Genomic DNA, 121338 nt, shown 5'->3' with positions numbered 1-121338 from the left:
TGTGTACATACACATGCTGGGGAAGGCAACCATGGGAGGATAACAATTATGAGAGGGTGCACACCTTGAAAGAAAGATCCAAGAAAAGACAAGACAATCCCTAAATTATTTTATTCTGTATTACATCAATTGGCTTCTTGATACAATACAGAAACTCTAAAGTTTAGTTAAACAATGTGCTTAGATTTTAGAGGAGTAAAGCCAAATCCTTCTCTAAATCCAGCATTGGTTTAATTGAATAGGGACTAGAAAAGAGAAATAGAGTTCACTGAGAGACATCTGTAAAGTTTATCATACGGCAAGTTCCTTTTATTTGATGGTTATAGCTACCATCTCTTCTTAAGTATCTAGCCATGCAGTGTCCTTTGCCTTCTGGAGATGAGTTTTTCTGTGAAGATAAGAGCAAAACACTTACCTTTCCTTTGGGAGGTTTCTATTTCGTTTATAAGATATACCTTAGTAGAATACCTGTCACTCATCCTCGTCAAGAGGTTTGTCTTTTTCAACACGAATCTTGATCAACTTTGATGGTATCCAAAGTTTTTCTTTTCCTGTGGAAACCAATGCAAAACCCCTACCCCAACGTAACACATGTCCTGGTTTCCATACAGAGGTTAGTACATCTTTGAAGTATACCGGCTGATTGAGTTCAGCAGTTTTTTCCATAGTCCAGTCTCTTTCTGCAGCTGTTTGTTCTTTCTCATTGGCATTAAGAAAGTTTAATGTTAATAAAGCATTATACAACCTATGTTTGGGGGGTTTAGTCTTCCAATCCTGTTTGTTAAGCATCTCCTTAAGTGTTCTATTAGATCGCTCAACCATTGTTTGTCCCATAGGATTGTGTGGTATACCGGTGACATGCTTTATGCTATAATATTTGAAAATCTGTTCCAATTTTGTAGAGACATATGCTGGAGCATTGTCAGTTTTTATTTCTGCAGGTATACCCATAATTGCCATCACTTCTACCAGGTGTGTCATAACAGAATCAGCTTTTTCAGAGTTAAAAGCAGTAGCCCATTGGAACCGTGAGAATGTGTCTATAGTTTGATGCACATATTTCAAATTTCCAAATTCTGCAAAGTGAAAGACATCCATCTGTCAAACCTCATTTCTCCGAATGTCCTTAGGATTACAATCTGCTGGCAATGGATTTTGGTTATAAAAGGAACAAGTAGGACAGTTTCTCACCATCTCCCTGGCTTGTTGCCAAGTGATGGAGAAGCCCTTTTTCAAAACTTTGCTATTTACATGATGTTTCTTATGAAATTCTGAGGCTTCTAGCACGCTTACAATTAATAAACGATCAATCTCATCATTGCCTTTGTGCTAGTGGGCCCGGCAGACACATATGGGATCTGATATGTGTAATGTATATAGGATTACGTTTGTTTCTGATTGTTTCCTGTAATTGTAAAAACAGAGAAGTTAATTCTGTATTATCAGGAATGAATTCTGCAGTCTCAATGTGTAACACGACTCTCTCTGCAAATTGAGAATCAGTATTAAGAGGCTCTGTAAAATCCATAAGCACCATGAGAATGACATATAATTCTGCCTTCTGCACAGATGTATATGGACTTTGAACTACTTTACTTACCTCACCTGCTTTATAACCTGCCTTACCTGATTTGTTGGCATCAGTGGAGAAGGTAAGAACTCCAGAAATGGGAGTTTGTCTTACAATACATGGAAGAATCCAGACTGTCTTTTTTATGAATTTAATTCTGTCAGTTTTGGGATTGTTGTTACTAATTGTTCCCAAAAATTCAGTAAGAACTATTTGCCAATATTCATTATCCTTTCACAAGGAGGAAATTTCTTCTTTAGTTAAAGGTACTATAATTTCTGCTGCATCTTTTCGAGGCAGTTGACAAAGTCTTAATTTTCCCTTTAAAATCAAATCAGAAATCTTTTCTATATATATATCTTTAACTTTTTATGTGGCAGAAATATCCACTCCAATATGGTGTCTTCCCTTTGCATCAGAATTTCAGATGGGTATTCTCTGGATGGCAAAAAAAAACCAGAATACAGTATAAATTAAGGTTTATCTGATCTACGTGTGCATCTAATATTCTGTTTTCTACCCATTGAAAGTCTTTTTCTGCCTCAGCAGATAATATTCTTGGACTGTTTAGGTCCTTATCACCTTTAAGGGCCATTTTTAAATGTTTTAAGTCATGTCCTTCTACACCAATAATCGTCTGTAGTTACAAAATTTCCCATAATAATTTCTGAAGAAAATTAAGTGTTTGATAAAAAATCTCTCCTAATTTGTACCTTTTGAGGTCTGATTCTTTGTAAGTCTATCTTGTAACCCAAATAGTTAATAGAATCTCCTCTTTGTATCTTTTCTGGGGCAATCTGTAACCCCCAACGAGGCAGAACTTCCTTCACCATTTCAAACATATGTTCCAAAGTTTCCTTATTAGAATCTGGTAAAAGAAGGTCATCCATGTAATGATAAACAAGAGATTGCTAAACTTTCTTATGAATTATTTCCAAAGGTTGCTGTACAACATGCTGACACAAATAAGAGCTATTTAACAATCCTTGTGGCAAAACTCTCCACTGATATCTCCTAACTGGCTGTGAATTATTAAGAGTTGGTACAGTAAATTTTTCTCTATCATTTTCCTGTAATGGTATTGTGAAAAAACAGTCTTTTAGATCAATGACTATAATTGGCCATCCTTTAGGTATCAAGGATTGTAATGACATGCCAGGTTGCATTGAGCCCAATGGTTAAATTACCTTATTTATGGTTCTCAGGTCTGTAAGCATTCTCCACTTACATGACTTCTTTTTTTATAACAAATATAGGAGAATTCCAATGATTGGTAGATTCCTCTATATGTCCAGCATCTAGCTGTTCCTGAACTAACTTTTCTAAAGTCTCTAATTTCTCAGAGGTCATAGGCCATTGTCCTACCCAAACTGGTTCATCTGTAAGCCACTTCAATGGCAGGGCCTTTGGTTCCTCTGCAGGTCCATCATTTGTACCTAGTTTCTGTACAGCATGGATTGTTGGAAAACGTTTTCCATAGAATCTTACCAGATTTTTTCTACTATCTAAAGATTGTACATAATTTGTATCTGACATTGGAGGAATATTAATCTGAGTATTCCATTGCTGTAAGAGATCACGATCCCAGAGATTTATAGCTATATCTGCCACATATGGTTTCAGTATCCCTTTCTGTCCTTCTGGTCCAAAGCAGACTACCGAGTTAACACTCTGTCGAACTCTAGATAGAGTTCCAAATACTAAAAATTGTACATTTGCCTCTCTAAGAGGCCATTTCTGAGGCCAAGACTTTTGGGTAATAATAACATCCGCCCCAGTGTCTACTAAGCCAGAAATAACTTTATTATTAATTTTCACTTTCAACAGTGGCCTTTTATCATTAGTAGAAGCTTGCCAAAATATGCGTTTCTCATTTTGTTCATTCACATTTGATTCTTCATCACTATTCAAACTACCATCTAGAGAAGTATCATTTTTCACAATAGGCAAAGAAGTATCTATTCATCCTGTGAGAGACCGTCTCCCACTGATACTGGGAAGGACCAGACCTTTCTCAAAGTGGGGGTCTTCTTGAGCCCCCCTCGGGGTTTCCCATCCTTAACAGGTTTCCTTGCATGTCACTGGTCAATCTACATTCATTGGTCCAGTGTCTTCCCTTGCCATATCTTCTACACAATCCAGAAAGCAGTGGCCTTCTGTATGAGGCATTGTAAGAAGCTTGCCAAAATATGCATTTCTCATTTTGTCCATTCATACTTGATTCTTCATCACTATTCAAACTACCATCTAGAGCAGTATCTTTTTTCACAATAGGCAAAGAACTATCTATTGTTCCTGTGAGAGATTGTCTTCCACTGCTATTGGGAATGACCTGACCTTTCTCCATGTGGGGGGACTTCCTGAGGCCCCCCCTCGGGGTTTCCCGACCTTAAGGGGTTTCCTTGTATGTCCCTGGTTGATCTACATTCATTGGTCCAGTGTCTACCCTTACCACATCTTCTACACAATCCAGAAGGCAGTGGCCTTCCATATGAGGCATTGTTAGAATTCATTTGTCTACAGTTTCTCTTAGTATGTCCCATTTTACCACAGTTGAAACATCTAGGTTCCTGGAGCCTTCGTGGTCTCCAGGAGAAGGCTCTTCCTCCCCAAGTTCTGGTTCATAGTAGTAGTAACCTCTAGCCTCTTGGTACCTATGTTGACCTCTGTAAGGTGCTTCTCCTTGCCAAGCCCTTACATCCTCACCTCTAGAACTTTTAATTTCCTGTTGCCGTTTTAAACCTTTGGAGATGGCTTCTCCTACCCAAGCTCCAGTATCTTGCACATTATAGTCAATGTTGGCTGCATACAAAACCCATTCTTCTAGCAGTGCTGATCTGATCTTTAAAGGCAAAAGTATTCTTTTGCATATTGGGTTTGCATTTTCATATGCTATTGTATATATAATTGATTGTCTTGTTTCTGGATCTGTTACCTGTAATTCTACTGCCCTAGTTAACCTTTGTAAGAAGTCCTGGAACTGTTCTGTAGGTCCCTGTTGTATTCTGGTATAAGCTTCTAGGTGTTCTCCTGGCTCACGAACCTTATCCCAGGCATTTAATGCTTCTTTCCTACATAGGGACAGTATATCGTCATCATATTCAGCCTGAGCCTGTAGGTTAGCGTAAATACCTTGACCAAGAATCTTATCTAGAGGGGCTTCAAAACCTTCCTTTATGCCCTGACACTCAAGGAGCTTCATCCTTTCCCTCACCAATGCCTTCCGCTGGATTTGGCATGAATTCTCAAGTACAGCTACTACCAATCATTCCCAATCTGTGGGTGTCACCCTGTTAAAGGTTGCCCATGAATGTAATAGCTGTTTTATGTATGGGCTAAGGAGAACATATGAGACAACTGATTCTTTAATATTCTTAAGATCCTTCAGCTGTATATGTTGCCACTCATAAGCCATTCGTCCATGAGGGTGTTTCTTAGAAGCTGGCTTTTCTACTATGGTAGCTGGGTACACTAATGGTGTACAGGTAACAACCTTAGAGGAATAGACATGATACCTGGGTGGAGTAGGTGCCTGGGATTGGAGTGATTCTGCTTCTGAGGCATTCCAATGATCTTTAAGCTTAGTAATGATATCCTTATGAAAAGTTTCAATCTCTTTAATCATAAAAGATTCTAAGAATGTTAGTGAATCTGTAAATTGCTCTAACTGCTCCTCTATACGTTTTTCTAGGTCTTTAATATAGTCGTCTTTAGGCAGCATCTGGATGGTATGGAATCTGCCTTCTAGGTTTTGGAATCTAGATTCGAGGTCATGATTTCTGATTTTGAGTCCTCAGCAATCGACCATATGGACCTATGTTATCTGTCATCCCTGTACTGTAAATTATCTTCCAAACATTCAAATCTAGACTCAAATTTGTGATCTGCTACCTTAGATTCTTCAATAATTGATTGAATGGCATTGCCCAATTCTTCAACCCTATCCTGAGTTGCATCTAGTTTCTGGGTAAAATTGCCTATCTGAGTTTCTAGCTGGCTACAGATACTCTTTAGCTCATTGTGGTCTTCTGTCAGCCTAGCCTCTAAGGCCTCAGACATGGAGGATCTCTCTGTGTTTATCTTATCATAAATATGCTTCATTTCATCTTGGGTAACAGACAGCTCTGTCTATAGCGTATTGGACACAGAGCAAAGCTTATCATCCAATTTCTGTTCCACTTGTTGCACAATTGTGGTCTGACTTAATCTGTTCTCCAAAACCTCATTGCGTAAAGCTGTTATTTCCTGTAAGTAGGTGGTTAGGTTATTCTTATCCCTGTTCCTGAGCCCTCTGGCTATTAATATTATTTGTATCATCAAGCTAACTGCCATTATGGCATATAGGCCAGTAATTCGCAAATTAGCATCCTCCTCAAACATTGAATTCACATAATAAGCAAAAATATTGCAAATTTTAGCAAATGATAAATATTCTGCCATAATTTTACCTGATTTCTACTCCAGATGCAGTAACTATCTTTGACCAGCAGGTGGCAAAGGCATTCAGTTACTTGGCATGGCATTTAGCAGCAGTTGGTAGCGGCAGTGGAGAGAGGTCACAAAGCGGCTGCGCTTATCTTACAGAGTATACGACCTTGCAGCTGCAACCATTGAATGAGTCACAGCTTTAAGGTCTCTGCATGGACCCTGCTGAAAGCCGAGACCTACTCCAGAGGCCTACTCAGTTCAAGGGCTGGAGGCCTCCGGGCGCCGGTAGGCCACAGTCCAAGCTGGTCCTGAGCACACAGTGGTAAAACCTTAGGAGGTCTGTGTGAGTCTCCTAGCTGGGCAGATGGTTCTGAGCAGCTCAGCAGCAGCCAGTCGGCTGGGAGCCGGGAGCACCTGTGGAGAAAGGGAGCTTTCCTGGCCTAGGCTGCAGGCCCGGTGGAACCCACAGGCTGTCCCAAATGGGGTGTAGGTTTCCAATATCCCACTTCTGACACCAGATAAAGTGAGAAATTACCAATACAGAGCCAAGTAGTAGAAATATAAGGGTATTTAAGAGGGAAAAGCCTTACTTACAGAGCAACCTAGCCAGCTGGCACGACAGCAGTCTGTACAGCAAGCTGAAAAGGAAACTGAAAGTGGCCAGCCACTGAAACTCTCATACTACATCACCCTGAACATGCCCTTGCAGGTGTGGTCAGACACACCTGTAGCCAGCCCCTAACTAGGGGTGTCTACAGCTTCCCCTACACTGTGCTTCTGAATTCCCTGTGTCTCACTAGGAAGTTCCCTGTATCTCAGGTTCCTTTGAGAGTTCCTGTCTTCCTCCAGAAGTCCTGTTTATCCTTTCCAGTATAGCTATTAGCCATTCAGCTCTTTATTAAACCAATCAGAATAAAAGGGTGACTCACCTTCACTCAGTATATAAAAAAGATTATCCCATGATATTTCCACCTTTTGTCTAAATAAAAAGGGAGGGTTTTAAATCTAACACCTTAAAACTATATACAATAAAAACAATCATCATAATCAGTCTACCACAAGATCCAGCAATTCCACTCTTCAGCATATACCCAAAAGATGCACATTCATACAGCAAAGACATCTGTTAAACCATATTCATGGCAGCATTGTTTGTAATAACCAGAACCTGGAAGCAACCTAGATGCCCCTCAAGTGAAGAATGGATGGAGAAAATGTGGTACATTTACAAAATGAGTATACTACTCAGTGGAAAAAAACAATGGAATCTTGAAATTCGCAGGCAAATGGATGGAAGTAGAAGAAACCATCCTGAGTGATGTAACCCAGTCACAAAAAGACAAACATGGTATGTACTCACTCTTATATAGATTTTAGACCTAGAACAAAGAATTACTAGCTTACAATCCACACTGCCAGAGAAGCTAGGAAACAAGGAGGATCCTAAGAGAGACATACATGGTCCCCCAGAGTAGGGGAAAGTGACAACATCTCCTGAGCTAATTGGGAGCATAGGGGGAGGGGAGAGGTTGTTAGGAGAAAGAGAAGGAGAGAAGAGGAGGGGAGAGGAGAACATGAGAGAGCAAGAAGATTGAGTCAGGGAAAGAATAGAGGAGAGCAAGCGAAGAGATACCATAATAGAGGGAGCCAGTATAGGTGTAAAGAGAAATCAGGTATGAGGGAAAGGTCCAGAGATCTACAAGGATGACACCAACTAACAATCTAAGCAATAGTCAAGAGGCTATTTTAAATGCCCTTCCCTGATAATGAGATTGAATATCTGATTACCTTATATGCCATCCTAGAACCTTCATCCAGTAGCTGATGGAAGCAGAAGCAGACATCCATAGCTACACACTGAAATGAACTCTGGAATCCAGTTGCAGAGAGGGAAGAGTGATAAGCAAAGGAGTCAAGACCAGGCTGGAGAAACCCACAGGAACAGCTGACCTGAACAAGGGGGAGCTCATGGATCCCAGAGTGATTGCTGGGAAACCAGCATAGGACTGTTTCAGACCCCTGAAAAAGGGTGTCAATTTGGAGTTCTGGTTAATCTATGGAGCCTCTGGAAGTGGATCTGTATTAATCCCTATTACACAAATGGACTTTGGGAGCCCATTCTACATAGAGGGATACTCTCTCAGCCTAGTCATATGGGGGAAGGTCTAGGCCTTGCTAGAAATGATATGACAGACTTGGAAGATCCTCCATGGAAGGCCTCACTCTCCCTGGAGAGAAGAAAGGGGATAGGATAGGGGTTGGTGGGGGGCAGGGGAGGATGGGAAGGACAGTTAAGTTATATTTGGCAAATTTGGAGAAAATCTCTACTATCTATCCTATCCTATCTTGGTGAGTACTAAACCACTTTTTATCATTACTTGTATTACCAGCCTAAAAATATCCTTTTAGACCTTAAAACATTTTCTTAGATTAACAATTTAAGCTTTTATGTCTCTCAACCTTATAAACATTACATATTTTTATAATTTTTTTCTGAATTTGATAAGGAAAAGGTATAAACTATCTAGTCTTCAACCCCCATCAGAGATCCAAGAATACTATAATATATTATATACTCAAGTATAATAAAAAAATACTTGAGTAAACAGGAAGTACAGAAGAAACAAATCTATAGAAATGACAGAGACAGCTGTCTGCCTGGACAGTCATCCAAGGTTCCTCTGCAACTCTGGGGCATCCATCTTCAGCCTACAGGCCTAGAATATTTGACACACTTTCTGTGAAGCAGGAATTTTGAAGAACTGGACTACCTTGTCCTGGCAAAATTTGGCAGTTGGTTTCCTTTGTGTCTTGCTTGCCCAGTTTGAACGGTGTGCTGTCAGGTGTCGAGGCAAGGGTAGTTTCTTGCCCAGTGGCTAGCTTTGCCACAATGAAAGAGAATTCCATATGATAACCATCCTCCTTTTTAGAAGTAGATTTGTGCTGCCAAGAGAAGACATGTCTCATTGACATGAAAAGCTTTATGTTATTAAATGCCATATTCTGTAGATCTCTGAAGTATTTGAATACCATCTAACTAAAATATACCTATTTAACCTTGAAAACATATCTAACATGACTACAAGTTTGATTGTTATAGATGACTAACTATTAACCTGCATTTCTTTTTTTATTTATTCTTTAATTACTACTCATATTTACATATCCATCCCCCAATCCCTGGCTCTCCCATCCTCCCATGTTCCCCTCCCAACCCAACCCCAATTCCTCCCCAGGGATAGTGAAGCCCTCCATGGGGGAACTTTAAAGTCCATCATATCATTTGGGGGAGGGCCTACAGCCTAGGCCCTAACCTGCATTTCTTAATTATCCTAAAGAGTTGTAATAATAGCTTTTAAGGACTAGAATTTTGCATTATAATTTGAAATCAGTTGCATAGGTGCAATACTTTATAATATGTTTTTAAAAATACCCTTTAATTTATATAAATACACCAATGTAAAATATTTGAAATTAGTAGTTGCTTTTTAGTTTGAAAGTAGATTCAAAAATCTATCCTTTTATCCTATCATTCCTACATCCCCCCCTTTCCCTTCCAGAAAGAGATCTCTGAGTCTACTCTCCTTCGATTAGTTTTCTCCCTGACCATAACCAATACCAACTTACAACAATGAAAGATATCCATAACCAGTAGAATGACCAAAAACCACCCACCCTACCTCTTGAGAATATGGGATTCATTGCTGGGAACCAAGAAAGTTCCATTATGGAATGTCTTAAGGTCCAGCCTCCAGTTTCAGTAAACAGGAGCACCCAGGAGATCTGGCCTGCAATTATATTGCTAATACGAGCAAGTCTGTTATTGTATAGCATAGCCTCAGTATAGAATGCCTCCTAGTTTGCATCTCTACAGCACTAAGCATTTGAATAGGCCTGCTGCTCCTGGGCAGGAGGTAAGGTGTTTAAGTAACAAGTGAGGGAAGAGTTAGGAGCCATTGAGCAGAGAGGGGTCAGGAGGAGAGAAATGGCCTCCTCATGGCCATGGAAGCATCATTAAGAAACAGCCAAGAAGATGCTGAATAAACAAGAGACTCCAATTTTACAGCATGGAACTGAGAACTCTCTAAAGATGACAAGATGCCTGTGTTTGGTCTTTATCGCCGTTGGGTTGGTAGGAGCTTTCAAGTCCATGCTGCCCAACTCAGGGCAAACTTCATGGCTGCCATGGCTTGGGGATGAGACATGCCAGGCCACGATAAAATGGAGCCCAAATGCAGGGCCTGAGAAAGGGGGAAGAAGCCATGGACACCATGAAGAAACGGACACCAAAGAAGCAATGGACAAGGCAGAGGAGTGGACACTTCGGAGAGATAGTTGTCGAGGGCAAACCAGTTAGAGAAGAAGCACATGAAGGAAAAAGAAGAAAGAAGTGCCCGAATGTGGTGAATGAACAGTGTTAAGTCAGGAACAAAATTGTATATAATTGTAGAAATAGGAAACAGATATTTGTAATATAAAATAGGAAGATGTCAGCCAGCAGCTGACGAAAAAAGATAAATCGGGATATTTAACCCTTAAAGCAGAAATTTGCACAAAAGTATACATAAGACGAAAATGTCAGCCAGCAGTTAACAAGAAAAGTAAAACGGGCTATTTAACCCTTAAAGTAATAGAAGGTACACAAAGTATATGTGAGACTGAAATGTCAGACAGGTGATAAAGTAGTAAAATTTAATTCGTTAAACTCCGGAGTTAAATGCAGGTAATTGTAAATATGAAACAGGACTATTAGACAGATAGTAAAGATTAAGTTAGCCTTGAAAGTAAAAATGTATATAGTTAGAGAAATCTGGCAGATAATTGTTAAGTCAGATGATTGTATATTTATTTACTTTAGCATAGTTTAATAGTCAGGAGAGCTGAAACAAAGTGAACGCAAGTACAGGAGATTTTAGAGTTTCAAGAGTTTTAAAAGGATCCTTCCCACTTGCAAAAGCCACCGCCATGACGCAGCGTTTCAAGTTGCGCAGGGACTTGGGAAGACATAGGATTGGCCTTGCATACATGCAGGACCTCAGGAGATATCTAGGAATGTAATGGAGAACAGAAAACTCCATGCCTACTAAGGGGCTGCTGGATGGTAAAGAATATACAGGGCAAATGATTGGGATGAGCAGGAAGAGAGAGTTAATGAGTACTAAGATGGAGAAGTCTTCACCTCCTTCCTTCATTTTAAACTGGGAATACAGAGAGGCAAATACTCACTGGTAAAATTCAGCAGGAGCTACGAGAATTGAAAATTTTAGCGAAATCTCTTACAGAAGATAAGAAATTACAGGTTTCCTCGGATTAGAGAGAGAGAGAGAGGCTCAGGGGAACATAGGCAGGATGCATGAGCCAATACCATTCAAACAGATGGAGGAACTAAAGATGGCTTGAGTCCAGTATGCACCAAAGTAATTTTTGCCCAGAGGCTGATAGGGAATATTGCTGTAGAAGCCTCATCCCTAGGGAAATTGAAAGTAGGTAGCCAAGGCCTGCCGGTCAGAAGGAGAGTGTTTGTTATAGAGAGCAGGCAGGGACCTAGGGAGTTAGTTCAAAATTTGTTTCTAGGCCTGTGTGGACATGATCCAAAAAGGTTAGAGACACAGGTGTTGGAACTTTGATTGTGAAACAGCTAGCTTATGAGAATGCTGGTACTGCATGCCAGACTGTGCTAAGGCCTCACAGGAAGAGAACTGACGTAGGCGAGTTCATTAAGAATTTTTCAGATAGTGGATCTAGCTTACACTCAGGGATTAGCAATGGTGGCTGCCTTACAAGAACTTCAGTTAAAAATATGTTATTCCTACAGAGAAAGCAAGGCATAGGGAGGAAGAAATGCACAGAGCCTTCTAGAGGTTGCTTTGGACATTTTCAGGAAGGGCACTGGGTCAGTCAGAGTCCCAACAAAAGAGGAAATAGGGGATCAGACTTGTGCCCAAAAAACAGTCACAGATTTTCCAGTGCATGCAGGGCAAAAGTTGAGCTAAGGCCAAGGTCAGTCATGGCAGCGGTAGGGCCGGTGGACTGGCATCTCCAGCAGGCTGGACAAAATGGCTGATGGGGAGGCCAACAGCCTAGAGCTCCTCAGGGTAACTTGCAGCCTTGGGAGATGCCACTATGGCTGATACTAGTAAATGTATATAAATGCTATTGATACAGCCAGTCAGAAACTGTATTAAGACCTTATGGAGAAGAAAGGGCAACATATTTAAGCTTAGATCTGTTCAAATTTTGGATGATCATATTTCAAGGATTGATTCTATATAGCTACTGTGTTAGGAGAAATTTCAATTAGGGATTTTGCTTTTCAACAAACTGATTATAACCTAGGCAAAAGGAGAAATGTGAGATATATGAAGTTATGAATGAACGGTGTGGACACACCTGGATGCATGATGTGACTATGAATTTATGAATGAGGATGAATGGAAATGCCTAAATTGCCTTGGATATGATTAGAGAGATGTTGAATTGCCTCCGATATAGTTAAAACTAACAAAATCACTTTAAATATAGAGCATCCATAGTCATAAAGAGCATCCAGTCAGTCAGTCAGTCAGTCAATGTCTTAACAGGAGAAATTAATGATTTGAGCCCTAGGAGATAGTCAATGAAAAAGATAGCAGAAGCCTATAGCATTAGCTTAGGGGCATGAGGAATCTATGGATGATTCTGTAAAATTTGGCAGAGGAGAGGATACAGATCTTCCTAAACGTTTATGGTTGAAAGAGGAAAATATAGAAAGTAAAAGTTGATACATGATTTTAAAAAGGGTTTATGAGAAAAAGCCTCAAGAGGGAGCTACCCTGTTAGATTCACAGCTTGAATGTGTCTTTGTAAATGCAAATTAGGCCAGGTCAGCTAAGATGCAAATGAGGTCTTATCAGCTTGCCAGCTTCAAAGGCTACTCAGAAACTTTAAGTAAATCTCAAAAATTGTTTGGGTCATATGTTATATTCTAAAAAATTAAGGCTTAATAGATAACAATTAGAAAGGATAGTTTATAATTTTTTGTTAGAAGTTGTTAAATATTCAATGGCTGAGTCCCTTTGGGGGGGCATCTAATGATGATTTAAATCCTTTAAATAAGATTTTATAAGGAGTTAGTGATCCAAATTTACCCAGACAGTTAAGAAGGTAGACAAGTCTTTCTATAATTAGAGGAGGCGATTCAGCATCAACATGTATATTATATTGACTATGCAAAACCATGGAAAGCTTATGTGCTCCCCACAAAGCATAGTTCAACTTCTGTTCTACAGCAGAAGGAACCATTACGGTGATTACGCCTACTTGTCTCTTTAGCCTAAGTATTAAACCCTTATTTTAAAATAATAGCCTGCATGGTGTAGAAATACCATGGGGATTCCAGGAAGTATGTTAAAGAGAACCAAATATGATACATGTTCCTTATTCCAAGCAACAGGTTGACTCTTTCAGAACAGTGATTCATGGGCAATTGCCGATGTTCAATATTCAGGAAAAACTAATAATCAGTTTGCAGCATATATGTTGTTACAATTTACTCTGATACATCCTTATATTCCCCAAAATTGTAAAAAAAAAAAAATAGTCCTATAAAAAAATACTATGTTAGTTTTTACTGATGGCTCTAATTGTTAGACCCTCAGAAAGCTGAGGCTTCCAGAATCTTAGCCCAGGACGGCGGCCACCCCAAACACAGAATGGAGGCGAAAGCTTGATGCAAACTGCATGAGGCTTTATTGTAGTTTTACGAGCTAACCCCATGTTAGCTCGGGTCTTTCACTCACCCGCCATGGCAGACGGCTAGAAAAAGACGGCTCCTTGGGTCTCCCAAAAGATCTTATAGGGCAGCGTAAGGGGAGTGTCTAGGGGTACGCACAGGCTTACGCACAGGCTCATGATTGGTGTGCTTCCAGGCTTGGAGGGCTTGCCCTGTGTTGATTGGTCAACTGGTTGTTATGGCCCATAGGCCCTCCCAGGGTGGTTGCTATGCTCTCTGTCATTCTCGTGCCTTGTCCGTAAAGCACACCCAGGGTCGTAAAGCATAGCGCCACCAGCTAACTTCTTATTGGTTCCTTGTCACAAGACAGGCATCTGACCTCTAAGTGACTAAGGTTCCTTGTCACAAGACAGGCATCTGACCTCTACGTGACCAAGGCAGGTTTATGGCAAGAACGTGTTTGGCTGTTATGGCTGCCAAAAGGAAGCTGGTTCCTTCATAATGACAGAATTGCTTGCATATGTTATTGATGGAAAGGAATAGGTGGAGCAAACAGCTATGGCTTCAGCTCCAAAAGTCAAATTTTGAGCTGTTGCAATGGTTTTTCAGATCCTAGTAAATAATTCATTTAATTTGTGTACTGACAGTCACTGTGTCTTTAAGGCTCTTCAGGTAATAAAGACAGTTCCATGCAAGAAATAGAAAGTTTCAAAGAGCATTGAACTCCAGGCAGGGAATAAAGGAAAAGTGTTTAGAATTGTGAAATTGTTCACACCCCACAGAGCGTGAGAATATCTTACTGTCTTTTGATTGTATTGTAACTCACCCTAATGTATGTTCATGAAATTGTTAATGTCTGTAACCTTGTTATATGTGTTATGCAAATGTTACTAGAAACTGGAAGTCAGAGTTCATTCTAACAGGAGTGTAACATGTAATTTTCAAGCCTTAGGATAGAAGTATGTTTAAGAGAACAAACTTAAGTAGTATATGTACCAGAGGCACTAGAGGCATTCCCACGCAGATTTTAAAAGGCCATTTTAACCTTTATATGTCTCAATCCCACAGGAGAACATTTGAAGCCATGAGAGCTCAGGTGCTACCTCCCTGAGGATTTTTTCTGATTAAGGAACGTTTGGAGTTGGACCATGGCCCATCCCCCACTAATCTTATTTGTTTTACAGAGACTGTTTCCAGCCAGAGACAGCTACGGTTTTCCTTGCCTTCAGGAAATCCTAAGACAGAACATGTATGACAGAATGCGTGATTCCATGATAGGCACCCCTGGTAGGTTGAAGGGAGATTCCTAAGACAAGCACAGTCATCTGTCCTGATGCAGAAGCACAGGTTTCTTTTTATTAATTTAAAAGAGGGGTGTTGTTGGGGACCAAGAAAGCTCCATTATGGAATGTCTTAAGGTCCAGTCTCCGTTTTCAGTAAACAGGAGCACCCAGGAGCTCCGGCCTACAATTGTATTGCTAATACGAGCAAGTCTGCTATTGTATAGCATAGCCCCTGTATAGAATGCCTCCTAGTTTGCATCTCTACAGCACTAAGCATTTGAATAGGCCTGCTGCACCTGGGCAGGAGGTGAGGTGTGTAAGTAACAAGTGAGTGGAGAGTTAGGAGCCATTGAGCAGAGAGGGGTCAGGAGAGAAATGGCCTCCTCATGGCCATGGAAGCATCATTAAGAAACAGCCAAGAAGATGCTGAATAAACAAGAGACTCCAATTTTACAACATGGAACTGAGAACTCTCTAAAGATGACAAGATGCCTGTGTTTGGTCTTTATCACTGTTGGATTGGTAGGAGCTTTCAAGTCCATGCTCCCCCACTCAGGCCAAACCTCATGGCTGCCGTGGCTTGTGGCGGAGACATGCCAGGCCACGACAAAATGGAACCTGAATGCAGGGCCTGAGAAAGGGGAAAAAGCCATGGACACCATGAAGAAACGGATACCAAAGAAGAAATTGGTGTTCTTAAGACAACTGACTGTTGTCTGAGGATGATGTCTTTGTTATGGGAACCAGAGAAAATTGGCATAATGGCCAAGTCCTGGGAGATCTAGCTATATCATTTGTTGTCCGGTCTGTTTGCAATGGCAACGTACAGGGCTTATCTGATGTTCTGGCTGGAATAGTCTGTGAGGCTAGAACATTTCAGCTAGCTGTTTTGAAGTTTTCCTGGATGCAGATTTTTTTAATTGCAATATGTTTTGTTGGCTGAATAAATAATATTTTCAGCATTTTTTCATATTTTTATTTTTATTGTCTTAACTTTTTATTTAAATTAGAAATGATTTTATTTTGTTGGGGGGTAAGGGAGGGTGAGGGAGAAGGGATTGACATCTGAAGCAAGCTTGTTCCTAATTTGAACTAATAAAATAAAATAAAATAAATGATTTTATTTTACATATCAATCCCAGTTCCCTCTCCCTCCCATCCTTCCATGATGCAGAATTCTGATTTCAGGAAAATGTTACAAAAAGTATTGCAAAGCCCTTCTGTGCATCTGCAGGCTCCTTCTTTTTTAAAAAATTTGAGTTAGAAACAAGATTGTTTTACATGACAATCCCAGTTCCCTCTCCCTCCTGTCCTCCCTTACCACCTTCCCTCCCCAACTAAAACCCTACCTATCACATATCCTTTCTGATCCCCCTGGATGGTGAGTGAAAGGTTCAGGCATTATGCTGGCCTGCCCCTGTTACCTGGTGGAATCCACTCAGGCAATACCCTGGTCAGCCCAAGGTTCCATGGGAAAGAAGTCTGCACGCAGGTGCAGAGGACCCCTTTAAAAGATAGGCTCTCTGCCCCTTTGCTCTCTCTCTCTCTCTCTCTCTCTCTCTCTCTCTCTCTCTCTCTCTCTCTCTCTCTCTCTGTGTGTGTGTGTGCTCCCCCGTCTCTCTGTTCCCCGCTCTGTCTCTCTATGGCGACCGGCCATGGCGGTCAGCCATTTACCCCTGTTCCTCTTCTTAGTCTCCCCATTCTACCGGGCCTTATAATAAACTTATAGTCTTAAGTCTTATGTCTGTCTCATAATTTCTCTTTTCTTCTTTTTAAACAAAACAATAACAGTGAGGCCTTCCATAGGGTGTCATCAGAGTCTATCATATCCTTTGGGATAGGGCAGAGGCCCACCCCTGTGTGTCTTGGCTCAGGGAGTTTTCCTCTATGTGGAATGGGCTCCCAGAGTCCACACCTATGCTAGGGATAAGTACTGAACCACTACAGGAGGTCCTGTAGATTTCTGAGGTTTCCTCACTGAAACCCATGTTCCTAGGGTCTGGATCAGTCCCATGCTGGTATCCCAGCTATCAGTCTAGGGAGCAAGAGTTCCCCAATGTTCAGACCAGTTGTTTCTGTGGGTTTCACCAGCCTGGTCTGGACCCCTTTGTTCTTCACTTGGCCTTCTCTGCATCTGGATTCCAGTTCAGTTCGATGATTAATTGCGGGTGTCTGCTTCTACTTCCACCAGCAGCTGGATGAGGGCAATTGGGTGGCATATAAGTCAGTCATCAATCTCATTATCAGGGGAGGGCATTTAAGGTAGCCTCTCCTCTGTTGCTTAGATTGTTAGCTGGTGTCATCTTTGTAGATCTCCAGACATTTCCCTAGTGCCCTGCAGGCTCCTTCTATGGCTCTGCTTAGCACATGGCACTGGCAGCCAGCTTGCCCCCCCTAGGGTCCATGAGAACCAAGCCTTACACCCTTAGGCAGTGGACAGTAGCTGCATTTATCTGCCCCAACTCTGGGAAGTTAGTGGGCCTGTGTGCAGTGTACCATTTACATCTTGTCTACAAACCACCTCTAAATAATGGGTCATCATCTGTCTGTGAATTTTCAGTGGAGGATTAATAAAATACTGGCATAAGCTGAATCAAAAACTTGTGGCATATTACTTCCAGATCTTAATGTAGTTCTACTTGCATTTAATTTTGCCTGTAGTTTCCAACAATGCATGTGTTTGTGCAACATAGGAAATATCTACTGGACCAAATTTCATTGAATTACATTGATGTCTTCATGGACAAGTTCTAACTGAGTAAATTTGTTACCTTTGTAGTCAGATGTTCATAATTACTCTAGGATTCTTCAATTTCCCCAGTCTGCTAGTCTGCTCTGTAATGAGTATGGTCTGCCAGCTTCAGTTTCCTGCAGTTTAGGCTATCAATTTAAGACAAACCTCCTTGTTCACCAGTCTTAGCATATGTGTGTGCATACGCACACACACACACACACACACACACACACACACACACACACACACCATCACCATCATCATCATCATCATCATCATCATCATCATCATCATCGATCACCAGCATCATCATCCCAGTGGATGGTTTGAAGCTTGTTAACTAATCAAATGAGTTTATTTTGTACCAGCTTCTATCCAGGCTTTAGAAAACACCATGAACTTCATTATTGAATACACAACAACTATGCCTTTCCCAATTAGTGGAATCCTGTTGTTCCTGGAGGAACCTAGTCTAAAAAGTATATAACTTTCTTAGAAATTTTTCATATGATATCAGGGTGTCTTTACTCCTCTATCACAAACATCCTAATAAAATTATTAATTATGGGAAAACTTTATCTGTTCATGTCAAAGATACTTTGTAGTCTGTCTCCTGGTTGGATTTCAACTGATAAAATATAAAAGCAATGGCAGTCTTATAGTTACAAAATTAACATTATATCTTTTTGTTATATAACCAATGTTTAATAGACAAAAATTAACAAAACAAAGAATCTAAAGTAAAGGGAGACTATTAAAGATGGTAGTTTCATTATCATTAATAATCATCAATTTCAATATTACATAAAGTTATCACTATCAAACCAACATTCCAGGATCATTCTTTTTAGATTCTAGAGATGTTTCAGATTTGCAATCACTTTACAGATATTTGCTGATTCAGAAGCAATGAGTTGTGATGACAGACATATGAGACAGGAGAACATAAATATGAGTGAGAGCCCAAGCTTAAATTTCTACTGAAATAGTTAAATGTAAATAATATCCAACTCTGCATTAGAGTTGATATTCTTATCTCTAGAGCAAAATATGGTGGCCAAGAATCTATGCATTGCCACTGTATGTAAAGTTCAATGACACATTAAATTATTATCTAAACTCACTTTTTTATCCAGAGCTTCTTTATTGCATTTTTTACCTCAGCGTTCCTGAGGGTATAGATTAGAGGATTCAGCATAGGAGCCACCATAGTATAAAAGACAGCAACAGCCTTATCAAGTGGCAGGGTGGTCACTGGGCGTAGATACACAAATATGCAAGGAATAAAGAATAAAACCACTACTGTGATGTGAGACACACAGGTGGAGAGGGCTTTGCGCCTGCCCTCCAAGCTATAGGTCCTTAGAGAGCGCAAGATGATCACATAGGATCCCATCAAGAGGAGAAAGTTAAACAGGCAGATGAAACCACTGTTGGCAGCAACAAAGAGACCAAGGGTATGCGTGTCCATGCAGACAAGTTCCAACAATGGGTATAAGTCACACATAAAATGGTCGATGATGTTGGGGCCACAGAAAGGCAGCCAAACTGTAAACAGGATCTGAATAGTTGCATGGAGAAATCCTCCTGTCCAGGCCACTCCCACCAGGAGAATGCATAGCTTGTGGCTCATGATGGTCATGTAGTGCAGAGGCTTGCAGATGGCCACATAGCGGTCATAGGCCATCACTGTCAAGAGGATGATCTCAGTAGCACCAAAAATGTGCTCTGCATAGACTTGTGCCATGCATCCATTAAAGGAGATGACTTTGTTCTCTCGAAGGGAGTCCGCGATCAGCTTTGGAGCTGAAGAAGAAGTGTAAATCGTGTCTATCAAAGAAAGATGGCTCAGGAAAAAGTACATGGGGGAACTAAGAGCCCGGCTGTTGATGATGGTGATCACAATGAGCAGGTTGCCTGAAACTGTTACCATGTACAGAACCAAAAACGTCACAAACACTACTTTCTGCATTTGGGGGTTCTGGGTAAGACCTATCAAGATGAATTCAGTCACATTCCTTTTAGTCTCCATCTGTGTGGTATGGTTAAGTTTTTTCAAAATCCAAAAAAGAATGTTTTATCTTTAGGAAAAAAAATGGAGAAAATTTTAAATTAATTAAATATTCTCAAACTCTTATCTTAAGAAAACTACCATGTCACAGATTAGACTAGTCTTCCCAAAACTACATAAAAAATAGGTCAAGCATTTTCCTAGTTGAGTTTCTTTTTTAAATTTTTTTTATTTTAATTAAAAAGATTATTTTACATGTCAGTCCCAGGTCCCTCCTCCTTCCCTCCTCCCATGCCTCCAACTATCACCCTACATATCCCATACCCTTTCTGCCCCTAGGGAGGGTGTGGCCTTCCATAGGGGGGGTTCTCCAGAGTCTTTCATATCCTTTGGGATATGGCGTAGGCCCACTCCCTTGTGTCTAGGCTCAGGGAGTCTCCCTCCATGTAGGATGGACTCCCAAAGTCCATTCCTATGCTAGGGATAAGTACTAATCCACTACAAGGGGCCTTAGTTGAGTTTCTTAGTCTTTATTTTTTAATTCAAAAGAATTCTTAAAATACATAGAAAATACTGAAGGAAGATCTCCATTTCCTACAGTCAGAGGAGCAGTTGCAAACTTCACTTTTACATCAGAATGATGGAACAGAGTAGTCATTAGCCCCCAAAATTTTGGAGATTAGCAAGACATAAACACACACACACACACACACACACACACACACACACACACACACACACACGATAAGGTAATTAGTAACCATTAGATAGTCCTTAAACACTAGTTCTAGGTATGTAAATTTAATAGAAGTAAAAAGTGGCAATAATTACATAATTAGTATTTGAAAATCATGTTCAAAACTCATATGTGAATTTCAGGAATAATATTAAATTTTGAAGATCTCACATAAAATGTTATATAGACTATAATTTACTGATACTAAAACACAAGCATATTTGTCCCATTTTCTTCACATCTTTGTAGAAATGGAAGATATTTTAAGTGAAATAATATTAATATCATATATTCTCTCTCATAAGTGGATTATAAAGCTAGCATTAATCTAAGGTACAAGTAGAAATGGAAAACAGAGGGCTCAAGAACAGTCATCAAACAATTAAATACTCAAAGATAGTGCTGGAATATGCTCCACAGCACAGTTGGATAACTATAGTTCCCAATAATCTATTGTATGTTTTATGAAGATCTGAGAGGAGCTCAAAGTCTCTAAATACAGATGTGATTAAGAAGAGGGAAATATTAATGACCCTGATTTGATCAGTACATATGGTGTATATATCTTGAAGGAACACATTGTACCCCAGTAATATGTGCAATTACTACATGTTAATCAAAAACAAGGTAGAAGCTGAAGGCACTGCTCAGTAGTTAAGAGTGCACGCAGCTCCTTCAGAGGACCCCTGTTCCATTCTTAGCACCCACATCAGGTGGTTCACAATAAAATACAATTCTAGCTCCAGGTAATGCTGAATTCCTGTTATGACAGAAACCCTAACTTGCATGTCCACAAATAGACACAGACACAATTTTCCAAAAAAATAAAAGCATAGTAATGTTTCATAGCCATTCAAGCATATATTGAAAAAATTAATTACTTAAAATATTGAGGGTGTTTTTCTTCAAAATATAAGATTAAGGGTGACTTGTTATTTCTTTAGTTTTTTCATCGTTTTCCAAACTACCATAGACTGCATTACTAACTTTATAAACAGAAAATAAATTTGATTTCTGTATTTAGTACTATAATTAAAAGCATGGATATTTAAAGCTCAGTAAAATATGATACAATACATATAAGGGATTGTAAAATGGCACATTGTGGAAATCCAACTAATAGTATCTGAATGTAACTGAAAGGTAGTGGAGTGTTCTCATAAATCTGTGCTTGTCAACTTACTAAGTGAGCATAATACAGGCATAAATGAGCACTAGTGAATGACACTCAGGACAGAGGATGAAATGGCTCTGGTCACTCCACACAAAAATTATAATCATCCTTAATGTCATCTTTATTCTACAGTCAAATACAGGCTTTCATTTGAATCAACCCCATTAATCAACTATTTACTTGAGCAGTAGATACATCAACCTGAACAATCAACCAGAATTCACTTAATAAGAAAATCTGTTTCATTTGCTGGATGAAGCATGCAGATGTCACTCACACTTCACAATATTACTTAAAACTGCTTTGTCCTTCATTATCAGTTTTTATTTTTTCCTGGGCTTCAGATTTCTTTGTTTTTTAAATATCTTTATGTGTTCTGGCACACCAGAACTGTGAGGGGTAAGATGAAATGTCCCCATCATAAGTGGTCACGGTACATACTGAAGTCTGTGGGAAAGAGATGTCTTTCCAACTGACCTCACTTTGTTGAGACACAGACCTTACATCTCTAAGCCTGGGATCACAGCCTCCCTTCTAAAGAATACTAGAGAATCCTCCCAGGAACAAGAGCCCCTGGGATTAAAAAGAAGTACATTTCTAATTGTCAGGTCTTCTCTAGAGGAGTTGATCCTCAGGATAGCAAAGACTGGACTAATACGTTTTTATGAATTCTATAATATAAATGTCAAAATCATATTTCATGATCAAAACCACACATAAAACCCAAAATATGACTCATTCAATTCCATTTGCTGCAAATTTTCAAGTAATCTAAATATATTTTAATTCTTTTAAGGTATTCAGATTCCTCCTTTTCCCTCATATCAAGCAGACACAAAGAAAACCTGAACAATTCAGCCATATGTCAAAGCTGATGTCTTTGGTGCTCAGTTATTCAAGAAATAAATGAGTTTCATTCCCTTCCCTGGCTCAAAGGCCAATAGCATAACCTGTGGCATTTGCAGAGGAACAAGAAGAGACTGATCTTCCATAAAAGGAAAGATTGCAATGGAGAAGCAAGAATATGGATGTAAAACAACCTCATCTCACAGTGAGAAAACCTGGGCACTTACTACAATTCCTGTGCTCAGATATTTAGGCACAAAGCTTTTGCTGTGTTCTGCTTTTCCACATTTGTGGCAGCATACTGAGGCTTGCATTTCCTCCACAAGTTTCCTGTGGGACATCCTTACTCCGAGCACTGGCCTTGAACTTGGCCCTGTACTTACTGATTTCTTTGTAGTATTTCACCTATTCCTCACAATAATGTCAAAAGGTTTAGACACTTTTTAAGTGTGAATTTTAAAGAAAAGAAGACTGGACTATTGTTGGAAGATAAAGAAGTTACCAAAAGTACAAGTCATAAAAGGTAAAGGAGACTATATCCAAATCCAGGATGTCTGTCTCTAGCTTTTTAGCATTTATTTATTCAGTGCCTGTGTCTCTGATGTAGATCAGTTTCCTTTGAGGGCCGGCATTGCCAAAGACCTGAGCTAGTACCTTAAAGCCACCAGCAGTGGAACCTTTGCAGTCTTCTGCTAAGCTGCAAAAGAAAGACAGATGGTGATGAGTTCAGATTTCCAGTCCACAAGCCTCTAGAACTGCTCTACATTAGAAATCCCTGGATACCTTGTATTTGTCAACGTATACATGCATTAAAGTTGAGAGGCCAAGGGCCAAGGGGGTGAGTTTTAAGGAAGTAGAGCTTATCATGAACTGCCTAGGTCTGCTAAACTCTAACACTGACATTTTCTGCCTCATCATTTCACTTTTCTTAGGATGATACAATATAAATATATACAAAGAAACAATAGAGCTAAAAGATAGAAAATTAACTTCTACTTCATATTTATCAATACCTTTCTCAATTCTGGGCTTACAGTTAAAGATATTTAGTCATGTAACTGGGACCTGATTTACTATTGCAAGGGCAAATTCTCACTGCTTAGTACGATTACCAAAAACATTTGATGAAGTCAAAATTAAGTGCCCCTGAGACTGAACTTTTAATTCAGATTACTATTCTGGCTTATGAATTTGTAATGCATTCACCTTTGGACCTCAGCTTCAGGATTGAAAGAATTCAGAAAAACGGAATTCCAATGCTGTTCCTCTCCCTCCTGGTCTGACCTGTCTCAACTGTAGGTAAGGTCACATTATTTACCATAGCTCTAACTCCAAAGAACTTTATTTGATTCTTAGTTGCATTCTGATCTGCTGATATTGGTACTAGTTGATATTTTCCCTCTCTTGAATCCCTGAGAATAGACATAACATTTTTTCTAGAAAAGGTGTGACTGTGCATAAGCCAATGAACTATCCAGACCAGCATATCCTATGCCCTACGAATCAGTAAACTGTCAAAAATCCACCCAGATACTTCAATCTCTTTATACTCTTCCCATTTTCAAATCCTAGAAATGAGCTTTTGCAGTTTCATGAATTGTACACCTCTTCCTAATACATTTAATATGCCTTTGTATCCATTTCTACAGGTTAAAGGGACAACTATTTTAGCAAAAATATCCTTGAAATATCTGAAAGTGTTCAACAGGTGTTGTTTTTGTGAATTTTATGGCAAACTTTTGTGGGGTTGGAAATATGGTCAGCTAGCTTAAAAATCAGAATTCTGGGAAACTTACTGTGGCTGCTGCTGAAGCTGAGGAGAATGTCCAATGTCTTCAGACACATAGAGGAATCGTTGCATACAGCTACTTAGACCACGTTTTGCGTAATCTGTGCATCCCAAATCCACAATGACTAAACAATACTCCAGGAGGCAGAGGCTGTCAAATGGCACAAACTTCAAATGTTTTTAACAAGCACTTTCAAATCTTGATGGCTTTGTAACACCCATTAAAAGAAGAAAAAGAAATAAAATTCTCTGCTGAACTAGACACTCAGAGGTCTCCCTCCTAAAGGAAGTCTTCTAATTTTCCTTACCTACATCAAGTTACAATGCAAGACACACGTCTACTCTTTAATTTTTCCAGTGGAAGAAAAGGAACGAAACCAGGTATGGAAAGACTACTGACTGCTTTATTAAAGGACAAAACTATTACACCTTTGCCCTCCCAGGAATTAATTATTTCTGTTTTTTGAAGAGTTTGCCTTTGGAGCAGATATTTGCTAATACTTATCTCTACACAATTCACCTGATTAGTTCTTTTTCCTACAGTTGAAACTAACTTATTAACAGTCCATATCTATGGTCTGGAATATTGTGATGAAACATGTACTACATAGGCCCTTGAGGACCATGCCTGGGACATGAAGGACTCTCACTACTATATGGATAACAGCCTGGGGTTTTGCTCACTGTGTGTCCCTGGAGAAGCTTCCTTGCAGTCTGAGATCACGAACAAGATGGAGACACTGGATCCCTCAACTTAGTAGGATACATCAGTACTCTCCATGTCCATAGGAATGAGTTTTGGAAACTGATGCAGTTTTAAGCAGTGTGATATCTATGATCTAAAATCCTACTGTCAGGTTTTCCTGGGTAGAAACCAAAACTTTGTACTATTTTCTATACCTTCCAATTGACATTGTTTTAGAAGTTTAGGCATTTTGGTGGCTCCTCAATGGAAGATTCATTACTCATATAAAAATGATAAACAGGTTTCATTTATGAAGATATTCAGAATATATGTACATATATATATATATGCATGTTACAAAAATTAATGAAAAAAGAGGCTACAAATTTGAAAGAACTCAAAGAGAGGTATATGGGAAGGTTTGGAGGTATGAAAGAGAAGGGGGAAATGATGTAATTATATTAAAATCTTTTAAAAGTAATAAAATTTATTGTATATATAAAAATTAATTAAAAATTCCAAAAAATTAAAATTTTCTTCACACATAATATCAGCAGGACAATGGAGGTTTCTGTAGTTAAGTTTCCCAACATCCTGAAAACACAGAGTAGGACACTTTCTCTGCATCCTGATGGATAGTTGGTTGCTAAATCAACTATCATAAAAGTTGAAATAGCTGTTAACATTTCTCTCATGGCTATGAAGTGGATGGAAAACCAGTAAAAACATCAGTAATAGCAGCTATCAGTATTCATTACTGTAATTACTAAGCTCTGTATTCTAATTAGTAAGTTCTGTGTCCTTTTTCAATTAATAGAATGTATTCAATTGAATAATTTTTATTGAACAATTTTCATTACTGGGTTGAAACTCACTTGGACTAATGTAAAATAATTTTGTAACTACTAAATACACTGTACTAGTTTTTATTGAATTTCTATATCCATTTTTAATATTATAATAGTATTCATTTCTTTTAGCAACTTTGTAGAATTTTAGTATTAAAATACTATGCCAGAATCACAGAATATGTTGGGAAGTATTGCCCCTTTATGTATTTTTGGAAAAGTTAATAAGGAATTGGTGTTTTCCCTGTTCTTTTCAATAGCCCCTCCATTATATCCAATCTAAATTATGTCATTCTCCTATGTTGCCATATGTTTCCATTTTCTCTATGGACAAATCTATCTAGTATTTTCTGCTCATTCCTAAGGCAGGAGAATAATGGATCTCAAAATACTTGTAGTATTCAGGGTTTAACAGAAGAGTGTCTTTTTGAGGGACAGTAACCTTTTTATTAAATTCTTCAATTATTTCAGAATAATATCATAATCCTCCTTGTCTCTTTGTGATGTTCTCTTTAGCCATGTCAAAGAAAAGAAAGGCCTTGAAACTTTATTGTCTAGTCTCCCACATCTCTAAAGATTGATAGACTTACTTCTGGTTCATGAGTTCAGAACTGTAATTATAGGTTTGAAGAAATATCTATAGAAGTATTTGTCTAGTTTCCTTGAGGCTTAGCCTATTCAGTGCTCATCCAGTGCTAGAAAAGTCTCTATTATGCTCTTGTGTTACTATTTCTATTCTGTTTTAGGAGTTTGTGTGTAAGTGGTACTTCCCATCTCCTCTCTTTATTAATTAAATACAACATTTTTAACCAAGGGGTGTTCCCCTAGGATAACTAAGGATCAAAAGGCAGCATCTTTCAAGTTAGATTGCACAGAAATGTCTGATATCTTGCAGTTCTGTGCGCTTGCTGCATTTATGCACAACATTCATTTATATACATTGTATTATGAGTATATACATGCAATGATCCTATCATGCCCTGAAAATTCTCTTTTACTACAAACTTCTGCTACCTGTAGTTCATACAGTCTTCCCACACCATCTTCAGTTATGATCTCTGAACCTTGTGAGTAGTATGTATGTGTAGCTGACTGAATTAGACCTGAGCTTCCCACAACTTATTCTCTCCATGGTGGCCAGTTGTGTATCTGTGTATTAACTGCCATATGCAAAAAATAGCTTTTTATGAGAGTTGGTAAATGCACTTATTAGAGAAAAGAAAGGAACACTGGGAGATTGTAAATCTATAGATTCTTTGGGTAGGATGGCCATTTTCACAATAATAATCCTATCAATGAGAGTCTAAAAGGAGTTATTAATTGATCTAGATAATAAAATGCTAGAGTGAGATATATAGGAAAATGCTGAGAGATCAAAGAGAAGGAGCAAGTCACAGCACACCTTACCACCTAAGCATCTCCTCAGAGAAGAGAAGAGAGCAATTTCCTGTTTGTCCCTGCTTATATCCTGATTCTGCCCAGCTACGTCACTTCCTGCCTGTCTGTACAGACCTCCAGGCATCTATGGTTAGCTAGTGACAGTTTCTGGCCAGCTAGCCATTCCCTGTGATCACATTATGACTCCTCTCTGCCTACACTTCCCAGAATCCTCCTGGTCGCCTACTCCTACCTATCATCCTGCCTGGCCAATCAGTGTTTTATTCATCAAAAAATAAGAAAAATATATACATAGATGAACAATTCCCATCATATCAATCTTCTGATATCTTCTTTGTTTCTTTCTTGAGTGTCTCAGCTTTCAGTATATAAGTATTTCACTTCCTTTGCTACATTCATTTCAATATATTGGAGTTATTGTAAATGGAATTGTTTCACTGATTGATTTCTTTAATGGGATATATGTTTTTGGAGAACAGAAAGGTTGATGGTTTTCATTTGTTAATTTTGTGCCCTGCTACTTTGCTGAATAGGTTCTCAGGAATACATGTTTCTGAGGTAATCTAGGAGGTCTTATATGTATGAAGTCTGAAAATAGGGATAATCCAAGATATTCTTTCATATTTGTCTCACTTTTATCCTGCCTCATCTCTTTTTTGCTCTAGTTTAGACTTAAAATACTACATTGACCAGAAATTGAGAGAGTGGACATCTTTTACTTGTTCCTGATTTAATAGCAATGCTTTGCATTTTCCAACATTTCACTTGATTTTGGCTTGTATTTTTCCTCATTGTAATGATAGACCATTATTCCTCTGAAAATGTAAACCAAATAGAATTTTTTCACAAAAAGTCTCTTTTCAGCCATAGTGTTTTATAATTGCAACAAAAGAAATAGCAAACACACCAAATATTCACCTTGAGTCATCACTCAGTAGCATTAACAACCACTTTTTACAGTGTAGAAACTAAAGTGAAGCTGGCACCCAGATCACATAGTTTATGGTAGAGGAATGTTGCATAGCAGGTACCTCCAAGACTGAGACATTCCATCATGTAAGGAAGATCTTTAAGGCAGAAGGTAAGCAACTCAAAATACCTTCAGGAAGTCCCTGAAAGAGACTAGATTCACAAAGTCCCTCCTTCTCAGGAGTAACCATAAAGACAGATGAGAGTCACTCTCTGACAAGCCAAGATGCAAAGAAGAACCTCAGATAAACAAAGTGACAAAGAAGACTCTGAGAGCAGACCAGCTGCCTGGAAGAAGCAGACACTAGATGATCTACCTGGAAGAGATTTAGACCAACTGAGTCTCCTGGAAAGAATACTCTGCAAACTGTTGAGCTACCTGCAGGGTGTGCTGTGTGCTTCATGTTTCCAGTTTTGTGAGCTATCTTCACACTTGATTGGATGGGCTATGGTGATGCCACTGTCTTTGAGTCATTTCTGCTCCTGTAAGTAACCCTCCATCTTTATTCCTGAGTAACCTCAATAAACTCATTGATTCACATATTGGACTTTATGGTAGCTAGGCTATGTTCTGTCATATGATCCATATCTGCTGTGAGGAAACTTGTGTTGCATTTCCTAGAGTAAGGTGTCATCACACAACAAGGAGTTATCAAAGTTCTTAGTATTAAGAAACAATGTGGCTATAGTATAAAAGAGTTGTCTCTTTAGCCTGCACATGTCTATCCTCAAAACATTGATAATAAAAGCAGGTTAGTTTTTCTCTGAGTTGATGCTTTTGCATGTCACCTTGCTCTATCTTTCCCAGAACACTGTAAAACAAGTACAATTACTGTTGTTTTATAGATAGAAACTGGACCCTTAAACCCATTTCTCTCCGACTACACTGTTCTGTGCTTTAGGTGCTTAGATCTCAGACTCTAAGATCACTTTATACACATAACAATAGAGACGCTACTTGCTCATTCTAGCTGGCTCTTTCCCAAACTCCTGGTCACAGATGTCATGGTCACAAGAGAGGGAACAGGCTATATTGAGTTAGATGCCATCTTGCCTAAAGAAGCTAATTCTAGACCTCTGGGAGCTGAGAGGTCAGAGCATCCCTAACCTCTTGCATTTGTATAAAATGTACTGAAAGTTTCCTTAGTCTGCTGATGAAATTTTTGATAAGGAAAGAATCTGGGAATTCCTGATTTAAAGATCACATAAGTATAAGAAGCCACGGGGTTCGGGGTTTACAACCCATTTGAGTCCAGAGTTTAAAGAATCTTTCATCTTTGAGCTGTGCATGGGCTTGCTTGGAAAAAGGCTGGAAGTTTGAGCACCTGCTACTCCAAAAAAAAAAAAAAAATACATGTAGGACTGAACTGAGAGCTCTCAATGCCTAACTTTTCTATGTTCATGTTCTTTGCTATTTGGGGATTCTTGTATCAACTGACAAATCAGATTCAGTGTTGGTTTATATTATACGTAGTCACTCAGAAAGATGCATAGAATGGCAGCTCAGAGAAAAATGTTCTGCAATGGTTGGGCTGTTTTGTCCTATCAATTTTTTAAATATAGTACTTTGAAACTGACTTTAATTTTTTTATATTTCTAATTTGGAATGCTTTCCCTCAGATTCACAGTATTGTACAAACATTGAAAGGAAAAGAAATATACCTGTCAACTCGGTTTTATTTATCCTTTGTTAGTCACTAATGAAAATGGACGTATTTAAAGAAAAATGGATGTGCTTGTGAAGAAGCAGCTAGTGAAGAAGCAGTGAATGCTAACTCCATGGGAACTGATCTCCACAAATAAACTGACTTGCTATGGAATGACCCTGCTGACCCCAAACACACTTAGAGAGGTAGGTATAACCTGGGCTTTCCTTATGAATGGTTTTATTTTCATTTTGATATAATGTTTGCTTATCTGTTTTTATTTTATGAGTAATATAATGAGTCAAGATATATTTAAACTTGTGTTTCTTTTTTTGTACTTTATTTTTTTATCCCATTTTAATTTGAATTAGAAACAAGATTGTTTTACATGTCAATCCCAATCCCCACTCCCTCCCCCCTCTCCTCTGCCCCTCAAACAACACCCTACTTATCCCATACCCTTTCAGCTCCCCAGGGAGGGTGAAGCCTTCCATAGGGGGTCTTCAGAATCTTCCTATCCTTTGGGATAAAGCCTAGGGCCACCCCCTGGTGTCTAGGCTCAGGGAGTATCCCTCTATGTGGAATGGACTCCCAAAGTCCACATCTATGCTAGGAATAGACACTGATATACTACAAGAGGCCCTATAGATTTCCCAGGTCTCCTCACTGACACCCACATTCATTGGATCTGGATCAGTCCAAGGTTTCTTCACTGAAACCCATGTTCCTAGGGTCTGGATCTGTCCCATGCTGGTTTCCCAGCTATCAGTCTGGGAACAAGAGCTCCCCCTTGTTCAAGTCAGCTGTTTCTGTGGGTTTCACCAGCCCAGTCTGGTCCATATTGCTCATCACTCCTCCTTCTCTGCAACTGCTGGAAGTAGAAGCAGACACCCAAAGCTAAACACTAAACTTGTGTTTCTAATGCCTTAAATTCAGTCATGATATTGACCAAATCACCTAATAACTAAGAAAAGATCACTTTGGATACTACGTGTTCAAACATGATAGTAATATGAGTTCTTTTATTAAATTATTTTATTGACTATAAAGGTAATATATTTCCTTTGTACAAAACTCAGATCAGAATTTTCTATTGACACAAAATTGTCCTAATCCCTGCAATTCAGACATGCATTATTAGTATTTGGTATGCTTTCCATGAAATGTTTTTCTGTGTATTTTTAGCTTTTTATATATATGCTATTTTATAATCTGTGTTTTCTACTGGCATGTTAGATTCTTTCAAAAATATTAATTCTATTTGCAAATGATTTTAATGCCTACTTGACATTTATAGATACAACTCATTTGATTGTCCCTCCTTATGTAAACATTAAAATTATTCTTTCTTTTTCACTATCATGAAGGTGTGCACTGAAACACCTGCAAGCGTAATTATATTCTTATTTCTATTGAGTACACTTATAAGAATTACTGGACAAAGGTTATAACCAATGATATGTCCCTTGTTCTATGGAGTCAGATCTCAGAAGTTATCAACAACTGTTAATCAACACTAGATAATACAAGTCTAAGACATCACTGTCTGTTTATTGCGTTATGTATTTCACTGTTTCTTGATTGCATTTTTGTGACTTCTGAGAACTATTTTTATACTGTTTCTCTTATGTTTGTAATGGTGCAAGTGACCATTTTAATTTGTTTTTAAAAACTACTTTTAATCACAGTCATCATGCTTGTTGCAAATATTTCCAGTATTTTCCACATCTTTATGTATGTGAATTCACCATGTTGTTTACCTATGTCTTCTATTAGTGCACTTTCACTTAAAGTCCTCTTCTCTACTCATATGCTCTGCATCTGTATCTGTGTGTATGTGTGTACATGTATATATGTAATTATAGATAGATGATAGGGAGCTAGATGATGGATGGATAGATAGATGTATTTTTTTCTGTTTTTTGAAAATATTTATGTTTTTCCCCTTTTGATTTCTGAATATTTTTGGTGCTAGCACTGAAGAAAATATTCAGTTTTGAATGTTTCCTGCCTATTTACTGAAAAATCTGGAAACCACATGTGAACTTTTTATTATTTAAACATCCTTGAAAGATAATGTCCTCTTGTCACTAAACCATATTTGTTTTCTTGCTGTGTTCAACTGACTTCATTAGTTTGCTTATATTTTTAAAGAGCCAAGAGTATTATGTATCTTTATATTTTTCCATGGCTAACTGTATTTATTTCTGCATTTAACCATTTTCTGAATTGATTCAATAGTTATTTTCTCACTTATTGAGTTGCATTATCCATTTATCTTTTGATTAATATTAAGGTAAATAATTTGATGATACAAAAAATAATATGTATTTTGTTTGATATTTTTTGTTTTACTATAAACATCTCAAGTGTATGGAAAAGTTATGTATTTGGGGGATGAGGAGATGGCTCAGTGAGTAAAGCACTGTTGTACAAGCATGGAAGGACCTGACTTTGGATCCCTATCACCATGTACAATCTGGACATGGCAGCTCCTGCTTGAAATACCAGCAGTGGGAGAGTGAAGAATAGCAAGTGCCTGCCAGTTTAATGAATCAGTGAGTTATGGGATCGGTAAGGAGGACCTATCTCAAACAGTAAGGTAGAGGACAAGTAGGGAATACACCTATGTCAACCTCTGTCCTCCTGGTGTGTGTGTGTGTGTGTGTGTGTGTGTGTTCAGGTATGAAAGAGAAGAGGGCTATGTGCTCATTATATGACCAATAATATGGTCAACTTTAAGAAATTTTTTTATTTCTTAAAACAAGTTTTATTTAAATAAGGGTTTAAATACATTACATAACATTAAAACTGAAAGGGAAAAGAAAACCAAAAAAAACAGTTGGTTCCTTTACATGGCACTGGGCATCTGCTACCAGTGAGTTGAAACCTTTACAGCTCGACACATGACAGATCCATCGTTTAGTATTTGTTCCCTTGTCATAAGTTTAACTGATACTAGGTTGGCCTCACCCTTCAGTTGTTTTGACATCCCTTGACTAGGATGTATCTGGCTAAAAAGATTAACCTGGTGGCCAGCCAGATGTTTATGACCTCTGTGGAAAGGGGCTCCTTTCTGAATTCTGCCTACCTGGTCAGATACCAGGGGTTCCTGCCAGTTACTCCCTCTGCTGCTGTAGTGTTATCCATTCTCTTGTTCACCTGGTGACATTCTCCTAGGGCAGCAGACTCTGTAGAGTGAGAGCTGAGGGGCTTCTGGATAGACATAGCCTATGAACTTGGGTCGCTGGGCTTGGCTGAAATATTGTTGCTGCTTTGTTTCAGGCTAGACACTGCCAGGGCTTACTGCTTGACCAGTTTAAAGGAGGCACTTCAAGACTAGACAGCATGGCTCTATTCAATTTATTGTATGAAGGACTTAACACTAGTCCAAGTTAAAGGCGGACCCCAAATGGTTACATTATACAAGCTGTGAAGTTTTTAAACTTGTGACAAGGGACAGGATGGAAACTCTCTACTCATTGGAAGGAAATCCTCACTTAAGCTTCAGAGAGTCACAAGCAACTTAAAACCCATGAACCTTCAGCTGGTCATCCTTAGCCAATCTAATCTCTATCAGGAACTAACATATATTCTTGTGCTGGTCACCCTGTAGCTGAATTACCTCTCCATATTCTGGATGCTTAATATCACTGCAGGCAAATTTCTTCTTAAATTCCTTCTCTACTTTCTTTTTATCGTAATCATCAGTGAACGCTTAGACAGTGGTAAAGGTCTTCCTGCCATTTCTGTCTTGAATTCTTGTATGGTTATAACCCTCAGTGCTAGCAGGAAGCAGGTCATCTGACGATTACTTGCATCAGCAAAGGGGTAGAAAGAGTGGAGTTTCTGGATAGTGGACATATGATACAATTCCTTTTCCTCGGTGGAAACGGTCTGTGGAAGGCTGCTGCAGGAGAAGGCGGGCAGGGGGTATGGAGCATTAGGAAGCAAGGGGGCTTGAGGGGGAGGCAGCTGAGTCCTCGGCGGTAGCTCAGTGACTGGGCCAACTTTAAGAAATTTTAAAACTAAGTTTTTCTGCTTGGGATGCCCATCTGCGTTACAGTGGAAAATACATGAAAGAAATTGTTCACTTGGTCAATATTTTTCAGCCACAAATTCACTCATTTTGCTATTCACAGATTAATCATTTATCCAGATCAAAAACTAGATTCATGAAGCCAATGAACAATGTGACAGAATTCATCCTGCTTGGCCTGACACAGAACCCAGATGTGCAGAAACTCTTGTTTGTCATGTTTGCACTCATCTACACTCTTACCATCCTTGGCAATCTACTCATTATTGTAACAGTCATCTCTAGTCCAACACTGGGATCCCCCATGTATTTTTTTCTGTCCTTCCTATCCTTTGTAGATGGCTGCTGCTCTTCGTCCATGACCCCCAAAATGTTATTTGACTTACTTGCTGAAAAGAAATCTATCTCTTTCAATGGCTGCATGACTCAGATCTTTGCAGAACATTTCTTTGGTGGAGTTGAGATCATCCTGCTCACAGCCATGGCCTATGACCGCTATGTGGCCATCTGCAAACCCCTACACTACATGATTACAATGAACAGAAGGGTGTGTGGCTTCCTGGTTTCCATGGCTTGGACTGGGGGATTTCTCCATGCTCTGATTCAAATTCTTTTTATAGCCTGGTTGCCTTTCTGTGGCCCGAATGTCATTGACCATTTCATCTGTGACCTTTTCCCTCTCCTAAAACTCTCCTGCACTGACAACCATGTCTTTGGACTCTTCGTTGCTGCCAACAGTGGGCTAATGTGTATACTAATCTTTTCTATTCTTCTCACCTCCTATGTCCTCATCCTTTGCTCTCTGAAAACTCATAGCACTGAAGAACAGCGAAAGGCTCTCTCCACCTGTGCCTCCCATATTACAGTGGTCATCCTGTTCTTTGTACCCTGCATATTCGTTTACCTTAGGCCCACAGTCTTCTTCCCCATTGACAAAGCTGTGGCTGTGTTCTACACTGTGATAACACCCATGTTAAACCCTTTAATCTATACACTCAGGAACACAGAGGTGAAAACCGCCATGAGGAAGCTCTGGAACCAAAGAAAACCTAGAGAAAGATTCACATGACTAGAAAGGACAGAAATAAATTTTATTCCTGTTTTAATAAGTGTGACTCATGTAAAAGATACAACTATTACTGATCGGTGGTGGCTCACACCTTTAATTCCAGCACTTGAGAGGCAGAAGCAGAGGCAGAGGCAGAGGCAGAGGCAGACAGATCTCTGTGAGTTCAAGACCAGCCTAGTCTAAAAGACCCAGTTCCAGGACAGACTCCAAAGCTCCACAGAGAAACCCTGTCCTGAACCCCCCCAAAGAGAGAAAGACACACACACACACACACACACACACACACACACACACACACACACACAGAGAGAGAGAGAGAGAGAGAGAGAGAGATGCTACTATTGAAGTCAGAATATGTGAATGTAATTCATTCTCCTTCTCTTCTAGAATCTGTACAGATTTCTCGTTCATAAAAGTTGATATTTTGCTAAAGATAACTGAAAGCTCTTCTACTTAAAACCTTTTGAGCAATGAGAATCTTTGAAGCAAAGCATCCTAAATTTAGACTGCCACACTGCACAGCTCCAGGAGCAATGTTGACATTATAATCTTGCTGTTTGTAATATAAATAATTTTCTCTGATTAACACCAAGAACTAATACAAACTTCTTCCACATATAACCACAGAAAAGTCTCAATACCTAATTACCCAATCCCTCAGGTAGAAGGTGTTTCCTGGTGATTTTTGTGTTTGTAATTACAAACTCTTTTGTAATGTTTTCCTTCCAGATACCTTTATATGATCAAAGGTACTTAATACAAAGAATAGTTATGTGAATAAATAGAAATTCTAAATACTCAAATCTGCAAATGGAATTTCAGATCGATGGTATGGAGAATAAACTGAAACATAAGCACTATAATTTTAAGTAGGAATAAACATTTATTGCCTGCCTCTCTTCATCTAGTGATAGGGCCTTGTGAAATTATCCCCATCTATGTTGGCATGTCCAATAGGCCTTTTACTAGGGGGTGTCTTGGTTAGACAACCATCTTGTTAGTATCTCATGGATGTAGCTTCCCTGTCATGTCCAGAAGAATCATCAAGCAAACTGGTCCATTGGCTCTTACATTTTTATGTTCCCTCTTCTTCTGTGATTACAGGCAATTAATGGCAGCTGACAGAAGGACAGTCAGTTTTCTCGAGGAACAAGTTCCCAGTTGTTATTCAAACCAAGGGCTCAGCTCTAAAGGCATGTACATATGTGTAACATTAAACTGATCAGTAGGTCATATATATGTGTGTGTGTGCATGCATGACTGTGTACATGCACGTGTGTGAGTGTGCGTGTCCATGTGCATATGCACTTGTGTGTTTAAAATTAAGGAAGAGGTAATGAAGTTAAGTAGGGAAGGGTTTGAGGATAGCAACAGGAAGAACTAGAGGCAGAGAGGAATATAAATGATGTAAATGCAGTAGCCATTGCATGAAATTCTCAAAACAATTTTAAATATAAATATAATCAGATTTAGGTGGAAGAAAAAAAGACATATCAGAGCCAAGATAAAAATTGTCCAAATCTCAGCAATTTCATTATTACCATCATAAATATCAAATTAAGAAAAGTGACTCCTTATTCATGCCTACCACTATATTAAATATGCTGCCATCTCATTTTCCAACCCAGTTGTTTCAGGTAATAAACTTATTTGGAGAAGCTATGTCACTTGCAGGTTTAAACATTTAGCAATCATGATAAAGTTTCCCTCACTATCACTCCACCAACAGTGAGTGAGAAATTTTATGTGCTAAACTGAGAATTCAAAGTGTAATAGTTATGTAACCACAGCAAAATGAATCTTACTCCTGAGTAATATTTGCATCTACTAACTTCAGCTTTTAAAAGTTATAGATATGAAGACCAGAAGGAGATACCATTAAATTGTCACAATTGTCTGAATCCTCCAATGGTGTAGAATAGATATAAATCCTTATAAAAGTCAAATAGATCCTTTTTCTGATGCAACATAGCACATTGTATTAATACATTTCAGCAAATAAACAAAATTTCATAAATGTACACTAGGAATTAACTGTGAAATTATGATATCAAATGTGAATTAGTTTTTCAAAGATTACGAAGAAAATCATCTTACTTTTTAAAATTTTTCTTTGAGAACTTTATACATGAACACTGCATCTACATCACTCCTGTTCCTCCCTCCCTCCTCATACTTCCCTGATGGTCCCTCCCTTCAAAATTCATGATCTCTAATTATTATTTTCACATGTGTATACATATGTATATATGTGCATGTATGAACACATGCATATACAACATACTGAATCTATTTACTGTTGCTTATATGTTCATGTGTTAAGAACTGGTCACTTGGCATTGGGAAACCTGTGTGGGAGTTCATCCCTGGAGGAAACTGATGCTCCCTCTGTCAGCAGCCATTGACCACCTGCAGCTCTTTATCCAGTGGTAGGACCGTGTGGAATTTCCCCTATTTATGTTGACATACTAACTGGCAGTGTCATTGTGCATGTTTTGTTCAAACAACCACATTGCTGAGATTCTGTGATGCATTTTTTTCTGTCACATTTAGGGAACACTATTTAGCAACAGGAGTCCTGGGCCTCTGAGTCTTACAATCTTCTGCTCCCATGATTTTCCATGAGCATTTTGACTACTTGCAGATCTCTTTGATAATCTCTACAAGTTTCAAAAGATTAGGAGTGAGATCCCCACTTATCTTTGAGCATAAGGATGGTTGTTCAGAATGCAGTTAGAAATTATATTAGTTTGGAAAAATGACATTAGTAACTTCTCCTCTCTAATCGATAATGGCTCCAGCCACAAGGGGATTGTCTTGAATAATAGTACCAGGCATTGATTCTATCCTACTGAGCAGGCCCTAAATCTAATTAGACAGCTGATGGTTACTCCCAAGATAAAAGAACCACTGTTGCACCATCATAGCAATCTTCCTAATCTAGTCATTGCATTGGTTCATAGGTTTTACAGATTGGTAGGATTACCAGTTTCTCCTCTCCTTTGGCAATCTGCATGGCACCTTCCAATGCCATGAAAGCCAGTATTCAAGGAGGAGCTTCTGGGTCACTCAATTCCTCCAAGTCCTATGTATGAAATGTGTAGAATTGTCAGCAATAAGATCTTTTTTTTCCTTTTTTAAAGGTTTATTTATTTATTTATTTTTCTTTCAGATTTTTTATTTGAATTAGAAACAAGATTGTTTTACATGACAATACCAGTTCCCTTCTCCCTCCTGTCCTCCTCACCCCCCCAACTAAAACTCTACCTATGTCATATCCTTTCTGCCCCCCCTGGATGGTGAGGCCTTCCATAGGGTGTCATCAGAGTCTATCATATCCTTTGGGATAGGGCCTAGGCCCACCCCCATGTGTCTTGGCTCAGGGAGTATCCCTCTATGTGGAATGGGCTCACAAAGTCCACACCTATGCTAGGGATAAGTACTGAACTACTACAGGAGGTCCCATAGATTTCCAAGGTTTCCTCAATGAAATCCATGTTCCTGGGGTGTGGATCAGTCCCATGATGGTATCCCAGCTATCTGTTTGGGGAACAAGAGTTCCCCAATGTTCAGGTCAGTTGTTTCTGTGGGTTTCACCAGCCTGGTCTGGACCCCTTTGCTCTTCACTCAACCTTCTCTGCCTCTGGACTCCAGTTCAGTCCAGTGATTAGTTGTGGGTGTCTACTTCTACTTCCATCAGCTGCTGGATGAGGGCAATTGGGTGGCATGTAAGTCAGTCATAATCTAATTATTGGGGGGTGCATTTAAGGTAGTCTCTCCTCTGTTGCCTTAGGTAGTTAGCTTTTGTCATCTTTGTAGATCTCCAGACATTTCCCTAGTGCCTGATTTCTCTGTGAACCTAAAATGTCTCCCTCTATTGAGGTATCCCCATTCTTGTTATCTTCTATTCTTCACCTGACTCAAACTTTCTGCTCCCTCATGTCCTCTGCATCCCTCCTCTTCTTCTCTTCTCATTCTCCTAGCTCCCCCCCTCTTCCTGTGCTCTCAATTTGCTCAAGTGTTCTTGTCTCTTTCCCCTTCTCCAGGGGACCATGTATGTCTCTCTTAAGGTCCTCTTTTTTACTAGCTTCTCTGGCAGTATGGATTGTAGGCTGGTAATCCTTTACTCTATGTCTAAAATCCACATATGAGTGAGTACATATCATGTTTGTCTTTTTGTGATTGGGTTACCTGGCTCAGAATGGTTTCTTGGAGTTCCATCCATTTTCCTGCAAATTTCAAGATTCCATTGTTTTTTTCCACTGAGTAGTACCACATTTTCTCTATCCATTCTTTGATTGAGGGGCATCTAGGCTGCTTCCAGTTTCTGGCTATTACAAATAGTGCTTCCATAAACATCGTTGAACATATATCTTTCTATGAATGTGCTTCTTTTGGGTATATGCCTAAGAGTGAAATGGCTGGATCTTGTGATAGACTGATTTCCATTTTTTTGAGGAGTCACCATACTGATTTCCAAAGTGGCTGTACAAGTTGGCACTCCCACCAGCAGTGGAGAAGTGTTCCCCTTTCTCCACATCTTCTCCAGCATAAACTGTAGTTGGTGTTTTCAGCAATAAGATCTTACCTTCATATTCTGGAAAGCAACCAACGTCAATGGCAAGAGCTTGTATTGTTTTGGGAGACTTTCTATTCCTGAAACCAGTAACTTGAGATGAGATTTTCTAAGCCCTGGCATTAGAGTTTTGGTTATGACATTGCTTTTTTGGCTGGGAGTGCTGGTTGGGGGTTTATCACCCCATTCAGTGTAATGCCATGAATATCAATACACCACACACACACACACCCACACACACATACACACACACACACACACACACACACACACACACACACACACACACACACACAAACACACACACACATATTCAACTAAAACTGCCCTACCTGCCTAGGAGTTACAACACTCCCAGTAACATGGACTCTTTCACATCAATCATTAACAAGAAAATGCCTCACAGACATTGTCGCAGGCCTCTCTGATGGAAGGAATACCTCGGTTGAGATTTCATTTACTTGTTGATGCTAGTTTATGTCAAGTTGACAGAAACCCAACACAATGTTCAATAGTGTTCTTTTTCGCTTTTGGTGTCATACTATGCTTCATAAGTGAGTTTTTAAGTATTGTAAATTTTGTAGGAAAGCTTGAGAAATATTTGTACTACTTAAGCATTTATACTACTTGAGAAAATTTTCTGTATCTGGATCTGAGATTTTTTCTTTCACATATCGCATTTTATTAATGATTCTCTTTCAAAAGAAGAAACCAAACTCAGGCATATACTTCAACAGAGATGAATCTTAAAGCCATTGTACTAAGTGCTGCTACAAGAGTGATTTTGTATATAAAGCCTTTACCCAGAAGGGCTTGTGTATGAAGCTTGAGGCTAGAACACTTGCCTGGCATGTGCAAGACCATGAATTCAATTCCTGGTACTCTATAAAAATACATGTTTGTGAAAGGGCAGATACTGCCCTGTTTAACCTGTGGACATCAGTTGGACTAGTAAAATTTGTGAGACAAAAAATAGTGCTTACCAGTACTTAGAAAAATGTGTTACCAGACTTAGAAAGAATAATAAACAGATTTCATGACTAAGGAATATAGTTTGGAAATACAAAAATTTTTCCCTAAATATTGGTGAGGAAACTGGCTTACAATAATGTGAATATGTGTAATGCCACTGCCTTAGTTAGGATTTTATTGCTGTGAAGAGACACCATGCACATGGTAACTCTGATACACGAAAAGCTTTAATTGGGGTTGGCTTACAGTAAGTACAGAGGCTTATTTGTTCATTATTGTCATGGCTAGAAGCATGGCAGCATATGGTGCTGAAGAGGTAGCTGAGAGTTCTACATATGTATCCACAGACAGCAGGAAGAGAATTACACAATGGGCCTGGCTTGAGCATCTGAAAGCCCACATCTAGTAACACACTTCCTCCAACAAGGCCACATATACTCCAAAAGGCCACAGAGCCTAATAGTGCCACTTCTTCTTGGGGGAGTATGGTAGCCATTTTTATTCAAACTTCCACAGCCACTAAACTAAATTTTACCTTTAAATTTGTTAAATACAGAGAGGTCCATGACTAAGAATTATAGTAAACAAAGGCAACAAATGTTGAATATTACAATAGAGATACAAGATTTGCTTTTCTTTGCTGGTCCTCAAATTCAGGTGTATGTTAAACTTGTTAAGTGCAAAGACTGATAACATCAACAGGAAAATTATTACATGTGAGATTTCAACTAGTTTGATATCTCCTCAGAAGATGCTGGAACATCCTATAGAGTGATTTTTATCATAACTCTACATGTATTTTTGCATTAGTCCCTGGCTGTTTGTGACTTTCTCAATGCCTTCTTATTGAGAAAACGCCACCTAACACCTAACACCTAACACTAAGAATCATTTTTTTTTCCACAAGGAGGAGATATAGCAAAAGAAAGAAAGAAAAAAGAAAGGAAGGAAAGAAGGCCACACTACAGCATGCACAACAAGATTCTCCTTTTTTGTTTCTATTTGGTTTGGTTTTTGGCTTTTCTTTTAAATTTGGTGTTGTTTTAAGGGAGAGGTTACAAGGGCAGGGGCAGATTCAAGGGGACAAGGGGATAAAAGGGATCAGAATGTATGATGTGAAATTTACAAAGAATAAATAAAAGTAAAAAATGAAAACATTTTTATATAATATATTCTGATCACAGTTTTTGCTCTCCCACCTACCAGAGCCTTGTCACCTCACCACCCATCCAACTCCATGCCTTCTTTTTCTCTCTCTTTAGAAAACAAACTAGCAAATAAAAAGAAAACCAACAAGAATTAAAAAGCATAACACACAAAAAATGCACAAAATTGGAAACCATATTATACTAGCAAAAGACCAGTAGGATAAAGTGAATTCCCAAAGGAATATAAGACCAAAAAATAAATCTATAAACCACCACTGAATTTTTGGTGTTGGGCATCTAGTACTGGGCATGGAGCCTACCCTTATGAGTGGTTTGTATACCCAGTGAAACTCCATTGGAGAAAACTGATTTTTTCCATTGAGAGAATTAGTTAAATGGAGATAGCTTTATGGTTAGAGATGGGAGCTCATGTCTACTTCTCCTTCTCAATGCTGGGATCCCATCTGTCTTGAAACTGTACAGACATAGTGAATGCTGTGACTGTCTGTGAATTTATATGTGCAGCAGTCCTATTGTGTCTTAAGTCATCATTTCCTTGGTGTGATGTCCTCTGGCTCTTACATTCCTTTTGCCTCCTCTTCTGCATAGCTGAGTCCTAGGGGACAGCTTTGATGAGGACCTCTCCTCTAGGACTGAGTATTCCCGAAATTTCTTGTCCTCTGCACGTTGTCTAGTGGTGGGTCTCTGTACAGATTCCCATCTAATGCTACAAGAAGATTTGCTGATGATGGCTGGGAGTGGCACTGATCTATGAGTATAGCAGAATGACAATAAGAGTCATTTCATTGCTGGGTTCCTTCAGCAAGTCTATCTAGAGCAGGACAATATTTGTGTGCTATGTCTCTTCCATTAGGAGTGGCAGCCCCAGCACCCTCTGCTGACATCCCTGAATCATGTCCACAGTGAGAGCAAATTTCGCATCTTGTGTGCAAATAATTTGTTTCCTACTATTTAAGGAGTATGTAAACCTGCTTCTTTTTACCCAAGAAAGATGAATCAGGCAGAGAGTGGAGCCCCTGGCATATGTTCACAACACTAATTAGTGTGGGAGATAAGATGAAAGGTAAGGCCTATTGATCCAGACTGTATCTACCACATCTTTCACTCAAGACAATTTCTTCAATTCTTTTATAAAAAAAAAGAGTTTTACTTATATTTGTTTTAAAGTGTTTTCATGTGTGTGTGTGGGGGGGTCTGTCTGTGAGTCTGTGTGTGCCTATGTGTCACTTTTGGGTGACTAACTCAATTATTTCCTACCTTACTTTGTGACATTGGTCTCTCTCACTGACCTGGAGTTCACTGTTAGGGTGTTGGCTGGCAAGCCTTGGAGTCCACCAGTCTTCTTCCTGAAGCACAGAAGTTACAGGTGCTTTCTGCCATGCTTGGCTTTTTTGGAAAGTGGGGATCCAAACTTGGGTTCTCAGGGCAAGCACTGTGCATAGAGAACCATCTCTGCAGCTAAATTCTTCTATTTTAAACAGATAATTACATACTTGAAGACATAACATAGAAAAACTTCTGAAAGAAATGTTTTTGGAAGTGTGTGTGTGTGTGTGTGTGTGTGTGTGTGTGTGTGTGTGTGTGTGTGTGTGTGTGTGAAAATGAAGTGGAGATGCTCCCTCTGTAGTTGTGATAAGTGAAAATTATTCTACTCCTCTATTAGAGCATTTGGAATTCTCTCTTACTTAGGAAGATAGAAAGCATTTTTGGTGAACATTTTTTGAAGACTTGTCCCACCTTCTGTATTACTTTCACATACAGTTGTCTTTCTCTCTTTTAAAATACAACCTCATTTAAAACACAACTTCCAGTGCAAATAAAAAGAAAACAGAGAATTAAAACAGCATAACACACAAACACAACCCCCTCCACACAAAATTGGAAAACATAAAGTACTAGCAAAAGACCAGTAAGATAAAATGAATTCTCAAAGGCATATGAGACAAAAAAATAAACCACCACTGAGTTTTTGGTGTTGGGCATCTAGTCCTGGGCATGGAGCCTACCCTTAAGAGTAGTTTGTACACCCAGTGAAACTCCATTGGAGAAAACTGATTTTTCCATTGAAAGAAGTAGTTAAAGGGAAGAAGCTTTTTGGTTAGAGACAGGAGCTCATGTCCAATTCTCCTTCTCAGTGCTGGGGTCCCATCTGGCTTGAACCTGTACAGACCTTGTGCATGCTGTGACAATCTGTGAGGTTATATGTGCAGCAGTCCTGTTATGTCATAAGACATTATTTCCTTGGTGTAGTGTCCTCTGGCTCCTATATTCCTTTTGCCTCCTCTTCTGCATAGCTGAGTCCTATTGGACAGCTTTGATGAGGACCTCTCCTTTAGGACTGAGTGTTCCGAAGTTTCTTGTCCTCTGCATGTTGTCCAGTAGTGGGTCTCTGCATAGGTTCCCATATAATGCCAGAAGAAGATTTGATGATGATGGCTGTGAGTGGCACTGATCTATGAGTATAGCAGAATGACATTAAGAGTCATTTTATTGCTGGGTTCCTTTAGCAGAACAATGGTATTTGGTTTTCCCATAGGCCCATGGCCTATCCAGTCTCAGGTTCTTAGACACAGTAGCATCTTAATCCTAGAATAGGGATTGGTGAGGAACTTCTTATCTGTTAGGGACCTGGCTACTGACCCATGGAGCAACCTTACTAATACCATAACCCACTGTAACGATGTTCTTATGTTTAATTTGATACTGTTTATGACATATTTAGAAGTGAGCCACAGGTAGGACACAAGTCTCCACCCCGTGTAGTTCTGTCTAGAGCAGGACAGTAGTTGTGTGCTATGACTCTTCCATTAGGAGTGGCAGCCCCAGCATCCATTACCCTCTGCTGTCATCTCTGAATCTTGTCCACGGTTAGAGAAAATTTCACAGTTTTTAACTGATACATTTCTACTGTGCAAATAATTTGTTTCCTGCTATTTAAAGAGTATGTAAACATGTTCCTTTTTACTGAAGAATTGGAATGATGAAGCAGGCAGAGAGTGGAGCCTCTGGCATGTGTTCACAGTACTAATTAGTGCAGGAGATAAGATGACAGATAAGACCTATTGACCCAGGCTTATCTACCATATTTTCTTTCACTCAAGACAATTTCTTCAATTCTTTAAAAGGAGTTTTACTTATATTTGTTTTAAAGTGTTTTCGTGTGTGTGTGTACTTTGTGTGTGTGTGTGTGTGTGTGTGTGTGTGTGTGTGTGTGTGTGTGTGTGTGCGCGCCTGTGTGTGTCTCTGTTGGGTGACTAACTCAATTATTTCCTACCTTACTTTGTGACATTGGTCTCTCTCACTGACCTGGAATCACTGTTAGGTAGAGTGTTGGCTGATAAACCTTGGAGTCCACCAGTCTCATTCCTGAAGCATTGAAATTACAGGTGCTTTCTTCCATGCTTGGCTTTTTTGGAAAGTGGGGATCCAAACTCGGGTTCTCAGGGCAAGCACTGTGCATAGAGAACCATCTCTGCAGCTAAATTCTTCTATTTTAAACAGATAGATTTATACATAGAAGAAGTTCTGAAAGAAATGTGTGTGTGTGTGTGTGTGTGTGTGTGTGTGTGTGTGTGTGTTTGTATGTGTGAAAATGAAGTAGAGATGCCCCCTCTGTGTGGTTGTGTTAAGTGAAAATTATTCTACTCCTCTATTAGAGCATTTGGAATTCTCTCTTACTTAGGAAGATAGAAAGCATTTTTGGTGAACATTTTTTGAAGACTTGTCCCACCTTCTGTATTACTTTCACATACAGTTGTCTTTCTCTCTTTTAAAATACAACCTCATTTAAAACACAACTTCCAGTACAGAGCATGAAAGGTACCAAGTGCGTTGGTGTTGATCTACTTCCCACATACAATAGAACTATGTCAGTTCTTGTTTCTTTTCTTGTTGCATGAAAAATAAATGACCCAGAGGCAGATATTTGGACTCAAATTTCAAGCTGAAAAACAGAAATACAAAGTATTGGGCCACTAGCTCTTACCAATACCTCAGGCTGAATGGGCTGATCCTGCTGCCTCTCCTCTGTGTGGCTGGAGAATCCTGAGACTGAATGTCTTTCTATCCCCAATGTGACAGGAGAAAAACGCTCAATACTGACTACTGAAGACCCTGCTCCTATCTTCTATACCTCTCTAGTTCTGGGATTAAAGGCATGTGATCCAATGTGCTGAGATCATCTTTGTGTGAGCTTTTTTCTCTTTAGGACTGGATCATTCTTGTGTAGATCTGGGTGGCCTTGGACTCACAGAGATCCATCTATCTCTTAATCCTGAGTCCTAGGATTAAAATTGTATACCACTACTTCCTAGATTCTGGATGTTGGGATTAAAGATGGGTGCCTGGCCTCTATACCTTGTGGCTTTCTGAATCCTTAGGAAAGCTTTAATAAATCATAAGTAATATATCACCACATTGTCTCTTCATAATTATTTCCTAACAATAATATTAAAGTTTATGCTTTATGAAATCATTGGTATAATGATGATTATTGTTCAAGTTGGATTAATATATTTTTTTATTATTATAAAAAATTGAGTATTGTAGGGGTTCTAAAAATACTGTGGGCTGAGACTGTTCCTACTGGGTCTTAATGTCAATACAGTCCTTTTATATATACTCCTAATGTGAATTCTTACTTTTATCAGTAGAAGTACTGATTAAGAAAATTCAATAGGTTTAGCAATCATACTGTTGAGACTCTATGGATATGTCATCCCTGCTATGTCTAGTAGTCATCTCACAGTAGGCATCCTAGTCCTTTGGTCCTTGAAATGTTCCATGAGATTTATGTATAGGGATTGCATTTCAGATGTACTATTTGGGCAGGTCACCCCTTGGTCATTTATTTACTGTGTTTTGGCTAGGTATGGATCCCTGTAATAGCCTTCATCTGCTGCAAAAAAAAATTACCTTCATGAGATGAGTTATATTTGTCATATATATTATCTACATGCATTGACACACTGTACTCGATTCAGACATACAATTATTATTCAAATAACATTTGAAAATGGAGGAACAGCAGATCTGGGGTAGAGGAGAGGTGGTGGGAACTGGGAGGAGTGGAGGCTGCAGTGGGGATATATTGTATGAGAGAACAAAAAAAAAAGAAAAAGAAAATTTGGTATAGGTGAGATATAATTCACTATCATCATTTCAACCCTTTAAAAAGGAGAACAAATGTCAATGAAACAGCACTAGATATTTGAAAAACACAACTAACCAGGTGTATGTATCACCAGCTTTCCTCATTTGACCCCAGAGCTTCTTCATAACCCTTTTGACCTCCTCATTTCTGAGGGTATAGATTAAAAGGTTCAACATAGGCATCACCAGAGTGCAAAACACAGTCACGGCTTTGTCAGTGGGGAAGGAGATCATGGGCCTTAGGTACAGGTATGAGCAAGGTACAAAGAATAAGACAACAACAGTGACATGGGAGGCACAGGTAGACAGGGCTTTGTGATGTCCTTCTGAACTGTATTTCCTCAGGGAATGAAGGATGACTAGGAAGCAACCAGCATAGAGAAAGTGAGTAAACACAGTGACCCACTGTTGGCAACAATCAGTAGCCCTAGAGTATGAGTGTCAGTGCAGGCCAACTCCAGGAGTGGTATTAAATCACACAAAAAATGGTTGATGATATTGGGACCACAGAATGGTAACTGAACCATAAATAAAGTCTGTATTCCTCCATGGATGAATCCCAGGACTACAGCAGCCCCCACCAAGAATACACACACAGCTCGGCTCATGATGGTCAAGTAGTGCAAGGGCTTGCAGATGGCTACATAGCGGTCATAGGCCATGAAAATCAGCAAGATGATTTCAGCTGCAGCAAAACAAAAAAAATGTTCAGTAAAAAGTTGAGCCATGCAACCATTGAAAGATACAGTGTTCTTCTCAGAAATTAAGTCAAGGATCATTTTAGTTGCTATGGAAGAAGAGTATAAACCATCTATGATGGACAAGTTGGACAGATTAAAAATAGATGGGTGTATCCAGTGCAGGATTGATGAAGATGGTGACTGAGATGATAGATTACTAATCACACAATAAATAAGACTTTCTGCAGATCTGGATCTTGAGTCAAGCTCAGGAGGATGAATTCTGTGACATTGTTTATCCTTTCCCACAATTTGGTTCAAGCTGTATGCATATTTCTACCTGAAAAATAAAGATAGAATGTGTGTGATATTTAAAATTCTAAACTAAAATATTTTGTGTTCTCATTGTTGTAATTGATGAAATAAAACAATAATTTTCTGCACTTAAGATCACATGGCAGCCAGTTTTGAAGATGAGAAGTAGTTTAGCTTAGTACTAATACTTTATTATAACATCACACTAAAGCAAAGTCTTATAAGGTCGTTGGCTGAAGGTTAACTGTCACTGCCCCCACTCTTTTTAAATCCCGGGAATAATCTCAAACTTGGCTTTATTTTACTGGTTTTTTTTCTTTTGTGGAAAATATCAAGAATCTTAATATAAATGAAATTACATTTGTGCATGAATGTCGATGTAAAAGTCTATGAACACTGTTTGCATTAAATTTATTGGGACACTAAAGAACTAAAGCCAGAATCCTTGCTGGATGCAAGGCTCCTGTGTTCTGTATGTATGTCTCCTCTGTATCATATGATACACATGAACCAGGGAACAGGGACATAGCTACAGGAAGAGCACTCTCATGGACTGATGTCTTCGAGGCTGTGATCAGAACCAGCCTGAATATCGCCTGGTCTGACCCTGAGTGGGGGAGTGTGGACAAGGGAAATCTAGCTATCAAACAACATTATAGAAGAGACAGAGTTAGTTCCAGGACAGCCTCTAATGCCACAGAGAAACCCTGCCTTGAAATCCCCCCAAAAAAGAGAGGGCTTTCACTGGGGCTCCTCTTGGCTATTCTGTTGCTGTTCTGAGTCATGAACATCCTGCTGTTTTGGATCTGTAGGTTGGTCATCTTTACATGCTCCAACAGATCATAGATGTAGGTGGATGTTAGGGTGGGCCAACTCACAGCCCTAGTTCTGGGCCTGGGTGGTAGCTGTTGGTCAGCTCCTAGCTTTCCCTCATCCTCACTACCCAGATGAGTTCTCCAGCACTACCTCAGCTAGTTCACCCATGCAGCCTAAAGGAAGGAGCTGGAGAAGTTTTCTTGCTCTTGGCTGCTCAGATCTGGATCCTCCTCATTTATTATCACCAGAATCAACTCTATTATTTCGCCCAGGAGAACTGCAGGCCTTCTCTCCTGATTGCTGTAGGGGTTTGGGGTCAACAATCCTGCTCACACCTTCAGGACTTGCTTACTGCACCCCCATCAACAGGGAAAACTCTATCTAATGTACTGCCCTGTCTAGTGCAGAGTCAGCTCTCCTGTATGCTGGCTGAAGCTAGTATAGGACTGGGCTTGTTCTCACACTCTCATGACCTGGAGAGAGATAGCTCTCTTGACTGCCACAGGTAGCAAGAGGCAGAGGGCAGGGGCATCTTTCCTTCACATACACCACTGCATGACAGATGGGATTTGGGGGTCAGCTCTGTTCTTCACGCCCTAAGGTCTTCCTCTACTGGCTCCCGACAACAGGGTCAGCTATAGTGTGCCACCCAGATGGGAAGAAGAGGCTGCTTTCTCATGCACTGAAGCTGGTGAAGGTCAAAGCTAGCTTTTTCTTGTGACCCCAGAACCACCTCTCATCTGCCACAGGTGGTAATGGATGAGAGCAGGAAGGCGTCTTTCCATCTTCCACGACACCACATGGCAGAGGAAGGGGGACGATGGGGTCACGTCTCCTCCCTCATGCTCTTGGCTCGCCTGCATCCCTGCCCACAGGGTCAGCTCTATTGTTTCTCAGTTGAGGTACTCACCTATGGCGAGGGGTGAATCCATCTTTCTCAAATGTGAGGGTGATCTCTCTCCTGAGAGAGCAGAGCCAGTTCTCCTGCCGCAATATGCATCAAGGGGCAGGGCCAGCCATCCCAGGGCCAGTGAAAGTTGGCACTGGCTCAGCACAGCATGGTTCCAATGCCCCCAGGGCTAACACAGGCCATGAACATCCGCAAAGACCCAAGCTGTGGCAGGACCCACCAGAGAAGCCTATGCCCAAACATCTGCATGGCTCCAGGTGGCAGCACTGGCCACCCAGATCAGCATGGCCCAGGGCACAGCATGGTCCTAAGACACAGGAAAGGTCCCAGGTGGCTCACCAGACCCTGGTCATCCACATGGTCCTCGGTAATAACAGGAGCCCAGGACAACAACTCAGACCCTGTCTGCTGTAAAACCATGAACCCTGAAATGGCCCTCTGTAGCACTCCTTGCCCTGATGACACCATGGCCCCGGATGATAATGCAGGCCACAAAAATCAGGATGTACCTGGTAACAGCATGGCCCTTGGATGCCTCTGTGGCCACAGCTTGCATCCCAGACCCAGGGCACATATGTGGCCTTTCATGGCAACACAGGCATACATATAGCCCAGACCAGGATGTCATCATGGTCCCAGGTAGCAGAATAGGCCATCCACACCAGCATGGCCCCAGTGAGGATAGGAGGCACAGACATCAACACAAACCCCATGACTATTCTAGGGCACCATATCAAGATCTGGCCCTTGGTCATAGCTCAGGCCTAGACATCTCCCCTGACTTGGGTGGCCAGCTGGCCATTCACATCAGCCCATTCCTCAGCACCCTCACATCCAGGTCTTCCTCTCTCCCCAGCCCACAAACCATTCTACCTCTCTCTCTCTCTCTCTCTCTCTCTCTCTCTCTCTCTCTCTCTCTCTCTCTCTCTCTCTCTCACCTATGCTCTCTCACTACCATTGTACCCAACTACCAACACCAGGGCTCTTGGTTGGATCACATACCTGTTGAGGACTGCTGGCCCCAGCCACTATGGATGGTGGAGCTGTTCTGTTGGTAGTGGAAGTGCCCTGTCTGGGTTGACCAGATGTTTACTGAAGTCTCCCCAGAAAAAGTCATACAACACTATATAAATCTTTTCTTTTGTGAAATATAATTTGCCAAACCATATTTTGTGACTTTTGGTTTCTTTCTTCATTTTTGTTTTAGTTTTGAGACAGGATGTGACTGTATAACTTCCTCTGGCCTCAGGCTCAATATCTCCTTGCCTCCACTCATGGATGCTGGGATTATAGGCATGCACCTATTCAACCAATGACATATCAGTGTTTAACCTACTTTTCACTCAATATTAAATTTTCCAGCTCAATCTCTAATGATGGGTACAGATTTGATTTAATTTTATTCATTGCAAAGTAATCTATTGGATCTGCGATGCATTGCTTTTTACATACTTTACTACAAAACAATTATATGGTGGATATATTTGTACATGCTTCTATGTACACATTCATGATGTGCTTTTATAAATCAATATCTGCAATTACATCAAATGATTTCACTTGGGAAGTCTAAAGACATTTTTGCCTGTATTTTTGGACAATTTCATATACCAGTTTACACTCCCACCAATAATCAGCTCTCATCCTTGCCAGAATTTGTTGTCACTTACATGGTACTTTTATTATATTTTATTAGTTCTTCAAGAACTAATAACATACATACAACATGTATTGCTCATAGTCTCTCCACTGCTCCTCCAAGCTCTGCCCCCTATTTACTTACCAAACCAGCTTTGTGTCCTTTTTTCTATCAATCCAGTTCTGCTGCTGCTGCCTAACTCTATTTGGATGTGTGGCCTTTCACTGGAGCATGACTGACTTACCAAGGGCTACATACTTAAAGAAACCTTATGCTCCTTCTTCCAGCAGCTGAAAATTGCCAACACTACCTAAGCTAGTGATGACATTTCATACATAACTCCTCTCTTCTTGATGGGATTTGGTCTACCTTGGTTGCACAGGTCTTTTGCATGCTTTCAAAACTGCTGTGAGTTCATATGTGCCACTGCCATTTTGTTTCCAGAGATGCTGTTTTCTTTTACCATTTTTTATTTAATATTTTTGTAAACTATTTTTTTCAATAATGTGAATGGTGAATATAATTTATTATCTTGACAAGACTATGGGACACATTTTTAACATAACAAAATAAAATATAATAAGATGAAACAAAACCATAGCATCAAAGTTGGACAGGAAAAGCAAAAAGAAGGAAAAGATCCCCAAGTGAAGGCAAAATAATAAGCAACCCACTCATTCATGCATTCAGGAGTCCCATAAAATATTACACTAAAATATAAGCAGAGGACCTGATGTAGACCCATGTAGGCCCTATGCATGCTGCTTCATCTCTGTGAGTTCCTATGAGCTTTGCTAAGCTGATTTAGAGGGCCTTGTTCTCCTGGTGTCCTCCATCCCCTCTGGCTCTTGCACTCTGTCTCCTCTTCTGTGGGGTCCCTGAACACTAAGGTGAAGGATTTGATGGAGATATCTCATTTAGAATTGTGTGCTCCCAAATCTCTCTGTGAATAATGCCTGGCTGTGGGTGGGTCTTGCTGCAGAAGGAAGCTTCTCTGATGATGGCTTAGCATGACACTGATTTGGGAGTATAGCAGATATCATTAGAAGTCATTTTATTGTTGCTTTTTTAAGATTAGTACTATTTGGTTTTACCCTAGGTCTCCGGGATCACTAGTCTCTGGTTCTTGGTCACTCAAACAGTGTCAAATATGGGGTACATCTGGTGGAGTGGGTTTTAAGCCAAATCAAACACTGTTCAGTTACTCCCACAAGCTTTATGCCCTAGCATATTTTGAAGGCTGGACAGACTGTAGATCAAAGGTTTTGTGATTGGCTTGGTGTTTACATTTCACTTTTGGAAGCTTGAAAAGTACCTTCCCATACCAAAGACATTAGAAAATGGGGTGACATTTCTCTATAGGTAACAGCTCCATCTATTCATGTTCGATGAGTTGTGTGGGTGTTGTTTTCTGCAATGGGGCCTTGCTCTCAGTTGTGAAGAGCAGCTTATTAGCTTGGCAACAGCCTGGTTGTTTGGATATTTCCATGGGACCTTTTTGGTCAACAACTGGGTTGGATATAACCCAATTCTGGTACTGGAAGCTTCATTTGATGACAAGATATTGCCAGTTGGGACTCTGTCTCCCACATTATTTGGAGACTTCATTAGGTTCACTTTCATATATTTTAGGAAGTTATGATTTTCATCCATTCTTTGACCCTTACTCTTTCCATCCCCTTTTCTACAATGATCCCAGTGCCTTGGGAGAAGGGGATGTGGTATGCAAATTTCATGTAGCAATGTGTATTCCACAGTATGTTATTCTTGCATTCATCTGTGGGTATAACAATAAGTCATCAGAAGTCAGTAATTAGTACAACCATTAAACAGAGTAATAGTAGTAGGTTCTCTTCTGGGGTTTATGATCTGCCTATGCCTATCCATAGATCTTATACCCAATAATGAACCCAATTATGGTTTTAACTTTGTGACACATGCCTTATGTCCAATCAGAAAGCTATTTGTTATTCTCATAATGTTCATAACATTACTGCATCAATGAGTATGTCTTGCTAGGTCAGTCATTATTGTAGCTCACATAGTACACAGTTAAGCATTCTGTCATATCCCATTTCTCTACATGTCCTTTGATTTGGTAGTAATATGCTGTCTTTATCACTATGGCTCTGTAATTTAGTCTGAGGTAAGGTAACAGAATGCTCCTAACTGTGTTGTATCTGCTTATAATTTTTGGATTTTCTGTGATCTTTTAATGCTCCATATGAATTTTAAGATGTTTTTTTGTTTTGTGATGAATGTATTTGAAATTTTGATATGGATTGCATTGAATAAGTAGATTGATTTCTGAAGTATGGTCATTTTGTTGTTTTGAAGATTTTTAAGTTTTTTGATGTAATTATTTTCACTTTTGACAGAAAAATACAACATAATCAAAATTTATTCAAGTCCTGAAAATTTGAGGCAAATCAAAATGGTACTGTAATTTTTATAATACATAAATAATAGTTTTGGGGTTTTACGGGGGGTTTTCCATTTTTACTTGAATTAGAAACAAGAGGGTGGGAGAGGGAACTGGGATTGACAGATTTTTTTAATTTTAAAAAATTTTTTAAATGTTTAAAATTTTTATTTAAATAACATTTTCATTTATTTTGCATTCTGAATATGGTTAGGCCCCCTCCTCTCCTCCACCCTACCCCTACCTCCACATATACCCCACCCAATTCCCAGCTACCCCCTCCCTCCCACTACATCTCTGTCACCATTCAGAAAGGAACATTCTTCCCATGGGTTTGAACAAAGTATGGCACATCAAGTTGAGGCAGGACCAAGCTCTTCCTCTTGCATCATGGCTGGGCAAGGTAATCCAGCATGGGGATCAGGTTCCCAAAATCCAGCTAAACACCAGGGGCAGGACCTGATCTCACTTCTAGGAGCTTCACAAAAAGACCAAGCTACACACACATGCAAAGGGACAAGGATGGTCCCATGGAGAATGCCTAACAGTTGGTCCAGTATCCATGAGCTCCCACTAGTTCAGGACAGCTGTCTCTGTGGGGACCCATCATGACATCCCTGGATAGTCCAATCCCTCCTCCCTTTCTCCAGCAAGACTCAAGAGCTCAGCCCAGTGTATGGTTGTGAATCTCTGCATCTACTTCCATCAGTTACTAGATAGAAAATCTCTGATGACAATTAGGGTAGTCACCAATCTGATTACAGTCGATGGCCAGCTCAGGTACCCTCTCCACTCTTGCTAGGAGTCTTGGCTGGAATTTACCTTGTGGGTTCCTGGGGGGTTTTCCTGGTGTCCCCTATATGCACATCTATTTCACTACTTACCCCTTCTCTCCCACCCCCAACCTGCCTCCTGCATCTAGTCTACAGTATAGTCATTTTAAAAATATTCTGCCAATATAGGTTAATAGAATGTCTTTCCATTTTTATTTTCTTATTTTATTTCTTTCTTCAATGCCTTGATGTTTTTCTTGTGAATATTTTCACCTCCTTAGTTAAGCTTAATCCTAAGTAGTACTAAAAATTCATGAGTATGATATATTATATTTTTCCTGACTTCTTTGTTGGTGTGTTTAAAAGTTGGTTTTAGATGTTTATACTTTACTTAAAATGCTTATTAAATAACAAGACTCTGTGGGATCTTTTAAACATAGTATCTTGTTATCTGAATTTAGGATAGATTAATTGTTATTCCATGTATAAATTAATACATAAAATATTATGGAAATTATTATATGTTATTCTAATAGTTAGTCCATGTATATATCTCTCTAGTCTTATTGGTTTAATTAAGATTTTATGCACTATTCTACCTGTTTTTCTATTAATATGATAAGCACAATGAAAAAAAAGGAATTTGGAAGGAAAAGAGTTCCTTTCTCCATCACAATCCATCATTGAGGGAAGCCAGGTCAAGAACTCAAGCAGGATCCTGGAGAGAGAAACTGAAGATGAAGACCATGAAGGAATTCTGCTCACTAGGCTTTTCCTCATGGATCACATACCTGGAATTTTTATACAACCCAGCAACATTTGCCCAGTGGTGGCACCATTCACAGTGGCCTTGGCCCTCCTATATTAATCATTTATCAAGAAAATGCCCACATTCCTGCCTGCAGGTCAATTTAATGGAAATATTTTCTTAATTGAGGTTCCCTCTTCCTAGATGACTCTGCCTCTCTCAAGTTGACATAAAAAATAACTAGCATAAGCACTACATTGAATAAAAACAGAAAGAGTACTATAGAAAATTTTATGTGTGTGTGTTTTGTTATTTCATGTGGTCCCCTTTGACAGTTGATTGCCTTATTTTATGAGATTAATTTCCTAGTCAATACTTACTTACATCTTGAGGTGTACTTCCTACTATTTCCTCCAGCAGTTTGAGAGTTTTAGAACTTCCATTGAAGTCCTTAATACATTTGAAGTACATTTGCCTCAGGGTAAGAGATGAAGTTCTACTTTTATTCTTCTATATGCAGATATCCAGTTTTTCTAGAACTCTGTTGAAGATGCTGTCTTTATCTAAGGTGTAGTTAGTAACTGACTTCATACATTTCTTTTCCACATCTTAGATTAGTTCCTACAATGTTTAGTCAGGTCTTCTATTTGAATTCTCTGCGTGTGTACACTGACACACACACACACACAAAAAAAAAAAAAAAAAAAAAAAAAAAAAAAAAAAAAAAAAAACAGTACTCTGAGAAGCTGGAATATGGAGAGGAGTTCTGTAAAGATTCACCTCCAAACACAGCATGATGTTCACACAAGACATGGCTATTCCCTAAGGACATGATCCTGATGGCCAAACCATTACTAAGTTAAAGTCATTGATGGATGTGAAAGGAGGGAGAGGCATTTTTCTTAGAGGTGTCAGGTGAATATTGAGGTTTTCATTCCGAAGCAGATGACCCCAAACATATATTTGAATGGACAGCACTAGTCTTATCTAGTGGATTATTTTTTTTCTAACAGTATAATTTTTTTCTCTTTTTATTATTATTATTATTATTATTATTATTATTATTATTATTATTATTAATTCAAGTTAGGGAACAGGCTTGTTTCACATGTAATTCCCCTCTCCCTCTCCCTCCCCTCACCCTCATTCCTTCTCCCCCACCAACCTACCCCCCACCCCATCCACCCACCACTCCCCAGGCAAGGTAGGGGCCCCAACCGGGGCTCCACCAAGTCCACCAAATCTTCCTGTGCTGGGCCTAGGCCCCTCCCCATGTATCCACAGACAGAGGGCATCCCTTTAAGTGGGATGGGCTCTCAAAGTCCCCCCCACACACACCAGGGCAAAACACCAGTCCACCTCCAGAGGTTCCTAGGAGTGCAGGGGCCTCCCCATTGGCATCCATGATCAGGGGGCTGGATCAGTCCCGTACTGGCCTCCCAAAGAGCGTCTGGGGTTGATATGCTTTCCCCTTTTCAGGCCAACTGTTTCTGTGGGTTTCTCCAACCTGGTACAGACCCTTTAGTTCTTCATTCCTCCCTCTCTTCAACTAGGTTCCAGATTTCAGTTCACTGTATTTCTGTGGATGTCTGTCTCTGCTTCCATCAGCCACTGGATGAGGACTCTAGGATAGCATAGAGAGTAGTCATCACTCTCATTCTAGGGGAAGGGCTTCTAGGCCATCCTCTCCTCCACTTCCCGGACTGTCAGATCGTGTCATCCTTGTAGGTCTCTGGAGATTTCCCTAGTTCCAGATCTCTTCTCAGACCTATAGTGGCTCCCTCTGATATGGTATCTCTCATTCTGCTCTCTCTCCTCTATTCTTCCCCCAACTCAATATATCTGCTCCTCCATTTCTTCTCCTCTACTCTTCTTCTTGTGCTTTTATTGTGGCAGCACCCACTCCCCTAACCTCATGCTCTCAATTAGCTCCGGAGTTCATGCCACTTCCCATTCCTGGGGTCCATTTATCCCTTAGAGTCATTCATGATTTCTAGTTTCTTTGGGGAAGAGGATTATAGGCTGGTAAACCTTTGCTCTATGTCTAAAAATCATATATGAGTGAGTACATACCATGTTTGTCTTTTTGTGATTGGATTACCTCACTCAGGATGGTTTCTTCTAGTTCCATCCATTTGCCTGCAAATTTCAAGATTCCACTGCTTTTTTCTGCTGAGTAGTACTCCATTGTATAAATGTACCACATTATCTCTTTCCATTCTTCAGTTGAGGGGCATCTAGGTTGCTTCCAGGTTCTGGCTATTACAAACAATGCTGCTATGAACATGGCTGAACATATGTCCTTGTTGTATGGACATGCAGTATTTGGGTATTTACCCGAGAGAGGAATGGCTGGATCTTGAGGTAGATTGATTCCCATTTTTTCTGAGCAACCGCCATACTGATTTCCAAAGTGGTCTTACGAGTTCACACTCCCACCAGCAATGGAGGAGTGTTCCTTTTTCTCCACATCCTCTCCAGCAAAGGTTGTCATTGGTATTTTTGATTTTAGCCATTCTGACAGGTGTGAGGTGGTATCTCAGAGTTGTTTTGAGTTGCATTTCTCTGATGGCCAAGAATTTTGAGCACTTTCTTAAGTGTCTTTCAGCCATTTCAGATTCCTCTGTTGAAAAATCTCTGTTTAGTTCTGCACCCCACTTTTTAATTTCATTGTATGGTGTTTTGGTGGCTGGCTTCTTGAGCTCCTTGTATATTTTGGAAATCAATCCTCTGTCAGATGTGGGGCTGGTGAAGATCTTTTCCCATTCTGTGGGGTCGTTTTGTCTTACTGACTGTGTCCTTTGCCTTACAGAAGCTTCTCAGTTTCAGGGGGTCCCATTTATTGATTGCAGACCTCAGTGTCTGTGCTTCTGGCATGATGTTCAGGAATCGTTCTCTTGTGCCAATTTGTTCAAGGGTTATTCCCACTTTCTCTTCTAGAAGATTCAGTGTGGCTGGATTTATGGAGAGATCTTTGATCCATTTGCACTTAAGTTTTGTGCATGGTGACAGGTATGGATATGTCCCGCGCTAACCATCTCGCCAGCAAAAATGACACGGGGACACTCCTCAGGATCCTTCTGCAGTAAAGCTTAAATGCTACTTGAGAGGGAGACCATCAGCTTACAGAGCAGAGACTCTGAACTCCCAAAAACCCCTCCTTATATAGGCTGGCAACCGTCGCCTCAGACTGTTACTTTTTGACTGGCTGAAGCTCGTCGGACCATATGACGTCACGGGAGGGGCGGAGTCTAAGGGCTGGAAAGTTACAAAGTTACCTAGTGCTCATGCTCACAGTTTGTAACCGCTCCTTACATACGCACCAGCTTGTAACGGCTCCTAACATATCCCCCTTTTTTATTAATTAATGATAAGTCTTCATATTTTTACAAGCAAGTAGGTCACCCATACATTGAGGGATAGAGGCAGAGGTTGTACCTCCCAAATCATACAATAAGACTGTGTACGAGAGTCTCCCCTAGGCTATTAGCTTGACCCAAAGCACTCTTGACCTGTCCTCTGCCGTTTTTCTGGAAAAGGGAAACTGGGGCAGGCAACCCTTATGCAGGACAACATGCCTCCCAGAGAAGCCTGCATATTAGGCAACTCTCTGTGCGATGCTTTGCTCGACATCCCTCATGGGCTGCTCAAGCCAGATATTCTACCCTGTGCAATGAGCCTAGGCTCCGGGTGTGCAAGAGCTGTCTGACCGGCGGCCTATTGCTTAAACATTGTTAACCAAATGTCAGTGGAAGCCCCTTGTTCCAAGGCTACAAGCACTTGGGCAATCTTAGTTTGAGCCCTGAGCCTACAGACCAGCCAGAGAAGCAACACCAATCCGAAGCAAACGGCTGTGCCAGACATTCCCACCCCCACCCATTCTTTGAAGTAGGAAACAGCTGAGGTGACCCATGACGACAGTCCCTCCGTCAGTGACAGATCGATAGCGGCTCTCAATTCACGCAGCGTCTGCTCAAATTCAAAGGTTCAATTCTGCAACATAAACTGAGAAAGGCTTTTAGACAAATTAGCTGCTTTGGTAAAATTCTCATATTGGATGGAGGTAACACATAGGCCAGGGAGCTTCTGCTCACAGCCTCTGCTCAAATTCAAAGGTCCAATTGTTATTGAAACATAGGCCTTGGTAAGCTACTGAGAAACAGAGACTTCCCTTAAGGGAAATAGTCCTATTTTCACAAAGCTCTGTTCATCCTCAGGCAGAAAAGCTAAGCCCAGCTCTTTATTGGTGGCAAAGAATCAGGGAAAAACCTGTGCATTATACATCACCGGCATCGGAAGTGGGAACGTTGACGTGATTCCCCAACGTGGTTCCCCCTGGACAGCTGGAGTCTTGATCATCATCAGTAACATCAGGAGGACCAGCTTGCTCCCCCCTTTCATGTGTCTGGTCTGCTGCATCATTCTGCTCCATGACGGTCCTGGTAAGTCTTTCAGGGACCCAGAAAGGATTTTCTTCATTCTCTGGGAAAACACAAACAGCTCCCCTGGATCTTATTAAAATAGGATCCGGGCCTTTCCATTCATTGGTTAACACATCTTTCCATTTCACCAATTCTTTAGGTCGATATGGGTCTAAGCAATGTTGCTCTGCTGCGGTCTGATCATGCTCATCTAAGTTTAAAAAATTTATGGTGAAGAGCGCCACTGCTATGGCAACTCGTGGCACAGGGGGCAAATCCTTTATTATACCCCCTCTTTGTTTAATTAAATATGATTTGAGCGTGCGATGTGCACGCTCAATGATGCCTTGCCCTTGAGGGTTATATGGCAAGCCCGTAATACATGTGACTTGCATTTGTGCACAAAATTGCTTAAATTTCTGAGAAATATAAGCAGGTCCATTGTCAGTTTTTAAGTATTTAGGCTTTCCCCAGGCACTCCATGCCTCAAGACAGTGTTGAATTACATGGGAGGTCTTTTCTCCAGTGAGTGGTGTGGCATGGAGAACACTGGAGCAGGTGTCTATTGATACATGCACTTACTGGAGTTTCCCAAAGAAAGAAACATGAGTGACATCCATCTGCCATACTTGTAATGGTAAAATCCCTCTTGGATTTACTCCAGTATGACGGACAGGGAGAAACTGACAACAATTGTGACATTGAGTAACGATATCATGTGCCTCTTTCCTAGTAAGAGAGAAGCGCTTGTGTAGGGTCTCAGAAGTAACATGAAGTTGTCATGGAAGGCCTTAGCGGCTTGCAGCGGGGGGACAAAAACTGCCGCAGTCAGCCTTGTGGCTTTATCTGCCAAATCATTTCCTTGGCTCATTGGGCCAGGAAGTCCTGAATGAGCCCTAATATGTGTAATATACATGGGAGCCTGTCTGGTTAACAAACAATCTTGTAATTTTTGGAATAGAGATGCCACTCTGCTAGTGGATCTAATGACTCCAGCCGTCTCCAGTAAATTTACAGCATTGACCACATAGGAGGAGTCAGAAACAATGTTAAGAGGACCTGGGAATTTTTGAAGAACATCTAATACCACTAAGCATTCTACCACCTGAGGGGAAGTCTCAGCATATTGCCGTGAGAACACCTGGGTACCCACAACATAGGCTCCCAAGCCAGTCTTGGAGCCATCTGTGTATACCACCAACCCGTCTTTTAATGGAGTAGGAGAGGTGATTCGGGGAAACACAATAGGATGAGATGCAGCAAAGTGCAACAAAGGATGTCTAGGGTAATGATTATCAATTTTTCCCAAAAAGGTGGTGACTAATATGGCCCAATCATCAGAGGTGGCAGCCAAGGTCTGCACTAGAAGAGAGTTATAGGGAACAATTAAGGCCGCAGGATGTCTGCCAAAATGGCTGACAGCGGCCTTCAGGCCCTTAAGGGCAAGTTGAGCTATGGCAGCAGGGTACCAGTCAATGATCTTCTGAGGAGAGGCATGTGGGTGGATCCATAACAAGGGCCCATTTTGCCACAATACTGCAGTGGGCAATCTTTTTGTTTTAAATACACAAAGGGAGAAAGGCTGAAGTAAATCAATGCGGTATAGTTGTGCTTCTTTAATGGCTTCTTCCACTAAACGGAGGGCCGTCTCTGCAGCGGGAGTCAAAGACCTGGGGGAGGCAATATGGGTATTCCCTTTCAAAATATCAAACAGAGGTTTTAATTCCACAGAGGGGATCTTTAAAAACGGCCGCAGCCAATTTATGTCTCCCAATAATTTTTGAAAATCATTCAAGGTATGTAAATCATCTCTATAAATCCTTAATTTCTGTGGGAGAATCTTATTTGGGAGCACCATGGAGCCCAGGAAGTGTCCAGTATCTGCAATTTGGACCTTCTCCGTAGCAATTTGGAGGCCCCAAAGTTGTAAATTTTTAAGCAGTAAAGGGTAAGCCTCTCGAAGAATCCTTAAATCCCTATGGCACATGAGCACATCATCCATATAATGGATCACAATTAAATTTGGATATTGTTCTCTTATTGGTCTGAGAGCCTCCTGTACATATAATTGACATATGGTAGGGCTATTTGCCATGCCTTGAGGTAACACCTTCCATTGGAATCGCTTATCAGGGTCCATATGAATAATGGAGGGGACAGTGAATGCGAAACGCAGCCTGTCCAGAGGAAACAAAGGAATAGAGAAAAAACAATCTTTGATGTCTAATATTACTAAATTTCAATTTTTGGGTAATGCAGAAAGCACGGGAAGACCTCGTTGCACTGCACCAAGGGAAGACATTTGATCATTAATATTCCAAGGGGAGGTTCTATGTGCCCCAAAGCCAATTGTTCCACATCTAAAGTAAGGTTTTTTTTTCTTCTGCCCTCAAAGACAGGAAAAGCCAGCTTTCTTTTTACCTTCTCATAGGGAGGGGGTGCTGAATGAGCAACCTGTGAGAGGGCTGTTTGAAGCTGCTGAATTTGAGGTTTTTTGCTACTTTGTATATGGTCATCCAGATAATATCTTTCTTTTTCACCTAGCTGAGCTGTTTCCCCAGTATTTAAGACTTCATCTCCTGAGCTTTCAGAGTCATCAGAGCTATCAAGATTTAAAGCTTCAAGCTCATTTACAGGATCATCTAACAAATTACACACTCCCTTGCCATTAGACACCCCGGGAGGTCCTTTTTCCTTTTTCGTTGCCATTTCTCTTCTTACACACACTACCTGTCATTAGACACCCTGGGAGGTCCTTTTTCCTTTTTTATGACTGGGCGTGCCCCACCTCTCACTACGTTCGGTTTCTGACATGTAATTCTGGACTGCTTCAAGATTGCTACAACAGCGAAAAAGATCAACAATCCCAAGCTAAAGTCCAGAAAAGACATACCTCTCCGAATCATACCTCCCTGCAGTTCTGAATCCTCCTTGTTGCCAAGGGGTCTCCGATGGTGCTGACGATGATGAGGTCAATTTCCCGGGTTTCGGCACCAGATGTCCCTCGCTAACCGTCTCGCCAGCAAAAACAACACGGGGACACTCCTCAGGATCCTTCTGCAGTAAAGCTTAAATGCTACTTGAGAGGGAGAGCATCAGCTTACAGAGCAGAGACTCTGAACTCCCAAAAACCCCTCCTTATATAGGCTGGCAACCGTCGCCTCAGACTGTTACTTTTTGACTGGCTGAAGCTCGTCGGACCATATGACGTCACGGGAGGGGCGGAGACTAAGGGCTGGAAAGTTACAAAGTTATCTAGTGTGCATGCTCACAGCTTGTAACGGCTCCTTACATATGCACCAGCTTGTAATGGCTCCTAACATGGATCAATCTGCAATTTTCTGCATGTCCGTATCCAATTGTACCAACACCATTTGTTGAAGATGCTATCTTTTTTCCATTGTATGGATTTAGCACCTTTGTCAAAAATGTAGGTTCATGGGTTAATATCTGGGTCTTCAATTCGATTCCATTGGTCTATCTGTCTATTCTTGTGCCAATACCAAGCTGTTTTCAGAACTATGGCTCTATAGTAGAGCTTGAAGTCAGGGATGGTGATGCCTCCAGAAGATCTTTATTGTAAAGAGTTGTTTTGGCTATCCTGGGTTTTTTATTTTTCCATATAAAGTTGAGTATTGTTCTTTCAATGTCTGTGAAAAACTGTGTTGGATTTTGATGGGGATTGCATTGAATCTGTAGATTGCTTTTGGTAGGATTGCCATTTTTACTATGTTAATTCTGCCTATCCAAGAGCATGGGAGATCTTTCCACTTTCTGGTATCTTCTTTAATTTCTTTCTTTAAAGTCTCAAAGTTCTTATTGTACAGGTCTTTCACTTTTTTGGTTAGTGTTACCCCCAGATATTTTATGTTGCTTGTGGATATTGTGAAAGGTGATGTTTCCATGATTTCTTTCTCATTGAGTTTATCATCTGTATACAGTAGGGCTACAGATTTTTTTGAGTTAATTTTGTATCCTGCTACCTTGCTGAAGGTGTTTATCAGCTGTAGGAGTTCCTGGTAGAGTTTTTCGGGTCACTTATGTAGACTATCATGTCGTCTGCAAATAGTGAAAGTTTGACTTCATCCTTTCCAATTTGTATCCCTTTGATCCCCTTTTCTTGTCTTATTGCTCTAGCTAGAACTTCAAGTACAATATTGAAGAGGTATGGAGAGAGTGTACAGCCTTGTCTTGTTCCTGATTTTAGAGGAAACGCTTTGAGTTTCTCTCCATTTAGTTTGATGTTGGCTATTGGTTTGGTGTATATTGCGTTTATCATGTTTAGATATGTTCCTGTTATTCCTGTTCTCTCCAAGATATTTATCATGAAAGGAAGTTGCATTTTGTCAAAGGCTTTTTCAGCATCTAGTGAGATGATCATGTGAATTTGCTTTTTCAGTTTGTTTATATGGTGGATTACATTGATGGATTTTCATATGCTGAACCATCCTTGCATCCATTGGATGAAGCCTACTTGATCATGGTGGATGATTTTTCTGGTATGTTCTTGGATTCGGTTCACCAATATTTTATTGAGTATTTTAGCATCGATGTTCATGAGGGAAATCAGTCTGTAGTTCTCTTTCTTAGTCTTATCTTTGTGTGGCTTGGGTATCAAAGTGATTGTAGCCTCGTTGAAAGAGTTTGGCAATATCCCATCTGCTTCTATTGTGCGGAACAGTTTGAGGAGTACTGGAATTAGCTCTTCTTTGAATTTCTGGTAGAATTCTGCAGTGAAGCCATCTGGCCCTGGGCTTTTTTTGGTTGGGAGGCTTTTGATGACTACTTCTATTTCATTAGGGGTTATTGGTCGATTTAAACTGTGTTTCTGATCTTGATTTAATTTAGGTAAGTGATATTTATCCAGAAAGCTGTCCATTTCCTTTAGGTTTTCCAATTTTGTGGAGTACAGATTTTCAAAGTATGACCTGAAGATTCTCTGGATTTCCTCAGTGTCCGTTGTTATATCCCCCTTTTCATTTCTGATTTTGTTAATTAGCATGCTCTCTCTCTGCCTTTTGGTTAGTTTGGCTAGAAGTTTGTCTATCTTACTGATCTTCTCAAAGAACCAACTCTTTGTATCATTGATTCTTTGTACTGTTTCCTAGTTTCTACTTTGTTGATTTCGGCTCTCAGGTTGATTATTTCCTGGAGTCTACTCCTCCTTGGTGAGTTTTCTTCTTTTAGCTCTAGTGCTTTCAGTTGTTCTGTCAGTTCTCTAATGTGACTTTTCTCTAGCTTCTTCATGTGGGCACTTAGGGCTATGAACTTCCCTCTTAGCACTGCTTTCAGAGTGTCCCATAAGTTTGGGTATGTTGTGTCTGCATTCTCATTAGATTCTAGGAAGTCTTTAATTTGTTTTTTTCATTTCTTCCTCAACCCAGGAATGATGTAATTGGGTGTTATTCATTTTCCAAAAGTTTGCAGGTTTTCTGCCATTTGTATTGTTGCTGAATTCTAGCTTTAATGCATGGTGGTCTGATAAGATAAAGGGGGTTATTTTAATTCTTTTGTAACTGTCTAGGTTTGCTTTGCTGCCAACTATATGGTGAATTTTTGAGAAGGTTCCTGAGAAGGAGGTATATTCTTTTGTGTTTGGATGGAATGTTCTATAGATGCGTGCTAAACCCAGTTGGGTCATAACTTCTGTCAGATCCTTTGTTTCTTTGTTAAGTTTCTGTCTAGTGGTCCTGACTAGTGGTGTAAGGGGGGTGTTGAAGTCTCCTACTATAAGTGTGTGTGGTTTTATGTGTGGTTTGAGCTTTAGTAATTTTTTTTTTTACAAATGTGGGTGCTTTAGTATTAGGGGCATAGATGTTCTGGAATGAGACTTCATCTTGATTGACTTTTCCTGTGATGAGTATGAAATGCCCTTCTTCATCTCTTTTGATTGATTTCAGTTTAAAGTCCAATTTGTTAGATATTAGGATTGCTACACTGGCTTGTTTCTTGAGGCCATTTGATTGGAAATTTTTTTCCCATCCTTTTACTCTGAGGTATCGCCTGTCTTTGAAATTGAGGTGTGCTTCTTGTAAACAGCAGAAGGATGGATTCTGTCTTCATATCCATTCTGTTAGCCTATATCTTTTTAGGGGTAAGTTAAGACCATTGACATTTAGGGATATTAATGTCCATTGTTCGTTGGTTCTTGTTTGTTTTGGATTTATTGTTGGTGGAGTATTGTGTGTGGATTTTGCCCTCCTGCTTCTTTTTGTGTTTGGCAAAATTAGATTATCTATTGCCTGTGTTCTTGTGCATGTAGTTATGTTCCTTGGGTTGGAGTTTTCCTTCCAGAACCTTCTGTAGTGCTGGATTTGTGGATATGTTTTGTTTAAATCTGTTTTTGTCATGGAATATCTTGTTTTCTCCATCTATAATGATTGAAAGTTTTGCTGGGTACAGTAGTCTGGGTTGACATCCATGCTCCCTTAGTGCTTGTAGGGTATCTATCCAAGACCTTCTGGCTTTCAGAGTTTCCATTGAGAAGTCGGGTGTGATTCTAATTGGTTTGCCTTTATATGTTACTTGGCCTTTTTCCTTTGCAGCTCTTAATATTTTCTCTTTATTCTGTAGATTTGGAGTTTTGATTATTATGTGTCGGGGGGACTTCTTTTTGTGGTCCAGTCTGTTTGGTGTCCTATAAGCTTCTTGTACTTTCATAGGCATATCTTTCTGTAGGTTGGGGAAGTTTTCTTCTATGATTTTGTTGAATATGTTTTCTGTTCCTTTGAGCAGTGTTTCTTCACCTTCTTCTACACCTATTATTCTTAGGTTTGGTCTTTTCACGGTGTCCCATATCTCCTGGATATTTTGTGTTAGGGATTTGTTGGACTTGAGGTTTTCTTTGGTTGATGAATGTATATCCTCTAGCGAGTCTTCAATAGCTGAGATTCTCTCTTCTGTCTCTTGGATTCTATTAGTTATACTCATGTCTTTAGATCCTGATCGTTTATCCAGTCTTTCCATTTCCAGCATCGCCTCATTCTGTGTTTTCTTTATTGTGTCTAATTCAGCTTTCATGCTTTGAACTGTTTCAAAAGCTTCCTTCACTTGTTTAGTTGTTTTATCTTGGGTTTCTTTAGCTTCTTTAAGAGATTTGTTTATTTCTTGAATTTTTTGGTTTGTCTTTTCCTCCATTTCGTGTAATTTTTTGCTTGCTATTTCTTCTATTTCTTTAAGGGATTTTCTTGTTTCCTCTTTGAAGGTCTCTATCATCTTGCTGAGATAATTTTTGAGGTCCATCTCTTCTTCATGCACTATGTTGGGCTTTTCAGGTCTTGCTGGAGTGGAGTCCCTAGATTCTGGTGGTGTTATATTGGTCTTTCTGTTTTTGAGCGAGTTCTTATTCTGTCTTCTTCCCATATCTTTTTCCAGTGAGTGCAGGTAGGATCTCTCTATCTCCTCTTGTTATGCTGTAGTGTGTGGGGGCCAGGAATTCAATGTCCCGAAGCTCTGGATGGTCTTGCCTCACCTCATAGTCTCCTCACTCTGAATGAGTTGGGCCTCCATAGGGATCCGGTGTGTGGGGGCGGGACAGGAAGTAAGAGTGGGGTGTTTCCAGGCTCTGGGGGTTCCTCACTGCCTGGGCAGGTCTACCCCAAGCAGGAGCAGGCCCAGGGAGATCAGGATGGATGGGTCTTTGATAGGGAGTTGGGTAAGAGCAGTGTATCACTCAACTCCTGGCGGATCAGTTGCCGGGAACGGAAGGAAGAGTGGCCTGTACCCAGCTTCAGAGAGCTCCTCCCTGCTTGGGCATGTCTGTTTCAAGCAGGGACAAGCCTGGGGGATCTGGGTGAATGGCGTTTCAGACAGGAGTTGGGTAAAAGCAGGGGGTCACTCACCTGGTCTGTGATGAGTAGGCGGAAAGGGAAGGAAGAGTGGCCAGATTCAGGGAGCTCCTCCCTCCTGGGTGTGTCTGTTTCAAGCAGGGACAATCCTGGAGGGATCTGGGTGAATGGCGCTTAGGACAGGAGTTGCGAGGATTATTTTTTAAAGTCAAGAGGGAGATAGGAAATATATGGGAATGGGCAAGGAAAGCAAAGGAATGAAAGATGGGATGGATATGGCCAATGCATTGAATACATATATGAAATTTTTTAGTCAACAAAGAAAACCTAGTTAAGTACTCCCATACTATTTCCTACAAATTCAGTTTTCTCATTATCTTTGTTTTCTTGTGTGTGTTTGTGAAATTTTTATATTGTTATCTTGTGCTTTTTATGTCTTACTTGTACTCTATTTGATTTGCTATTTATAGATTTTCCTCTTTTCTTTCAGCTTTTGTTTGATTTTATGTGAATCCCCCATGTATGTTGCCTTCGCTTGCATTTATGTTCAGGAGGAAAGTTAACTACAGTACTTACTATGGTGGTTTGACAAAAGTCTCAGTGGCTACAGGAGAAGAAATTGTACATCTGAATTGTCTCCCTGTAATATTTGCAGACATAAGTTTGAGAGTCCTGGTTGGCTGGGGAAATGTGGTTTGTTTAAATAGTGAATGGAAGATAGGGTACGGAATAAAGGGGAAGAGTATGAGTGAGGGGGAAAGTGTATAGACTAGAAATATAAAAAACCCTTAAAAATATCATATAGTAGGTTTGAAAAAAGACAGATATAAGAAGGATTTTTCTAACAACCTATATTTTACAACACATTAAACAATTGAAATACAAAGATGTCCACACCTAGTCTGTCCAACAAAAACTGCACCAAGTTTCACACAAGCTTCCATGTAGCCCTTCCATGTCTCACACTGGAGATGTGACCCTGAGTCATGGAGCTGTTCTCTTTGGTGAAATTCCAAAATTTAGTTTAGTTCCTGATGCATTCTAGCCTCTTCGTGTAGTCTAGATTATTCCCAGGATACCTACATGCCATAACTTTCTCTTCTGGACTATGACAGAAAAGAAAAGATTGTGGGAACTGAGAACATCTCTACTCCAAATACCCATATCCCTCATCAGTTCTTTCCAGAGATCTACTGAGGGCTCTTTGATCTCTGCATTGGGTTGCTACAAGTGCCTGAATCCTGAGCAATTTCCTCTTTGGCTCTTGAGGAAAGGGCTCCACATTCTATTCTTGGCCCAGGCTGACTGAGCAGGGCTGGCAGCAGGATTCCGCCTCTTGTCCCTGATGGCAAGTTTTCCATAATTGTGTGGGTTCTGTTTCATTTCATTCTGCTTTGATTTGTTATTATGTCACTTCTTTTATGGGCTTCCAAAGTTCTTCAGTTTCATTCTGTGGAAGTTTCTTCATTCTTGTTATTTCCTTGTTTTTTTACTCTCTTTCATTGACTCACCCTGAGGAGGAAACTGTAGTCTCCCATCTAATCTAAGAGACCAAGTCTGGTGTTTATTGTGGGGACGTGTTTTGTGTAGTGTAGTATCTTTATTTAATTAAGGTATCCTATTAAATGTGGCCATGTAAAATTAGTTTTGAAGTATTCTTCCTTCTCAATTTTGTGGAAAAATTTAAGAATTGCTATTATAGTTCTGTAAGATGTTGGGAAAATTAACAAGTGCAGCCACCTGGTTCAGGGATTTTTTTTTCTTTCATGATGACCTGCTTTAGTCTCAAAAAGGAATCAAATAATGCACATGATCCAAAATAAATGAATTAAAGTCATTACTCTAAGTGAAACAGGGCATACACAAAGAGGGGTTGTATGAAGTTCATTGTTAGAATACTTGCCAGAATATAAGAATCTGAACTCAGTTCACAACCCAAAAGCATTTCTGACCACTGCTAATGATGTCTGTGTGAAGCAAGAGGGAGTAAGCAAAAGGCCTTGGCAAAGATTTCAAAAGAGCCAATTACCAACCCTCTGGGTGATTGCTAAACCAAAACATCACCAACCTCTCCAGATTAAGCAAATTTATTTAAGCATATCTTTAGCTTCAAGGAAGGAAGAATTGAAACAAAGGGTCATTGTGTTGGTGACTGGAGCAGAATGTAAATCAATAAAATGATGATTTAAGAGGAACTACACTCCATATTCGTAGGTTTTTATGGAGATGGAGTTAAAGAGGAGCCAGAGTTGAGAAATGAAAGGAATTCTCATTTCACATTGCTCATTGATTCTCATGAAGCAAAAAAAAAATGCTAGCCTATTTGATTTTATTGCCTAATACATATTAAAGTTGAGTGGACTAATGTTTTCTGATTTAAGTAATTGGGCTTTGTTGTCAAAATTGTTATCTGGAAAGAATAGAATCTATTAATGTGGTGTGTGTGTGTGTGTGTGTGTGTGTGTGTGTGTGTGTGTGTGTGTGTGTTTTCATACAACCAGACACAGGAAATCAAGAAAGTGGGTTTTCAATTCTATGAATATCAAAGTTCCTAACTGAAATAGTTAATTTTTTGAAGTACATGATGACAATAGGGACTAAAACTAAATAAATAAAAATGTTTTAATTAAAGTATTGCCTTTAAAAACAATAATTGCATTGTTGGTTTAGAGAGTCTACTGAACACTCCGATGGCTGTGCCTAGAGGGGAAGAAACAATGACTTCAGTCAACAAACCGAAGAATCCCCACCAACTGATACTCGGTAAGTGAAAACTAAATCTCCCCACTCAAATATAAGCAGATTACCATGGTTTAGCCACTCTATTCTCACAGAAGTAGACTGCAGAAATAAGTTTGACTTGAAGTTTTATCTTTTGCTGTGAAAATTAATTTTGGCACAATAACATGAAAACACCATTGGCAATTTTTTACTTAATTAGGTGATGGTAATAATTATTGAAATCACTTCAAAGATGTTGTGGTTAATGTATACATGTCACTAAATTCATTGATTCCAAATGGTTTTTTGCAAAGACTTGAGTTTTTCATTTCTCATGATTTCTGCACTGTCAGTTTGATATTAGGATTTGTGAATTAAATTTACTGATGATAATGAACTATATTATTGCTATCTGTAGATGTCATGAACAGAGTGGAGATACTGTGGGAGTAAGTCAAATTAAAACCCAAATGTGCTGCTTCTCACTTCATCTTCTCCTCACACTTCTGGGGCTGAAACATGATGCTGATGGCCTCTGTATCCAAAATTTTATTTTCTGAAGTTGGGATGGGCTTGGGAGATTTTTGGTATGATTTTGGGGAGGTCTTAGGGGAAAAGATAAAGAAATATAAAATACCTCAGCACATTAGTGACTACTATAATTGATACTTGAAATTGTGCATCTAGTTCATTTAAAAGAAGATATTGCACTAACCTTGATATTTCTCCAACTTGGCAATGGAAATTAGAAGCTCATCTTATTTTGGGTGAATTTTCTGTTACAAGAAAAAAAATGTGGTGTCTTAGCTGACCCTGTCACTTGTATGTTACAAATAATAAATTCAGGATAACCTCATATCTAGTATAATTCTAGTTGTAAAATGTGATTAGGGAGGATAAACTTACCTAATTCTGAGAATGACCTTATAGTTTGATCAAAGTGACACCACAAGTAAAATTTATTGATGATGTACTATGGTGCTTTAGGGAGATTTTGTGTCACTTAAATGTAAATATCCAGATATAGAGAGAAGAAATATGAAAGAAATTGCCATGGACAATCAGGGATGAATTCTGGGTTTCTGGAATGCGGTATGCTCAATGAGCTGTAACTCATCTGGTTTGTTGACATCCAGACAGAAGATAACTCGCTCCAGAGAAACATAACTTACTCTATAAGCAGATGCAATCCTATATTAGGGAAGAATTGTATACTAAAAAGTGTGAGAGCTTTAAGTTCGGCAACATTTCAGTTTTTAGTGTGTAATGCCCAATTGTTGTTGTTTAACAGCTGTTTATCAAAAAATATCTAAGTAAATAAACAAACAAAACTTGAAAATAATTGATATTGACGATATCTGCCCTACAAATACACATGACTGGTTGGAAGAAAATTTGGAAATCATCCCTGTCATCAATTGTAATGACAGTTAGGTTTCTTGTAGTATTTCTAAGGTCTTGAACTATACAAAAATAAATTAGGAATAATGCAACCTACTTTTATTCTTTATAACTGCATGGCACGTCATACTATAAGCAGATGTGAGCAGAAGTGCAGCTACATTGACCTCAGGGACCAGAAGTGATGAGATGATGGAGTATTTCACTGTTAAATACTATTACTGAGACAACCTATGGTTCCTTTTCAGATGACTATATGCTCACAGCTTGAACTAAATTGACAGAAAGGATGAGTAATGTCACAGAATTCATCCTCCTGGGCTTGACACAAGACCCAGATCTGCAGAAACTCTTATTCATTGTGTGCTTAGTAATCTATTTGATCACACTGGCAGGTAACATGCTCATCTCAGTCACCATCTTCATCAGCCCAGCCCTGGCTACTCCCATGTACTTTTTTCTCTCCTACTTGTCCATCACAGATGGTTTGTACTCTTCTTCCATAGTACCCAAAATGATCTATGACTTGCTCTCTGAGGAGAGCAGCATATCCTTCAATGGGTGCATGACTCAGCTGTTTGCTGAGCATTTTTTTGCAGGAGCTGAAATCATCTTGCTGATTTCCATGGCCTATGATCGTTATGTAGCCATCTGCAAGCCTTTGCACTACTTGACCATCATGAACCGACCCATGTGTATTTCCTTGGTGGTAGTAGCTGGAATTGTTGGATTAGTTCATGGAATGATACAGACTGCATTTATAGCCCAGTTACCCTTCTGTGGCCCCAATACCATTAATCATTTCATATGTGATTTAATACCACTTCTGGAGTTGGCCTGCACTGACACTCACACTCTGGGGCCCCTTATTGCTGCCAACAGTGGGTCAATGTGTTTACTCATTTTCTGTATGCTTATGGTTTCCTATGTAGTCATCCTTTTCTCCCTGAGGAAACACAGTTCAGAAGGACGTCACAAAGCCTTGTCTACCTGTATCTCTCATGTCACTGTTGTTGTCTTATTCTTTGTACCTTGTTCATATTTGTATGTAAGACCAGTGATGACCTTCCCTATAGACAAAATTGTGAGTGTGTTTTACACCCTAGTGACACCTCTATTGAACCCTTTAATCTATACCCTTAGAAATGAGGAGGTCAAGAAGGTTATTAAGAAACTCCTGGGTCAAAAAAGGTCAAATACTGGTTAAAGAAGTTCAGTGATTTTCCATATTTAGACAGTAATCTAGTGATACTTCATATGGGTTTCTATGTCAATTGAAATATTAAATATTAATTTATACTCTGCATCAGAATTAATACATGGTTAATGTTTTACTGATGCAATAGGAACAGTGTAGTAAATAGCAAGCATAGAAAATGTGTAAGAACACATCAGAATAATAAGTATTACTAAGACATTAAAAATTCATCATTCCTTTTTAGATATCTACAAAGTGGAGTGAGAGATAGGTTGATAAATGGTAGTTTATTGGGGTAAAGTATTCACACAAGGGAACCTGCGACCAGGTTTGCACCTAAGCAGGATGGACCCAGAAATGCTTTGAGAGCCCATTCTACATAGAGGGATACTCCTTCACCCTAGACACATGGGGGAAGGCCTAGGCCCTATACAGAAGAATATGACAGATTCTGATGATCCCCCATCGAAGGCCTCACCCTGGGGGGAATGGGATAAGTAGGGGGTAAGTGGGGGTCACAGGAGGAGAGGAGGGAGAGGGAACTGGGATTTACATGTAAAACAATCTTGTTTCTAATTTAAATTTAAAAATGGAATAAAACCTGATTTCTAAAGATCTCAGTAGAATAAATATGACATTAAGTCAGATATAGGCTGTGAGGCTTGAGGTAGAGGGATACCAGGGATTTTAAAATAGGATGATAGGTATGGAGAGTACATATGAGAAGAAAGCATGTATAAAAATGCCATCATTTTGTATGTAGACTATCTTACAATTTTTTTTCATAAAAGATTTTCTTGAGAGAAACATGAAAAAAATACTCAGGATCCTCCCATCTCTTGATCCTCTGGGGAAGGAAAAGTCTGTACACACCACAATCAGAGCCAGATTCCCCCTCTGTGCTAAGCTTGTGGATTCTGTAGGGAGCTCAGAAATATGTCTAATTCAGGGATTGTACTAACTTCTGCTGCTAGTATTTCCCATGTTTTCAAGTTTACACCAGGTCAGATCCATAGACAGGACATTGAAAAGAACAGGTGCCAAGATATGATTTCCCATCAACACCTATCTTGTAAACATATGGAAGCAATAATATGTGTAACAGGACTTTCTCTGTCCCTCCAGCCAGCTCCTAAATAATGACTTTGAGACTTCTTATTAATTATGTAAGTTCTATTTATAGCTTAGGCTTGTTCCTGACTAACTAGCTTTTATAACTTAAATAACCTATGTTTTTATTAACATACATTCTCCCATGTGGCTTTTAACTCTGTTCCATTCTGTGTGTCCAACTCATTCGGCAACTGGCTGACTTCTTTGTCTCTTTACTTCCCAGAGTCCTCTCTATGCCTGCCTATACTTCCTGCCTAGCTATTGGACATTTATCTCTTTATTAAATCAATCAGAAGACACCTTGGTATAGACACACCTAAACACAATACAAAAAGATTATTTCACAATAAATTTGCTTCTAAAAGTCAAACTCATCTCTTTTAAAGACCTAATTTTAGCTCCCAAAGCAAAATCAAATGAGAAATAAATTAGATAAAGTAATAAGGAGATGATGTTTGTATATACACACAACAATAATTGGATTCAATAAGTTATATTAAACACATATAACATTAAGATCATGAATTTAAAGCAAGAACACAGGAAGGCTTGGGAGATGAAGTGTAAATGTTGGAAACAAAGTGTTTTTGTATGAAATTCTCAAAAAAGTAAAATTTCTTTCTTTAAAGAGTGAGATAGTGGGAGTGCATGGGTCCTCAACTGGAGGACCCTAACCTCTGGGTCTTAATCACCTTGGGCATGTCAGTCTCCCCACCCCTGCTCAATAAAGCCCCAGGGAACTGGGGCAAGCCTACCCATACCCCAAACAATCCAACAAGGTATCTGCCACCATTGGAGCCTTGGCACTGCCCCCACTAGGAACGGTGAGTGGCTGGAGGTCCCTAATATCTAGGCCCTAATCTCCTGGGGCCTATCTAACAACCCAGCCCCTAGAGATTTACCCATAAATCCAGCCCTATTGAAAGTACTAGAAGGAAAACTCCAGCCCAAGGAAGTTAGCTACACTCACAAAAAACATGAGCAATACATAACCCCATGTTACCAAAACCCAGTTAAGACCCCTAGCAATAGTGGATAGGTAGCCTGAACTGGCCATGCCCTCTAACCAGACTAGTAACTATCCCAACTGTCATAAGAGAGTCTCTTTCCAGTAACTGATCCTCACAGATTCAGAGATCCACAGCTAAAATAAGAGAATTGTGTTACTAGATGGTGGAAGGATTGTATGTGCCAGGAGGGACAAGGTCATTACAAGGGACCCCAGAGAAACAACTAACCTGTGCTCATAGAAGCTCACAGACTATAGACCAACAGCTAGGGAGCCTGCATGGGACTGACCTAGGCTTCAACATATGTGTGAAGATTATATAGTTGATCTTATTGTGGGACTCTTAGTGGTGGGAGCAGGGCCTGTCCCTAAGATTCTTACTGGCTTCCAGGAGCCTGGTCCAAAACACTGAGTTGCCTTGCCTGACTTTAATACAAGGCAGGGAGCTTAGTCCTACCTCAACTTGATATGATATGCATTGTTGACACCCATAAGAAGCCTGCCACTTTCTAAACAGAATCAGAAGATACTTATTCAGAATTGAGGCAGGGCAGGCAGTTGCAGGGATGTAATGGGAGAAGAGGAGGGAGGAGAAACTGCAGTTGGGATGTAAAATAAATCAAAAATTTAATTAATAATATAAAGATACTTCTGTCTCCACTCCCAAATCCTGGGATTATAGTAATGTTCTGGCTTCTTGTAGTCAGTATGCTACCAGCAGTGTGAGAGACAGCTGCCAGTTCTCATCTTTGATAACACTTACAATGTCAAAGTCAAATGTTTGGAACTCAAGCTGGACGTCTTAAGATAATATGTATCTATGAACTATGAAGTCTTCATCTATTCATCTGCTAATATACTAGTTGATTAACTTTGCTTTTGTCTTTGTAGAACTCTTGCAACTCATCTTAATCTAAACTGCAACCTAGAATCCTACTTAATGCCAGCTGCATTTCTAAAAGTAGCCACTGTTAATGACCTTTGTGGGTACCAAATGGGAGTAACCAAAAGATCTTGACAGCTGTCTTGGCAAAGACTTCACCAGTAACTAATTACCAGTCCTCTGGGTGTTTGAGAGGTCAAAGCATGATCAGATTCTGGAGACTATGGAAATCTATTCAAATCAGTAGTTCTCAGCCTTCTTAATGCAGCAACCTTTTAACAGAGTTCCTCATGTTTTGGTGACTCTCAACCATAAAACCACTTTCTTTGCTATTTTATAACTGTAATTATGCTACCGTTATGAATCATAATATAAATATCTGTGTTTTCTGATGGTATTAGTTGACCCACCCAAAGGAGTCTCAACCCACAGGTTGAGAACTGATGATTTTAAAGATTTCTTTAGGATCAAGGAAGAGTCAAAAAGATGAAGAGTGGTCAGTGAGCCAGTGACAGAAGCAAGCATATATCAACAAATGAAGATTTGTTTAGAAGATGCTGCTATTGCTGTTGGTGAGTGTCTAAGGAAACAGCAACATAGGGGGATTTGACTTAAGAATTAATGGAATTCTTTTTGTACCTTATTCATGGACTCTTAGAAAGCAAAGTCCAAGTCAAATGTTTAAAGAAAATCAAGTCATTTATTCACTTATTTATTTTGTAGTTGAATAAGTAGTATTTTCTCATTTCAATAATGTTTTCCTTTAGATTAAACTTAATAAGAAAACAGAGAATTACCATAAGAATGGGGTCCTAAAACTAACAAAATATCCCAAGGAGCTGTTCCATAGCTTATATTTAAAGCAATCTAGGCTCACAATGGGAACAAAATGGACAATAGTATCTAAATTGGAGGGTGTCTAGAAAAATAGTAGTTCTAGTATCAGCTAATAGAGTTCACTGAATACCATTCTGTATGTGCCCAGGCAATATAAACAATGATGTATTGAGTCCATAAACAGAGGAATCCACAACCAACTAAACCCAGGTCACTTTAAACTACATCTTTTCCTCTAAATTTTAAAGCAGATTAACTTGGTCTAGAGAACTTATTCTTGCTGAGGAGGTCTCTTAGTTATATAATATCTAATGTTTAGTATTTTCTATGAAAACTCATAAATGTGACATCATAACTAAGTAATCCATACAAAACACTTTCTTATATTTTTGGTTGTGAGCCCTGCCATTAAGGGCTGAACCTTCTCTCCAGCCCAGAAAACACTTTCTGTAATTCATTCAAATCAGGTAGTATTGGGAATGAAGGCATTTCTAAAACATCTTACAAGTACACTGTGAACAGTTCTGTTTGTAACCACTTGAAGTTTTCCACCTTTCATAATTCCCACACAGCCAGTTGGAAGTTAGTATTTGTGAATAAATTAATTTTTAAATCAATTTGTGAGAATTATTAGCCACAAATCCCCCATCTATAGGAGCAATGAACAGAATGGAGATAGCCAGGGACTTAACCATCTTGAAAACCAAAAGTTTTTTCTTCAATTTTATTGGGGATTCTGGACTTGGTAGCCAAAACTGTTGTAAAAATTATATGGCATTTTAACAGATAATGAGATAAAAAGGAGAAAGGGGCAGAGAAAACTTAAAATCCCAACATTGAGAGCTCTTGGAAGACAAATATAGATCATGTAAAAGAACACATTATTGTATATCCTCAAAACCTCTAGCACATGGCAATGAAAACTACAAATTCATCTTATTATCACTGGTCATCATAAAAAGGAAAACCTTACATATTAGCTAAACCTCACATGTATGTCTTATCAATAATAAGTTTAGGGTGAACTTAGTCTCATTATTTCACTTGTAAATATGAGTGTAGAAGACGGTTTGGCCAAATGGAAACATATTACTAGACATGATAGAAGTTTAATTTCAAACACATCTTAATAAATACAGAGGGCCCCTAAGGAGAGTTTTAGCCACCTGCATGTATTCATTCAAAGATATAGATGAAAGGATCATGAAAGAGTGGGCATGAATCGGGCATGAAATCTGTCTCTAGGAAATGATTGATGTTAAAAAAGCTGTAATAAAGATGGATCCTTGACTTTCATTAAGGAAGAAGTTCAATCTGTAGCCCTATCTGCCTTTGAGTGCAAGGCATTCATGTGATAGAGAAAAACAGTAAGCCAGAGGGCAGGTGCTTTCAATTAAGGAAGATTTGTTTCATTAGTGTGGTGTCAACAGTTCACTTTCATAGAATATTGCTATTTGTGAATTGACATTAGTAGACAAACATAAGTTCAAAATAATTGATACTGATATTTACTCTCTAAAATAATGAAATAAACAATGTCAAGCACTGGTGAGAATTTGGAAGTCACCTGTGTCATCAGTTATAATGACAGTTTGGTTCATTTTTTAATAGATTCTTTGCTCAAACAATACAACCCAACCACAGTTTCCCCTCTTTCCACTCCTCCTAGATCCCTAGATCATTCTCCCCCCTCCTTGAGATTATCCCCCCTCATTTTCCACTTCAGAAAAATAGCATGCCTTCAATATATAACAGCCAAACAGAACAAAACAAGATACAATAAGACAATGATAAACCCCTCATATTGATACTGGACAAGGCAACCCAACAGGAGAAAAATGGTTCCTGTAGAATTTGTGAAGTCTTGTCACTATTTCAAGCAAATTCATTGGTAATTATCCAAATGATTAAATACAGTCTCTGCAACTGCATGGGATGTGATGCTAGCCACAGAGGTGAGCAGAAGTATAGCTACATGAACCTCAGTGACCAGAGGTAATAAGATGATGCAGTATTTCAGAATTGCACTTTAAAGACAATCACTGAGACATCCTATGGTTTCTTTTCAGATGACCATATGCTCATAGCCTGAACTAAATTGATGGAAAAATGAGTAATGTCACAGAATTCATCCTCCTGGGCTTGACTCAAGACCCAGATCTGCAGAAACTCTTATTCATTGTGTGCTTAGTGATCTATTTGATCACACTGGCAGGTAACATGCTCATCTCAGTCACCATCTTCATCAGCCCAGCCCTGGCTACTCCCATGTACTTTTTTCTCTCCTATTTATCCATCATAGATGGTTTGTACTCTTCTTCCATAGCACCCAAAATGATCTATGATTTGCTATCTGAGGAGAGCAGCATATCCTTCAATGGCTGCATGACTCAGCTTTTTGCTGAACATTTTTTTGCTGCTGATGAAATCATCTTGCTGATTGCCATGGCCTATGATCGCTATGTAGCCATCTGCATGCCCTTGCACTACTTGACTATCATGAGCAGACCTTTGTGTGTATTCTTGGTAGGGGCTGCTGTAGTCCTGGGATTCATCCATGGAGGAATACAGACTTTATTTATGGCTCAGTTACCATTCTGTGGTCCCAATATCATCAACCATTTTTTGTGTGATTTAATACCACTCCTGGAGTTGGCCTGCACTGACACTCATACTCTAGGGCCACTGATTGCTGCCAACAGTGGGTCACTATGTTTACTCACTTTCTCTATGCTGGTTGCTTCCTATGTAGTCATCCTTCACTCCCTGAGGAAACATAGTTCAGAAGGACTTCGCAAAGCCCTGTCTACCTCTGCCTCCCATGTGACTGTTGTTGTCTTATTCTTTGTACCTTGTTCATACCTGTACCTAAGGCCCATGACCTCCTTCCCCAATGACAAAGCTGTAACTGTGTTTTGCACTCTGGTGACACCTATGTTGAACCCTTTAATCTATACCCTCAGAAATGAGGAGGTCAAAAGGGTTATGAAGAAGCTCTGGGGTCAAATGTGGAAAGCTGATGATACATAAGCCTGGTGATTTGTGTTTTAAAATGTCTAGAGTTGTTTCATGGACATTTGTTCTCCTTAAATGAATAAAATGTAAGATAATTAATTTTCTTTAGCTTTAAAGTGAAATTGGCATAATCACTATATTTATTAATGATGTAGTCTCATAATGCAATAGAGTAAGTCTGTATTCAAATCAGGGTAGCAAGTTTTCAATCCCCCTTAAAATTTGTGTTGAAAATTTTTAAATGCTCTCTTCTTCTTCTTCTTCTTCTTCTTCTTCTTCTTCTTCTTCTTCTTCTTCTTCTTCTTCTTTCTTCTTCTTCTTCATACAGAAGAAGTAAAGTGTAAAGAGTGTAAAGAGGCCACAATAAATCTAGGTATTGCTACAATGCTCAATTTGTTTAGAATAAGAAAAATAAGTAAATACAATCTAAATTCAACTTGAACTACATTCATCACTTACAAATGCAGTCATAACATACAATTTTTACTATTTTTGTTATGAAGAAACCAATGAGGGTAAAGTATCAAGGGTTCAAAGAATTATTTTATTTAATATGAGAATATTAAATGTCATGTAATATATTTTTATCATATTCACCATACACTGTACTCAGATTCTCCCCCACCTCCTGATGCCCCCAAATCATATCCGTTTTTGATACCACAGTGAGTCAAATTTGTGTTGCACATACATACATACATACAAATACATGCATCTATATACACATGAATGCATATATGTATGTATTATGCATGCATGTATATATGTAGTTATGGGTGTGGGGACATCCATTGGAAAATGATTGAACTACTAGTGTCCACACCCTTAAAGAAGAGCGTCCTTCCCCTTCCTTGAAACCATCAACTCTGTAACACCTCAGATAGGGTCTTAGGCTTATGAACCCTTCTCTCTTCAAGCTTGTTTGTTAACTGGTGTGAAATAAATCAACAAAAACACTCTTAATGTTGTGATGATCAGTACCACAGTTACAATGAGGAAGGTAAAGTAGTGTTCACCAAATATACTTTTTTTGTTTTCCTAAGTTTAGAAGGTTTACAAATGTTCTACTAAAGCAACAGAAAACTTTTACTCAATTGCATGGAGACTACATTTTCAGAGAATGGACACAAGCTCATGTATTACAATTGTCCTAAATGTCTGACCAGTCTTTGAAATTGCCTTTTAATTTATTATTTATTTATTCATTCATTTATTTATTTGTTTATTCATTTATCATTCCTATTTATTTATTTTTATGTCTGTAGTAATTTTTTCTACATGTATGTCTGGTTGTCACATGTGTGTGCCTAGTACTTTTAGAGGCCAGGAGATGACATCAGATCCCATGAGACTAGAGTTATAGATGGTTTTGAGTCACCATGTGGGTGCTGGGAATTGAACCCAGGACCTCTGGAAAAGCAGCCTGTGTTCTTAGCCACGGAGCCATCTCTGCAGCCTGAAATTTATTTTTTGAATCTCTTGAGCTTTAATTTTCAGCACACTTTGTAGGTAGGCTTTCTTGATATCAGGTGTTGGCTGAAAATGCTAAGTCTTAGAAGAACAGGGGACGAGGGGAAACAGGGGAGGAGGGGAAGCAGGAATCTGTCAGTAATTCACATCCTCTACCAGTGTGATTACTCTCAAGTAAAAGACCTTATCTTTTAAAGGAGTGGTTTCTTCCCCACCTCCACCATCTTGTACATAAATGGAGCTGCTATGGCCTAGAGAGAGCTGTTTTCCTCCACTAAACAACAGAAGAAGAAAAAAAAGTCCTTAGCAAAAGTGAGTACTCACTCAAAATCCAAGCTCTATTTGTGGGGCAAGGATTGAACCAGCTATAAGAGTGTTGTACATAAAAGTTTCAAATGTGGCTATTCTCTTTCTGTTCCTTGCTGTATTTTCCACGAAACTTAAACTGAGATTTTACTTTCTTCAACTCTTTAGTCTTTCATTCTCCTGTCTAATATGAACCAAGCTCCAATTTCCATCAGCTACTATTCCTCTCATATCTTCTCTCCTTTAATTGGGCATAGCCTAGAAATAAGTGCTCGATTTTGGGCAAGGAAATTGCATGAGAAAGGTTTATATGTCTAGGATGGTTAGTTAAACTGAACATTGAATAATTTATTCCCAAGGTGTAGTTGCCACCTTCTCAGGCCAGCAGAGGCTTAACAAATTTTTTTGGTTATATTTGATTTTATATTTAAAAAGATGTAATTGAAGAGTAGAGAGAAAAATAAATGTGGTTTACAGAGTAAAGAAGTTATGGAGGTGATATGTGGAGAGATCCATGAAAAGGCTAACTTCAGACAGGATACATCATGACTGGAGATGCACTTCAATGTAAGGAGACGCAGGAAATTCTTGGCACTGAAAGCAGACTTGTAACAGATTTTTAAATATTCATTTTTATTTCATGTGTGTGTGCTAGTTCCTGAGTGTATTCATGTGTACCATGTATATGCCTGGTGCCTAAAGAGGCCAGAAGAGAGCTTTGGGTGCCCCTGGAACTAGACTTACAGGCAGCTATGAGTTGCAATGTGGGTGCTGGAAACTGAACACAGGTCCTCTTGCAAGAGCAGGAAGTGCTTTTAACTTCTGAGCCATCTCTTCAGCACTAAAACAACTTGTTTTAAGAGACAAGACAATCGTCATTTTAGGCACCATTCTTATGAGTACCCACTCTGTTTAATTTTATTTTGACATTTGTAATACTCATATATGAGTACTTTCACAATAAAAAGTCATTTCTTTTTCATTTTTCTTGAATAAAGAAAATACTATGATGAATTTGATAGTATTTCTTCCATCCTGTTTGATATACACAAATATAAACCACAGAAAAAACCTAATGTTCAATTATTTCTTCTCACATTAGTATTATTGCATGCACGCGCGTGCGCGCACACACACACACACACACACACACACACACACACACACATATATATATGTACATGTTTATTATGTACATCTATAAAACACACACATACATATATACACATACAAATACAAGCACACAGTGTCTTAGTTCATTTGGTCAGTCTATTTCTGGTTTGGGTTTTTTTTTTCCATTTCTTTGATTTTTGGGGGGGGTCTTTCAAAACAGTCTCTCTGTGTATCTCTGTGTAACCCTGGCTGTTCTGGAATTTTCTCTGTAGACCAATTAAAAAAATCTACCTACCTGTGCCTCCTGAATACTGGGACTAAAGATGTGCACCACTGATCAGTTTGTTTCTGTTTTTTTTTTTTTTTTATTTCACTAAGGTCTGGCTATATAACCCAGGCTGCTCAAAAACTCAAGATCTTCCTATCTCAAGTCCAACAAATCCCTAACACAAAATATCCAGGAAATATGGGACACCATGTAAAGACCAAATCTAAGAATAATAGGTGTAAAAGAAGGTGAAGAAACACTGCTCAACGGTACAGAAAACATATTCAACAAAATCTTAGAAGAAAACTTCCCCAACTTACAGAAGGATATGCCTATGAAAGTACAAGAAGCTTACAGGACACCAAATAGACTGGACCACAAAAAGAAGTCCCCACAACACATAATAATCAAAACACCAAATCTACAGAATAAAGAGAAAATATTAAGAGGAGCAAAGGAAAAGGGCCAAGTAACATATAAAGGCAGAGCTATCAGAATCACAATGGAAACTCTGAAAGCCAGAAGGTCTTGGATAGATATCCTACAAGCACTAAGGGAGCATGGATGTCAACCAAGACTACAGTACCCAGCAAAACTTTCAATCACTATAGATGGAGAAAACAAGATATTCCATGACAAAAACAGATTTAAACAATACATATCCACAAATCCAGCACTACGGAAGGTTCTGGAAGGAAAACTCCAACCCAACGAACATAACTACACTCACAAAAACACAGGCAATAGATAATCCAATTTTACCAAACTCGAAAAGAAACAGGAGGTCTAAATCCCCACACAACGACACCACCAACAATAAATCCAAAACAAGAACAAACAATCAATGGACATTAATATCCCTAAATGTCAATGGTCTTAACTTACCCCTAAAAGATATAGGCTAACAGAATGGATATGAAGACAGAATCCATCCTTCTGCTGTTTAGAAGAAACACACCTCAAAGACAGGCATTGTAAACGCCTCAGAGTAAAAAGTTGGGAAAAGATTTTTCAACCAAATGGGCCCAAGCTGGTGTAGCAATCCTAATATCTAATGAATTAGACTTCAAATTAAAATCAATCAAAAGAGATGAAGAAGGGCATTTCATACTCATCACAGGAAAAGTCCATCAAGATGAAGTCTCAATCCTGAACATCTATGACCCAAATATGAAGGCATCCACATTTGTAAAAGAAATATTGCTAAAGCACAAACCACATATAAAACCACATATGCTTATAGTAGGTGACTTCAACACCCCCTTCCATCACTAGACAGGACCAACAGACAGAAACGTCACAAAGAAACAAAGGATCTGACAGAAGTTATGACCCAACTGGTTTTAACAGATATCTATAGAACATTCCATCCAAACACAAGAGAATATACCTTCTTCTCAGCGCCACATGGAACCTTCTCTAAAACTGATGACATAGTTGGCAGCAAAGCAAACCTCAAAAGTTAAAAAAGAATTGAAATAAGTCCCTGTACCTTATCACATCACCATATTTTAAGGCTAGAATTAAAGAGCGATACAAATTGTATGAAACCTACAAACTCATGGAAATTGAATAACACCCAATTACATCATTCCTGGGTTGAGGAATAAATAAAAAAAGAAATTAAAGACTTCCTAAAATTTAATGAGAATGTAGACACAACATACCCAAACTTATGGGACACTCTGAAAGGAGTGCTAAGAGGAAAGTTCATAGCACTAAGTGCTCATTTGAAGAAACTGGAGAATACTCACATGAGAGAATTGACAGAGCAATTGAAAGATTTAGAGCAAAAAGAAACAAACTCACCATGGAGGAGTAGACACCAGGAAATAATCAACCTGATTTTGATTTCAACAAAGTAGAAACTAGGAAAACACTACAAAGAATCAATGAAACAAAGAGTTGGTTCTTTGAGACGATCAATAAGATAGACAAATCTCTAGCCAAACTAACCAAAAGGCAGAGAGAGAGCATGCTAATTAACAAAATCAGAAATGAAAAGGGGGATATAACAAAAGGGACACTGAAGAAATCCAAAGAATCTTCAGGTGATAGTTTGAAACCTGTACTCCACAAAATTCCAATATCTAAAGGAAATGGACAGTTTTCTGGATAGATATAACTTACCAAAAGTAAACCAAGAACAGATAAGCAGTTTAAGTCGACCTATAACCCCTAATGAAATAGAAGCAGTCATCAAAAGCCTCCCAACCAAAAAAAGCCCAGGGCAGATAGCTTCACTGCAGAATTCTACCAGAAATTCAAACAAAAGCTAATACCAGTACTCCTCAAACTGTTCCGCACAATAGAAGCAGAAGGGACATTACATTGCCAAACACTTTTTACAAGGCTACCATCACTTTGATACCCAAGCCACACAAAATACAACTAAGAAAAAGAACTACACACCAATATCCCTCATGAACATCGATGCAAAAATACTCAATAAAATAATGGCAAATCTGATCCAAGAACACATCAGAAAAATCATCCAGCATGATCAAGTAGACTTCATCCCAGATATTCAAGGATGGTTCAACATAAGAAAATCCATCAATGTAATCCACCATATAAACAAACTGAAAAAGAAAAACCACATGATCATGTCAGTAGATGCTGAAAATGCCTTTGAGAAAATCCAACATTCCTTCATGATAAAGATCTTGCAGAGAAGAGGAATAACAGGAACATATCTAAACATGATAAACGCAATATAAACCTAACCAATAGCCAACATCAAACTAAATGGAGAGAAACTCAAAGCGTTTCCTCTAAAATCAGGAACAAGACAAGGCTGTCCACTCTCTCCATATCTCTTCAATATTGTACTTCAAGTTCTAGCTAGAGCAATAAGACAAGAAAAGGGGATCAAAGGGATACAAATTGGAAAGGATGAAGTCAAACTTTCACTCTTTGAAGATGACATGATAGTCTACATTAGTGACCCAAAAAACTCTACCAGGGAACTCCTAGGGCTGATAAACACCTTTAGCAAGGTAGAATGATACAAAATTAACTCAAAAAAATCAGTAGCCATGATGTATACAGATGATAAATCCAATGAGAATGAAATTAGGGAAACATTACCTTTCACAATATCCACAAGCAACATAAAATATCTCAGTGTAACATTAACCAAAAAAGTGAAAGTCTTGTACAATAAGAACTTTGAGACTTTAAAGAAAGAAATTAAAGAAGATACTAGAAAATGGAAAGATCTCCCACACTCTTGGATAGGTAGAATCAACATAGTAAAAAATGGCAATCATGCCAAAAGCAATCTACAGATTCAATGCAATCCCCATCAAATTCCCAAAACAGTCCTTCAAAACATTGAAAGAACAATACTGAACTTTATATGGAAAAATAAAAAACCCAGGATAGCCAAAACAACTTAGTACAATAAATGATCTTCTGGAGGCATCACCATCCCTGACTTCAAGCTCTATTATAGAGCCATAGTTCTGAAAACAGCTTAGTATTGGCACAAAAATAGACAGACCAATGGAATCTAATTGAAAACCCTGATATTAACCCACACACCTATGAACTCCTTGTTTTTGACAAAGATGTTAAATATATTCAATGGAAAAAAGATAGCATCTTCAACAAATGGTGCTGGCACAACTGGATTCGGACATGTAGAAGATTGCAGATAGATCCACACCTGTCACCATGCACAAAATTTAAGTGTAAATGGGTCAAAGATCTCACCATAAATCCAGCCATACTGAATCTTCTAGAAGAGAAACTGGGAGTTACCCTTGAACAAATTGGCACAGTAGACCGCTTCATGAACATTATGCCAGTAGCACAGACACTGAGGTCTGCAATTAATAAAATGAGACCTCCTGAAACTGAGAAGCTTCTGCAAGGCAAAGGAAACAGTCAGAAAGAAAAAAAACACCACCCACAGAATGGGAAAAGATCTTCACCAGCCCCACATCTGACAGAGGATTGATTTCCAAAATATACAAGGAGCTCAAGAAGCTAGCCACCAAAACACCATACAATGAAATTAAAAAGTGGGGTGCAGAACTAAACAGAGATTTTTCAACAGAGGAATCTGAAATGGCTGAAAGACACTTAAGAAAGTGCTCAAAATTCTTGGCCATCAGAGAAATGCAACTCAAAACAACTCTGAGATACCACCTCACACATGTCAGAATGGCTAAATTCAAAAATACAATAACAGTATATGCTGGAGAGGATGTGGAGAAAAAGGAACACTCCTCCTTTTCTGGTGGGAGTGCGAACTTGTAAGACCACTCTGGAAATCAGTATGGTGGTTACTCAGAAAAATGGGAATTAGTCTACCTCAAGATCCAGCCATTTCTCTCTTGGGTATATACCCAAATAATGCACGTTCATGCAACAAGGACATATGTTCAACCATGTTCATAGCAGCATTTTTTGTAATATCCAGAACCTGAATATAGAGGGGAATCACCAATACGGAGTCAGGTAGAAATATAAGGGTATTTAATAGAAATTGTATGAAACCTACAAACTCATGGAAATTGAATAACACCCAATTACATCATTCCTGGGTTGAGGAATAAATAAAAAAAGAAATTAAAGACTTCCTAGAATTTAATGAGAATGTGGACACAACATACCCGAACTTATGGGACACCCTGAAAGCAGTGCTAAGAGGGAAGTTCATAGCACTAAGTGCCCACATGAAGAAACTAGAGAAAAGTCACATCAGAGAACTGACAGAACAACTGAAAGCACTACAGCAAAAAGAAGCAAACTCACCAAGGAGGAGTAGACGCCAGGAAATAAGAAAAGACAAAGACAGTCCCCAAATTCTTCTTTTATTCATCAATTGGCTTCTTGATACAACACAGAAACACTAAAGCTCAGTTAAATGATGGTGCTTGGATTTTAGAGGAGGAAAGCCAAATCCACCTCTAAATCCAGCATTGGTTTAATTGAATAGGGACTAGGAAATAAAGAGAAATAGAGTTTTTTGAGAGACAGCTGTAAAGTTTACCGTATGGCACATTCCTTCTATTTGATGGTTATAGCTACCTTTTCTTCTTAAGTATCTACCCATGCAGTGTCCTTTGCCTTCTGAAGATGAGTTTTCCTGTGAAGATAAAAGCAAAACACTTCCCTTTCCTTTGGGAGGTTTCTATTTAGTTTATAAGATATACCTTAGTAGAATACCTGTCATTTGTCCTCGTCGAGAGGATTTTCCTTTTCCAGTCGAATCTTGATCAACTTTGATGGTATCCAAAGTTTTTCTTCTCCTGTAGAAACCAATGCAAAACCCCTACCCCAACGTAACACATGTCCTGGTTTCCATACAGAGGTTAGTACATCTTTGAAGTATACTGGCTGATTGAGTTCAGCAGTTTTTTCCATAGTCCAGTGTCTTTCTGCAGCTGTTTGTCCTTTTTCATTGGCATTAAGAAAGTTTAGTGTTAATAAAGCATTATGCAACCTATGTTTGGGGGGTTTAGTCTTCCAAGCTTGTTTGTTGAGCATCTCCTTAAGTGTTCTATTAGATCGCTCAACCACTGCTTGTCCTGTAGGATTGTGTGGTATACCAGTAACATGCTTTATGTTATAATATTTGAAAAATTGTTCCAATTTTGTAGAGACATATGCTGGAGCATTGTCAGTTTTTATTTGTGCAGGTATACCCATAACTGCCATCACCTCTAGCAGGTGTATAATAACAGAATCAGCTTTTTCAGAGTTAAGAGCAGTAGCCCATTGGAACCCTGAGAATGTGTCTATGGTATGATGCACATATTTCAAATTTCCAAACTCTGCAAAGTGAAAGACATCCATCTGCCATACCTCATTTCTCCGAATGCCCTTAGGATTACAACCTGCTGGCAATGGAGTTTAATTATAAAAGGAACAAGTAGGACAGTTTTTCACTATCTCCTTGGCTTGTTGCCAAGTGATATAGAAGTCCTTTTTCAAACCTTTGCTATTACCTGATGTTTCTTATGAAATTCTGAGGCTTCTAGCACACTTCCAATTAATAAACGATCAATCTCATCATTGCCTTGTGCTAGTGGGCCAGGCAGACCGGTATGGGATCTGATATGTGTAATATACATAGGATTACTTCTGTTTCTGATAGTTTCCTGTAATTGTAAAAACAGAGAAGTTAATTCTGTATTATCAGGAACAAATTCTGCAGTCTCAATATGTAACACGACTCTCTCTGCATATTGGGAATCAGTAACTATATTAAGAGGTTCTGTAAAATCCTTAAGTACCATGAGAATTGCATATAATTCTGCCTTCTGTACAGATGTATATGGACTTTGAACTACTTTACTTACCTCACCTGCTTTATAACCTGCCTTACCTGATTTGTTGGCATCAGTGTAGAAGGTAAGAACTCCAGAAATGGGAGTTTGTCTTACAATACATGGAAGAATCCAGACTGTCTTTTTTATGAATTTAATTCTGTCAGTTTTGGGATAGTTGTTGCTAATTGTTCCCAAAAAGTCAGTAAGAGCTATTTGCCAATATTCATTATCTTTCCATAAGGAAGAAATTTCTTCATTAGTTAAAGGTACTATAATTTCTGCTGGATCTTTTCCAGTCAGCTGACGATGTCTTAATTTACCCTTTAAAATCAAATCAGAAATCTTTTCTATATATGTCTTTAACTTTTTATTCTGTTTATGTGGCAGAAATATCCATTCCAATATAGTGTCTTCCCTCTGCATCAGAATTCCAGAAGGGTATTCTCTGGATGGCAAGATAACCAGAATACAGTCTAAATTAAGGTTTATCCGATCTACATGTGCATTCAATATTCTGTTTTCTACCCATTGTAACTCTTTTTCTGCCTCATCAGATAATATTCTAGGACTGTTTAGGTCCTTATCACCTTTAAGGGCCATTTTTAAATGCTTTAAGTCATGTCCTTCTACACCAATAATTGTCTGTAATTGAGAAATTTCCCCTAATAATTTCTGAAGAGAATTAAGAGTTTGATACCGATCTCTCCTAATTTGTACCTTTTGAGGTCTGATTCTCTGTAAGTCTATCTTGTAACCTAAATAGTTAATAGAATTTCCTCTTTGTATCTTTTCTGGTGCAATCTGTAATCCCCAACGAGGCAGAACTTCCTTCACCATTTCAAACATACGTTCCAAAGTTTCCTTATTAGAATCTGATAAAAGAATATCATCCATGTCCTGAAAAAGAGAAAGCAGATCGACCCCAGATGCTCTTTGGGAGGCCAGTACTGGACTAATCCAGCCCCCTGATCATGGATGCCAATGGGGAGGCCCCTGCACTCCTGGGAGCCTCTGGAGGTGGACTGGCGTTTTGCCCTGCTGGGTGGGGGGGACTTCGAGAGCCCATCCCACTTGAAGGGATTCGCTCTGCCTCTGAACACACGGGGAGGGGCCTAGGCCCAGAACAGGAAGATTTGGTGGACTTGGTGGAGCCCCGATTGGGGGCCCTACCCTGCCTGGGGAGTGGCGGGTGGATGGGGTGGGGGTAGGTTGGAGGTGGGGGAGAAGGAAAGGGGGTGAGGGGAGGGAGAGGGAGAGGGGAAGTACATGTGAAACAAGCCTGTTCCCTAACTTGAATTAATAATAATAATAATAATAATAATAATAATAATAATAATAATAGAAAAAAAATAAGACATTAAATCTGGAAAAAAAAAGAATATCATCCATGTAATGATAAACAAGAGATTGTGAAAATTTCTTACGAATTATTCCCAAAGGTTGCTGTACAAAGTGTTGACACAAAGTAGGGCTATTTAGCATTCCTTGTGACAAAACCCTCCATTGATATCTCCTAACTGGCTGTGAATTATTAAGAGTTGGTACAGTAAATGCAAATTTTTCTCTATCATTTTCCTGTAACGGTATTGTGAAAAAACAGACTTTTAGATCAATGACTATGATAGGCCATCCTTTAGGTTTTAAGGAAGGTAATGGCATTCCAGGTTGCAGAGAGCCCATTGGTTGAATTACCTTATTTATAGCTCTCAGGTCTGTCAGCATTCTCCACTTACCTGACTTCTTTTTGATGACAAATACAGGAGAATTCCAAGGACTGGTAGATTCCTCTATGTGTCCAGCATCTAGCTGTTCCTGTACTAACTTTTCTAAAGCCTCTAGCTTCTCAGAGGTCATAGGCCATTGTCCTACCCAAACTGGTTCATCTGTAAGCCACTTCAATGGCAGGGCCTTTGGCTCCTCTGAAGGTCCATCATTTGTACCTAGTTTCTGTACAGCATGGATGGTTGGTAACCGTTTTCCATAGCGTCTTACCAGATCTTTTCTACTATCTAAAGATTGTACATAATTTGTATCTGACACTGGAGGAATATTAATCTGAGTATTCCATTGCTGTAAGAGATCACGACCCCAGAGATTTATAGCTATATCTGCCACGTATGGTTTCAGTATCCCTTTCTGTCCTTCCGGTCCAATGCAGACCACTGAGTTAACACTCTGTCGAACTCTAGATAGAGTTCCAATTCCTAAAAATTGTACATTTGCCTCTCTAAGAGGCCATTTCTGAGGCCAAGATTTTTGAGTAATAATAGTTACATCTGCCCCAGTGTCCACTAAGCCAGAAATAACTTTATTATTAATTTTCATTTTAACTGAGGCCTTCTATCATTAATAGAAGCTTGCCAAAATATGCGTTTCTCATTTTGTCCATTCACACTTGATTTTTCATCACTATTCAAACTACCATCTAGAGCAATATCTTTTTTCACAATAGGCAAAGAACTATCTATTCTTCCTGTGAGAGATTGTCTTCCACTGCAACTGGGAATGACCTGACCTTTCTCGATGTGGGGGCTTCTTGAGGCCCCCCTCGGGGTTTCCCGACCTTAAGGGGTTTCCTTGTATGTCCCTGGTTGATCTACATTCATTGGTCCAGTGTCTACCCTTACCACATCTTCTACACAATCCAGAAGGCAGTGGCCTTCCATATGAGGCATTGTTAGAATTCATTTGTCTACAGTTTCTCTTAGTATGTCCCATTTTACCACAGTTGAAACATCTAGGTTCCTGGAGCCTTCGTGGTCTCCAGGGGAAGGCTCTTCCTCCCCAAGTTCTTGTTCATAGTAGTAGTAACCTCTAGCCTCTTGGTACCTATGTTGACCTCTGTAAGGTGCTTCTCCTTGCCAAGCCCTTACATCCTCACCTCTAGAACTTTTAATTTCCTGTTGCCGTTTTAAACCTTTGGAGATGGCTTCTCCTACCCAAGCTCCAGTATCTTGCACATTATAGTCAATGTTGGCTGCATACAAAACCCATTCTTCTAGCGGAGCTGATCTGATCTTTAAAGGCAAAAGTATTCTTTTGCATATAGGGTTTGCATTTTCATAAGTTATTGTATATATAATTGATTGTCTTGTTTCTGGATCTGTTACCTGTAATTCTACTGCCCTAGTTAACCTTTGTAAGAAGTCCTGGAACTGTTCTGTAGGTCCCTGTTGTATTCTGGTATAAGCTTCTAGGTGTTCTCCTGGCTCACGAACCTTATCCCAGGCATTTAATGCTGCTTTCCTGCATAGAGACAGTATATCGTCATCATATTCAGCCTGAACCTGTGGGTCAGCATAAATACCCTGACCAAGAAGCTTATCTAGAGGGGCTTCAAAACCTTCCTTTATGCCCTGACGCTCAAGGAGCTTTGCCTCTTCCCTTACCAATGCCTTCCACTGGATTTGGCATGAATTCTCAAGTACAGCTGCTACCAATCATTCCCAATCTGTGGGTGTCACCCTGTTAAAGGTTGCCCATGAATGTAATAGCTGTTTTATGTATGGGCTATGGAGACCATATGAGACAAGTGATTCTTTAATATTCTTAAGATCCTTTGGCCGAATAGGTTGCCATTCATAAACCATTCGTCTATGAGGGTGTTTCTTAGAAGCTGGCTTTTCTACCATGGTAGCTGGGTACACTAATGGTGTACGAGTAACAACCTTAGAAGAATAGTCACGATCCTGGGTGGAGTAGGTGCCTGGGATTGGAGTGATTCTGCTTCTGAGGCATCCCAATGATCTTTAAGCCTAGCATTGATATCCTTTTGAAAAGTTTCAATCTCCTTAATCATAAAAGATTCCAAGCACGTTAGTGAATCTGTAAATTGCTCTAACTGCTCATCTACATGTTTTCCTAGGTCTTTAATATGATCATCCTTAGACAGCATCTGGATGGCATGGAAACTGCCTTCTAGGTATTGAGTCTAGATTCCAGGTCATGATTTGCTGATTTTGAGTCCTCAGCAATCGACTGTATGGACCTATGTAATCTGTCAGCCCTGTACTGTAAATTATCTTCCAAACATTCAAATCTAGACTCAAATTTCTGATCTGCTACCTTGGATGCTTCAATGACTGATTGAATGGCATTGTCCAATTCTTCAACCCTATGCTGGGTATTTTGCACCGTTGCATCTAGTTGATGAGTAACATTGCCTATCTGAGTTTCTAGCTGGCTACAGATATTCTTTAGCTGGTCATGGTCTTCTGACAGCCTAGCCTCTAAGGCCTCAGACATGGAGGATCTCTCTGTGTTTATCTTATCATAAATACACTGCATCTCATCAGCCAGCTCTGTCTTTAGGGTATTGGACACAGAGCCAAGCTTATCATCCAATTTCTGTTCCACTTGCTGCACAATTGTGGTCTGACCTAATCTGTTTTCCAAAACCTCATTGCCTAAAGCTGTTATTTCCTGCAAGCAGGTGGTGAGGTTATTTCTGTCCCTGTTCCTGAGTCCTCTGGCTAGTAATACTATTTGTACCAGCAAGCTAACTGCCATTACAACATATAGGCCAGTAATTGGCAAATTAGCATCCTCCTCAAACAGTGAATTCACGTAATAAGCAAAAACATTACCAATTTCAGCAAATGATAAATATTCCGCCATAATTTTACCTGATTTCTACTCCAGATGCAGTAAATATATTTGACCAGCAGGTAGCACAGGCCTTCAGTTATTCTGAGGCGTTTGGCAGCAGTTGGTCAGCGGTGGAGAGAGGTCACAAAAGCGGCTGTGCTTATCTTAGAGAGTATACGGCTTTGCGGCTTTCCCTCAGCAGCTGCCAGTTTCTAGGCAGTTTCTAGGCAGCTACTGAGCTGGGTGGATGGTTCTGAGCAGCTCAGCTGCAGTGGGTCAGCTGCTAGCCAGGAACGCCTGTGGAGAGAGGGCGCTTTCCAGGCCTAGGCCGCGGGCCCGATGGAACCCACAGCCTGTCCCAAATGGGGTGTAGGTTTCCAATATCCAGCTTCTGACAACCAGATATACTGGGTAATCACCAATACGGAGTCAGGTAGAAATATAAGGGTATTTAATAGGGAAAAGCCTTACTTACAGAGCAAACCAGCCTGCCGGTGGTAGTCTGTACAGCAAGAAGCAAAGAGAAACCAAAAACGAAACGCAGTCCCCCTACTCACTCTGACCACGCCCTCACAAGCCTGCTCAGGTACTCCTGTAGCCAGCCCCTAAGAAGGCGTGGCTACAGCTTCCCCTACACCTGAAAGCAACCTAGATGCCCCTCAACTGAAGAATGGAATGAGAAAATGTGGTACATTTATACAATGGAGTACTACTCAGCAGAAAAAAAGCAAAGGAAATTCTTGAAATTCACAGGCAAATGGATGGAACTAGAAGAAACAATCCTGAGTGAGGTAACCCAGTCACAAAAAGACAAACAGGGTATGTACTCACTCATATATGATTTTAGACATAGTTTTAGACATACAGCAAAGGATTACCACCCTATAATCCTCTTCACCAAAGAAACTAGGAAACATGAAGGACGGATAAATGAATGGACCCCAGGAATGGGAAGGGGCAGGAACTCCTGAGCTAATTGGGAGCAAGAGGGTAGGGGAGAGGGAATTGCCATAATGAGAGCAGGAGAAGAGCAATGGAGGAGAGGAAATGGAGGAGCAGAAATATTGAGTTGGGGGAAGAATAGAGGAGAGAGAGCAGGATGACAGATACCATATTAGAGGGAGCCATTATAGGTCCGAGGAGAGATCTAGCACTAGGAAGATTTCCAGAGACCTACAAGGATGACACGAACTGACAATCCAGGCAATGGTGGAGAGGATAACCTAAATGCCCTTCCCCTAAAGTGAGATTGATGACTACTATATGCCATACTTGAGGCCTCATACAGTGGCTGATGGAAGCAGAGATAGACATCCACAGATATACACTAAACTGAACTCTGGAACTTAGTTGAAGAGAGGGACAAATGAAGATCTAAGGGGTCGGTACCAGGTTGTAGAAACCCACAGAAACAGCTGGCCTGAACAAGGGGGAGCACATCGACCCCAGATGCTGTCTGGGAGGCCAGTACAGGAATGATCCAGACCCTGAACATCGATGTCAATGAGGAGGCCTCTGCACTCCTGGGGGCCCCTGATATTGGATTAGTATTTTTTCCTGGTGTAGGAAGGGATTTTGAGAGCCCATCCCACGTGAAGGGATGCACTCTTGCCATGGACACATGGCGAAGGGTCCAGGCCCAGCTGAGGATGATGTGGTGGACTTTGCAGAGTCCCCACAGATGGCCCTACCCTGCCTGGGGAGTGGAGGGTGGATGGGGTGGGGGGTAGGCAAGCGGTGGGGGAGGAGGGAAGGGGGTGAGGGGAGGGAGAGGGAGAGGGAGAAGTGATTGACATGTGAAACAAGCTTGTTCCTAATTTGAACTAATAAAAAAAATTTAAAAAGAAATTCCTGAAATTTGCAAAGTTCAAAAGACTCCGAAATTCTATAGACAGGCAACACTTCAAGGAAAAGGACACTCTCCAAGTGGTTGAATTATCTGCAAGTCATTCAGGGAGCTATACACATGCAGTTTGCATGAGTCATACAACAATACTGAGGTAGGCTTTTCAATGACACAGTTAGTTGTATTTAAGTCAACACTGCTCCTACGTTATCCATTATCCCATTGACATGCCAGACTGAACCCGATGGGACTGTTCTGTTGGTAGTGGCAGTACCCTGTCTGTGTTGACCAGATGTTTACCCAAGTCTCTCCAGAAAAAGTCATACAACACTAGATAAATCTTTTCTTTTGTGAAATATAATTTGCCAACCATATTTTGTGACTTTTTGTGTCTTTTTTCATTTTTGTTTTAGTTTTGAGACAGGATGTGACTGTATGACTTCCTCTGAGCTCAGGCTCAATATATCCCTGCCTCCACTCATGAATGCTGGGGTTACAGATGTGCACCTTTTCACCCAATGACATATCAGTGTTTAACCTACTTTTCACTCAATATTAAATTTTCCAGCTCAATATCTATTGACAGGTACAGATTTTACTTAATTTTACTCATTGCAAATTAACCTATTGTATCTGCGATGCATTGCTTTTTACCTACTTTAATACAAAACAAGTATATGGTGGATATACACGTATATGCTGTTGTGTACACATTCATGATGTGCTTTTATAAATCAGTATCTGCAATTACATCAAAGGATTTAACTTGGGAAGTCTAAAGACATTTTTGTCTGTATTTTTTGACAATTCCATATACTAGTTTACACTCCCACTGATAATCAGCTGTCATCCTTGCCAGGATTTGTTGTTGCTTACTTAGTATTTTTGTTATATTTTATTAGTTCTTCAAGAACTTTATACAGCATATATTGCTCATATTCACTCCACAGCTCCTCCCAGGTCTGCCCACTATTTACTAACCCAACAAGCTATGTGTCCTTTTTTTCTACCAATTCCAGTTCTGCTGCCTAACACTCTTTGATGTGTAGCCTTTCAGTGGAGCATGACTGACTTACCAGGGGCTACATATTTAAAGAAAACTTATGCTCCTTCCAGGAGCTAAAAATTGCCAACACCGTCTCAGCTATGGATGATATTTCATATATAACTCGTCTCTTCTTGATGGGATTTGGTCCACCTTGGTTGCACAGGTCTTTTGCATGCTTTCAAAACTGCTGTGAGTTCATATGTGCAACTGGCATTCTGTTTCCAGAGATGATGCTTTCATTTACTATTTTTTATATTTTTTATTTAATATTCTACAAAATATTTTTCAATAACGTGAATTGTGAATTTAATGTTTTAGCTTTACAAGACCATGGAATGTATTTTTAACATAACAAAATAAAATATAATGATATAAAACAAAAACCATAGTATCAAAGTTGGACAGGGAAAGCAAACAGAAAGAAAAGATCCCCAAGTGAAGGCAAAATAATAAGAAACCCACTCATTCATGCATTCAGGAGTCCCATAACATATTACACTAAAATATAAGCAGAGGACCGGATGTAGACCCACGTAGGCCCTGTGCATGCTACTTCATCTGTTTGGGTACCTATGAGATTTGTTCAATTGATTTAGAGGGCCTTGTTCTCCTGGTGTCCTCTATCTCCTCTGGCTCTTACACATTCTGTATCCTCTTCTGTAGGAGTCTCTGAAATCTAAGGTGAAGGATTTGATGGAGATATTTCATTTAGAACTGTTTGTTCCCAAATCTCTCTGGGAATGATGTCTGTGGGCCATGCTGCAGAAGGAAGCCTCTCTAATGGCAGCTCAGCAACACACTGATTCGTGAGTATAGCATTAGAAGTCATTTTATTGTTGCTTTTTTTAGAACAACACTATTTGTTTTTACTCTAGGTCTCCAGGCTCTCTAGACTCTGGTTCTTGATCACGAAAACAGTGTCAAATATGGGGTACATCTTGTGGTTGGGCCTTAAGCCAAATCAAATACTGTTCAGTTACTCCCACAAGCTTTGTGCCACTATTGCACTAACATATTTTGAAGGCTGGACAGTCTGTAGATAAAAGGTTTTATGGTTGGCTTGGTATTTACATTTCACTTTTGGAAGCTTAAAGAGTACCTTCCCCCACCAAAGACACTAGAATATGGGGAGAAGGTTCTCTACAGGTAACAGCCTATCCATGTTTGATGAGTTGTGTGGGAGTTGTCTTCAGCAAAATGGGGCCTTGCTCTCAGTTGTGAAGAGCAGGATATTAGCTTGGCAACAGCCTGGGTTGTTTGGATATTTCCATGGGACTCTTTTCGTCAGCTACTGGGTTGGATGTAACACAGTTCTGGTACTGGAAGCTTCATTTGATGGCAAGAGATTGCCAGTTGGGAGACTTCATTAGGTTCACCTTCATACATTTTAGGAAGTTATGATTTTCATCCACTCTTCGACTCTTACACTCTTTCCTTAGATCGCTCAGCCATGCTACCAATATCATTTAATCGTACCATACCCTCTTCTACAATGATCCCAGAGCCTGGGAGGAGGGGGTGTGGTATGCAAATTTCATTTAGCAGTGAGGACCTTGGGATCCTGACTCTGCTGAGAACTCTGGGCTATTTCAGACATCACAGAGTACAGAGATTGCAGAGGTGAGTTGCTTTGGCCCCTGCCTTGGGCCCAACTTCTGAAGGCCCACCCTGGAAAATCCCACCCAGGGGTCTGCAGGAAGAATGAATTGGTCCCTGAGGACGAAGCAACCCAGAGTCTGCTGACATCTCTGCACCAGTGCTACTCTCACCCACCTGGAGAGCAAGTGCCTCAGACCTGCCTACACCCAACTTGAGACCCATCAGAGTATCAGAGCCAATTGCTCACACCTGAGACAACACAGGACCCATACACAACAGGAAAGGAAGTGACACCACCTGTACACACTGAAAGAAGAGATGGGAAAACGACAATAGAAGAGTACATTCAACAACAGGAAAACCAATATGACACCACCAGAGTCTAGGGACTCTACATGAACATCCCAACACAGAAGAAGCAGAAGAGAAAGAAACTTAAAAACAACTTCATGCAGATGACAGAGAACCTAAGAGAGGAAATCAGAAAATCCTTCAGAGAAATGGAAGAAAAGAGGAACCAAAGATGCAAGAAATCAAAGAAAGCAAAACAGCCAAGAAAATTCACTTAAACAGCTGAAGGAAACAATTCAGGACCTGAAAACTGAATTAGAGACAATAAAGAAAACACAAACTGAGGGGATGCTGGAAGTGGAAAAGCTGAGTAAACAATGAGGAACCACAAAGGCAAGCATACCAACAGAATACAAGAGATGGAAGACAAAATCTCAGATGCTGAAGGCAAACTAGATGAAATAAACTTGTCAAGCAAAGAAAATCTGAAGTCCAACATATCCATAACACAAAATATCCAGCAAATATCAGACACCGTGAAAAGACCAAACCTAAGGATAATAGGTATAGAAGAAGGTGAAGAAACACAACTCAAATGTGCAGAAAACATATTCAACAAATTCATAGAACAAAACTTTCCCAACCTGAAGAAAGACATGCCAATGAAAGTACAAGAAGCCAACAGAACCAGAACACCAAATAGAGTGGACCACAAAAGAAAATCCCCTAGTCACATAATAATTAAAACACCAAACATACAGAATAAAGAAAAATATTAAGAGCAGCAAGGGAAAAAGGCCAAGTAACATATAATGGCAAACCTATCAGAATTACACCAGACTTCTCCATGGAAACTCTGAAAGCCAGAAGAACCTGGATAGATATTCTGCCAACTCTGAGAGAACATGGATGCCAGCCCAGACTACTATCCCCAGGAAAGCATTCAATCAACATAAATGGAGAAAGCAAGATATTCCATGACAAAATCAGATTTAAACAATATGTAACCACTAATCCAGCCCTATAGAAAGTACTGGAAAGAAAACTGCAACTTAAGGAAATTAACTACACGCACATAAACATAGGCAATAGATAATCCCACTCTACAAAAACACAAAATAAAAGGCAGGGTAAATCCTCATACATTGTCGGTACCAAAAATAAATATAAAACAAAGAAGAATAAACACTCAGTGGACCTTAATTTTCCCCCTCAATATTGGTGGTCTTAACTCGCCTATAAAAAGACACAGGTTAACAGATTGGATACAAAGACAGAATCCATCCTTCTGCTGCATGCAAGAAACACACCTCGAATTCAAAGACAGACACTACCTCAGAGTAAAGGGTTGGGAAAAGATATTCCAATCAAATGGACCCAAGAAACAAGCTGGGGTAGCTATCCTAGTATCTAACAAGATAGACTTCAAACTAAAATCAATCAAAAGAGATGAAGAAGCTCATTTCATATTCATCACAGGAAAAATCCACCAGGAAAGAATTCCCAATTCTAAATATCTATGCCCCAAATACAAAGGCACCAACATTCATAAAAGAAACATTATTAAAACTTAAATCACAAAATAAGACCTCACACAGTTATAGTGGGAGACTTCAACACCCCACTCTCACCACTGGACAGGAACACCAGCAGAAACTTAACAAAGAGACAAAGGAACTAACAGATGTTATGACCCCATTGGGATTAAAAGACATCTATAGAACTTTCTATCCAAACACAAAAGAATATACCTTCTTTTCAACATCACATGGAATCTTCTCAAAAATCAACCACATTCTCGGCAACATAGCAAACCTCAACAGTTAGAAAAAAATTGGAATAATCCCCTGTGTCTTATCATACCACCATGCTTTAAAGTTAGAAATCAAAAACAAAACAAAGTGCAGAAAACCTACCAACTTATGGAAAATGAACAACACAAAATTGCACCTTTCCTGGGTCAAGGGAGAAATAAAGAAAGAAATTAAAGACTTCCTAGAATTCAATGAAAATGTAGACACAACATACCCAAACTTATGGGACACTTTGAAGGCAGTACTAAGAGGAAAGTTCATAGCTCTAAGTGCTCACATGAAGAAATATCCACACTAGAGAGTTGACATCGCAGCTGAAAGCTCTAGAAAAAGCTCTAGAAAAAGCTCTAGAAAAAGCTCTAGAAAATCTCTAGAAAAAAATGGAAGCAAACTCACCACGGAGGAACAGACACCAGTAAATAATCAAACTGAGGGCAGAAATCAATAAAGTCAAAACAAAGAAAACAATTCAAATAATCAATATAACAAAGAGTTGGTTCTTTGAGAAAATCAACAAGATAGACAACCCATTATCCAAACTAATCAAAAGGCAGAAAGAGAACATGCAAATTAACAAAATCAGAAATGAAAAGGGGGACATAACAGCAGACACTGAGGAAATCCACAGAATCTTCAGGTCACACTTTGTAAACCTGTACTCCACAAAATTTGAAAATTTAAAGGAAATGGACAATTTTCTGCACAGTTATCACTTACCAAACTTGAATCAAGAACAGATAAGCAACTTAAACAGACCTATAACCTCTAAGGAAATAGAAGCTGTCATCAAAGTCTCCCAACCAGAAAAAGCCAGGGGCCAGATAGATTCACTGCAGAATTCTACCAAAAATTCAAAGAGGAGCTAATATCAATACTCCACAAATTGTTCCACACAAAGGAAGCAGAAGGGACATTGCCAAACTCTTTTTACGAGGCTACAATAACCTTGATACCCAAGCCACACAAAGACACAGGTAAGAAACAGAACTACAGACCAATATCCCTCATGATCATTGACATAAAAATTCTCAATAAAATACTGCAGATAAAATCCAAGAAGACATCAGAGAAATCATCCACCATGATCAAGTAGGCTTCATCACAGGGATGCAAGGATGGTTCAACATAAGAAAATCCATCAATGTAATCCACCATATAAACAGACTGAGAAAAAAAATCTCATGATCATCTGACTAGATGCCGAAAAAGCCTTTCAAAAAATCCAACACCCCTTCATGACAAAAGTCTTGGAGAAATCAGGGATAACAGGAACATACCTCAACATAATAAAAGCAATGTACAGCAAGCCAACAGCCAACATCAAATTAAATGGAGAGAAACTCAATCCAATTCCTCTAAAATCGAGGGCAAGACAAAGCTGTCCACTCTCTCCATACCTCTTCAATATTGTCCTTGAAGTTCTAGCTAAAGAAATAAGACAACAAAAGGAGATCAACAAATCAGAAAGGAAGAAGTCAAACTCTCACTATTTGCAAATGATACGATAGTCTACATTAGTGACCCGAAAAACTCTACCAGGGAACACCTACAACTGGTAAACACCTTCAGCAAAGTGGCAGGATATAAGATTAACTCAAAAAAATAATCTGTAGCCCTACATATACCAATGACACATTGGTGGAGAAAGAAATCAGAGAAACATCACCCTTTACAATTGCCACAAACAACAAAAAATACCTTGGGGTAACACTAACCAAAAATGTGAAAGACCTATACCATAAGAATTTTGAGTCTCTAAAGAAAGAATTTAAAGAAGATACCAGAAAATAGAAAGATCTCCCATGCTCTTGGACTGGTAGGATCAACATAGTAAAAATGGCAATCTTGCCAAAAGCAATCTACAGATCCAATGCAATCCCCATCAAAATCCCAACACAATTCTTCACAGACCTTGAAAGAACAATTCTCAAATTTATATGGAGAAACAAAAGACGCAGGTTAGCCAAAACAACCCTGTACAATAGAGGAACTTCTGGAGGCATCACCATCCCTGACTTCAAGCTCTATTAGAGAGCTATAGTGCTGAAAACACCTTGGTATTGGCACAAAAATAGACAGGTAGACCAATGGAATGGAGTCGAAAACCCTGATAATAAACCCACACTCCTACAAACACCTGGTTTTTGATAAACAATCCAAATTTATATGATAGAACAAAGAGAACATCTTTAACAAATGGTGCTGGCATAACTGGTTGCAGACATGTAGAAGACTGCAGTTAGACCCAAGCCACTTGCCTCGCACAAAACTTAAGTCAAAATGGACCAAAGACCTCAACATAAATCCAACTACATTGAACCTATTAGAAGACAAAATGGGAAATACCCTTGAATTAATTGGTACAGGAGACTGCTTCCTGAACATTACATCAGTAGCACAGACACTGAGGTCGACAATTGATAAATGGGACCTCCTGAAACTGAGAAGCTTCTGTAAGGCAAAGGAGAGAGTCAGCAAACAAAACGGCAGCCCACAGACTGGGAAAAGATATTCACCAACCCCACATCTGACAGAGGCCTGATCCCCAAAATATACAAAGAACTCATGAAGCTAGTCTCCAAAACACCAAACAATCCAATTAAAAAGTGGGTTACAGAACTAAATAGACAATTCTCAATAGAGGAATCTAAAATAGCTGAAAGACACTTAAGAAAGTGTCAACATCCTTAGCCATCAGGGAAATGCAAATCAAAACAACTCTGAGATAACCATCTTACTCCTGTCAGAATGGCCAAAATCAAAACCACCGATGACAGCTTTGCTGGAGAAGATATGGAGAAATGGGAACACTTCTCCACTGCTGGTGAGAGTGCCAAATTGTACAGCCACTTTAGAAATCAGTGTGGCGATTCATCAAGATAAGGGGAATCAGTCTACCACAAGATCCAGCAGTTCCACTCTTAGGCATATACGCAAAAGAAGCATATTCATACAACAAAGACATCTGTTCAATGATGTTCATAGCAGCACTATTTGTAATAGCCCGTAACTGGAAGCAGCCTAGATGCCCCTCACCCGAAGAATGGATAGAGAATATGTGGTACATCTACACAATGGAGTACTACTCAGCAGAATATACAATGGAATCTTGAAATTTGCAGGAAAATGGATGGAACTAGGAGAAACCATTCTGAGCGAGGTAACTCAATTGCAAAATTACAAACATGGTATATACTCACTCATATGTGGATTTTAGACATAGAGTAAATTATTACCAGCCTACAATCAACCCTGCCAGAGAAGCTAGGAGGACCCTAAGAGAGACATACATGGTCCCCTGGAGAAGGGGAAAGAGTCAAGATCTGCTGAGTAAATTGGAAACATGGGAAGAGGTGGGAGGGAGCTAGGAGAATGAGAAGGGGAGAAGAGGTAGGATGAAGAGGACATGAAGGAGCAGAAATGTTGAGTCAGGGGAAGAATAGATGATAACAAGAATGGAGATATCATAATAGAGGGAAACATTTGGGTTTACAGAGAAATCAGGCACTAGGGAAATGTCTGGAGATCTACAAAAATGACACCAGCTAATAATCTAAGCAACAGAGGAGAGGCTACCTTAAATGCCCTCCTCTGATAATGAGAGTGATGACTAACTTATAGGCCATCCTATAGCCTTCATCCAGCAGCTGGTGGAAGTAGAAGCAGACACCTACAACTAATCACTGAACTGAACTAGAACCCAGATGCAGACAAGGACAAGTGAACAGCACAGGGGTGCAGACCAGGCTGGTTAAACCCACAGAAACAGCTAACCTAAACATTGGGGAACTGTTGCTCCCAAGACTGATAGCTGGAATACTAGCATGGGACTGATCCATAACCCAAGAACATGGGTTTCTATGAGGAAACCTCGGAAATCTACAGGACCTCCTGCAGAAGTTAAGTACTTATCCCTAGCATAGGTGTGGACTTTGGGAGCCCATTCCATATAGAGGAATACGTCCTGAGCCAACGCACACTGGGGTGGGTCTAGACCCTATCCCAAAGGATACAATAGACCCTGATGACACCCTATGAAAGGGCTCACCATCCAGGGGGAGCAGAAAGATAGGTGACAAATAGGGTTTGAGTTGGGGGGTGTGGAAGTGGAGGATAGGTGGGAGAAAGACTGGGATTGTCAAGTAAATCAATCCTGTTTCTAATTTAAATAAAAAAAAGTTGACAAGAAATATGAAAAATCCTTGAAAATACCACAGACATAAGAGGGATTTTCTAACAACCTGTACTTTACAACACATTAAATACTTGAAATAAAAAGATGTCCATACCTAGTCTGTCCAACAAAAACTGCACCAGGTTCCACACAAACTTCCATGTAGCCCTTCCATGTCTCACACTGGAGATGTGACCCTGAGTCATGGAGCTGTTCTCTTTGGTGAAAATCCACAATTGAAGTTAGTTCCTGCTGCATTCTAGCCTCTTCTTGTAGTCTAGATTATTCCCAGGATACCTACATGCCATAACTTTCTCTTCTGGACTATGACAGAAAAGAAAAGATTGTGGGAACTGAGAACATCTCTACTCCAAATACCCATATCCCTCATCAGTTCTTTCCAGAGATCTACTGAGGGCTCTTTAATCTCTGCATTGGGTTGCTACAAGTGCCTGAATCCTGAGCAATTTCCTCTTTGGCCTCTTGAGGAAAGGGCTCCACACTCTATTCTTGGCCAAGGCTGACTGAGCTGGGCTGGTAGCAGGATTCCTCTTCTTTTCCTTGATGGCAAGTTTTCCATAATCGTGTGGTTTCTGTTTCATTTCATTCTGCTTTGATTTGTTATTATGTCACTTCTTTTATGGGCTTCCAAAGTTCTTCAGTTTCATTCTGTGGAAGTTTCTTCATTCTTGTTATTTCCCTGTTTTTTACTCTCTTTCATTGACTCACCCTGAGGAGGAAACTGTAGTCTCCCATCTAATCTAGGAGACCAAGTCTGGTGTTTATTGTGGGGAGGTGTTTTGTGTAGTGTAGTATCTTTATTTAATTAAGGTATCCTATTAAATGTGGTCATATAAAATTAGTTTTGAAGTATTCTTCCTTCTCAATTTTGTGGAAAAATTTGAGAATTGCTATTATAGTTCTGTAAGATGTTGGGAAAATTAACAAGTGCAGCCACCTGGTTCAGGGATTTTTTTTTCTTTCATGATGACCTGCTTTAGTCTCAAAAAGGAATCAAATAATGCACATGATCCATAATAAATTAATTAAAGTCATTACTCTAAGTGAAATAGGGCATACACCAAGAGGGGCTGTATGAAGTACATTGTTAGAATATTTGCCAAAATATAAGAATCTGAACTCAGTTCACAACCCAAAAGCATTTCTGAACATTGCTAATGATGTCTGTGTGAAGCAAGAGGGAGTAAGCAAAAGGCCTTGGCAAAGATTTCAAAAGAGCCAATTACCAACCCTCTGGGTGCTTGCTAAACCAAAACATCACCAACCTCTCCAGATTATTCAAAGTTATTTAAGTAAATCCTTAGTCAAGGAAGGAAGAATTGAAACAAAAGGTCATTGTGTTGATGACTGGAGCAGAATGTAAATCAATAAAATGATGATTTAAGAGGAGCTACTCTCCATATTGGTAGGTTTCTACCAATGGAGTTTAAGAGCCAGAGTTGAGAAATGATAGGAATTCTCACTTCACATTGTTCATAGATTCTCATGAAGCAAAAAATATGCCCCAAAGGGGAAAATCTAGCCTATTTTATTTTATTGTCGAATACATATTAAAGTTGAATGAACTAATGTTTTCTGATTTAAGTAATTGGTCTTTGTTGTCTCAATTGTTATCTGGATAGAATATAATCTATTAATATGGTGTGTGTGTGTGTGTGTGTGTGTGTGTGTGTGTGTGTGTGTGTGTGTGTGTTTTCATATAACCAGACACAGGAAATCAAGAAAGTGGGTTTTCAATACTAAGAATATCAAAGTTCATAACTGAAATAGTTGATTTTTTGAAGTAAATGCTGACAATAGGGGAAAAATAAGTAAATCAAAATGTCTTAATTAAAGTATTGCCTTTAAAAACAATAATTGCAGTGTTGGTTTAGAGAGTCTACTGAACACTACACTGGGTGTGCCTAGAGGGAAAGAAACAATGACTGCAATCAATCAACAAACGGAAGAATCCCCACCAGCTTTCAACTGGTAAGTGAAAACTAAATATTTCCCCCCAAATTTAAGCAGATTAACTTGAGTTAGCCACTTTATTCTCACTGAAGTAGACTTTGCAGACATATGTTTGACTTGAAGTTTTATAGTTTGCTGTGAAAATTAATTTTGGCACAATAACATGAAAACACCATTGGCAATTTTTTACTTAATTAGGTGATGGTAATAATTATTGAAATCACCTCAAAGATGTTTTGGTTAATGTCTACATGTCACTAAATTCATTTCAAATGGTTGTTTGCAATGACTTGAGTTTTTCCTTTCCTTTTCCCCAGGATTTCTGCACTGTCAGTTTGATACTAGGATTTGTGAATTAAATTTACTGATGATGATGAACTATATAATTGTTATCTATAGACATCATGAACAGAGTGGAGACACTGTGGGACTAAGCCAAATTAAAACCTGAATGTGCTGCTTCTCACTTCATCTTCTCACATTTCTGGGGCTGAAACATTTTTTGAAGCTGCATAGGGTTGGGGGATTTTTGTTATGATTTTGGGCAGGTATTAGGGAAAAAGATAAAGAAGTATAAAATACCTCAGCTCATTAGTGACCACTATAATTGATACTTGAAATTGTGCATCTAGTTCATTTCAAAGAAGATATTACACTAACCTCAATATTTCTTCAACTTGGCAATGGATATTAGAAGTTCCTCTTATTTTGGGTGAATTTACTGTTAAAAGAAAAAATGTGGTGTCTTAACTAACCCTGTCATTTGTATGTTATAAATAAGAAATACAGGATAACCTCGATTCTAGTTTAATTCTAGTTGTAAAATGTGATTAGGGATGATAGACTTACCTAATTCTGAGAATGCCATATATTTGATCAAAGTGACACCACAAGTAAAATTTATTGATGATGTACTGCAGTGCTTTAGGAAGATTTTGTGCCACTTACATGTAAACATCCAGATATAGAGACAAGAAACATGAAAGAAACTGCCATGGAGAATCAGGGATAAAATCTGGAATAAAGTATGTTCAGTGAGCTGTAACTTATATGGTTTGTTGAGAGAAGATAACTTGCCCCAGAGAAACATAACCTACTCTACAAGCAGATGCAATCCTATATTAGGGAAGAATTGTATATTAAAAAGTGTGAGAGCTTTAAGTTCGGCAACACTTGTCTTTTTAAGGTGTAATGCCCAATTGTTGTTCTTTAACTGCTGTTTTATCAAAAATATATAAAAGTAAATAGACAAACAAAAGTTCAAAATAATTGATCTTGATGATATCTACCCTCTAAAAACACATGGCTGATTAGAGAAAATTCGGAAATCATCCCTGTCATCAATTGTAATGACGGTTTCTTGTAGTATTTGTAAGGTCTTGTCACTATTCCACAAAAATTCATTTGGAATAATGCAAGCTGCTTTTGTTCTTTATGACTGCATGGGACATTATACTATAAGCAGATGTGAGCAGAAGTGCAACTACATAGACCTCAGGGACCAGAAGTGATGAGATGATAGAGTATTTCACTGTTGTATTTTAAATACCATCACTGAGACACCCTATGGTTTCTTTTCAGATGACTATATGCTCACAGCCTGAACTAAATTGACAGAAAGGATGAGTAATGTCACAGAATTCATCCTCCTGGGCTTGACTCAAGACCCAGATGTGCAGAAATTCTTGTTCATTGTGTGCTTAATAATCTATTTGATCACACTGGCAGGTAACATGCTCATCTCAGTCACCATCTTCATCAGCCCAGCCCTGGCTACTCCCATGTACTTTTTTCTCTCCTACTTGTCCATCACAGATGGTTTGTACTCCTCTTCCATAGTACCCAAAATGATCTATGACTTGCTATCTGAGGAGAGCAGCATATCCTTCAATGGCTGCATGACTCAGCTTTTTGCTGAGCATGTTTTTGCAGGAGCTGAAATCATCTTGCTGATTTTCATGGCCTATGATCGCTATGTAGCCATCTGCAAACCCTTGCATTACTTGACCATCATGAACCGACCCATGTGTATTTCCTTGGTGGTAGCAGCTGGAATTGTTGGATTAGTTCATGGAATGATACAGACTGCATTTATAGCCCAGTTACCCTTCTGTGGCCCCAATACCATTAATCATTTCATATGTGATTTAATACCACTTCTGGAGTTGGCCTGCACTGACACTCACACTCTGGGGCCCCTTATTGCTGCCAACAGTGGGTCAATGTGTTTACTCATTTTCTGTATGCTTATGGTTTCCTATGTAGTCATCCTTTTCTCCCTGAGGAAACACAGTTCAGAAGGACGTCACAAAGCCTTGTCTACCTGTATCTCTCATGTCACTGTTGTTGTCTTATTCTTTGTACCTTGTTCATACTTGTATGTAAGACCAGTGATGACCTTCCCTATAGACAAAATTGTGAGTGTGTTTTACACCCTAGTGACACCTCTGTTGAACCCTTTAATCTATACCCTTAGAAATGAGGAGGTCAAGAAGGTTATTAAGAAACTCCTGGGTCAAAAAAGGTCAAATACTGGTTAAAGAAGTTCAGTGATTTTCCATATTTAGACAGTAATCTAGTAATATTTCATATGGGTTTCTATGTCAATTGAAATATTAAATATTAATTTATACTCTGCATCAGTATTAACACATGGTTGATTTTTTTTACTGATGCAATAGGAACAGTATAGTAAATAACACACATAGAAAATGTGTATGAACACATCAGAATGATAAGTATTACTAAGACATTAAAAATTCATCATTACTTTATAAATGTTTACAAAGTGGAGTCAGAGATAGGTTGATAAATAGTAGTTTATTGGGTAAAAGTATTCACCCAAGGAACCTGTGACCAGGTTTGCACTTGAGCAGGATTGACCCAGAAATGCTTTGAGAGCCCATTCCACATAGAGGGATACTCCCTCAGCCTAGACACATGGGGGAGGGCTTAGATCCTATCCCAAGAGTATGACAGATTGTTAATATCCCCCCATGGAAGGCCTTACCCGGGGGGTATGGGATGTATAGGGTGTTAGTGGGGGTCAGGGGAGGAGGGGAGGGAGAGAGAACTGGGATTTACATGTAAAACAATCTTGTTTCTAATTTAAATTTAAAAATGGAAAAAAACTTGATTTCTAAAGTTCTCAGTAGAATAAATATGACATTAAGTCAGATATAGCCTGTGCAGTTTGAGGTGGAGGGAGACCTGTGATTTTAAAATAGGATGATAAGTATGGAGAGTACACATGAGAAGAAAACACGTAAGAAAATGCCATAGTGTGATCCATCATTTTATATGTAGACCAACTTAATTTTTTTTTATAAAAGAAGATTTTCTTGAGAGAAACATGAAAAAAATACTCAGGATCCTCCCATCTCTTGATCCTCTGGGGAAGGAAAAGACTGTACACACCACAATCAGGGCCAGATTCCCCTCTGTGCTAAGCTTGTGGTTTCTGTAGGGAGTTCAGAAATATGTCTAATCCAGGGATTGTACTAACTTCTGCTGCTAGTATTTCCCATGTTTTCAGATTTACACCAGGTCAGATCCATATACAGGACATTGAAAAGAACAGGTGCCAAGATATGATTTCCCATCAACACCTATCTTGTAAAAATATGGAAGCAACCATATGTGTAACAGGACTTTCTCTGTCCCTCCAGCCAGCTCCTAAATAATGACTTTGAGACTTCTTATTAATTATGGAAGTTCTATCTATAGCTTAGGCTGGTTTCTAACTAACTAGCTTTTATAACATAAAATAACCCATGTTTTTATTAACATACATTCTCCTATGTGGCTTTCACCTCTGTTCCATTCTGTGTGTCAAACTCATTCAGTATCTGGCCAACTTCTTTGCCTCTTTTCTTCTCAGAGTCCTCTCTATGCCTGCCTATACCTCCTATGTAGATATTGGACATTTATCTCTTTATTAAATCAATCAGAAGGAACCTTGGTATAGACACACCTAAACACAATACAAACATTATTTCACAATAAATTTGCTTCTAAAAGTCAAACTCATCTCTTTTAAAGACCTAATTTTAGAACCCAAAGTAAAACCATATGAGAAATACAATTAGGTAAAGTAATAAGGAGATGGTGTTTATATATACACACAGCAATAATTGGATTCAATAAGTTATATTAAACACATATAACAATAAGATCATGAATTTAAAGCAAGAACACAGGAAGGCTTGGGAGATGAAGTGTAAATGTTGGAAACAAAGTGTTTTTGTATGAAATTCTCAAAAAAGTAAAATTTCTTTCTTTAAAGAGTGAGATAGTGGGAGTGCTTTGGTCCCTGGCTGAAGGCCCCTAACCTCTGGGTCCTGATCACCCTGGGGATGTCAGGCTCCCCACCCCTGCTCAATGAAGCCCCAGGGAACTGGAGGATGCCTCCCCACACCTCAAACCATCCAACATGGTATCTGCCACCATTGGAGCCTTGGCACTGCCCCCACTAGGAACGGTGAGTGTCTGGGCCCCTGGATGGAGGTCCGTATCATCTAGGCCCTAATCTCCTGGGGCATATCAAACACACCACCCCTAGAGATTTACCCATAAATCCAGCCATATTGAAAGTACTAGAAGAAAAACTCCAACCCAAGGAAGTTAGCTACACTCACAAAATAATAGGCAATACAAAATCCCATGTTACCAAAACCCAGCTAAGACCCCTAGAAATAGTGGATTGGTAGCCTGAACTGGCCATGTCCTGTAACCAGACTAGTAACTATCCCAACCATCATAAGAGAGTCTCTTTCCAGTAACTGATCCTCACAGATTCAGAGATCCACAGCTAAAATAAGAGAATTGTGTAACTAGAGGGAGGAAGATTGTATGTGCCAGGAGGGACAAGGTCATCACAAGGGACCCCAGAGAAACAACTAACCTGGGCTCATAGAAGCTCACAGACTATAGACCGACAGCTAGGGAGCCTGCATGGGACTGACCTAGGCTTCAACATATGTGTGAAGATTATATAGCTGATCTAATTGTGGAATTCTTAGTGGTGGGAGCATGGCCTCTCCCTAAGATATTTACTGGCTTCCAGAAGCCTGCTCCAAAACACTGAGTTGCCTTGCCTGACTTTAATACAAGGCAGGGGAGCTTAGTCCTACCTCAACTTGATATGACATTCATTGTTGACACCCAATGGAGGCCTGCCCCTTTCTAAACAGATTCAGAAGAGGACTGATTTGGAATTGGGGCAGGGCAGGCAGTTGCAGATAGGTAATGGGAGAAGAGGAGGGGGGAGAAACTGCAGTTGGGATGTAAAATAAATCAAAAATTTAATTAATAATAAAAAGATCCTCCTGTCTCTACTCCAAAGTGCTGGGATTGTAGTCACGTTCTGGCTTCTTGTAGTCAGTATGCTACCAGCAGTGTGAGAGACAGCTGCCAGTTCTCATCTTTGATAACACTTACAATGTCAAAGTCAAATGTTTGGAACTCAAGCTGGACGTCTTAAGATAATATGTATCTATGAACTATGAAGTCTTCATCTATTCATCTGCTAATATACTAGTTGATTAACTTTGCTTTTGTCTTTGTAGAACTCTTGCAACTCATCTTAATCTAAACTGCAACTTAGAATCCTACTTAATGCCAGCTGCATTTCTAAAAGTAACCACTGCTAATGACATTTGTGGGTACCAAATGGGAGTAACCAAAAGATCTTGACAGCTGTCTTGGCAAAGACTTCACTAGTAACTAATTACCAGTCCTCTGGGTGCTTGAGAGGTCAAAGCATGACGGGATTCTGGAGACTGTGGAAATCTATTTAAATCAGTAGTTCTCAGCCTTCTTAATGCAGCAACCTTTTAACAGAGTTCCTCATAGTTTGATGACTCTCAACCATAAAATCATTTCCTTTGCTATTTTATAACTGTAATTATGCTACTGTTATGATCATAATATAAACATCTGTGTTTTCTGATGGTATTAGGTGACCCACCCAAAGGAGTCTCAACCAAGAGGTTGAGAATTGCTAATATTAAAGATTTTAAAGATTTCTTTAGGATCAAGGAAGAGTCAAAAAGATGAAGAGTGGTCAGTGAGCCAGTGACAGAAGCAAGCATATATCAACAAATGAAGATTTGTTTAGAAGATGCTGCTATTGCTGTTGGTGAGTGTCTACGGAGATAGCAATAAAGGCGGATTTGACATAAGAATTAAAGGAATTCTTTCTGCACCCTATTCATGTACTCTTAGAAAGCAAAGTCCAAGTCAAATATTTAAAGAAAATCAAGTCATTTATTCACTTATTTATTTTGTAGTTGAATAAGTAGTATTTTCTCATTTCAATAATGTTTTCCTTTAGATTAAACTTAATAAGAAAACAGACAATGACCATGAGAATGGGGTCCTAGTACTCACAAAATGTCCCAAGGAGCTGTTCCATAGCTTATATTTAAAGCACTCTAGGCTCACAATGGGAACAAAATGGACAATAGTATCTAAATTGGAGGGAGTCTAGAAAAATAGTAACTCCAGTATCAGCTTATAGAGTCCACTGATTACCATTCTGTATGTGCCCAGGAGAAATAAATAATGATGTATTCAATCCATAAACAGATGAATCCACAACCAACTAGACCAGGTCATTGTAAACTACATCTTTTCTTCTAAATTTTAAAGCAGATTAACTTGGTCTAGAGAACATATTCTTGCTGAAGTGATCTCTTAGTTACATAATAACTAATGTTTAGTATTTTCTATGAAAACTTATAAATGTAACATGATAACTAAGTAATCCATAGAAAACGCTTTCTTATATTTTTGGTTGTGAGTCCAGCCATTAAGGGCTGTACCATCTCTCCAGCCCAGAAAACACTTTCTGTAATTCATTCAAATCAGGTGGTATTGGTAATGAAGGCATTTCTAAAACATCTTACAAGTACACTGTGAACAGTTCTGTTAGTAACCACTTGAAGTTTTCCCCCTTCCATAATTCCCACACAGCCAGTTTGAAGTTAGTATTTGTGAATCAATTAAACCCATTAAGAATTATTAGCCAAAAATCCCCCACCTACAGGATCGATGGACAGAATGGAGATAGCCAGGGATTTAGCAATCCTGAAAACCAAAAATGGATTTCTTCAATTTTATTGGGGATTCTGAACTTGGTAGCCAAAACTGTTGTAAAAATTATATGGCATTTTAACAGATAATGATATAAAAAGGAGAAAGGGGCAGAAAAAAATTAAAATCCCAACATTGACAGCTCTTGGAAAGCCAAACATAGATCATGTAAAAGAACACATTGTTGTATATCCTGAAAACCTCTAGCACTTGGCAATGAAAACTACAAATTCATCTTATTATCACTGGTCATCATAAAAAGGGAAATCTTACATATTAGCTAAACCTCACATTTATGTCTTGTCTATAGTAAGTTTAGGGTGACCTTAGCTTCATTATTTCATTTGTAAATATGAGTGTAGAATACGGTTTGGTCCAACAGAAGCATATTACTAGACATGATAGAAGTTTAACTTCAAACACATCTTCTTTATAAATACAGAGGGCCCCTAATGAGAGTTTATGCCACCTGCATGTATTCATTCAAAGATATAGATGAAAGGACCATGAAAGAGTGGGCAGGAATTGGGTATGAAATCTGTGTCTAGGAAATGGATTACATTTAAAAAGGTGTAATAAAGATAGATCCTTGATATTCATAAAGGAAGAAGTTCAATCTGCAGCCCTGTGTGCCTTTGAGTGCAAGGCATTCATGTGATAGAGAAAAACAGTAAGCCAGAGTGAAGGTGCTTTCAATTAAGGAAGATTTGTTTCATTAGTATGATGTCAACTGTTCACTTTCATAGAATATTGCTATTTGTGAATTGAAATTAGTAGACAAACATAAGTTCAAAATAATTGATACTGATATTTACTCTCTAAAATAATGAAATAAGCAATGTCAAGCACTGGTGAGAATTTAGAAGTCACCTGTGTCATCAGTTATAATGACAGTTTGGTTCATTTTTTAATAGATTCTATGCTCAAACAATATATCCCAACCACAGTTTCCCCTCTTTCCACTCCTCCTAGGTCCCTAGATCACTCTCTCTGCCTTCCCCAGGTCACTCCCCCTCATTTTCCCCCTAAGAAAAATAGCATGCCTTCAAGATATAACAGCCAAACAGAACAAAACAAGATACAATAAGACAATGAAAAAGCCCTCATATTGATACTGGACAAGGCAACCCAACAGGAGAAAAATGGTTCCTGTAGAATTTGTGAAGTCTTGTCACTATTTCAAGCAAATTCATTGGTAATTATCCAAATGATTAAATACAGTCTCTGCAACTGCATGGGATGTGATGCTAGCCACAGAGGTGAGCAGAAGTATAGCTACATGAATCTCAGTGACCAGAGGTAATAAGATAATGCAGTATTTCAGAGTTGCACTTCAAAGACAATCACTGAGACATCCTATGGTTTCTTTTCAGATGACCATATGCTCATAGCCTGAACTAAATTGATGGAAAAATGAGTAATGTCACAGAATTCATCCTCCTGGGCTTGACTCTTGCTATCTGAGGAGAGCAGCATATCCTTCAATGGCTGCATGACTCAGCTTTTTGCTGAACATTTTTTTGCTGCTGATGAAATCATCTTGCTGATTGCCATGGCCTATGATCGCTATGTAGCCATCTGCAAGCCCTTGCACTACTTGACCATCATGAGCCGACCTATGTGTGTATTCTTGGTGGGGGCTGCTGTAGTCCTGGGATTCATCCATGGAGGAATACAGACTTTATTTATGGCTCAGTTACCATTCTGTGGTCCCAATACCATCAACCATTTTATGTGTGATTTAATACCACTCCTGGAGTTGGCCTGCACTGACACTCATACTCTAGGGCCACTGATTGCTGCCAACAGTGGGTCACTATGTTTACTCACTTTCTCTATGCTGGTTGCTTCCTATGTAGTCATCCTTCACTCCCTGAGGAAACACAGTTCAGAAGGACGTCGCAAAGCCCTGTCTACCTGTGCCTCCCATGTGACTGTTGTTGTCTTATTCTTTGTACCTTGCTCATACCTGTACCTAAGGCCTATGACCTCCTTCCCCACTGACAAAGCTGTGACTGTGTTTTGCACTCTGGTGACACCTATGTTGAACCCTTTAATCTATACCCTCAGAAATGAGGAGGTCAAAAGGGTTATGAAGAAGCTCTGGGGTCAAATGTGGAAAGCTGATGATACATAAGCCTGGTGATTTGTGTTTTAAAATGTCTAGAGTTGTTTCATGGACATTTGTTCTCCTTAAATGAATAAAATGTAAGATAATTTTCTTTAGCTTTAAAGTGAAATTGGCATAATCACTATATTTATTAATGATGTAGTCTCATAATACAATAGAGTAAGTCTGTATTCAAATTAGGGTAGTAAGTTTTCGATCCCCCTTAAAATTTGCGTTGAAAATCTTTAAATCCTCTCTTCTTCTTCTTCATAAAATATGTTACAAATTATTGTGAAAATGTCAGTGTTTGTGCTTTGTGTTTGCCTAACTCCCTTTACATCCTGTCTCACTGCCTGTGCTTATTGCTACAAATGCTAGGATTCCATTCATTTTGTTGCTGAATAACATTCCAATGTGATTGTAAACTACATGTCTTAATCCATTTTTCAATTGATGGATATATCAGCTTATATTAGATGTATGTATAAGTAGACTAGACTGGCATGTTAAGACAAGTAGGAACAGTGTGAAGAGGCCACAATAAATTAGGTATTTCTACAATGCTCAATTTGCTTAGAATAAGAAAAATAAGTAAACACAATCTAAATTCAACTTGAACTATATTCATCACTTACCAATGCAGTCATAAAATACAATTTTTACTATTTTTGTTAGGAAGAAACCAATGAAGGTAGTGTGTCAAGGGTTCAAACAATTATTTTATTTAATATGATATTGAGAATATTAAATATCATGTAATATACTTTTATCATATTCAGCATACACTCTACTCAGATTCTCCCCCACCTCCTGATGCCCTCAAATCATGTCCATTTTTGATAGCACACTGAGGCAAATTTGTGTTCCACATATGTACAGACGTAAATACATACATACAAATACACACACCTATATACACATGAATGCATATATGTATGTATTATGCATGCATGTATATATGTAGTTATGGGTGTGGGGACATCCATTGGAAAATGATTGAACTACCCTTAAAGAAGACTGTCCTTCACCTCCCTTGAACTATCAACTCTGTAACAACTCAGGTAGGGCCTTGGGCTTATGAACCCTTCTCCCTTCAAGCTTGTTTGTTAACTGGTGTGAAATAAATCAACAAAAACACTCTTGATGTTGTGATGGTCAGTACCACAGTTACAATGAGGAAGATAAAGTAGTGTTCACCAAATATTTTTTTCTGTTTTCCTAAGTTTAGAAGGTTTACAAATGTTCTACTAAAGCAACAGAAAACTTTTACTCAATTGCATGGAGACTACATTTTCAGAGAATGGACACAAGCTCATGTATTACAATTGTCCTAAATGTCTGACCAGTCTTTGAAATTGCCTTTTAATTTATTATTTATTTATTTATTCATTTATCTATTTGTTTATTCATTTATCATTCCTATTTATTTATTTTTATGTCTGTAGCAATTTTTTCTACATGTATGTCTGGTTGTCACATGTGTGTGCCTAGTACTTTTAGAGGCCAGGGGATGACATCAGATCCCATGGGACTGGAATTATAGATGGTTTTGAGTCACCATGTGGGTGCTGGGAATTGAACCCAGGACCTCTGGAAAAGCAGCCTGTGTTCTTAGCCACTGAGCCATCTCTGCAGCCTGAAATTTATTTTTTGAATCTCTTGAGCTTTAATTTTCAGCACACTTTGTAGGTAGGTTGAAAATGCTGAGCCTTAGAAGAACAGGGGAGGAGGGAAAGCAGGAATCTGTCAGTAATTAGAGAACATGAATAATATACACAAAACTCCATCCAAACTAATCAAAAGGTAGAGAGAGAACATGGAAATTAATAAAATCCAAAAAAGGGGGACATAACAAGGGACACTGAGGAAATCCAGATAATCATCAGGTCATACTTTGAAAACTCCACAAAATTGGATAATTTAAAGGAAATGGGCAATTTAACGAACACATAGCACTTACCAAAATTAAATCAAGAACAAATGAGAAATTTAAACAAACCTATAAACCTTAATGAAATAAAATCAGTCATCAAAAGTCTCCCAACCAAATTAGCCCAGGGAAGAATTCTAACAGAAATTCAAAGAAGAGTATAACACTAATACTCCTCAAATTGTTCGACACAATATAAGCAGAAGGTTCATTGCCAAACTCTTTTCATGAGGCTACAATTACCTTGGTACCCAAGCCACACAAAGGCACAAATAGAAAAGAGAACTACAGACCAATAATCCTCATGAACATTGATGCAAAAATACTCAACAAACTAATGGCAAATCAAATCCAAGAAGACATCAGAGAAATCATCCACCATGATCAAGTAGGCTTCATCCCAGGGATGCAAGGATGGTTCGACATATGAAAATCCATCAATGTAATCTACCAAATAAACAGACTGAGAAAAAAATCACATGATCATCTCACTAGATGCCAAAAAAGCCTTTAACAATATCCAACACCTCTTCATGATAAAGGTCTTGGAGAGAGAAGGGATAACAGGAACGTACCTAAACATAAGAAAATGAATATACAGCAAACCAATAGCCAACATCAAACTAAATGGACAACATGAATGCTCTACAATCAGGAACAACACAAGGCTGTCCACTCCATATCTCTTCAATATTTTACTTGAAGTTCTAGCTAGAGCAATAGGACAACAAAAGGAGATCAGGGGGATACAAATTGGAAAAGAAGAAGTCAAATTTTCACTACAGCTGGTAAACACCTTCAGCAAACTGGCAGGATACAAGATTAACTCAAAAAAGATCAGTAGCCCTACTATATACAGACAATAAATGGGCTGAGAAAGAAATCAAAGAAACATCACCATTCACAATACCCAAAAACACATAAAATATCCTGGGGTAATGCTAACCAAACAAGTGAAGGACCTGTATAGCAAGAAATTTGAGTCTTTAAAGAGATAAATTAAAGAAGATACCATGAAATGGAAAGATTTCCCATGCTCTTGGATAGGTAGGATCAAAAGCAATCTATATATTCAATGGAATTCCCATCAAAATACCAGCACAATTCTTCACAGACCTTGAAATAACAATACTAAACTGTATAAGGAGAAACAAAAGACCCAGGATAGCCAAAACAACCCTGTACAACAAAGGAACTTCTGAAGGCATCACCATTCCTGACTTCAAGCTCTATTACAGAGCTATAGTCCTGAAAACAGCTTGGTATTGGCACAAAAATAGACAGGTAGACCAATGGAATTGAAAATCCTGATATTAACCCACACACCTACGAACACCTGAATTTTGACAAAGAAGCTAAATTTATAGGATGGAATTAAGAAAGTATCTTCAACAAATGGTGCTGGCATAACTGGTTGCTGACGTGTAGAAGATTTCAGATAGATCCATGTCTATGGAAATGCACAAAACGTAAGTTCATTTGGATCAAAAACCTCAACATAAGTCAAGACACACTGAACCTCTTAGAAGAGAAAGAGGGAAGTACCCTTGAATGAACTGGTACAGGAGAATGCTTCCTGAACATAACACCAGTAGCACAGACACTGAGATCGACACTTAATATATGGGACATCTTGAAACTGAGAAGCTTCTGTAAGCCAAAGGACACAGTCAACAAGACAAAAAGGAAGCCCACATAATGGGAAAAGATATTCACCAACCCTACATCTGACAGAGGGCTGTTCTCCAAGATTTACAAAGAACTCAAGATGCTAGTCTCCAAAACACCAAATAATCCAATTAAAAAGTGGGGTACAGAACTACATAGAGAATTCTCAATAGAGGAGTCTAAAATGGCTGATAGATGCTTAAGAAAGTGCTGAACATCCTTAGCCATCAAGGAAATGCAAATCAAAACAACTCTGAAATACCATCTTACTCCTGTTAGAATGGCTAAAACCCAAAACACCAAGGACAGTTTATGCTGGAGAGGATATGGAGAAAGGGGAACACTCGTCCACTGCTGGTAGGAGTGACAACTTGTAAAGCTACTTTGGAAATTAGTATGGAGATTCCTCTGGAAAATGGAAATCAGTTTACCACAAGATCCAGCAAATCCACTCTGGCATATACCCAAAAGATGCACGTTCATACAACAAGGACATCTGTTCAATGATGTTCATAGCAGCATTGTTTGTAATAGCCAGAACCTGGAAGCAACCTAGATGCCCCTCAAATGAAGAATGGATGGAGAAAATGTGGTACATTTACACAATGAAGTACTACTCAGCAGAAAAAAAAATGGAATCTTGAAATTTGCAGGCAAATAGATGGAAGTAGAAGAAACCATCCTGAGTGAGGTCACCTAGTTATAAAAAGACAAACTTGGTATGTACTCACTCACATGTGGATTTTAGACATACAGCAAAGGATTACCAGCCTACAATCCACACCGCCAGAGAAGCTGGGAAACAAGGATGACCCTAAGTGAGACATACATGGTCCCCCAGAGAAAGGGAGTAGGACAGGATCTCCTGTGCAAATTTGGAGCATGGGGGAGGGAAGAGAGAACTAGGAGAAAGAGAAGAGGAGAAGAGGAGGGGATAGGAGGACATGAGAGAGCAGGAACTTTGAGTCCTGGGAAGAAAAGAAGAGAGCAAGACAAGAGATACCAGATCAGAGGGAGTCATTATAGGTTTAAAGAGAAATATGGCACTAGCGAAATTGCCAGAGATCTACAATGATGATACCAACTAACAATGTAAACAATAGTGCAGAGGCTACCTTAAATGCCCTCCTCCAATAATGAGATTGATGACTACTTTATATACCATCCTAGAGTCTTCATCCATTGGCTGATGGAAGTAGAAGCAGACACCCACGGTTAAGCACTGAACTGAACTCCTGGAATCCAGTTGCAGAGAGGGAAGAGTGATGAGCAAAGGGGTCAAGATCAGGCTCGTGAAACCCAGAGAAACAGCTGACCTGAACAAGGGGGAGCTCATGGTCCCCAGTCTGAAAACTGGGAAACCAGCATAGTACTGATCCAGAACCCCTGAACATGGGCATCAGTGAGGAAGCCTGGGCAATCTATGGTGCCTCTGGTAGTAGATCAGTATCCCTAGCATATGAATGGACTTTAGGAGACAATTCCACATAGAAGGATACTCTCTCAGCCTAGACACATGCATGGGGGAGGGCCTAGGCCATGCCTCAAAGGATATGAGAGACTCTGAAGATCCCCCATGGAATGCTTCACCCTCCCTGGGGAGCAGAAAGGAAATGGGATAGGGAGTTAGTGGGGGCAGGGGAGGAGGGGAGGGAGAGGGAATTGGGATTGACATGTAAAACAATTTTGTTTCTAATTTAAATAAAAATAGAAAAAACATGATTTAGTTAATCTAGTTTAATTGTCAAAGCACTACTTTGAGAATGATATCAAATATGTTAGGAGTTTCCTATGCATTAAAACCTTTATCTAGATCACCTAGTAAAATAACACTTTGAAACATAAATTGTCTTCATAGTTGCCAAAGTTTATTGAGCAATTCTGTTGGTACCTTTAAAAAGCAGAGAATCCCACCATTCAATGCAGCATGAGTAGACACAGAAAAAAAGAATGGTAAGTGGAATAAGCTAGACACATCAAGGTAAGTAGGACATGATCTCATGTGCAAAACCTAAAACATCCTTACCCTTACTATAAAGATAGACATCAAGAGCTTATAGTATTCTTGTTCATTATTCAAGATCATGACAGCCATAAGCGTAGGAACTAAGACAGAAACTGTGGTCTGTCTCTAGAGCCCAGCTCTTGTCCTGTCTGAGTTAGTGTCACAAAGGACAATGTTGCGTGCAATCTTGTATGCACACAAAACTGTTTGTGTGTGACTAATCATGAAAGATTTTCTTATGTGTCTTTCTTTACTTTTCTATAG

At 39.3% G+C, this 121338-nt stretch overlaps 6 protein-coding genes and 2 pseudogenes across 6 annotated transcripts; 5 read left to right on the top strand and 3 right to left on the bottom strand.

Moving 5' to 3' along the window:
• Positions 1 to 18846: 18846 nt before the first annotated feature.
• Positions 18847 to 19770, bottom strand: LOC100764274 (olfactory receptor 4C12). The gene has a single exon (XM_027421053.1). The coding sequence runs from the start codon at positions 19756 to 19758 to the stop codon at positions 18847 to 18849; it is 912 nt and encodes a 303-aa protein (XP_027276854.1). The 5' UTR covers positions 19759 to 19770.
• Positions 19771 to 33354: 13584 nt separating this feature from the next.
• Positions 33355 to 33692, bottom strand: LOC100755183 (annotated as a pseudogene).
• A 273-nt stretch (positions 33693 to 33965) lies between these two features.
• Positions 33966 to 34936, top strand: LOC100754894 (olfactory receptor 4C5). Its single transcript, XM_027421052.1, has one exon. The coding sequence runs from the start codon at positions 34004 to 34006 to the stop codon at positions 34934 to 34936; it is 933 nt and encodes a 310-aa protein (XP_027276853.1). The 5' UTR covers positions 33966 to 34003.
• A 9018-nt stretch (positions 34937 to 43954) lies between these two features.
• Positions 43955 to 49993, bottom strand: LOC100763977 (annotated as a pseudogene).
• A 21721-nt stretch (positions 49994 to 71714) lies between these two features.
• LOC100763408 (olfactory receptor 4C45-like) lies at positions 71715 to 72644 on the top strand. The gene has a single exon (XM_027420908.1). It carries the CDS (start codon positions 71727 to 71729, stop codon positions 72642 to 72644), a length of 918 nt encoding a protein of 305 aa, XP_027276709.1. The 5' UTR covers positions 71715 to 71726.
• Positions 72645 to 78580: 5936 nt separating this feature from the next.
• LOC100763116 (olfactory receptor 4C45) lies at positions 78581 to 79507 on the top strand. The gene has a single exon (XM_027421051.2). It carries the CDS (start codon positions 78587 to 78589, stop codon positions 79505 to 79507), a length of 921 nt encoding a protein of 306 aa, XP_027276852.1. The 5' UTR covers positions 78581 to 78586.
• Positions 79508 to 107882: 28375 nt separating this feature from the next.
• Positions 107883 to 108806, top strand: LOC100765762 (olfactory receptor 4C45). Its single transcript, XM_027420907.1, has one exon. It carries the CDS (start codon positions 107889 to 107891, stop codon positions 108804 to 108806), a length of 918 nt encoding a protein of 305 aa, XP_027276708.1. The 5' UTR covers positions 107883 to 107888.
• Positions 108807 to 114820: 6014 nt separating this feature from the next.
• LOC113830658 (olfactory receptor 4C45-like) lies at positions 114821 to 115498 on the top strand (the record flags this gene model as incomplete). Its single annotated transcript, XM_027421050.2, has 1 exon — positions 114821 to 115498. A coding segment is annotated over one exon (678 nt), but the record flags the coding sequence as incomplete, so codon positions are not given.
• Between the last annotated feature and the right edge of the window lie 5840 nt (positions 115499 to 121338).

Source organism: Cricetulus griseus, chromosome 6, assembly GCF_003668045.3.
Source record: "Cricetulus griseus strain 17A/GY chromosome 6, alternate assembly CriGri-PICRH-1.0, whole genome shotgun sequence".
In the NCBI taxonomy this organism is placed as follows: Eukaryota; Metazoa; Chordata; class Mammalia; order Rodentia; family Cricetidae; genus Cricetulus; species Cricetulus griseus.
Note: the sequence above shows the minus strand (reverse complement) of the source record. Positions and strands in the feature narration are given on the sequence as shown.

Excerpts from the sequence above, each read along its gene's own strand:
- LOC100765762 (XM_027420907.1), top strand. The coding sequence starts at position 107,889 with ATGAGTAATGTCACAGAATTCATCCTCCTGGGCTTGACTCAAGACCCA.
- LOC100763116 (XM_027421051.2), top strand. The coding sequence starts at position 78,587 with ATGAGTAATGTCACAGAATTCATCCTCCTGGGCTTGACTCAAGACCCA.
- LOC100763408 (XM_027420908.1), top strand. The coding sequence starts at position 71,727 with ATGAGTAATGTCACAGAATTCATCCTCCTGGGCTTGACACAAGACCCA.
- LOC100754894 (XM_027421052.1), top strand. The coding sequence starts at position 34,004 with ATGAAGCCAATGAACAATGTGACAGAATTCATCCTGCTTGGCCTGACA.
- LOC100764274 (XM_027421053.1), bottom strand. The coding sequence starts at position 19,758 with ATGGAGACTAAAAGGAATGTGACTGAATTCATCTTGATAGGTCTTACC.